At 49.8% G+C, this 121,896-nt stretch overlaps 1 protein-coding gene across 2 annotated transcripts; it reads right to left on the reverse strand.

The window, feature by feature from the left end:
• Nucleotides 1–45,864: 45,864 nt before the first annotated feature.
• On the reverse strand, nucleotides 45,865–120,323 carry DHX35 (DEAH-box helicase 35). 2 transcript variants are annotated; one of them, XR_011379898.1, is made up of 23 exons: nucleotides 120,171–120,323; nucleotides 112,865–112,998; nucleotides 108,955–109,047; nucleotides 102,180–102,257; nucleotides 97,262–97,366; nucleotides 94,993–95,054; nucleotides 93,756–93,825; nucleotides 89,864–89,923; nucleotides 84,380–84,492; nucleotides 83,498–83,594; nucleotides 82,500–82,658; nucleotides 78,200–78,410; nucleotides 73,881–74,005; nucleotides 68,923–68,977; nucleotides 66,036–66,131; nucleotides 64,835–64,929; nucleotides 63,072–63,149; nucleotides 61,544–61,673; nucleotides 59,789–59,870; nucleotides 56,341–56,412; nucleotides 55,273–55,394; nucleotides 54,372–54,483; nucleotides 45,865–47,043 (listed from the first exon to the last, which is right to left on the reverse strand). XR_011379898.1 is itself a non-coding variant. In XM_002710767.5 (22 exons), the coding sequence occupies exons 1-22, from the start codon at nucleotides 120,208–120,210 to the stop codon at nucleotides 46,999–47,001; spliced, it is 2,112 nt and encodes a 703-aa protein (XP_002710813.4). In that variant the 5' UTR covers nucleotides 120,211–120,323; the 3' UTR covers nucleotides 45,865–46,998. The 2 variants fall into 2 exon arrangements, 1 of the variants encoding a protein (XP_002710813.4); XM_002710767.5 differs by lacking the exon at nucleotides 55,273–55,394.
• Between the last annotated feature and the right edge of the window lie 1,573 nt (nucleotides 120,324–121,896).

Genomic DNA, 121,896 nt, shown 5'->3' on the forward strand with positions numbered 1-121,896 from the left:
GTGCTTGGAACCCTGCACCCACATGGGAGACCCAGAAGAAGCCCCTGACTCCTGGCTCTGGATCGGTGCAGCTCTGGCCATTGCAGCCATGTGGGGTTTCAGCCATTTGGGGAGTGAACCAACAGATGGAAGACCTCTTCTCTCTCTCTCTCTGCCTCTGCCTCTCTGTAACTCTGCCTTTCAAATAAATAAATCTTTTTTAAAAATGTTCTAAATCCCCCCACAAATTTCCTTGTTGCTTAAAGTAGTCAGAGTCCATTTTTCCCCTCTGAGGCTGAATGATAACTGAAACTTGCACGTTTCCTCCTTCCTTCAGACATCACCAACACAAGGCCACTGCAAAGAGTTTGATTAGAGGCCTGTGGGTAGGAGAACCACACCAGAACAAAGAGCAGCTCCCGAGAAAACGTCAGACCCCAAGGCAACTGAGACCATGCTGGCCGGTCCTTTGCTCTGTGCCTCCCTCCTCCACGGGCCACAGTTTGTTTTTTTTTTTTTTTTTTTTTTTTTTGACAGGCAGAGTGGACAGTGAGAGAGAGAGACAGAGAGAAAGGTCTTCCTTTGCCGTTGGTTCACCCTCCAATGGCCGCCGCGGCCGGCGCGCTGCGGCCGGCGCACCGTGCTGATCCGATGGCAGGAGCCAGGAGCCAGGTGCTTTTTCCTGGTCTCCCATGGGGTGCAGGGCCCAAGCACCTGGGCCATCCTCCACTGCACTCCCTGGCCACAGCAGAGGGCTGGCCTGGAAGAGGGGCAACCGGGACAGAATCCGGTGCCCCGACCGGGACTAGAACCCGGTGTGCCGGCGCCGCTAGGCGGAGGATTAGCCTAGTGAGCCGCGGCGCCGGCCCGGGCCACAGTTTTGTCACCAGGGGAAAGGCCGAGGTTCTCGTCTTCACGCAGGAAAGAATTCTGACGAGAGACAGAGAGCAGTGGAAACCAAAGCAGCAAGGTTTATCAGGGTAGGACATCCGTAAGCACGCATGGGCACCTCTCCAGACAGGACCTGGGCGAGAGCGCCCAGTTCACAGAGGCTGGGGTCTTAAGGGGAGGGGTCTTGCCTTCCGCCTTTTCTCTTCCTCCCTCCTCCTTCTCCTCCAGAACAAAGGACTTGTTGGGTGCAAATAAAGAAAAATTCCTTTCCAAGTTTTCCACTGAGGTTATCAGACAGGGGAAGCCTGGCTGGTGTCGGTCAAAGGGCTTCCCTCTAGGGTGCCCACCTTAGAGGAAGGATTGTCAGGCCAGGCAGAAGGGGTGGGACCGCCTGGAAGGAGATCAGGGTCTCGGCAGGACTTTGAAATGCAGGTGTTGAACTGCTGTAGATGTCAGCTTCCTTAGGCCCTTCTCACACACACAGGCTGATCTCTAACTTCCTGCCTGACAGTCTGAATCCCAATCTCTCCCCCTACCCCCTTCACTCATCTCTCTCTCCCCTCATGGGAGTTAAGTTATAACTCACGGGCCAATCTAGGACTTACCTAAGTTTCAAGCTTTTGTTCTCCCACTTTTCAAACGGAATTCTGTAGTGGCAAGGATAGAAGGTGTCCTTAAGTACTTAGAGGTAGGAGGTTAGAATACCTGGTTCTAAAACAAGCGAGAGCTCCCCAGTCTGCCTTACACGTGGCGGGGACGGCTTTCCCCGGCTTCGTGACGCCCGCCTGTCTTGAAAGGTTCTGTTGGAAGGCCGTCTGCTCTAAGGAACGGCTCTGTGCTGCTTTGCACAGGGTTAGCCATCACGTTGCTAAAATTGCTTATGTAAACAAGTCTCTGAAGGCAACGTTCTCAATGTGTTAAAGTTTACATGAGGATGTCTGGTCTGAAGTCAGTGAAGAGCTCACAGATGTGTCTCTCCCAGGAGCCCTGCTGCTCCTCCAAGAGGGAGGGCTCTTTGCTCTTGTGACAGCACTCGGCAGGGTAAGATGCTCCATGACCATTTGTTGAATGAATGAATGAGTGAATGAGTGCTGCAAAGTCAGCCCGGGGACGCAGGCGTCACAAAGCTCACTCCAATGCTGTCACGAGGTCAAGGTTTATAGGTCACAGCTACACCCCACTGGAGGAGCACCAAGGCCAGCAGCAGGGGTCACAGAGCAGGAAGCAAGCCCAGGACCAGCACAGTCCACGTCACCGAGGGCACCAGTGAAGGGTGCCCCCTCAAGCTGAGATGAGGCTCCAGAGAAGACGGGTACCTTGGACATCAAGAAGAGCCCACAGCTGCCCTGGGCACAGCCAGGAAGCATGAGCTCCATGCAGCATCCCCAGACCTGATGCACCAGCCCTCTCCTTTCCTTGCCACACTGGGAAAATGTCTGGCTGCCTTCAGCATGTCCAGGCTCACTCCACACCCCCCTCCCCCTCAGATCTCAGAAGAGACCAGGAAGAATTCACGAGATGCTGCTGTGAATAAAGGTCAATGTCCCCAGGATGACAGAATATTAAATCCACTGTGCGTGATGAAGAACACCTCTTCACTCGGCTCTGTCACTTCCAGCACCCTTTCATGTCATCCAGGTAGGCTCTCCGTCACAGAAAGGACTTGCAGGTGACACAGGGTGGAGATGGCGCACTTCCTCGTACATTATGGATGCTTTGTCAACCGCTTTCAGACCTGGTTGACTCATTCTGCTCCCTCCCTCTTCTTGGCTCTCTTTATTTCTGTAATCTGCTTTTCCCCCAGGCCATCTCTCATCCGCGCTTGTTGACATGGTCATAGGCTCTGTCGTTCTTCTCCCCAAAAAAAAAAAGTCTCCCAAATCAAGTCTCTACTCTTCTTCTAACTCCTTTCCTTTCAACAATTCCCCCAGAATGCGTATTTGCTTTGCCTGTGCCCCCGACACACCCAGGAATGCATCCCAGCCAACACCCTGATTTCAGACCTCTGGCTGCCTGAACTGAAAGTGTGAATTTCTGTTGTTTAAAGCCACCCCTCTGTGTGAATGTCATGGCGGCCTCAGGCATGCAATGCACAGGCACAGGTCTTAAGGAAGAGGTCTCTGAACGCCCTGAGTTCTGCACCTGTTACCCACTCAGAGCTGACTCCAAGTCAGACATCATCACTGCCGCCATTGCCGCCGCCGTCACCATCATCACCATCACCACTGTCATCGCCTTCGTCATCTTCACCATCACCTCTGTGTCTGTACCCACTGAAAATCTGTTCTAATTCATACATTCTGCTTGAGGCATTTGACATTTCTCTGCTGAATCCTTCACTAATTCCCCTTTGCTCTTCTCTACAATATGGAGGGCATTCTCATGTCTGTGTGTGTGTGTGTGTGTGTGTCTTGCTCACTCCTGTTTGGGTGGAGCCTAGTTAACTCTGAGGTCATATCCTTTCCCTGGGTTTTTCTATGAAAATATCCTTTCTTTTATCAAATGATGATAAGCAACGATGTTTTATTAATGTCCTCACTTGGAAAACTCTTGGCTTCCCTAAGCCAGTCTCCCATGGGTGCTCTGTTTCATTTCACTTGTCTACGGAAGGTAGAAGATCAGAAACCAAAGCTCTGGTGACCTCTGATGCCCCCATACCACAATATGCTGCATGCATGCCACTGCAGTGTGCAAGGGACGGGGGACCCCAGACGCAGAGCTGACTCCTGCTTGGGAGGCCCAGGGAAACTGAGCAACACTTGCATGTGAACTTGAAGCCCAACAAGAAGTGAGTCAGTGATGGAAGTGGCCCCGAACTGAAGCCTCCATGCAGTTGCTGGGCTCCAAGCAGCCCACAAGGAGCCTGAGCTGCCCAGAGACCCCAGGCACCCCAGCCTGCAGGTGCCCCCACTTCTCTGGGCCCTGATGGCTTCCACCCTTTCTCTCCTCTCCCAGCCTCCATGCCTCTCACACAGCCTGGGATGATTACAGCAGTCAGCCCCATGCTATGACTGAGAAGCTTAGCAAGCAGAATCCGTCCGCCTTCCCTGGATGAATGGGAGGATGCAGGATTCTGTGTCTCCTGCCAGAAATTCCGGCAAAAAGTGGATGGCCATTCCCATCCGCATCCCGGACCTGAAGTACTAAATGAATAAGTGCAGCACAGCTGCAGGGGTGGCCGGGGCGGGGGGGGGGGGGGTGTTAGAGACGGCACCTGCTTGGAGATGCGCAGGGAGAAGAAGTGACATTGGAAGCTGTCAGTGTGGGAAGGGAGCTCCGGGGAGGGCACAACACCCAAGCGATGGCCTGGAGGCACAAAGAAGCAAGGCAAGAGAAGCTGGAGGGACCCTGGTCCTTGTGCAGTCACCCCTAGTGGAGGGCTGGGTAATGAGGGACAAACCCTGTGAAATGGGAAGAGGTAAAAGAGCCCAAATGACTTGCCCAAGCTTGTATAGTCAGCAGGTGGCAGAGCCAGGATTTGAACCTGGCCCTTCTTAACCCCTAAGCCTCATACTGGTTAGTGACAGAGGTGGTCCCAGAACCCTGCCCCAGCACTGCAACCTGAGCTACCATGGGCTGAGCCCCAGGGGCATGCGGAAGCACAAGGCCTGTATTGGCGTCTGCTGAAATGGGGCTGCCTGACAATGAGGCCCGGAGCTCGGAGGTATCCAGTGACACTGCCAGGCCTGGGCCCGCAGGGGCTGGTGCTAGCATGTGCATGTGGTTCACGTGCTGGAAGCCTGGGCCCCAGTGTGGCCGTGCTGAGGGTGGAACCGAGTGGAAGGCGGCTGGGTTGTGGGTTAGCTCTGGTCTCACAGACTGGATTGGTTCCTGCAAGAGAGGGGTGCAACAAAGCAAGGCTTCCCTCCACGCCTGGGCCTGGTCTGGGCACAGTCATTTCCCTGTCTACCTCTCAACCGGGTAGGGATGCAGGTGCCATGCCCTTTGGACCCTCTAGCCACCAAAATCCTGAGCCAAATAAGCCTCTTGTGCATTGCTCAGCCTAGAGTATTTTACTAGAGCAACACAAACAGACCAACAGCGCCGGCTTCGCCCAGTCTGCTGCACGGGGCTCGCTCTCCAGGACCAGTCATCACAGTGTCCTCTTCGGGCGGAGAGCCGAGGAAGCCCTGGGGCACAACTGTGCCACCCTAGGGCCCAACCCCACCAACCTGCTCAGGGGCCACAGCTCCTCCCAGACTCCCGTGTGGCTCTGCTCGGTAAAGGGGGCCTGTGCCCTCCCCTAGAACACTCCTGATTCCCCCGCCCCGAGGCAACCTCCAGCTAAAGCAGCGCCCCACAGCCTGGCTCTGCAGAGCGATCCGGACCGTGGCTCCAAGCCCTACGAGCCGGGGTCTCCCCACGCTCGGGAGGGGATGATGAGCACGGAGGAGCCACACCAAAGACCACACCAAGCCACGAAACTTCTCGATTTGGGTGCCAATCGGGGGAGGGTCGGGAGGAGGAAGGGCCCTGCTGGCTTCCCGGGTTCTTAATTTGAGGCTCCAAAAGGCAGAAATAAGAACAACAATAAGCCTTCCCGCTGCCGCTGCAGCGTTTCCCGCCCGTTAAGGCGGCCGAGAAAGTGCTGACGGGGCCGGCTGACGAGCCGTGTGCATTGTAATTCACACCCTAACAGCATCTCCAGGGCTCATGGAGTTCTCATTGAAAAATTATGTGATGTCTTTTTGGAAACCCAATACTGAGTTATTGATATCGCGAAGGCAGCAGGCTCGCCACTGCCAGCTTATTAGCTTTATACTTTCTGAAGGACTTTTTTTTCCCCTCTAATTTTCAACTTGGTTTTCTCTTTTCAGTTTAAATTGGATCACTGTGCAGGAGTGAGTGTTTCTGGGAGTGTGTACCTGGGGGTGGGTGCCCATTGAAGTGTGTCAGGATGTGTCTTTCTGTGTGTGCTTGTGGGATTTTTTAATTTTCTGTGTATTTGAAAGTCAGGGAGACAGAGGGGGAGAGAGAGAGAGAAAAAATGGGTCCATCTGCCCGTTCCCCTAAATACCCCCAACAGCCAGCACTGGGCTGAAAGCAGGAGCTGGGAACTTCATCGAGGTCTCCCATGAGGGTGGCAGAGCCATCACCTGCTCGTGCTCCTCACAAGGTGGGCATTAGCAAGACGCCGGAGCCAGGAGCAGAGCCAGGACTGGACCCAGGCACTCTGCTATGGGACTCGGGCATCCCAAGCAGTGTCTTAGCCACTGAGTCACACACCAGCCCCGTGCGTTTGTGCTTTGCATTTGTGTTTGTGTCATCTGAGTGTGCAAGCATCTTGAATTGTGTGTGTGTGCTCTGCATACCTGTGGGTGTGTCCATGTACAAATGTGTGCATTGTGTGCCAACTTCCTGTCTGAGCAGCCACGTGTCTGTAGCTGCAGGTGTACGTCTAGATGTGTGGGTGTGGACGCAGGTGTGTGCATAGATCAATGTGGGGGGTTGTGGGTATGCGTGTCCGTGGGTACATCTTTATGTCTGAGTAGCACCAGGTATCGGTGTTCAAGTAGGAGCACATACAGTTGCGGGTGTATGTATAGGTATGTGACTCGGGATACATCTAGGTGTGCCTGTAGGTGTCCTTGTGGGTGTATACACATGTGGGTGTATGTGCCGGTGTATCTTTGTGTCTGAGTGGCCACGTGAACATGGTGTGTCTGAGTGTCTACCCACACGTCTACAGATCTCTGGTTGCATAGGCACACTCGTATGTGTAACATATGTCTCCGGGTCTGTATGTGGGTATCTAAGAGATGCACCCAAGTTCTAGACCCACAAGGCCTAGAGACCGGTGCTAGCTCTGCTCCTGCCAGCTGGGTGGCTTTGGGCAGCGTTTGTAACCTCTCTGGGACTCATGTCCTCGTCCAGCTGAGGCCAAGGGTCATCCCACTGAATAAAGTGGATGAGAGAATCCAGCAGGCTCACACGGGCCACACCCACAGCACGGAGCCCCATAAGTGCTAGTCCCCAGGGAACACACATCGGGGGGGGGGGGGGTGGTCCTGCAGCGAGAATGTCAGGGATGTGGCCCCACACTGAGCCGTGGAAACTTCCGTGGCCAGCCCTTACCTGCTTGAGCTCCAAAATGCTCCAAATGCGACTGCCCCCTCCCCCCATAGGCCTTTGCAAACACGATTCTGGGGACCTGATAGCCTCCATTCACCTTGAACTGCACTGCTGGTGACAGACGCGTGCCTGACCTGTGGCTGGACATGGAGGTGCACCCGGCTGCATGCAGCCAGCCTCCCAGGGGCTCAGGCCAAGAAGGGCCTGGTGAACAAGCGCCCAGGACCCCCAGAAGCAGCCCTCAAGTCCTATCACCAGCTGTCCAGCTAGACATGAAAATGGTTTCCATGGACACTCAGGGGGCCCAGGAAGATGCAGGGGGCTTACGTGTCCCCCAGAGTCCTCCCTGCCCCATGGAGGTGAGGGCCTCTCGTGCGGAAGGGCTGGCAGGCCCAGCTCTGGGACTCTGGTGAGAACATGTCTCTGCAGACAGATGCCCAAACTCTGCAGAGCAGAGGGGGCCGTCCTTCCCACATGAGCTGGACGGCCCATCTGGCGAGTGGGAGCTCACTCCAAATTAGACCCAGAAGGTGAGGAGGTGTGACCTCCAGCCACCTGCACCCCAAGGGCACTAGGTCTTCCAAGTCCAAGTGTACCTTGCCCTTGCTGAGTAGGCCACATTTCAGGTGCTCAACAGCCCCAGGTGGCTACCATATTGGACGGCACCGGGCAGGACTTGCAAAAACACAGAGGCCTGTTTGCCTGGTCCACCTGGCAACCCCAAAATGCCAAATCCCACTATCTGAAGGTGATAAAGGCACAGGGACAGACACCCAAAGGATGGAGCTGCCCTCCTGGGAAAGGAGGAAATTACTGTCCTTCCTGCCAAGGTTCCAGCAACAGAGCAAGGCCCAGGTTTAGAGCCCAGTGCTGGGGCCAGCAGGTAGGGTGGCAGAAGGTCAAGGGCTACCCAGAGCACGGTGGGTGACTGTGGCCAGACGCAGGTCTTCCCCAGACAGCGAGTGGGGACAGGGACAGGAGGAGAGAGCTGACTGACGGCCTGGACAGGACAGCAGCAAGGTTAAGTGCTTGAAATAACCGTCAGCGCAGATTGTGGGGCTGGAGAGGCCAGGATATGGCAAAGGGCCCCAAACCCAGCAAGTGTGGCCACCTCCTCCTGGACGACACCCTGCCCACACCCTTCAGAGACCTGGAGGGGCAACCTCAAGGCCTCTTTAACCCACTTTCTCCTTCCCATGCAACCGGGGTCTTAGCGTCAGGGCTTAGCAGGCTGGGCAGCGACACCCTCAAATATTCCAGAATCAACAACTGTTCTGTGCCATGGTAACACCGCACAAACACCATGTGGAGGGAGGGAAATGTCCTTTCTCTTAGATTCTTCCTGGTACCCCAAATGGGAACACAGAGAGAGAGACAGACAGACAGAGACAGAGAGAAAGGGAGAGACAGAGAGAATCAGAGAGACAGCAGTTTTCTCTTTTTGTCTTGCAGAGAAGAGAAAGGTCCCCAGCACCCATCCCCACCCTGTTCCATGGAAAAGGTGTTCCACGCAGTGCCCCAATAGGTCTCCATGACTGAGTTCAAATATGGTCTTTTTTTATTAGATGAATTGCATCATTAAATTACATTATAAAAGCTAAAAATGCACCATTAATTTTCAAAAACAATAGTAAATACATCTCGTTTCTAATACATGATTCTGCATTTAATTTCTGCCTGAGGCTTTGCCTTTTTTTTTTCCCCAGCCTCACTGTCTCCCCTTATGCAGACTATATAAATGGAGCTAAATTGCCAAAGAAATTTTTGCCAAATGTCCGTAATGTGAAAATAAATGAATTTCTAATTGGCTGTTGCAAAAAGAAAAATTACTTTTTGATCTCAGCTCAGCCAAGCAAAAATCTACCTAGCTGGAGTAATAAGATGCAGGCACATTGCAAGCAATAGGCAGAAGACAAAAGCCCCGGGAAAGCAACGCTCAGAATGAAATCTTCCCTCCCCTTCCTGCCTCCATGCTGTCCTCCAGAAAACTAACTCCAAACAAACCCAGGCCAGGGCCTTCCAGGACCCGGCCTGCGCAGTCCAGCCCTGTGCCTCCCTGGGGTCCCCGGGGCCCGGCAGGAGCAGAGCTCGGCAAACACGAGTTTAAGTCCAGTCTGTTCCTCCGTGGGCTCTGCAGCCCTGAGCTGGTGCCTCAGCCTCTCTTAACCTTAACCCCCTCCTTTATAGATTGGGAATCATGTCCACCTCTTGTAGGCTTGTTAGGAGGTGTTACGGGTTGAACTGTGTCCTCCCAAAAAATCCTACCTCGCTAGGATCTCAGAATCACCTGCCCGTTTCCTTCTTGGCTGTTTTTTGTTTTTGTTTTTTAAATCAAGCTCAGAGCCAGTGCAGTCCTGCAGAGGGGACCCAGCGTGGGACGGTCAGCAGGAGGAACTGGGAAGCACATTCAGCACAGATGAGACGGGATGAGGACCAGCACGGCCCGCGGCCCTCACCGATGCCCGGGGCAGCTGCAGCATGAGCTGAGCAAGCCCCAGGCCCCAGGACACCCAAGCTGGACCCAGGGCTTAGCCCCATGGGGGAGGGTCCCGCGGCCTTAGGGACCAGGTGTGGAGGACGGCGGGCAAGGCAGCCATCCACCAAAGCAGGTCTGAGGTCCAGCCCCTATCCGAGCCACCTGAGCCTCCCGGATCCCAGAGGGGCAGGGCCTTCGCTGCTGAAACAGTTTCTGCTGGTTTAGGGGCCCAGGAGTTAGAGATTAGAGTTAGGCTTAATTGGCTTAAAGAGAAGCTCTGGTGGGCTGCTTTTTTCATATCGAGTATCTGCAAGTTTCAGAACATTGCCGCCCTCTGCAGCCACAGCCCAGCTCCTCGGCTTCCCCTGCACTCACAGTCAGCTCTTGCCCTCCTACTTTGCACAGACTAGTCACTGCCTGGAATGTTGGCCTTCCTCCCTGGCACCACCTGAAGAACTCCTACTCACCCACAATGCCCCATCTCCTATGTCCTCTCTTCCACGAATGCTTTTGCAGCTGCCTCAGGCTGGGTCGGCCACTCTCCAGCCTTCCCAAGAAACTTCTAGAAATGAGACTGAACTCAGGGGACCCAGTTATGCTGCCTTTCCAGAAGGCTTCACGGGTCACTCCCACTTCCATTCCTTGCCCTTTCTCTACTGTTTCTTTGTGGACATAGGCATGACGTCCAGCTCATTCGCACGTTGAACAACAGAGAGGAAAACCAGGAAGGCTGGGTGGCGCGGCCATCTCCATTTCACAGAGCAGGAGCTGAGGCTGAGAGAGGGGTCCCGCGAGAGGCCGTGGTGAGCTGCCATCCGACCCGGGGCCCAGGCACTGCACTTCCGCTGCCTCCCAGCAAGCTGTAGCAATCTGATCTGCATTTGGAAAGATCACCCCACTGCCTGTTCCAGGAGCCCCCAGCCGCCCAGACCCTGCAGGTGGAGCATGGGAAGGGAAGAAGAGCTGGGGAACAAACAGGGCTCAACGGAAAAAGGAGAGCAGAGCAGGTCTCACTCCCAACCACCAGTCCAGCAACAAAGTCCCCTCCAAGGAGGCCTCCACTCTGGGGCCTGACTCAGAGCACAGAGCTCAGGGTGTGTCCCTTGGGAACAGAAGCTCAGTGGGGCAGCATTTGGCCCAGGGGTTGAGTAGCTGCTTGGGACATTGGCATCCTATATCAGAGCGCCTGGCGCTCCACTTCCCCTCCAGTGTCCTGCTGGTGCACACCCTGGGAGGCGGCAGACGATGCCTCAAGGACCTGGGTCCCTGCTATCCACACAGGAGACGCTCATGCTGCTGAACCCTAGCTGCGGCCAGCATTTGGGGACTGGATGGAAGATACCCTCCTCCCTCTCTCTCTCCCTCTCTCTCAAATAAAAATGAAAATTTTTTAATTAAAAATAAATAAAAGCAAGAACCCTAACCTACTACAAAACAAAACAAACAAAAAAAGGAACAGCTGAAGTCCTAGGGTAAGTTCTAGGAAGGGGTCTGAGCCTAGGCTGCAGGGACCTTGGCCTGCGGCACAGGGGCTGGGGAGGGGGACATGGTCACAGAGAGAAGGCAGGGGAGTGAGGGCTGGGGACAACATGGGCAGGGGTGCTTGGTGGTAGGGCATGGGGGGAGAGGAGTGCCCAGTGTATGACAGACCACTTTCCTGGGTGCCCACCTCTGGCCAGGACGGCCTGGACCCAGCCCTTCACCACCTGTGCCTGGAGAGCTGAGGAGGTCGAGGGCGGAGGGTTTACACACTGAGAGAAGCCTCCGGGAGCAGAGCAGAGCAGAGCAGAAGGCATGGCGGGGTGGGAGACAGCACGGGATGCTGGCTCTCCACACCAGTCCCTACGGCCTGCTCCTCGTAGCTTCTGTCACCTGTAAGCCATGCGTTCTGTCCCACCTGTCACTCCTGAGTTTCACAAGCATCCTACACGCCCCTTGTGCTTGTAACAAGCCCCCAACTGCTCAAGCTGGCCCAGGGGGGCTCCACTAGCTGCTGCACAGAGCTTCCGGGCAGACCCCAGACCCACCTGCCTCCCAGCCTCAAGCCCCTTTCCAAGACCTCGGGTCCTCAGTCCTGAACCAGGCCAGCCACTGACCAGAGGACCCTGGGATGACTCGGGAATTGTGAGTCATGGAGCCGGGCGATTTGAAAAAAAGCACCTCTCTTCTCTTTGGTGCGCATATTAATTACACTGAAACAGGTGCAAAGTCAACCTCGTTTATTATGATTTCTTTGAGCCCATAATGGCAGTTGCTACGAATAAATCCCGTTAACCCAGAGAAAGGATTTATGGACCCAAATTTACACCGGCCGTTTAATCATAGCACCTTTGCTGCAGACAGACTTTCTGGAGAACAATTTGCCCCGCGATTTGTCAGTGGGAAAATGGCCTCTATAAACGTTGGGAGGAAATAAATGCTAATCCAAAGCTCAGTCTTTCATTCCCCTAATTGCCCGGGGAATTTAAAGGAGACAAACTTATTTACTCACAGCAGGAAGTGAGCTGTAATAAACCATCACCATCCTGGGCGGAAATCCTGCCGGGGAGGGAGCCTGGGACTCAGGCAGCAGACGTGGGTGGGCGAGGCCTCGGACCGGGGCTCGGGACTCTGTGTTTTGAGGAGCAAGTTCCTTAGACCTAAGTTGATTCAAAGCAGGTGGGTGCCTGGGCCGACATTTCAGGCCCTCCTTCAACCCGTCCTGGGCCTTCAGGAAGGACTCTAGGGCAGGATGTGATCTTGGCCCCCAGGCTGTCCTCTGGGAGACGTGGAAGGAAATCTGGATGCCAGTGGGGAGAGCTGGCCGAGAGAGGCTGGCACAGTACAGTGCTGGGTTAAAAGCCAGCGGCCCTCGGGGGCCTAAGCTCCCACTCGCTCCCCAAGCATTAGGTGTGCCGGGACCTCAGCCTCACGTGCCAGGCAGCAAAGGTGACATCACCAGGTGCTCATGAGCAGGTGCTGTGGGGACGGAAGAGCTTGCTGGAGAGGATGGGGCTCACATCTCAACCTCATTCTTGCCGGGAGCCTCACTGGCCTGCTGTGGCCCTCCCCTATCTGCTATCTCCCTGGCTGGAGCTCAGAGGTCCTGTTTTTTTGTTGTTGTTTTTTTTTTTAAGATTTATTTATTTATTTGAAAGTCAGAGTTACACAGAGAGAGTAGAGGCAGAGAGAGAGAGAGAGGTCTTCCATCCACTGGTTCACTCCCCAATTGGCCACAATGGCTGGAGCTGCACCGATCTGAATCCAGGAGCCAGGAGCTTCTTCCGGGTCTCCCATGTGGGTGCAGGGGCCCAAGGACTTGGGCCATCTTCTGCTGATTTCCCAGGCCACAGCAGAGAGCTGGATCGGAAGTGGAGCAGCCAGGACTCTAACCGGCGCCCATATGGGATGCTGGCACCGCAGGTAGCGGCTTTACCCACTAAGCCACAGTGCCGGCCCCCAGAGGGCCTGTTCTAAAGTGAGAAAGGCTCTCTTTGTCCCCACGGCATCACAGCCAGAGCTTCCAAGAGGTCGCCTTTTATCACAGGCTATGGAATGCACGTTGTCAGAAGCAGCGCAGGGAGGGTCTACCAGGGTCCCACCTCCAGCCTCCAGCCTTCTTTCCCTACCTTCACCCACCCTCACTCCTCCCAAGCCTGATTCAGCCCCGTTATTGCAGATCCCCCTCAGGATGGCAAAGCGCGCCCAGGTCTGGGTTCAAGCACAGTCACTGAGCCACTGTGCGGCTGTGGAGCTCAATCAGCCTCTCCGTGCCTCCACTGCCTCCACTGCCTCCTCTGCAGAATGAGGATAATGACGTTGTCCAGGGCAGCTGCGCGGCTGCTGATGGTAAGGAGGGGACAGTGCCTCCTGTACCAATGAGTACCAATGAGAATGATCTTTGAGCTGCAGAGGGGAGAAGGGCCATTAGGGAGAGAGACTCGGTGGCCGGGAAGCAGGAAGGGCCAATGACAGCACATGGAAGAATCCCTCCAGGCCCAGAGAAGCACGCCGGGAGACGGAGGAGCTGTGGTCTCCACAGACAGTGGCCGGATGAGGGCGTCAGGCCTGAACCACACTCAGGAAAGGGTTATGGGGTGGTTTTTTCTTACCTTGAACTTGTGTGATGACACAGTGCACGTGCAAATACAGTCTCATATTTTTAAAATATGCTGAGATGTATAAAGTAAAAGAATAAAGCTTCCTCTTTTTGATTATTTATTTATTTATTTACTTTCACTTTATTGGAAAGACCGAGACAGGCAGAAGGAGACAGAGAGACTGAGAGAGATCGTGCATCCACTGACACCTGACCAACAGGAAGTGAGAGGGTGCCGAGCAGGTGTCGGGGAGGGTACAGCTGGCGCAAAGGCCCGGATGTCTCAGGAAGAACAAGCAAGGGAGCTGGCGAGGGTGGGGCGTGCAGGCCAGAGTCGCAGGAGGCGAGGTCAGAGAGGGAAAAGGGGAGGTGAAGAAGACCCCTGGGGACCTTACAGGGAAAGTGCGCAGGGCCTTGCCTTTGCCCTGAATGACGAGGGAGTGGTCTGATCCCCGTGTTTATGACACCACGCACCTCTGGATGGGCGACCCAGAACATCAGGACACCCCGCAGCCAGAGCTGGGGCGCTTGAGTTCAAGGTGCGTTAGAACTTCCTGCAGCCAGAGCCCCTCAGCACCACCTCCCCGGCCCCACTGGGTGCTGCTGTCTCCCCACCCGCGGCCACCGGCCCTTCTCCCCTGCCCTGGAGCACTCACTCCCCAAGACAGATGGCAGCCCCTTCCCGCCCATCCGTCACCACTCCCCAGCCCATCCATTAGCAGCCAGTCCCCGTCCTGCCCCAGCCCCACTGTCCTTGCTTGGGGACAGGGTCCATTGATCAGAGGCCCATCTGCCGCTTGTCACAGCCCTGCGGCCCTGACAGCAGGAGACAGAGCTGTAGTGGCCTGGCCAGGCGGGGGACCAAGGGAAAGAGGAACCCCCCAGCCCCTGCAGCTGGGAGCTCAGGCCAGAGCCCCACCTGGGACGAGAGGTGGGCTGTAAGGTCAAGGTGAGCCCCCCAGCTAGAACCAGAGCAAGGGGCAAAGTGACTGCCACAGGACAGGCCTGCCAAGGCTCCCGAGCCCCTCCACATCCGGGTCTGCACCAACCCAGGCCTGCAGGACTGGACAGGGCTCAGCCGAGACACTGAAGGCATCCCCGTAACGCATCTGGATCTGCCCCAGGCTTCTGACAGCCTCCGATCTCCAGTTCAGGCCCAAACTTGGCATGCATCCCCAGCCTCCCTCCTCCAGGTTTCTCATCTCCACTAGGAGCCCCTGACCCGGATAGGGCCCCTGCCCTCCCCTGCCCTAAGTCAGTCCACAGCCTCCTTCCCGGCTGGATGCCTGAGAAGATTGTGCAGGGACCACTCTCCCTCTGGCTTCCGGCTGGGTTTGGCCAGTGGGAGGCTCTGGGACTGGGGGTCTCATCCCTGGCTCTGCAGGTCCCATGAGTGACAGGAGAATCAGTGTCCCTCCTCCACCCAGGAGCCTTCCGCTATAGCTCCCCTCCTGGGGAGTGAACCAGCAGATGGAAAATCTCCCTCTCCGTCTCTCCCTCTGTCTCTGTTACTCTGCCTTCCAAATAAATAAATAAACAAATGAAACTTTAAAAAAGAAAATAGGGGCCAGTGTTGTGGGGTAACAAGTAAAGCTGCCACCTGCGACACCAGCATTCCATAGTGGTGCTGGATCATGCCCTGGCTGCTCCACTTCCAATCCAGCTCCCTGCTAATGCACCTGGGAAAGTAACAGAAGGTGGCCCAAGTGCTTGTGCCCCTGCACCCACATGGGAGACCCAGATGAAGCTCCTGGCTCCTGGCTTTGTCCTGGGCCAGCCCTGGCATTGCAGCCATCTGGGTAGTAAACCAGCTGATGAAAGCTCGCTCGCTCGCTCTCTCTCCCTCTGTCTCTCTTCCTCCCTCCCTCCCTCCCTCCTCTCTCTCTCTCTCTCTCTCTCTCTCTCTCTCTCTCTCTGTAGCCCTGATTTGCAAATAAAAAATAAATCATTAAAAATAAATAAGGGGCCAGCACCATGGCACAGTAGGTTAATCTTCCACCTGCTGCGCCAGCATCCCATATGGGCACCGGTTCTAATCCCAGCTGCCCCTCTTCCAGTCCAGCTCTCTATTATGGCCTGGGAAAGCAGTGGAAGATGGCCCAAGGCCTTGGGTCCCACGTGGGAGACCAGGAAGAAGCGCCTGGCTCCTGGCTTCGGATCGGCACAGCTCCGGCCGTTGCGGACATTTGGGGAGTGAACCAATGGAGGGAAGACCTCTCTCTCTGTCTCTCCCTCTCACTGTCTGTAACTCTACCTCTCAAATAAAATAAATAAAACCTTTTAAAAAAAAAAACAAGTAAAATAAAAATTACATTATTTCAAGTATTTCACTGTGCTGTTACTTTTCCTGCAGATCTGCGGGGGAGGAGCAGGAGGCTGTCCTCCCCCCAGCTCCGTGACTGTGACCTTGACCATGAGCTCACACCCCTGTTTCCCTCTCCCCTCCTCCTTGAGGCCGGCAGCAGCCCCACCTCTGCCCTTGCAGAAGAGCTCACCCCACTTTCAGTTCCTGCCGGGGCTCAAGCAAGCCCATGAAGGAACTTTCTTTGGCCATAAAACCACAATGTCCTTCCTGAAAAGAATCCTGATGAGCCACAGGTCTTCATTTTGTCACAGTCATGGCTAAAGCAAAGCGCCGTCCAGAGCACAGGGCTTCTCAGACTTGGCCAAGCTAATGTCCACTTAAAAACAAAAAACACTGATGCCCAGGCCACACCCCGGCCCCATGACATCAGATTTCTAGGTAGTATTTAAAGCTCCCAGGAAGTTCCAGCATGCTCCAAGACTGAGAACCTTGGTCAAGGCCTTGACCACGGTAAACACCACCCCTGAAGGCAGCCAACAGTACCAGTGTTAGGTAGGAAGTCAGAAATTGAGCCTATGTGCGTGTGAGAAAGGCCTGAAGCCCAGCACCGACTGCGGAAGCTCCAGAAGCCCAGCATCTTGCACTTCAAAGTCCTGCCCAGACCCCGATAACCTCCCAGGTGGTCCCAGCCCTTCTACCGGGTAACCTTCCAGGTGCAGCCCAGTATCTGCACTTCAAGGTCCCCCCCACCCTTCTACCTGGCCTGATAACCATCTTTCCTCTAAGGCTGGGCAACGCCTGCCAGGCTCCCCCTGTCTGGTAACTTCAGGGGGGAAAACTCAGAAAGAAATTTTTCATATTTACACCCAACAAGTCCTTTGTTCAGGAGGAGAAGGAGAGGGGGAGAGAAAAGGCAGGAAGGCAAGACCCATCCCCTTAAAAATCCCAGCCTAAACGTGCACTACGCACTCTCTCTCAGGTCCTGTCTGGAGAGGTGCCCATCGTTCTGACGGATGCCCTACCCTAATAAACCTTGCTATTCTGCTTTCCACTGCTCTCTGTCTCACGCCTGAATTCTTTCTTGCGCGAAGACAAGGACCCTTTGCTTCTCCAGTAACACCAGCATCACCTGAGAGCCAGCTAGAAATGCTGTCTCAGGCCATATCCCAGACCTCCTGCATTTGAGCCAGATCCCCCCTAACTTCCTGTGCACCTTGGGGTACAGAGAGCATCACTCTAGATGAAAAGAAGGAGCCCTTGCACACAACCTTCCCCAGCTCTACAAACCTCCTCCCCCAGGTTACCAGTCCCCACCCGATCCCCTCCCCCTGCGGAACTCCGGCCTGACCCTGTCCTGGGAGCAGTGCTGTTTGAGGGTGGCTGGCTCAGGGGCTGGGGGAGGGGAGGAGGGTGCTCTTCCTAAGCCACAGTGTCTGCCAGTGGTTCTATCCCATTCACTCATTCCCATCCAGTCTCTTCTACAGATCCACAGGAATGCTGCTAAAAGGTTGTGGGAAAGGAAGGAAAAGATAAGTTCATTTGGATGCAAACATTGTTTGAAATCCAAAAGGATTTTTCCATGACCTTTTTATTTACTTATTCGCAGACAGGGAAACAAACACAAAGAGAAAAATGTCCCATCTGCTGGTTCACTCCACAAATGCCCACAGCGGCTACGCCTGGGCCCAGAGCCCAGAACTCACTCCAGGTCTCTCACATAGGTTACTGGGACCCCATTTCCTGCTGCCCCAGGGTGTGCATTAGCAGGAAGCTCAGAGGGGAGCAGCGCTGAGACTCACTCCAGGCGCTCTAATGTGGGACGCAAGCATCTTTAACCAACATCTTCACTGCAGGCCAAATGCCCACCATCCATGAGCTTTAAGGCCCCTCATATGCATGCATTTCAAATGTTTTTTTACACCAAAATAAACTTACCTTTAAATTCCATTTTCCAGGAACTTTTGGAAGCCAGGGTTTCCGTGTTCCCAGGGTCTTGCACACAATGCACGGAGCACTCATTTCTGTCCTCATGGACTGTAGCTTCCGATGGACCAGACACAAGCGAGCAACCAACTCTTTTTTTTTTTTTTTAAGATTTATTTATTTATTTGAAAGGCGGAGTTACGAAGTTACAGAAAGGGAGAGGCAGAGAAGGCTTCTAACCTGGAGAGTTAGTCTGCAAAACTCCTGCAGGCTGCTGGGCTTAGAGGTAAGCAATGTCCCGGGGAGAAAGGCCAGCCCATGAAGCCAAGTACAGAGTGCCTGGGGAGCTGATGGCTGGGCCTGGGCGTCTCCCATGAGCCAGACACTGGGATTTGCACATTAATGAAAAGGCAAGCTGGGGTGGGGAGAGCTTATTAGGACTTGTTCAGGATTCCAAAGCATGTATGTTACATATTTTAAGCACACAGTTGGGTCACAGTGAAAAAGCTGACCTGGAGCCAGAGACAAGGGAGTAACTAAGCGGTGTGTGTCCGCTGACCTGGGGCAGAAATGCTGGCGAACTGCCTCCTCTGAGGGGTCTTTGAAGCCCTGTGCCCTTATCTCCCTATAGAACCTCTCTCTGCCTGGCCTCGGCACCTGAAAGCTGTGCGATGGGGCTGCAGGGCCCATGGATTTCCAGGAGAAAATCCCGGCGCACTCTCATTGGAGTCCGTGAGCATGGCGCCCCCTAGAGTGCAGACGGCGAGCTGCGGTTGAGTGACGCGGTGTGGTTGAATGGACATCAAAGGCCAGCAGGGAAGGCAGGTGGGGGTGCGGGGCACAGCCTAACGGCCTTTTTTTTTTTTTTTTACACTTGATTTCAGAATAGCTTTAAATTTACAAAACAAGAATTATGAGGTAGTAATGCAAAGAGTTTCCATATTATATACCCCTTGCCTCTGAAGTGCGTTGAGAGAGGGAGCAGAGAAGCCCATGTTTGACAGCCAAAGGAACAGTTTTGTTTTGAAGTTGAGAGTGGAGAAATTCTGAATGTCCTCAACAAATCAGGAAGCAGGAGAACACCGTCACGCCACTGGGACCTGAGCTGGTCTTTCTGATGTCTGGTGTATTAAGATTCTCCAGAGAAACAGACCAGCAGGAGAGCGAGAGAGCGAGCGAGAGAGAGAGAGAGAAGAGCCTGCTTTGAGTCCTGGCTTCTCCACTTGGGATCCAGCTTCCAGCTAATGTGCCCCTGGGAGGCAGCAGGTAATGGCTCAAGTATTTGGATCCCTGCTACCTACACAGGAGACCTGGATGGAATTCTGCGTCCCTGGCTTCAGCCTGGCCCAAGTCTCACTGTTGCAGTCATTGGAGGAGTGAAACAGATGGAAGATCCTTCTCTCTCAGCCCTCCCCCATCTTTCAAACAAAACATAAGTAAGTAGAAATCATAAAAGACAGAAAGAAATTTAACATACGGAGTTGGCTCACTCAGTTGTGGAGGCCGACAAGTCCCAGGATGTGTGCATTGGAGACCCAGGGAGAAGCCAAAGGCAGGAAACAAAACAAACCCTGCTGTCCCAGCATGAGGGCAGTCAGGTGGGGGGAGCTGCCCCTTCTCACAGGAGCCTCAGCCCTTTGCTCAATTCAGAGAGAAATTGGGTGAGACCCACCGAGAGGGAGGGCCACCTGCTTCACCCAGCCCTCCCATTCAATGTCAGCCTCCCTCCAAAACACCCATAGACACCCCGGAGTCATGCTGGCCATGTCCCGGGGGACACAGAATTACCCATCACGAGTATGGTTGGCAATGTGTTCCTATGCTTAGGAGATATTTCTATTTATTCCTTGATGAGCTGTAGGGTTTGTCTCATTGCCTATCCTATGAACTACTACTGGTTTTCATTATCAGTTTATGGACACTTGTGCTGTCACATATGTCAGGAAGGTTTTGTCCATTTGACTTTTGGTCTTAAGGTGGGGGCATGTCTTGAGACAAAGGTGTATAAATATTGGAGCCGAGCTATGTGGCCCTTTTACCTTGACAGCTCTAACCAAGGATACAGAGAAAACCCTCCTTGACCAGAGATCAAGTGCTTCTCTCTCTTTTTTTTTTTTTTTTTTTTTTTACAGCAGACAGGCAGTTAGACAGTGAGAGACAGAGACAGAGACAGAGAGAAAGGTCTTCCTTCCGTTGGTTCACCCCCCAAATGGCCGCTACGGCCAGCGCGCTGTACCGATCTGAAGCCAGGAGCCAGGTGCTTCTTCCTGGTCTCCCATGCGGGTGCAGGGCCCAAGCACTTGGGCCATCCTCCACTGCACTCCCTGGCCACAGCAGAGAGCTGGACTGGAAAAGGAGCAACCGGGACAGAATCCAGCGCCCCGACTGGGATTAGAACCGGGGTGCCGGCGCCACAGGCAAAGGATTAGCCTAGTAAGCCGTGGCGCTGGCCAAGTGCTTCTCTTTTTATACTTCCTTCCAGCCTTTTACTGTCTCTTTTAAAAAAAATTTATTTATTTACTTGAGAGGCAGTTACAGACAGAGGGAAAGACAGAGAGAGAGGTCTTCTGTCCACTAGTTCACTCCCCAAATGGCCACAATGGCCAGAGCTGAGATGATCTGAAGCCAAGAGCCAGGAGCTTCTTCCAGGTCTTGCACATGGGTGTAGGGGTCCAAGCACTTGGACCAACTTCTACTGCTTTCCCAGGCCATAGCAGAGAGCTGGATTGAAAGTCGAGCAGCCAGAACTAGAATATGGGATGCCAGCGCCATAAGCGATGCCCAACCTACTATGCCACAGCACCAGCCCCTTACTGGCTCATTTTTTACCTTTGACTGTTACACCCACTTGGTTTTGACGTTTCAACTCTAGATGAGATGAAGATCTAAGCTATCTTCCAAGTAACTAAATTTACAGTTAGCAATCACAAAGTAACTCTTTTTTTTTTTTTTTTTTTTGACAGGCAGAGTTAGCGACAGAAAGAGAGAGAGAGAGAGAGGGGGAGAGAGAGAGAGAGGTCTTCCTTCCATTGGTTCACCCCCCAAATGGCTGCTACAGCCTGCGCACTGCGCTGATCCAGAGCCAGGAGCCAGGTGCTTCTCCTGGTCTCCCATGCGGGTGCAGGGCCCAAGCACTTGGGCCATCCTCCACTGCCTTCGCAGGCCACAGCAGAGAGCTGGACTGGAAGAGGGGCAACCGGAACAGAATCTGGCGCCCCGACCGGTGTGTCGGCGCCACAGGCGGAGGATTAGCCTAGTGAGCTGTGGCGCCAGCCAATCCACTCCTCTTTTAAAAAAACATTTATTTATTTTCATTCTGTTTCAGAGAGAGACCTGCCATTTACTGGTTCACTGCCCAAATGTCCACAACAGCCAGGGCTGGGCCAGACCAAAGCCAGGAGCCAGGAACTCAATCTGGGTCTCCCATGTGGGTGGCAGTGACTCAACTCTCTGAGCCAACACCTGCTGCCTCCAAGGGTCTGCATCAGCAGGAAGCTGGATTCAGAAATGAGGCCGAGACTCAACCAGGCACCCAAATATGGGATGCGGGTGTGAAGCAGCACTGCGCCAAATGCCCATCCTGATCCCTCCCCTACTGATTTGTTTCCTTCATTTTCCAGGGTCTGAATTCTTACCAGAACTACCTATTTCATCCCATTGATTTGTCCATCTGCTCATATTCCGTAACATACCGGTTTTAGTATTGTATCTTCATCACGCCTTTTAATTGCTGAGAAGGCGAGCGTTCTTTCCCAATCAGAGTAGCTCTCTCCATGGAGCTGGGTTTGGTGTGTGGCTGGGGGGGGGGGGGGGGGGGGCTGACTTGGCTACAGGTGCACCTTAGCATCATCAGTTTTTCTTCCTTTTACATTTGTCATAGCAGCGCAGCGACTGACACTCCTCAGGGTTGTGTTCCGTGTAGGCCTCCCTGCGATGTCCAGCTCCCCCCAACAGGGCCCCTGAGTGGGGCGGCGTCCTCACAGCCAGCAGGTGCATGGGTCCCCAGCCGTGGCAGAGGACAAGATCGCCAGGACAGGGACAGACTGTGTGTTTTTCCCTCGGCTGCTTTAGTGTTGCCGCTAAATAAAAGTCCATTTTTACTCTTGGAGGAGCTGAGCAGGGAGATGCCTCACACCCCGGCTTTCACCCACCATGATCTATGTCCCTTTTACAAACTTATCTCTGGGTTTCTCCTCAGTTTATAAGCTAGGGGCCATCTTTCTTCCCTAACGCTCCTTCCTGCACAGTCTGGAGGAACCTTGAGACTTCCTGCCGATGATTTAAAGGGCTATAACACTCGCAGGCTAGATTTGTTTTAGTGTCCATAAAACTCAAAAATTTCATAAAACAATTGGTGAAAATAAAATTACCAAAAAATGATATAGTGCCAGCAGACTGTATAATAGTTACGGGAGAAATGGAGGCCATGATTCACGGGGGGATAAAAATGACAATGTATTTATTGCAGTGCACTGACAAGAAACTAATTTGTCCCTTTTACTTCTGAGACAGGGCAAGAATTCCGATTTTTCTCTTCTTGCTCTGACTCTGACAGTGGGGCAGAAGGTGACAGCAAACAGCTCTCAGCTCCAGGGGCTGTGTGAGTGTGTGTGTGTGCGCTAGCACCAAGAGTTTCAAGAAAAACAAAAGTACGCCTTGCCTCACCCTTGGACTGTATCACGTTGAGCCTTGGAAAAGTGTCCTTAATCTATAACACGCGGGTGTGTGCATGTGTGGGTAAGTGTGTGTGTGTGTGTGTATGTGTGTCCACAGGCTTGTATCTGGCTATTATCACAACTGAAGAAGATGGAAAAATGAGTATTGTTTTACCCAAGAGATATGGCTCTAAAGAAGAAAGGACACAGGACAGAATAAAAACAAAGCGAACAAGAGCAAACGTTCGGCCAAGCGCCAGTGATGGGATTCGGGTCTGGGGTCTCCTGGTGGTGGTGAGTGAGTGGGAGGTGGCTGAGAGGAAATTCAAAGGAACTTTCCAACACCCTGAGAATGCACTGGGCGCTGGCTGGAGTGTAGACAAGTGTATTGTCAAAGATTTGTAAACCTAGAGGGAGAATTCTATTTGATGTAAATTATACTTCAATAAATAAACAATACACTTCAGTAAATTCCTCAATAATGGTAAAGTATGCCTCCATGGATTGTATCCCTCATAAATTATATCCCAATATATACATCATGTAATAGTGTACCTTAGTAAATTTGTGTTTAATCCTTAGTCTGGAGGAAAGAGAAAGAAATAGCTTCTGGCCTAACAGATAATGGTCGGATATGGGATATGTACATTGAGAAGCCCAGAGGGAAATCCCAGAATGAATGAATGAATGAATGAGGGGTTGGCACTGTGGCGCAGTGGGTTGATCTTCTGCCTGCAGTGCCAGCATCGCATATGGACTCCAGTTCGAGTCCCGGCTGTTCCTCTTCCAATCCAGCTCTCTGCTGTGGCCTGGGAGGGCGGTAGAAGATGGCCCAAGTCCTTGTGCCCCTGCACCCACATGGGGGACCGGGAGAAAGCACCCGGCTCCTGGCTTCAGATTGGCACAGCTCTGGCTGTTGTGGCCATTGGGGAGTGAACCAACGGACGGAGAACTTTCTCTCTGTCTCTCCCTCTCACTGTCTGTGGCTCTACCTCTCAAATAAATAAATAAAAATCTTTTAAAAAAATGAATGAATGAGCCGGCGCCGTGGCTCAATAGGCTAATCCTCCACCTTGCGGCGCCGGCACACCGGGTTCTAGTCCCGGCTGGGGCGCCGGATTCTGTCCCGGTTGCCCCTCTTCCAGGCCAGCTCTCTGCTATGGCCAGGGAGTGCAGTGGAGGATGGCCCAGGTGCTTGGGCCCTGCACCCCATGGGAGACCAGGAAAAAGCACCTGGCTCCTGGCTCCTGCCAGGATCAGCGCGGTGCGCCGGCTGCAGCGGCGGCCATTGGAGGGTGAACCAGCGGCAAAAGGAAGACCTTTCTCTCTCTGTCTCTCTCTCTCACTGTCCACTCTGCCTGTAAAAAAAAAAAAAAAAAAAAAAAAAAAAAAAAAAAAAAAAAAAAAAAAAATGAATGAATGAATGGTCAACCTCAATTCTCCCCAAAGACAGAGCCCATTGCTCAGGATGAAGCAAGTCTCAGGGATCAGGAGGTCTTCTTATACCCACTTTACAGAAGAGGTGGTTGAGGCTGACTTGCCTTGCCTTGCACAACTCAGGCTCAGCTAATCACCCAAAAGCACCAGCCACTGAGGCTGGGGGATTCACCCAGAGATGGATCTGAGCTTTGGGGAGAACAGGCCTCAAGGGGTGGCAGTCACCTCCCAAGCTGTGCCCTGGAGGTCTGAAGAGACAGAGCCAGGGACCTGGAGACACAGGTGTGGGCAGGACTGTGTCCTGGAGGTAGTGTCAGTGGGAGGGTGCCATGTGGGGAAGGGGCAGTAGAGGCAGTGTCCCTGGAGCCTGTGACCAGATAACAGGCGAGGGAGGCCCCTGCCAGGGAGGGCAGCAGCTGGGGGAGGAGAAGGGGCCCTGCACTCTCCTCCCCGCTGCCCCCAGCCCTGAGGCAGCTCCTGTGGCCCATGCATGCTGGATGCAACAGCTCCAGGAGCCCAGGAGCCACGGCAGCCCTGGCAGTCAGCCTGCACCCTGGGGGAGGAGGGCTGGGGGCTGGGGCACTGCCCTGGTGGAGGGAGGAGGGAAATGGGCCTTTCCCGCGTGCCCCACTCTGCACCTAAGCCCTAGTGGACAACAGAGGCCGACGATATTGTGTGGTTGAATCAGTACAGACAGATGCCACCCGTACAGCTAGATCAGCGGCCTGAGCAGAGCAGATGGGTCCCCCGATGTGGGTGTGCCTCGTGCCGTCACGCAAAGGCCTGCGTGGAACATGAACGCTAGCTGTGCCCCGAGTGAATCTCTTCCCACCCGGCTGTCGCTGAACTGGGACGGCCGCCCTTCCCGGGGCTCCAGCCGCCCCGCACGCATGCTGGAACCACACCACAGGCTCACTGGTCTCTGGCCCACTCCCCACCACGCAGGGCCTGGGACTAAATGCGTGAGCAAGCTCCTGTGTGGAGAGCTCCCAGGCTCTGCTCCTCCGGACAGTCCAACTTCACAGCGCTCCTTCCTTGGTAGTCAGAAGAATGGAGCTTGCCGAGCCTCGGACAAAATTTTCCACCCCGAACTCCAAGGCAAGGCGTGAGGTTCCAATCTGAGGCTGGGGGAGTGAGGTTGTTCCCAGCGCTGGAAGACAAGGATGCCAGCCAGGAGGCAGGGACCAGGCGGGCCTCTGGTCCCTATCAGTGGGCATTGCCTGCCCAGCTCCTATCCTCTTGGCTCAGGTCCCAGCACCCCAATTTTGTCCTGAGCACCCTGCCTCCCTCACTCTCTAGCCATGTGGTTTGAGCTGGGCTGAGCCAGCCCTCCAGGTGGGCACCAGTACCTGCCCAGCCAGGCAACAATGCCCCATTCTGCAAGACCAGTGAGTCAGACCTGGACTTTTTTTTTTTTTAAGATTTTACTTATTTGAGAGTTAGAGTTACAGACAGTGAGAGGGAGAGACTGAGAGAAATGTCTTCCATCCATTCGAGACCTGGCTGCTCAACTTCCAATCCAGCTCTCTGCCATGGCCTGGGGAAGCAATAGAAGATGGCCCAAGTCCTTGGGCCCCTGCACCCGCATGGGAGACCCAGAAGAAGCTCCTGGTTCCTGGTTTTGGATTGGCTCAGCTCCAGCCGTTGTGGCCAACTGGGGAGTGAACCAGTGGAGGGAAGACTTCCCTCTCTCTCTCTTTCTCTGCCTCTCCTTCTCTCTCTGTGTAACTCTGACTTTCAAATAAATAAATAAATCTTAAAAAAAAAAAAAAAAAGAGGCACAGCCAGGACTAGAACCCGTGCCCATATGGGATACCAGCACCACAGGCAGAGGATTAACCTATTGCACCACAGCCCTGGCCCCAGTCCTGGACTTTTGCTGGAACTCTGCTAGAATTACAAAGTCTTCTTCCTTCTGGGGTCTTAGCCATCAAAGTGCAAGTCCAGGGCTGCAGCAGCTGCTCTGAGCAAGAATCAAACACTCAGACAGGAAAACAGAACTGAAAAATAAAGCAGAGGGGCTGGCTCTGTGGAGTAGCGGATGAGGCCGCCGCCTGCAGTGCCGGCATCCCATATGGGCGCCGGTTCTAGTCCCAGCTGCTCCACTTCTGATCTAGCTCTCTGTTATGGCCTGGGAAAGCAGAAGAAGATGGCCCAAGTCCTTGGGCTCCTGCACCAGCATGGGAGACCCAGAAGAAGAGACCTGGTTCCTGGCTTCAGATCAACACAGCTCCAGCCATTGCAGCCATCTGGGGAGTAAACCAGTGAATGGAAGACCTCTCTCTCTCTCTCTCTCTCTCTCTCTCTCTTTCTCTCTCTCTGCCTCTGCCTCTCTCTAACTCTTCATTTCAAATAAATAATTGGAAGGGAGGAAGGGAAGAAGAAAGGAAGGGAGGAAGGGAGGAAGGGAGGAAGGGAGGGAGGGAGGGGGGAAGGAAAGAAGGAAAGGAGACTCCTGATCCAGGAGATTGGATCCAGCTCTTCCTGACGGCAGACATAGCTCCAAATATCTCAATTCACAAGTCAATAACACTCTGACCAGTACAGGGTCCAGGGCTCAGAGAAGGAAGCCAGAAGCAGGGCTAAGCAAAGGGTGGGGGTGAGAGGTCAGTCCTGAGAGGTGTCCTTATGATAAAAGGAAGGGCTCAGGATGCCCAGCACCCAACTGCCTAGAGACAGACAGGTGGACAGGACGCTGGGGTACACCCCGTGCTCTCCCCACTGCGTCTCAGGACGCTGGGGTACACCCGGTGCTCCCCCCACCGCAGCCGCATCTCAGGACACTGGGGTACACCCCGTGCTCCTCCCAGCAGCCGCCTCTCTGTGGCTAGGTTTCCGCCTGCCCTTGTAGAAGTTCAGCTTGCAGGCATTATTAGTGCCCAACCCCAGACAGGGCACCAAAGCCACCGCATTCGCATCAATACACAAACGCCAGGGGCGTCTGTTGTCCCCGGTGAACTACGCAGGGAAGATGGCACGTGTCTTTCCCCCTGGTTCCCTTCCCTCTAATTCCTACCATACCCTCTCCACTCCAACCCCCGCGTGGAAGTCCTCCAAGCTCTGCCTGCTCAATTCCCTGAAGGCCTGTCCTCCCCACCCACCCACACTCCTCCCGCCCCGCCGCCTCCCCCAGCCCAGATGCCATCATCTCCCCCTTATCAAGAGCCCCATGCACAAACTCACTCAGGACCCCCCAGGACAAGGTCTCGGAGCCAGGACGCGAAGTCTGCCCAAGTCTGTCACTCATGTGCTTGGGGCAGGCCTCGCTCATGAGAATCTCTCGTGTGTTTGCAGCCCAGTTGGCTGGAAGATGGCCCAGGATAGCCTCAGCTGGGGCAAATAGGCTCTTTCCTGCGGTGGTCTTCACCCTCCAGTGGGCTAGAGCAGGCTCACCTGTGTGCAAGTGGGCAGCATCCTAAAAGAGCAAGGCTCAGGCTCAGAACCGGCTCATCACCTCTCCCGCCTCCCTACAGTTCACAGCCAGGTTCAAGTCCTGCCCAGTTCAAGGGAGTGGGGAAAACAGACTTCACCCACTGGAAAAAAAAAAAAAAAAAAAAAAAAAAAAAAAAAAAAAACAGCAAATTTGCATTCAAAGAGCATGGATTCTGGCAGGAGTGAAGGAAGGAGGACATTTTTGCAATCTCTCCCAGCTACTACACAATGCGTGGAATGCAAACCTCCTCTGATGGTGCCCGGGCTCCATGTCCCTAGTCACAGCAGCTCCCTGATTTTTGTAACAGTGTGCACCTGCAGCTCTGCTCAGACGTTGCCTACCCAGGCACACAGGCCTTTGCCCACTGTTTGAAAGCAGAATGCACTCCGTGTACACAGATGCATGAAGGCCCACATGTACACATGTATACACACATCCAGGTTGTCCTTGCTTTATCTACAACATGCACACCCATATGTCATCACCCAAGTGATACAAGCCCGCACACCTAGATTAGCTAGCTCAGTCCAAGGAAGGTACACACATCACACACACTCAGACACACAGAGATGCGTCAGGAGCCACGCGCAGTAGCCACGGGCACACCCACGGGGCCATGGCTCTGGCCACGTTCTCCGTGTGCTGTGCACTCAGCCCCACACCTCAAGTCCACAGGCACACACTTTCTGGATGAGCGTGTTCACACACAGACAGACCCACATGGGAACTGTTGAATTCGTCTCCGTTGGGCTGTTTTCTGCTTCCAGAAAGATAAATGCCTTCCTCTCAAAGATGAGCTGCCGACCCCACAAATCAGCACTCCTCGGCTCCCGCACCCTCCCCCCCCCCCAGCCCTCCCCTGTTACTCATCCAAAGGGGACATGCTAAGTGTAATAATAATTAGACAAGGACAAATCACTGGGCTGGCTTAGGGATGGTTCCACTCGATAAAGGGCTGTTTCCCTGGCAACCGGGGCAGGTGCTGGAGGCAGTGGTCCTGGGAGTCCCACAGTGGGTGGGCTTGGAGAACTGAAGCCCAGGGCTCAGCCCCTCCTCAGCTCTTTGTCCTGTCCTGCAGAAGTTTAAGGAACTCCAGATCCAGAGAACCAGGCAAGTCCAACTCTGCTTGGAGACACATGCATAATTTTTGCTTTAGAAACACAAATGTGGGGCTGGCGCTGTGGCATAGGGGTAAAGCTGTCCCCTGCTGTGCCGGCATCCCATATGGGTACCAGTTCTAGTCCTGGCTGCTCCACTTCTGATCCAGCTCCCTGCCAATCCGCCTGAGAAAGCAGCAGCAGATGGCCCAAGTACTTGTGCCCCTGCATCCATGTGGGAGACCCAGAAGAAGCTCCTGGCTCCTGGCTTCTGATCAGCACAGCTCCAGCCATCATGGCCATTTGAGAAGTGAAGCAACAGCTGGAAGGTCTCTCTCTCTCTCTCTCTCTAACTCTGCTTTTCAAATAAATCTTTTTTAAAAAGTAAGATATAAAAGAATACATATGCTATGATCCCTTTGATATAAAACTCAGAATGGAAAAAAAAAACCTATGCTGTTCAGAGATACATACTTTGGAGAGGAAAAATATAAAGAAAAGCAAGACTTCTGCAAAATCTCTGGCCACTACTCTGTATAAACGCCAAGGTCATGAAAAAGAAAAAGACTAAACAATGGTCCCAGACTATAGAAGAGGAAGGCTGATTCACGGGAGCCTGGGACAGAAAGGGGAACAGAAAAGGGAACCTGAAGCCCAGACCAGGTCTGCCGTCTGTGCATAGCAGGGCCAGTGTGAGTTGCTTGGTTTTGATCCATGTGCTAGGAAAGAAGACACTCCCACCAGGGAAGCTGGGCAGAGTGTAAGAGCACACAAGGAACGCAGGAGCTCCCTGTATCGTTTTTGCAACTCTTCTGTCGAAAGTTATTTCAAAATAAATCTTTTTCTCGAATTTGTATTTACTTACTTTAGAGGTATGCACACACACACATACAGAGGAGAGAGAGGGAACGCCCACCTGTTGACTCAGTTCCCGAGTACCCACAACAGCCAGGGCTGGGCCTGGCTGAAGCCTGCAGCTGGGAACTTAATCCAGGTCTCCCGTGCAGGTAGCAGGAACTCCGTTACCTGAGCCATCACCACTGTGCCCCAGGGTCTGCACTAGCAGGGAGCTGGGGTCTGGAGGCAGAGGCAGCCATCAGAGATGTCGGCGTCTCAGCCGACAACTCTGCCACCAGCCAAACGCCTGCCCCAAATGACTTTTTTGAAATCCAAGAGGTCTTCAAAAAGTTCATGGAAATTGCAAATCATGAAAACACTTTGCCCGAATTTCCATTTTTTTGCACCAGAATAAACTTACCTTTAAAAAAAAAGATTTTATTTATTTATTTGAGAGGTAGAGTTAGACAGAGAGAGAGTAAGAGAGAGAGGTCTTGTATCTGCTGGTTCACTCCCTAAACGGCTACAACAGCCAGAGCTGGGCCAAACCGAAGCTAGGAGCCAGGAGCTTCTTCCAAGTCTCCCACCATAGCAGGGAGCTGGATCAGAAGTGGAGCAGCTGGGACTCAAACCAGAGCCCATACAGGTTTACTTTAAACTGGACATTTATGTTTTATGCACTCTTCTTTATATGAGTTATTGCTCTCAGGGGTTTTTTTTAAAGATTTATTTATTTATTTATTTGAAAGGCGCAATGACAGAGACAGAGGGGGGGGGAGAGAGAGAGAGAGTGAGAGAGAGAGAGAGAGATTGACTGATTCCATCCGCCGGTTCACTCCCCAGATGGCTGCAAAGATCAGGGCTGAGCCAAGCCAGAACCAGGAGCAGGGAGCTAGAACTCCACCCGTCTCCCACGTGGGTGGCAAGGGCCAAGCACTCTGGCCCATCCTGCATTGCTTTCCCGGGTGCAATACCAGGGAGCTGGATCAGAAGCGGAGCAGCCAGGACTGCAGGCCCTTGCAGGCAATGGCTCCACCCGCTGCACCACAACACCTGCCCCTCCAAAACTTCGTTGTTCACTCCAAACGGAAACCATTAAGACTTCGCCCCCCAATCCCATCTCCCCTCACCCCTGATAAGCTCTATTTTCCACTCTGTCCCTGTGAATTGGCCCATTCTAGAGATTCCGCGCGAGTAGAACACAGAAGGGCAGATGCTGCAAGAGCCGGGTCGGATCTTCCACGCAGGCACCGGCCTAGCAGAGGGGCCGAGCAGAACAGATGAGAGAACACAGCGGGGCTTGGGGCTTTCAGGTCCACAGGAAAGACGCGAGGGGAGCTTGGTGAGTGAGCTTTCCTGGGGCAGGGGCATGGGAATCAAGGCCTTGAGCTGACAGAGGAGCAGAGGTAAGAAGCTGGAGGTCCCTGGGCCAAGCTCAGGTGCGCTGCCACCCTGCTGGGGGTTGGTGCTAACAAAGATTGCGCCCCAGCTGAAGGCAGGCTGCCCTGCACCCCTTTCCCGTCTGCAAGCCTCAGTCACACGAGCAGAGCTGGACATCGGTTTCACAGCTCAACGTAGCCCCCAGGGAAGCGCTGGACGTCCCTGTGTCTCTGAGAGGATGGGAAGAGTGAGCCAGGACGTGCCAGGATGGGGCTTCCACGCTGCCTGCTGCAGGGCCCAGGCGGAGCTCGGCACTGGTGCACAGGCACGATGGCCAACGCCATCCTGGGGGCGAGGGCCGCGGCCCAGCAAAGACACAGCCCCCTCCCCTGCACCCCAGGAGGAAGAAAGGGTCGTCGGGGAGGGCCTCAGGTGGTGCGCTTATCCTGAATTACCTACAGTTACTGTTTGCCTTCAAGGGAGAAGGGTATGTATGTGTACCGGGGGAGGAGAGAGAGGTGTTGAGACAGAAACCAAGTTCAATACAGAACAGCAGGGCTGGGGAGTAAAGCCACCATCTGCAATGCCAGCATCCCATGTGAGTGTCGGTTCAAGTCCTGGCTGCTCCACTTCCAATCCAGCTCCCTGCTAATGCACCTGGGAAAGCAGCAGAGGATTCCCAAGTGCCTGGGTCCCTGCCCCCCACAAGGGAGAGCTAGCCCAGCCCTGGCTGTTGCGGCCATTTGCCGAGTGAATGAGCAGATGGAAGATTTCTCTCTATGTATGTAACTGTCAAGAAAATAAAACCTTTTTTAGAAGTCACAGAGTAACAAAAACTTACACTTCTTGTCCACCTGAATTTTGAGAACTAAAAATCCAAAAAACAGCACACACATCTTATATCTTGTGTCATTTCCAAATTGCTGGCCATAAAGATGGAACTAATGTGTACAGCCCTAATCAACCCCCAAGTGTGCCACTTCCCCACACCCATGCCAAGATCCGTCACCCACCTGAAAGGCACACTTAAAAAAAAAAAAAAAACAAACCTCAGGTCGCTCCTTCCCACCTGAACAATCAGTTACAGCCACCACTGGGTGGCATGATGAATTCTGTCCACACCAGCTGTTGGCACAGAAATGGGAAGAGAATATCAACCTCGTTTTAATGAATCTGGTACAGCAAGTTCTTGGCTGGGACAATGCTGCGGCTCTTTGAGGGATGTTGCTCCCTCCGGGGGGTGTGATCGCCGAGTCCAGGGGCAATGTCCAAGCGGAGACGACTTCATCAGAGGAAAACAAGGAGCAGGTGCTGTGGGGTGGTCCTTACGACCCACTGAGGACGGAACCCCCAGGGCTGGGGCAGCCCAAGAGACACGCTGTCATCCTCCCCCATCATCTAGACACCAGCCTGGGGCCTGCCCCTCTCACCCCACCCTCCTGCACCCATACACAGACTCTCGGGGATAGAGAGGTCCCACAATGTCTTCCTGATCGACTCATGGTCGGCTGATAACATCCTTGAGCAACACAGCACACTGGAAAATCGGAGCTTCCCTCGCCACTGCAAGGCTGCCCGGGAGCTGCGCCCACTGCCCCACCTCCACCCCACTAGCATGGCAGGAGAGGACCGACCGTGCTGTGCACCCCCAGGCAGGGAGAGGAGCAACACTCCCCAAAGTGTGGCTTCTGCTGAATGGGCATCGCAGCCACACTGCTACAAGCTTGGAAGCTTGTGAGTTGGGCCGGCTGTGGGAGACAGGCAGTTGTGTCAGCAACAGGGTGCTCACCCCTCCCCAACGCAGTTCGCCCCACCCAGAACCCCCGACTGCAGGGTCCCCTTCTCCTAAGAGAGGCCTAAAGGGCTACCTGAAGGCCCACAGCCCTCGGAGGACACAGAGCAACCAGGAGTCCCTTCCATGTTATAGTTCCCTCTTCTCCAAAGGCAGGTGCATCCAGCCCCGTACTAGTCCCCCAGGGGCTCCTCAAACTTGACGCTTAAAGCAACAGGAATTTCTCCTACTCAATCCAAGAGAATGGGCTGAAATCAAAACCATTGGCAGGGCTGGGTCCTGCTGGAGAGTCATGGGAGAATCTGCCGGGCCTCTCTCTCTCTCTCTCGGAGCGTCCGCTGACCACCTCGGTCCTGGCCTCTGTGTGCTCACCTCTTCCCCAGGAAAATGCTTGCCATCAGTCCCCAGATGACCCTGGGGTGGCCTCAGCCTTGCCCACCTCTGAAGGCTCCTCTGCACAGTAAAGTCCCAGGCCCAGGTTCTCAGCACAGGCATCACTGGGGACACCACCGGACACCCCAGTAGACGCCCCTGCATCTCCACTCCACCTGCCGCATGGCTTCGGACAGCCTCGGTTCTTGGGTGGTTCCACAGAGGACGAGCGCATGACGCAGAGCCAACGCAGGGACGAGGCCTGGAGCCGACGTGTTGCCTCCTGCACACTCACGGCAGCGTGGCTGCGTCCCACGGCCAAGGGATGGGCTTGTGGCTTTCTCCTCCATGTGATCTTCCCAGGCTGACACTCACTCGTGACACTGGGCAGCCACTCAGCATGGGGCACCTGCATAGCTGTCCCCTCCCCTGCACCAGGACTAGCCAGTGCAGCAGAGCAGCCCTGCCCTCAGACAGCTTCTCATCCCACGGAGTTGTCTGAACAATCAAGCACCTTGATACATGCCGTGGGGGACAGGGACGACCCCACCCCACCCCGCACACAGCACCATTCTCCTGCCTGCTCCCCCAGCTCCAGGGCTCTGCCTGGGCCCAGGATGGGCTCCAATCACGCACCCACCCAAACCAGGTGATTAACCCCCTGCGCTCCAGTGACCTCATCCAAACTCAGAAAGGAAAGCAGTGCCTGCCTTTGCAGTGGGACGACAATGGGGGTGGGGGGAGAGCTCTTCGCACCATCTCTCGGCCACAAGAGTCCCACAGAACGTGGCTCTCGGTCTGACTGATGCTACTGTTTGATCCCCACGCATTCGGCTTGCCCAAGCCCACTCTGATTAACACTGCCCACCACACGGCAAGTCTCCGAAAGGGAGTCTGCTCTGCACTTGGACCCTTCAAAGGATGCCAAAGGACACCCAACTCCGCACCCAACACGTGGCTTCCAAACACCACACTTGCGCATGGCTGCCTCACCCACAGCTACCCCGGCACCTCTGTCCTGCTCTGCCCCAGCTCCCCGCTCTCAACTCCAAGCCAAAGCGCTATTTCTCCCAGGGCAGGGCAGCCCTTCCCCCACCCATCCCCCACCGCTTCCTGCATTCATTCTGTTGTACAGCTTAGCCTTCTAGCTTCTTCCACCCTCCAACGCCGTAATAATCAAGACCACCGTTACAAATGTAGAGGCAGTGGTGAGACAAGTGAAGGAATACACAGCAGGGCACCATGGGCCATTGGCAACACCAGAAGGAGCACTGGTTTGAGTCCCAGCTGCTCCACTTCTGAGCCAGCTCCCTGCTGGCGTGCCTGGGAAAGCAGCGGAAGATGGAGGGCCCCCCCCCACTCATGCGCAAAACCCAGATGGAGTTCCAGACTCATGGCTTCAGCCTGGCCCAGCCCTGGCTGCTGCATCCATCTGGGGAGTGAACCAGTGGACGGAAAATCTCTGTCTCTCTATCTTCCTCTCTCTCTCCCTGTCACTCTGCCTTTCAAATAAATTACTTAATTAAAAAATAAAATCCACAGCATGCATGCCCATCCCTCAAATCCAAATGCCCTGCTGTGGCGTATGTGCACATATACCCACACGCAAGGCATGAGAGTGCACATGTGTGTGTTGGCAGTGTGCCTGGGTGCCACCTGTAAATGCTTTGTGCTGGAGCATGTGTACATGTGTGTGACACCGTGCGTGCGTGCATTGTGCACGTGTGGCATGCGTAAATAGTGTGGACTACAGTGTGGCACACACATGCCATGTGAGCCCCAGGCCTGTGTCAAAGCAGAAGGCCCAGGCTCAACAGGGGCCGAGCCAGCGGCGCCCCCCACCCCACCCCCCAACTGCCTTGCCTCCCACTTGCTTCAAGAAACAAAGACAGTTTAGCAAGAAGTCCTCAGCTAAGCGGTTTTTTTAAGACCTTCAGCCAGCAGCCGCCGGGCTGAGCGGAACGTCTCACTTTATTAGTGAGTTTGGCCTTGGGTGTCTGGCTGTTTGATCAATCCTGCCAGGGGTCAGTGATATTTCCTCCCGGCCCTGCCTCTCGCAGCACCTGATGAACAGCACGCCCCTGGACCGCTGATCACCTATTGATTTTCCAGCTTGAGGCTGCATCCGCCGCCAGCTGCCATCTCCAGCCCTGTCACCAGGACCACTTGGTGACTAACTGATCGCCCAGGCCCCTCCCAGCCCCCGCCCCTCACTGCAGAACCCGCTCCCCCCACCTCCCCCTGGCCCTCCCTGCCTTTTCGCTTTGTCTGTGTCCAATCCCTGCCTTCCAGCTCAGGGCTGGGTGCTGGGGCCTTGGACACCGAAACCCAGCTCTTTTCTCCATGACGTCCCCTCCCCACTGGTCTAGCGTGACGCCCTGCTGCAGGACCTGGACGAGCCCCCTTGTCTCCTTGTGCCTCGGTTTCCTCGTCTGTCAAACTGGGCAACAGGGACACCTAGCTTCCAGGGCACTCTGGAAAGTCCAGACCATGTCCATGCTAATATTCAGATAAGACGGATGTGCCTCCCTCCCTCCCGATGGAGGGCTTTTTTAAACCCCCAGGGGCTACAAGACATGAGAGATCTCAAAACTTGAACGCAGGAGCAGATGGAGAAATCCAGCTGCCTTCCATGAGCCCAACACCACTTCCCTCTCCCAAAATCTGTACGTTGGAAAACAGTTATTTTTCATTTAAAAAGTTATGTGTGCTAGCACCAAGTGTGCTGATCATTATTATCTTAAATTAATTGTGAACATGCATTCAATCTCTCAGTCTTGACTCCATTGTCAACCTACATTACCAAGAGCCCTCTGAGAGCCTCGGTAATGTTCAGAGGGTGAAGGGTTCCTGGCACCAGAAACTGGGGTGCAGGATGCTCGCGCACTGCTCAGTAAATTATTACCACTGGGAGCACTTGTCGTTGGACATTACAGGCTGAGCTGGGGACCTGGCGGGGCGGGGGTGCAGGAGCAGGTTTGGGAAGGATTTCTCTGATTAGGGGCCTGGTACAAAGGTGGGGCTCCCTCTGCTGGCTCCTGGGCCAGCCCCTGCCTGCTCCGGGCAGCCTTTCCCTCCGGACTCTTGCTGCCAGCTTGCGGCGTTTGGCATCACCATCGGGGGGAAGAAGCACACCTGCTGATGCCTGTGTGCCCACAGCTGGGCACCAGGAGGCGGCAACACGGGCAGGGAGGAGGCTGGCGGAGGGGGTGCTCCCTGCTCCGTGCTCCCGTGAGGCAGGCACTGTGCCAGGCACTTTAGAAGAGCCCGGTCCTCTGACCCCTGGAACAATCTGACGTGGTGACTCTGGAATGTCCCCAGGGTGAATCTGGGGGACTCGGGACGCTGAGAAGTCTGCCTGGAAGGGACAGACCACCGCAGGCAGGGCCAAGCAGGGAAGCTCCAGGGTGGGGCTGGAGGCAGAAGGAGCCAGGGGAAAGCGAACGGCTTCGTGGTGGTTTGGAAAGCGGGGCAGGGAACGGGTATGGCGAGGTGAACAGCTCAGGGCCGCTTGTTCTCATAATCCCAGCAGGCTCCCGGCTGCACCAGGTGTCCCGGGTCGCCGGGTACATGGCCCTGGCATGATTGAGGGCAGGGAAAGTACGGGTTTAATGCCAGGATTTTATAAAGGGGGGGGGGGGGGGGGGCATGGACTTTGGCTTATTTGCATATGAAAGGTATGCCCCTGGGTAAGCCTCTAGGAATTGGCTAGCCCTGGGGGGCCCAGTCCTGCCCTGAGTCTGCAGGCTATCTTCAGTTACAGATGAGGAAGGGGAGCTGGGGGCTCAGTCCGCAGGTGCGGGTAGCAGGAGTCTCTGTCTCTCCCAGCCAAGCCCTTAACCACCAGGCCATCCTGCCTCCTGCCGGCAGTGCTTCCAGGGTGAGGATGGCTCCCGGGCTGGTTTCCAATGCCCCAGAGCCTGGGATGCGATGGGGCCAGGACTGGAAAGTTTCGGCAGTGGCCGAGGCCCCTCGTGGCCATGGCTGTAGCCCAGAGCCACACGCCCTTGGGCAGTGCCCCTGGGTGGGTGCTGTAGGGTAGTCCCTTCCCCAGGTCAGAGGCAGAACCCCAGAAAGGCTTGCTGGTGCTAGTTTGTTACTGTCGCTGATGATCCTCGTGAGCTGGCCCTGTCAAATCGCGATGTCCATGCGTTCCTCCGGATGCTGGGTGAAGCTCAGCTTTGGACAAGCGGGGACAGAGAAGCCTCAGTCACAGCCCCGGGGGTGGGAGTGGGGAGTGGGGGAGGGCTCTTCGGCTCCGAGGCGCGCGGGCTGGGGCCTGGGAGCGCAGGACCGGGAGAGGCACGGGTGTGTCTCAGCCTCGTAAACGCGCGGCGCCAGCGCCCCCTGCAGGCCACCTCCTGAGTCTCCAGTCCCGAGCGTCCACCGATCCCGACCAGGAGCAGAGCCGAGTGGGGCGGGCAGGAGAGTGCAGGCAAGCCCCGCGTTGTGGATCCAGCGCCGGTGGGCATCCTGCTTGAGTTCCCCCTTACGATGAAAAACAGGGGTGGGGACTCGCTTCGGCAGCCCGCAGGGTCTGGTTGCGTGCCGCCCCTGCAAGCCCCCCCACTGCACTGCACGGCGCCCTCTGCGGTTCTAACCCCGTTAAGGGCCTTCGGAGGTCACCGAGGCCGCACAAGACGTTGCTTTCTAATAAACACGAATGTGGTACGGCGGGACCCAAACTCCCGGAGCCGACCGCTGTCTCCACGCGGGTTCTGCTCCCACACCAGGCCAGAGAGGCCCCTGCGGCCTCCCACGCCCGAGCCCGCGCCTCTGCCCCCGAACCCGCTGCCGCTCAGCTCTCGGACCCGGCACAGTGCGGACCCCTCCCTCTGTTCCCGGAGCCCTGGCCAGGATCAGGGCGGCTCAGAGACGGGCCTGGGCACAGGCATTGCGGCGCACGGCTCAGTCGCTGCCTGGGCTGCCTGGGCTGCCCGCACTCCGTCCACGAGTCCCCCCTCCTCCACTCCCAGTTCCTCTAATGCTCACCTGGGAGGCAGCAGGTGATGGTTTAACAGCTTGGGTCCCTGCCACCCAAGTGGGAGGCCTGGGTGAAGCTCCAGGCTCCCGGCTTTGGCCTGGCCCAGCCCCCATCCCAGGCTGTTGCAAGCATTGGATTGCATTTGCTGGCCAGGTCGCAGCCGGGCAGAAGCAGCGAGACTTTTGGGAAGCCACACGCTTCACTCTGTTGCTTGCAGCAGCCAGGCCTTGCCGCCCGCCGAGATTCAAGAGAAGTGCAGACCTTGCATCCACATGAGAAAGGTGACAGAGATTCCGCAGCTGTGTCTCAAAGAGCAGAGCACCAGGTACCAGCCCCGTGTCAGTCCTGGCTTGTGGCCTGGGCCAGCGCCACCTGGGTAAGATGCTGCCCGTGCAGCACCTCCAGACCACGGCTCCTGCAGCCCTGCCAGATCACAGAGGGATCCCCCGCACCAGCTGCAACAGCAGGGTGTCCCGAGGGTGCTGCTGGCAAACGGGGTGCCACAGTTCTACAAAAGTCACGTGATTTAACTCAAACCCCCCGACCCCCCCACTTAAATCCAAGCGTTTATGGGGCAGGGAGGGAGGTTAGAGGCAAGCAGGGGATGAGGAGGGCATCGGGGCACCGGGGCACCGGGGGAGAGTTCGCAGTGCCTTTGCCCCTCTGTATCTGCCCTTCCCTGCCGGACACCAAAGCCACAGGTCCCCAGCACGGGCAGGGGGCGTCTGGCAGGTACTTCCTCTGTTGGCCAGAAGAGGGCAGCACCGTGCCGCTCTGCAACTCAGATGCGAGGCAGATTGGCGGATCAACTCACCGGGATGGAACTCAGACGCCCGCTGAGGACGGGCTGCGGCCGGAGTGTGGGGTCGCCTTCCGGCAGGTGAGCTCCACAGGAGCAGGAGCTTTGGTGTGCTGGCTGCTGGACCCCCCAGACCTGGCTTGCAGATGACAAAGCACAGGTTTAAAGGCTGGGGTGCTTGTGCTGCGTGTGCATTTGAAGGTAGGGGTGCGTGTGCTACGTGTGCATTTGAAGGTAGGGGTGAGTGTGCTGTGTGTGCATGTGAAGGTAGGGGTGAGTGTGCTGCGTGTGCATGTGAAGGTAGGGGTGAGTGTGCTGTGTGTGCATTTGAAGGTAGGGGTGCATGTGCTGCAGGTGCATTTGAAGGTAGGGGTGAGTGTGCTGTGTGTGCATGTGAAGGTAGGGGTGAGTGTGCTGCGTGTGCATGTGAAGGTAGGGGTGAGTGTGCTGTGTGTGCATTTGAAGGTAGGGGTGCATGTGCTGCAGGTGCATTTGAAGGTAGGGGTGAGTGTGCTGCGTATTTGAAGGTAGGGGTGAGTGTGCTATGTGTGCATTTGAAGGTAGGGGTGAGTGTGCTGCGTATTTGAAGGTAGGGGTGAGTGTGCTATGTGTGCATTTGAAGGTAGGGGTGCGTGTGCTGCATGTGCATTTGAAGTTAGGGGTGCATGTGCTACGTGTGCATTTGAAGGTAGGGGTGAGTGTGCTATGTGTGCATTTGAAGGTAGGGGTGCGTGTGCTGCGTGTGCATGTGAAGGTAGGGGTGCGTGTGCTGCGTGTGCATTTGAAGGTAGGGGTGGGTGTGTGCTACGTGTGTACCTTGATGTGCTGGGTGTGTCGGGTGTGAGTGTGTGTCTGATGTATAGGTTTGTTCCTGGGAAGTTTTGAGCAATGTGTGTCTGTGCCAAGGTCTGGCCTGATGCCATCACTGGCTTGGCACACATGGCAGCCCCACCCAGTTCCCACTGGCACATGCTCACCCTGAAAACTCAACTGTCTTGAGCCCCAGGGCCAGGGAGGCCCCTCCCCCACACTCTGCCCCTCTCTGCTCAGGCCCTGGCCACCTGTGGCCTCTGCCCACCCGGGAGGCCCCTGGTCATGGCACAGGGCTCTTTCCCACAGTGTCCTCCTATCTGCATTGCCGACATGAAAGACGCCCGCCTTGAGAAGCTGCAGGTCAGAGGACTGGGGAGCAGGCGGGTGTGGAGGGCGAGGTCATGGGGGACGGTGGTGACAAACGCTGACAGCCCCGTCACGGCACGCCTCTCCTCAGCTCCTTGTCATTTAACCCATATTTATGACACAGATCCCGCGGTGGAGGCACGACCCTGTGGCTGGCCAGAGTCGGCCTCTGACACACAGGCCGCCAGGATTCCACCTGGCCACACAGCGGGCGGGAAGGCAGGGCCCTTCCAGCCTAACTCTGGCCGGACTAACGGACTCATCGATGGGGAAGTATCAAATGTAAACATTTCGTGCCATCTGGGCCCCCTCAGAACTGGGCCACGGTTCGGGAGTGCTGGCCTGGGTTTATGAATCTGGGAACGGGCAATCAGTCCTGCTTCCTGTGAGCCCGCTCCTCACTGGGGCAGGTTTTGGAAGCGTCCCAGAGTCTGCAGCAGAGCCAGCACCAGCAGCGGGGTTGAGGACACCCTGCTCCACGCGGTGACCAGCTGAGGACGTACACGGAGGAGGCTCCTTCCTGGCCTCTTCCGACCTGCACGCCGCCCTGCCCCGGAAAGCAGACCCAGTGCTCAAGCTGGTTCTCACCGCGCAGCAAGCCCACGAGGACAAAACCACTCAAGTTGACACGCCCCCGGATAGGAAAGTTACTCAGAGTCTTGGCAGGCCCGGTTCTCTTTAGCTTCACGACCCTGACCGGCTCTCAGAGCGAAAGGCTCCAGCAGCACAGTGCCAAGAGCAGAGACCCGTGTGATGGAGCACAGGGATCCCGTCTCTGCAGGCTGATCTGCAGGCAGGTCCCCCGAAGACGGCATCTGAGCCCACGGTTCCCGTCTTGGAAATGTGGAGGCGCTATGCCCAGGCAAATCCCCCGAGCCGCCACACGCCCCAGCAGTCCACGCATCCGCACACGGGGAGACGGCTGTTGCACGGGGTCCATTCTCTGTGCTCACTGCTCGGCCACCACACAGCCCTGCTGCTGCTCCTGGCTTCTGGTGGCCAGTGAAAAACGGACTCCACTGTGGGGGGTGCAGAAGTCAGAGGAGATCACAGGCCTGAGAAAACGCGTGCTGTGACCCGGAGTGTCAACGCCGACATCTTGTGCTGCTGGCCGGGCCATTCCAGCCAGAGCAGACGCCGTTCCCAGCAGGACACAGGGCTGCTGAGGCCAACCCCACAACCTCTGTCTGCCCGGGGCCACCACCTTATCTAAACCTTGCACAAGGAGTAATCGTCCTCAGAGCCAGGCCTCTCCAGGATGAACACCTGGGGCTTCTTCACCTCGGCTTAATTTCATTTTAATGTTTTCGCCATTCCTTGCATCCTACTCCCACCCCCACAAGCAACACCTTCTCATCTGTCTCATTGGCCCATGTCTGCAGTGGCTGCGTTGTTTCTTATAGTTCTACTTTCTTTTTTATTTTTTTTTAAAGATTTATTTATTTATTTGAAAGTCAGAGTTACACAGAGAGAGGAAAGGCGCAGAGAGAGAGAGGAAAAGAGAGGTCTTCCATCAGCTGGTTTACTCCCCAATTGGCCACAACGGCCGGAGCTGCGCCAATCCGAAGCCAGGAACCAGGAGCTTCCTCCGGTCTCCCATGTGGGTGCAGGGGCCCAAGGACATGGGCCATCTTCTGTTGCTTTCCCAGGCCATAGCAGAGAGCTGGATCGGAAGTCGAGCAGCTGGGTCTCAAACCGGCACCCATATGGGATGCTGGAGCTTCAGGTCAGGGTGTTAACCCGCTGCGCCACAGCACCAGCCCCAGTTCTACTTTTTACTTTTTTTTTTTTTTTTTTTTTTTTTGACAGGCAGAGTGGACAGTGAGAGAGAGAGAGAAAGGTCTTCCTTTTTCCGTTGGTTCACCCCCCAGTGGCCACTGCGGCCGGCGTGCTGTGGCCGGTGCAGCGTGCAGATCCAAAGCCAGGAGCCAGGTGCTGCCTCCTGGTCTCCCATGCGGATGCAGGGCCCAAGGACCTGGGCCATCCTCCACTGCCTTCCCGGGCCACAGCAGAGAGCTGGACTGGAAGAGGAGTAACAGGGACAGAATCCGGTGCCCCGACTGGGACTAGAACCCGGTGGGGCCGGCGCTGCAGGCGGAGGATTAGCCTTTTGAGCCGTGGCGCCAGCCCCCAGTTCTACTTTCAAGACACAATGCTGGCCGGCACCGCGGCTCACTAGGCTAATCCTTCACCTGCGGTGCTGGCACAGCGGGTTCTAGTCCCGGTCGAGGCGCCGGATTCTCTAGTCCTGGTTACTCCTCTTCCAGTCCAGCTCTCTGCTGTGGCCTGGGAGTGAGTGCAGAGGAGGATGGCCCAGGTCCTTGGGCCCTGCACCCACATGGGAGACCAGGAGGAAGCACCTGGCTTCTGGCTTCTGGCTTCAGATCAGCGCGGTGTGCCGGCCACAGCGGCCACTGGGGGGGTGAACCAACGGAAAAAGGAAGACCTTTCTCTCTATCTCTCTCTCTCACTAACTTTGTCAAAAAATAAATAAATAAATATCTTTTAAAATAACTACTAGACTAAAATGGAAAATGAGTATTATAAAACATTTACAGAACCAGAATGACAATAAAAGACTATTTTGCACCTTAATATAGAAAATAAAAGTTGGAAACAAATAAGCTGAGAGTAATAAAGACCACGGAGTTAAAATACATGGTAAGGAAAAAATACTTTCAAAACAAGCAGAAAAACAGAGAACCTGTATTTTTCTTGAAGCTTCACGGTAAACAGAGAAATGAGGCAGAGGTCAGAGAGGCAGCGATTTAAGGACAAAGCAGACCCGGAAGTAAAAACAAAATGCAAACCAAGGACAGCTAAGAGAACCCAGAGCACAGCCACCCCGCGAGCCCGACTACTCAGGGCGGAATAAACCTAGAACAGAAAAGAGTAATCAAGAAGGAAAGGCTGAAGTCAGCCGACAGAGGGCGCAGTCCTTGCCGCACCTCCTGCTCCTGGGTCCCCACCTGGGAGTGGGCTGCAGGCAGGAAGCAGCCTGGCTACCTGTGGGTCATGTCTGGGTTCACCGTCAGACTGAGGCCAGCAAAGAGCCTGGCCAGGGCCTTTGTCTTCAGAGCCACTGACAGGGCCACAGTCAAGGGACAAGGGCTCAGCAGCCTTGGCCTGGCCAGTGCTGGCCTTCACCTGGCTATGTAGATTAATCACCGGCCCCCCCAGCCAACTCCCTTGTGAACTTCCCATCTCTCGGCCTCCCTGGCTGACTCAGAACATCCCTGCCTTCAGCAGAACCCACAAGTGGGAGAGGAGGCTGCGCGTGCCAGGGAGCTGGGGGCAAGGACGCCGTGGGACTCTGGCCCCACTGAGGCCTGTTGCAACTCGCCCAGTACCACCTGCACATCCACAAACTAACAGCCCGTGATGCACCTCCTCCTCACGCACTGGAGGGAGCAATGATTGAGGCCCCAGGGACCAGCCCTTCCCAGACCAGCTGCCAGGAAATCCCAGCCAGCCACCAGAGGAGCCCACCGTAGTCAGAGCATGTGACTGACTGGTTCCAGCTCCCATGACACAGAAAACAGATTCAACCACATGAAATGCAGTTACCCCCTATGCCGTTTCACCATGCACTGGCAGGCTAAGGAAAATCCCAGGAGTCACGGGGTTGGAAAACACCTGATGTTGTGGTGAAGTGTGGAAGAATGCGGGGCTGAGGCGCCAACTCGGACCCTCCCAGGAGAGAGACGGGCAGCCCCGCGCTTCACGAGCCCGCTGGGGACCCACAGCTTGGCATTCGCACCCATTTTCCCAGAGTGCTAGTGCCAGATGCTGCTGCCACCAGCTGCCCACGCAGCCTGCCCACAGCCCAGCGGCTCCACGACTCTCTCAACTACTTTTTCTCATTGTGAATTGGTTTTTCAATTGGGTGACTGATGCAGGATTGTTAGTTTTCCAAGGAAAATATTAAAAAAATAAAACTGACCACTGAGGATCACCATCATTCCCTACAATATTTTAGCACCAAGACAAGATTAAAGGACAGGGGCCCCTGCTGTGGCGTAGTGGCTGAAGCTGCTGCCTGCAGTGCTGGCATCCCATATGGACGCCAGTTCAAGTCCCAGCAGCTCCACTTCTGACCCAGCTCTCTGCTGTGGCCTGGCATGGGAGACCCAGAAGCAGCTCCTGGCTCCTGGCTTCAGATCAGTAAAGCTCCAGCCATCAACACCATCTGGGGAGTGAACCAGCAGATGGAAGACCTCTCTGTCTCTCTCTCTGCCTCTCTCTAACTCTGCCTTTCAAATAAATAAATCTTAAAAAAAAAAAAAAAAAAAAAAAAAAAACTAAAGAACCGTCTTTCACACACACACACTTCAGTCTGTTTCACAAAATGCTCATCAAGCTGCGTTCCTGGTTCCTGCAGCACCGTGGGCCGACTCTGGGGTCTGCTGCCACACCTGCCTGGAGCCGGACTCCGCCCTCCCACACCCACCACAGTGCTGTGGGGAAACCACGAAGGCTGGGAGTGATCCAAGCCCACGAGAGGGGACAGCTAACAGACAACTCTCACTCAAATGGGACATTGCTGAACTCCCAGTCGGGGCCCACCTTCCTCCCCTGGGCTGCAGGTGCTCTGTCACTGGATCTGTTCCCCGGGGACTCCCAAGCCCACCACATCCTCAGAACCATCCGAGGAGCTTCTAAAACTACAGGCTCCCAGGTCTCACCTCCAGCACCGGGTCTGGGGGTCATGTGGACAAGAACCTCAGCCTTGTGCCCACCCCCACCCCCCACCCCCAGTCTGATCAGCAGCAAGTGTCCTTGCTCAGGCTGCAAATGAGTCGCAGCAGTCAGCATCGTGTCCTGGAACACCGAGCGGAACAGAGGTACAAGGCAAGGGAGCGACCCAAACCCGATCAGCAGAGCCTCATTCACGAAGAGGAAGCAGCATGGTGGCAGGTGGTGGTGCCCCAAGGACCCAGCAGTTCATACGGAGCCAGGGGCTCTTCAGGCCTCCCAGGTCACAGCCAAAGTGAAAAGCTTAGCAGGGGGCCAGACAGGGCAGCAGACAGTGAGACCAGCGTGCACTCACGAGGAAACATCCAGTCATGGAACCGCCTTTTCTGGACGCTGCCCTGGCCCCTGGCCCTGCCCCTGCAATTCTTTGCCATTCCGTCGTTCTCCCTGGCCCGTCTCCTTCCTGGGTCATGCATCCTGCAGCTCCGCCCCAGCCCTGCGCCATGCACACCGCCCAAGGGCTCAACCTGCACTAGCTGACTGGACAGAGCAACCCACAGGATGGCCCCCGGGCTCTGGGGATAGCAACGTTCAACCCCCACAAAGGAGCTGCAGAGGGGCAGAGGAGGCAGCAGGGCCTGTGTGAGCCATAAACACAGGAGGTGCCCACCGAGGCCCCCGGGCAGCGCTGCTGCTGCCTTTCCAGGCCCACCTCCCCCCACACCCTCTCCTCCTGCGTCAGAGAAGCTACAGTAGAGCTGAGGGACTCGCTGAGCGATCCTGGGAAACCCTCGGGAAGCCGGAGGGGACTCAGTCCCTAGAACCACATGGGACAAAGCCTTGTGAGCTGCCAGGCAACTGGGCCCTGCTGTCACCCGGGCCCTGCTGTCGTGTGTGGGGGTGGCTGCGGGGCCCTCGGGAGACAGAGCCAAACGCTCTCACCTCTCAGGTCCAGGCAGAGCCACCAGCCCCTGCCAAGGATTTGTGGTTCTTCGGGGAGAAACAGGGCCCTCTGTCGTGGAATTTTGTGGCTGTGGCCCTGATGAGGACCCACGTCCACACACGACGGGCTGTAACGTGACGCCAAGACACAACCAGTGAGGCCTGCCCTGGGAGAGGTGGGGCGCAGACGGCACGCCCACGCTCGGGCCCCGCAAACGCGGAGGAGCAGGGGAAGGCAGCAGCTCCCGTCTGCTCCCCGGCACGTGGTTTGCCCCAGGGTTTTCAGTCTCTGCTCTCACAGTCAGGTGTGGATCCTGCCACCTTCCCCGTCATGCTTCCACAGCACCGTGGCCTTGCAAACTGCTCCTGGGTGCTTTACACGAGATCCCAACGGGGCTGCCAACGTCCAGCATCCCCTTGAGTCGTCCCCTAAACGACGCGCCCTGGGGGGGCTAGAATAAGGTCTCGTAGGAATTCAGTTCCGCAGCCTCAGCCTCGGAGCAGGCCCTCAGTCAGGACAGCACAGACCACGCACGCCTCGGACGGCAGGGGTACGTTTACTTCAGGTATAAAGGTTTACTCTTGTTAACAAGTCACCGCTACTATTTACATGTTTATAAAATGAAATAAAAATGACATACATGTTTGGTGCCAAAGTGGCACATCAAACTAACACCAGTACAAAAATAAATTTTCAAGCTACATGTTTTTTAAATAAATGGCACTGAAACACAAAGGGGATTGCATGGGTCACATGGCAAAACGCAGCCATCCTCACAGCCAAGCAGCCCTGAGGACAGGCAGAGCAGCGCCCGCTGAAGGCCATGCCCGTGTGTTCTCGCTGAACCCAGGCGCATAAACAAAAGACAAGTAGACAATAGGTGTGTTCCTGAGCTACAGAAGTTTAGAGCATCTAAACTCTAGTGGTTCCCTGCCGTGAGGCCGGAGCTGAGGACTGTCCCGGTGCCCAGCGAGCGGCCCAGGACGCGGGACCATACTCCCGGAGAGCTGAGCCCACGTGTGAAGCTGACACATCCCTGCTATCAAAGACACGCACAGGAGTCCTCTGTCCATAACCAGTCCCCTGCAAGTCCCCGCGGCAGAGACACAGGGACGCGGACAGAGAACACAGGGGCTGCCGGTCTGGGGGACGCCGTGCTCACCAGACACACCCCTTGGTGATTCTGCCGGAAATCCCCAGCAGGCCATGGTCCTAACCTTTCCCAAACACATCCGGTGAACACCTGGCAACGGCCCCATTCGTCAACAAAGCCGTGGCGCCAGCAGGCCAAACAGAGCCAGTCCAGCAAGCCCTGTCCACCCCACAGCGCCTCGGCCTTCAGAGCCTAACTTTCCTCTTGTTCCCCACGGAGCTGGGCTTGCACTGGGGCTGCCGAGGTGCCACGCGGAGTGTGTGAGCAGGCTGCAGGAGCTGGGCGCGGCACAGCCCACTCCCGCTCTTCCTGGGTGTGGTGCCAAGGGATGCCTCCCCATGAAGGAACTCCTCCGGACCCCAGCAAGGAATGCAAACGCTGAGGGGAGCAGGAAGGAAGGGCTCGTGAGCCAGCTGCAGGTTCCACACGAGCCAGTGCCAGCTCTCCACGCGGAACCAGGGGCAGCAGCCTGGGGGACAGCACACCAAGCAATGCCTGAGGCTGCCGCTGCGCCCAGTTCACTGGTCCTGGACCTTGGCCCTCTTGGCTTTCAGGGACAGGTGCTGCAAGAGAAGAGACAGCATCAGAGTGGGGTTGGTTAAACAAAGAAGCCAGACTCCTGCATGAATAACCAAACGCAACCTTCATCCAGTCCACATGTTCTCACTCAGCGCTGTATGTACTCCCCAGGAAAAAGTCGGGAGGGGGTAAGTCCACAGGAGCCCCGGGCCTCCCACAGGCCCCCAGCAGCCCAAGGCCCAGCCCCTCTGATGGAACCAGTTACACAAGCTGCAGCAGAGACTCTCCCCTGCCCAGCCCACAGGACAGCGTGGCAGCCCAACGCCTGTGCTCAGGGGACCGCGCCTGAGCTGCAGACCACCTCAGACTTGCTGCAGCCCTGCAACAGTCAAGGAAAAGCAGCCCCTCCTTGGTGACAGGAGACTCTGCCCCCGACTGGGCATCTCGGGGACCAGCCACGGACAGGAACAGGACAGCTCTGAATGATGCCTTTTCATTTTTCCCAGAAACATCACTCTCTACCATAGCAGATGTCACTTAACATTAATGCCACAGGAATCAGGTAACTGGAAAAAGGGATAAAAATAGACCTTACACTCTAAAGCAAAGCCAAAAGTGCGAGAAATTCTAAAATATACATTTGAGGCAGCCAATGCAAACACTGGCTTTTGATTCTTTGTTTTTGTATTTTTTTTTTTTTTTAGTTTTCTGATTTCCTCCTCTTCTTTTTGGTTTGACTGTATAATTTCCTATGCTTTGTCTTTATTTATTTATTTTTATTTATTTGACAGAGTTAGACAGTGAGAGAGAGACAGAGAGAAAGGTCTTCCTTCCGTTGGTTCATTCCCCAAATGATTGCTATGGCCGGCGCTGCGCCGATCCAAAGCCAGGAGCCAGGTGCTTGTTCCTGGTCTTCCATGCGGGTGCAGGGGCCCAATCACTTGGGCCATCCTCCACTGTCCTCCCGGGCCACAGCAGAGAGCTGGACTGGAAGAGGAGCAACCGGGACTAGAATCCGGCGCCCATATGGGATGCCGGCACCGCAGGCGGAGGATTAACCAAGTGAGCCACAGCGCTGGCCCTGGCTATCTATTTGAAGGGCCGGCACTGTGGCACAGCAGATAAAGCCTCTGCCTGCAATGCTGACATCCCATATGGGTGCTGATTCCTGTCCTAGCTGCTCCATTTCTGGTCCAGCTCCGTGCTAATGTGCCTAGAAAAAGTAGCAGAAGATGACCCAAGTGGTTGGGCCCCTGCCACCGACATGGGAGACCAGGAAGAAGCTCCTGGCTCCTGGCTTCAGCCTGCCCTAGCCCCAGCTGTCGTGCCCATCTGGGGAGTGAACCAGCAGTTGGAAGATCTCTCTCTCTCTGTAACTCTTTCAAAAGAAATAAATCTTGAAAAAAAAAAAAAAAAAAGGCAGAGTGACAAGGAGAAGGGGAGAGACAGAGAAAGCTTCCATCAGCTGGTTCACTCCTCAGACTCCAGCAACAGCTTGGACTCGGCCAGGCTGGGGGTCAGGAACTTCACCGTGGTCTCCAACCTGGGTCGCAGAGGGACCCAACCACTGCCTTGCTAAGTGCATTCCAGGAAGCTGGAATGGAAACAAACGGTGGTCCGGACTCCAACCTGGAACTCTGATATGAGGTGCAGGTGTCCCAAGCTGTGGCCAACCCCACTGTACACAATGCCTGTTCCTGAACATGCATTTGTTATCAAGGACCTCTGCTCGCCAGCTGAGGGATCCCGATGCCCATCCACAACGCAAGCAACGGAGACACCACAGGCACACGCCCTCTCGCAGCAGGACCTTATATGAGGATAGCCACCTCCCACCCCACCCCCAACTACTCAATGCCCAAATCCTGTTTCTTGGCACTCCGCCCCCCCACAGCCCAGGACAGTGAGCCCCAAAGCCTGGAGAGCCACAAGCCCCGAGAGAACACGGAACGTGAGAGACAGCACCACCAGCACAGCGTGGAAGACGTCCAGGTGGACAGGACCCAAGTCCAAGAAAGCTGCGACGATTCCAATTTGCTACCCAGGGCTGCCTGAGGAAGGACCAGCACAGGTTCTTGCAAGCCAGGTAAGAGGGTTTTCCCAAGAAAACAAAGACACCTCAGCGAATCAGGCACACAGATCTCCGAACGGGCCGCCTGCCCACCCCGTCCACCTGTGGGTCTTGCTGAATGTCGCTGCTTTCTCTCCTCCCTGCACTGCACCTGACATGACCCCTGTGGCCCATGTCACCATCTACGGTCTTAACTTGGGAATGGGAGCTGACACCACTGTGCCTCTGAGACCATTTTTGGTGCCTGTCTCCAGGAAGAATGTGGAATATAAACACGGCTGACTCTGACCATCTCAGGCCCCCTTATGGGCCTGAGAGAGCAACACTGTGCAGAAGAGCGGTAATGGAAAAGTCACCTCCAGTGCCAGGAACGGAGCAGGGACATCTGTGGGCTGCAAACGGCTGTGAGCCACTGCTCTGTGCTCAACTAAGCAGCCTCTGCCATACATGGGCAGCCAGCAGTGCTCGGGAGAGCGGCCGAGGGATCAGCCTGCAGGCGGGAGCTGACAGCAGCAGTGCCTCTGGACACTTCAGTTAAGCAGGGCTAAGTTTCTGAGGGCCTTTGGGACCCCAGCTGCTCAATGAGATCACTGCACAAGGTCATGTCCAGAGGTCTTGGCCTCCCTACAAAGTCTCCACTCACAGCGGAGGCAATGGGCTGAAAAACAGGCGTCTGAAGAGGGAAAAAAAAAATGCAGAAATGTGGGCTTGTCACTCTGTCTCTCCCTCTGTAACTCTGCCTTTCAAATAAATAAATCTTTTAAAAAAAGAAAAGGGGAGGCAGCATTGTGGTGCAGTGGGTTAAGTTGCTGTCCGCATGCTGACATCCCATGTGAGTGCCGGCTGAGTCCTGGCTGCTCCATTTCTGATCCAACTCCCTGCCAATGTGTTTGGGAAAGCAGCAGCAAATGCCCAAACACTTAGATCCCTGCAAGCCACGTGACAGTCCAAGATGGAGTCCAGGCTCCCAGCTTCGGCCTGGTCCAGCCTCACCCATTAAGGCCATCTGAGGAGTAAACTCAGCAGATGATCTCTCTCTCTAACTCTGCCTTTCAAATACATTAATTAAAAGAAAAAAAAAAGAAATGTGGGTTTATCATTCTCCTCCAACTTCAGAAGCTATCTGTTCTTCAACTTTGTGGGCTTGGCCTAAAGCAACTGCCTCAGCTTCCTGGCTACTTCTATTCCCCCAAAGCCCCCAGGAAGCCAGCCTTCTCCAGCCAAGCCTTCTCTGCCTGCCTCTCGTTACTTTAGCGAGCACCTCTCCCACTGCGCCTCTCTCTCAGCCTCCTGTCTGCACGTGCCTGCAGCTTTCCACGGACAAGATCTCCTTTCTCCCTAGTCCATTCTTACCAACCCAATGCAGCAGGGACAATACACTCTGCCTTCTCACCATCTGGGCATCTCATTTCCTGCTGAAAAAAATCTGTGTCTGTATCATAAAGGTTTGAACTGCTTTTGATTTGATCGAATAAGGATTCAATATCGTAAGAAAATGTTAAAAGGGCAATTGTCTTTGATATTGCTGGAGGCGGGAGAGGTAAGACAACCACTCCACGCACAGGGTCTCAAATTCAGAAGTCTCCACGGGTGCAGCGAGCAGGCTGGGGCTCCGGAGCGTCACCAGTAGCAGGCAGCCCTGCCTACGCCACGGCTGACGGCCCCCACAGGTTACCAGACTCCACATTGCTTTCAAGAGAAACCGGAGATCCACATGCAACGCTCCCAATTTTTAAATGTGGCAATCGATTCAGACTTTGTTTTCAAACCCCGTGCAGTCCAGATCTAGACCCAAAGGAGTAACCAGTTTCAAGACTTTCCTGTCTGCTATAAACAAGGATGAAACCTGGACAACAAAGCCGGAGCAACTTCTTCCAAGCAGAAGGCTAGATCCTTGAATTAGGGAAGCAGGTGAGGGGAGCTCCACATTCGTCCCAGCTCTCCACCTGGTCTCCACACCTTGGCAAATCCTGAACAGAGAACAGCGATGTGGCTAGACCGAGGACTCAGAGAATGAGAGCTAAGGGCCGCGGAGACAGCAGGAATCAGCAGGGCAGGGCGTCAAAGAGAGAAGCTGCCACAATCTACCCGGCCTGCCCTTCTGTCTCTGGCTGAGTAACGAGCTGCACTGACTCGGCCCCGACTTGGTAAGGCCAGCAGGGAAGTGTTACGGGGAGTCATTAGTGGAAAAGAAGAGTCTGGAGTTTGCGCAGAGCTAGAGGCGCCAGAGATCTAACTTGTCAGGGAGGAGAGACCTCACTGAGTGTTCTAGGTATTTGGCTGGACATCAAAAAGTCCACAGCCTAGCACGTGGCCACTCTAGACCTGCCCTATTAAAGGTCAAAATCAAGACTCAAGCAGGCGCATACTGAGGTTCCAGTAGATAACCATCAGAAAAAAGCCGAACATTCTGTAAGAAAACACGACCCAGATTCTCCACACTGTAGCTCATAGCATCTATAATATCCACACAGCCAAAAAATCACTGGCCAAGAGAAGTAAACATGTATGACCCATAATGAGGAAGAGAAACAGCTGAGATAAAACAGGCCCAAATGACAGAGCTGCTGAATCAGTAGAGAAGCCTTTTAAAATAGCTGCCATAGATTGGAAGAAAAATGCATGCAATAAGTGAGCACACAGAATCTAAACAGAGGAAAAGAAAAACCATCAAATGCATACGCTAGAATGGAAAAATCTCTGCAATCAAATGCTCTGCACAGACAACAGCTCAGATGCTGCGGCAGAACTGGCCACTGAGCTTGGAGACACGTCAGGAGAAACTGCACACGGAAGCGCAGACATGTGGGACAAGTGCTCTGACACGTGTGTATCTGGGCTTCCAGGAGAGCAAAGCGATACGGCAGCAGAACAGATTTAACAATAAGTGGTCCTAAATTTCCCAAATACAATTTTTGTTTTGAAAGTTTTATTTATTTGAAAGGCAGAGTGTGCATGGGTGGGTTTGGGGTGGTGAAGGGGAGAGAGAGAGAAAGAAAGAGATGAGAATCTTCAATCTGCTGGTTCACTCCCCGGATGGCCCTAACAGCCAGGGCTGGGCCAGGCCAAAACTAGGAGCCAGGAACGCCATCCTGGTCTCCCACATGAGTGGTAGAGGCCCAATATTTAGGCCATCATCCGCTGCCTTCCCTGGTGCATCAGCAGGGTACCCAGGAATTGAGTCAGCACTCTGGTATGCACTGTAAGTGGTAGTTTGAGCCTCTGTGCTACAATGCCATACCCCTCCCCCAAATACAGTTTTTTAAAAACTCAGGCCAAAAATCCAATATGCTCCATGAGCTCCAATGGGCTAAACACACCAAGAAAAGCACATCAGGGTCAAAATGATGAAAACCAAAAATAAAAAAATTATAAAAGTAACCAGAGGAAAAAAGACTTGGCACTACTGAGAACAACCACAAAAACAGCAGCTGGTATCCCCAGAAACAACTAAGCCCGACAGCCACGGAGGACGCTCTTCAAAGCACTAAACCGAAAAACACACACTCTCAGTCCATTACTGTAGGCAGTAAAAGCATCTTTCAGAAATGAAGCTGAGATACAGATACTTCCAAATAAATGAACGCTCAGAGCCTTGTACTGAAAAAGGCATCAAAGGAGGTTCTTTGGGCAAAGGGGAAAGACATCAGAGAGAAACCTGGATCCACTCAAAGGATGAAGAATGACAGAAATGATAGCTATGTTTTTTTCTCTGTGTCTTAATCTCTTTAAAAGACAACTGCTTAAAATAAAAATGGTAACAACGTATTTAGGGCTCAAGCATGTGCAGAAATAAAACCTACGACACAAAGAATAGCACAAAGACTGAGAAGGGAGACATTAACTACACTACTGCAGGTCACTAACACCATTATATACCAAGCAGCGTAACACTGAGGGCCAATCGCAGTGAATTAAAGACGCATTAACCTCTGGAGCAACCACAAAAAAAAAAATTAGAGGTATAAAAAGCCATCAGAAAAAAAGAGAATATTTAAAGAGATTTGATAGTTGAGTTTTTAAAAAAGGGAAGAAAAAGATAAAGACTAAAGTGGATAAGAGAACAAGGTGGAAGACTTAAACCTACTCTTATAATTACCTGAAATACCTGGACTGAACGCTCTGTGGGCTTTAGTTAGCCGGCAAGTTTATGAACTCCCCTGCCAGCTTCCAAACACAAGCCTCCTTTAGGAATGTGCAGCCCGTGGGCCACAAAAGGCCCCTGAATCACCTGGTGTGGCCCTGCCAAGGCGACTGCAGGCAGGACTTGAGATTCAGTACGTCTAGTGGCAGGCTAATTTTTAAGTCGATAATTTTGAATGGCTTATGAATAATGTTAATAAATATTCATATAGCCCTTGGCAAAAAGAAAATGTTCTCCACCTCTGCTTTAGTTAAAAATCTTGTTAAAAGTATATGGCCCATGGCGCTGTGGCACAGGTTAATGCCCTGGCCTGAAGCGCTGGCATCCCATATGGGCGCCGGTTCTAGTCCTGGCTGCTCCTCTTCAGATCCAGCTCTCTGCTATGGCCTGGGAAAGCAGTAGAAGATGGCCCAAAGTCCTTGGGCTCCTGCACCATGTGGGAGACCCAGAAGAAGTTCTTGGCTCCTGGCTTCGGATTGGCGCAGCTCCAGCCGTTGTGGCCAATTGGGGAGTGAACCATCGGATGGAAGACCTCTCTCTCTCTCTGCCTCTCCTCTCTCTGTTAACTCTGAGTTTCAAATAATAAATAAATCTTTAAAAAAAAAAAAAGTATATGTCCCTTTCTTTTTTGGGCAATAAGTTGACCATTTTTGGTACAAATGAAGAAAACAAACTTATGAATCTGCTCTATAATCTCTGCCCCACTCACCCTCACGCGGGCCAGCTGTGGGAGAAGTGTGCATGGAACACTGGTGTTCAGCCGCCCCCACCAGTGGGTTTAGCTTGCACACCTGTGCAGTCTCTCTGAGGCAAACATCAGAGCATCTGTGCCATTTCTTGTGCACGTGCGTCTAAAACGTGGTACATTTTCTTCAGAAATTATGTAGAAGAGCAAAGAGAGACAGCAAGAGCTAGAGATGAAGTTTCTTTTTCTTTTTTTTCTTACGGAGTTGAAGCGCTGTATTTTTAATTGGACTTCGCTATGAAGCAAATGATAGTGTGCTTTCACCCACAATGTTTTGGCGTATAGTAATGGCTTTTCTACTCCGTTAGCTCATGGGTGCAGTGGGAGACTGCAGGAAAATTTAGGGCACTGAATTGGAAAATAAATGTATATTTAAAGAAGAGTTTGGGAGACAGGCTATGTTCATTCCTACCGTTCCTTGTTGATAAAAGTGTGGAGCCAGCTCCAACAGCCATGCAGATTCAATTGCAGTCACATCTCTCATATAATACTTGGAGGTTTGTATAACTTCATTGTAGAGAACCCTGAAACAAAACGAAACACGAGCTAATTTCCAATCATTTCCAATGACAGTCAAGGAATAATAATTAGAGATAGTTTGGTTTTTTAATTTTTTTTTTTTTGGAAAGCCAGGAACTTCATCCTGATCTCCCACGTGGGTGGCAGGGATCCAAGCACTCAGGCTGTCATCTACTGCCTTCCCAGGTGCGCAAGCAGGAAGCTGGATCAGCAGAGGAGTAGTCACAAATCAGACACAAATCAGCACTCTGATAAGGGATGCCGGCACCCCAGGTGCTGGTTTAACACACTGTGCCACAGCTGCCCGCCTGGATGAGATGATGAGTTATTCCCATAACCTTTAGGAGGTATCTAGGCTGTGTACCAGGCAGTATATACTACATACACCATCTATGTATTCATTTAAGCCTCATGCCCTGGGTGGTGACTAACAGTGTGTCCATTTACAGATAAAACTCTAAGTTATACACGACTTCTAGCATATGTCAGCCATCAGCAAAGGATCGTTCTCAATTCTTAAACTGCATTTACAGATCTCTGAATGCAACCAATGACTTTATCAGGAAATGAAGAAACAGAAGCAAAGGCTTGTCTGATTCTGAACATGCTGGGAACTGTGAAGAGACATAAAGGAGGGGCTCGTGCTGTGGTGCAGCAGGTAAAACCACCAGGGCCATGTCAGCATCCCACACCAGAGTGCCGGTTCCAGTCCTGGCTACTCCGCTTCCACGCCAGCTCCCTGCTACTGTGTCTGGGAAAGCAGCAGATGATGGCTCAAGTTCTTGGGCCCTTACCATTCATGTGAGAGACCTGCATGGAGTTCCTGCTCCTGGCTTCAGCCTGGTCCAGCCTTGGCCATTGCAGCCATTTCGGGAGTGAACCGGTGGATGAAGATCTCACTTTCGGTCACTCCTGCCTTTCAAATAAATAAATAAATCTGTTTTTAAAAGAGAGACACAAAGAACATTCTACAGTGATAAAAATATATCTTACATGGCATGTGGGTTACATGGGTGTACACATTTGTCAAAACTCACCCATCACTGTGTATGAATTACACCTTTATTTAAGGAGAAAAATGGACTTCCCTGAGGCTGAGGTAATAGACAACCAAAGAGCCAAAAGTATAATTTCAAATCCTTAGGTTTTAGTAGACAGAAGTTTCTGAGATATCTTAGGTGTCGATTCAGGACAAATCACAACCATGAATGAATCTACCACACCACAGCTGTCCACCTCCTGAAAAACCCAGTGGAAGCAGAGGGCCAAGGCCCTTCTTCACCACCTGAACGGTCTGGATCCACTACAGGCACGCCCCCTTTCTGCAGTCCTTCCTTTAGAGCACCTTGCAAATGGAATAGGAGATGTAAGATACAGCTGAGGGGCCAGTGCTGCAGCACAGTAGGCTAAGCCTCCTCTTGCAGCACCGGCATCCCATATGGGTGCCGGTTTGTATCCCGGGTACCCCTCTTCCCATCAAGCTCTCTGCTTGTGGCCTGGGAAGGCAGTGGAAGACGGCCCAAGTCTTTGGGTCCCTGCACCTGCGTGGGAGACCCAGAAGAATCTCCTGGCTCATGGCTTCAGACTGGCTTACCTCCAGCCATTGCGGCCATTTGGGGAATAAACCACTGGATGAAAGACCTTTCTCTCTGTCTTTCCCTCCCTCTGTCTGTAACTTTACCTCTCAAATATATAAATAGATCTTAAAAAAAAAATAGAGCAGAAACGCTACAAACAATTCAGTATGACAAAGTGAACAAACGTGAACCCAGAGGCTGAATTCCAGGTCTGTGCCAGGCCTGGGTGACCCAGAGGTAAGGAAGAGGCCTTGTCACCAGGCTCAAGGGCAGGAGGGGCCTTACCATCGAGGCGGCTTCTCTGCATAGAGGACCGACGCAGGGTGGATGTGCAGCTCATGGCCATCACGGATAGTCCTGGAAAACAGGAGACCTCCCTCAGAGAACCATCCTACACACTTATGGCAGACAGTCCCACTGCCAAAAATGCATGCTGCTTAAACTTCACACGAACAAAACAATTCTCTCCATTCTCTCTTGTGAACTTTCTCGGCTCTCCCCAGCTACCACTCCAGAAGTCAGAAATAAAGCTAAAAAAAAAAAAAAAAAAGAAAGAAAAGAAAAGCCTCATGTGGGCACTCAGAAACAACATTTAGAAACACAGGGCTCAGCCAGGGTTCATCGTTATCTTCTGCGTGCTCCCTTTCCAAACAATGTCCTCCAGGACAGACTTGGCACACATGACTCCTCTACATGCTGTTCTACTAAGGATAAAAAACACAGGGAGCGGGGGCAACAGTGGGAAAGAAGAAAGGCGCTCAACCTTGGACTACTAATTTCTCTCAAAGAGTATTTCCAATTTACCGAGCACACAGCCATCAGTGAGGTCAGGTCACAAGGGAGCCCCAGACCAGGAGGCTGCTGCTCACCAGAGGTACACAGTGCGCCTGTGTGTGCCAGGGAGCTGTCTGCTGAGCAAGTGCTTCCGGCAACATGCCTGGTCCCGGCTGCCCCGCTAGCTGGTAGTGAGCTGATCCACGTCGAATGCTGTCTCATCTTTTTGAGGACACTTAGCAAAGGATGTTTTAAACTTCAGAGAAGTTCCTCATTTACACTCTCAGGAAAGTGGGAGCAATCACAATGGCATAGCAGCAGGACTCACCAGGGAAGATCTTAGGTCTCCCCTCCACATTGAAGAGCCACCTCAACATGGACAACAGAGCAGGCAGGGGCGACAAAATGAAGACACTGACAGCGACAACACTGCCTGGACTAACAACAGAACACACCAGGGACACACACAGAGGCCATGCTATCAAGCAGTCAGCCACAGGACACTACACGGAGCAGATCGCTGCCTAAGTTAGAAAATGCTCACTGCAACTCTGAATTTGGTAACAGAAGCCCAGAGTCCAGGGCAGTACCCTGGCTAATCTCAAGGTAACAGGACTCTGAGGGGGAAAAGCCAACGGCAAAATAATATATGGAAGAAATCCAAACCAGGGCTGGGGAGAGGGCCCTTCGATAGTTCTTTAAAAGAACAGGAAATACTAATAGCTGCACTTTAAACAGGCTACAGTGAGGTTAGGAGACTAAAACAAGTCTGGGGACAGAAGAGACCAGAAGTCACAATTCAAAGATGCAGAATGATTGGTGCTAAGTAATGCTTTCATTTCTACTGGACTTGAATACGCTAAAAGCTATTAGGCAGACTTCAACAATCAGTGACTTTCTGTGCTTAGCTGACAGAACAGGCAGTAATGGGCTGTAGACTAGAGCAGGCGCCACACCTAGCACATGAAGAAACACTTGCCAACCTCCAAAGACACCAAATTTGACCACAACATCCTGGCGTAGGTGCTGACAACAGCCCTGTATCTCTCTGAAGACATAGTGAACCACCTATAGTAAAAGTAACTTCTCTGGGAAACATCATCCTTAACGCTTTCTTCCAATCTTATTATTCTGTTAGAATGGAAACATTACCAGTCTCTGGTCGGTAATTCTCATCTTTCTGAAACATGCACCACAACACATGGATGGGCTGAATATTTTGGGGACCATTTCTGGAGTTAAGATAATGTGCATACTCTGGCCTCAGAATCAGCCCTAAAGGCACTCGGATCTGGCTGAAAAGCCCATGAGAGTATTTCAGGCATGGAAAGCCAAGACACTCTGGCAAAAAGATCTCTGTGAGTGAGATCCCAGTGGAAAGAACAGGTCTTCAAAGAGGGAGGTGCCTTTCTCTGAAGGGAGGAGAGAACCTCCACTTTGACTATGACCTTGTCTAAACAAGATAAGAGTCGGAGAACTCAAGGGGCTTCCATAGCCTTGGAAACTCATAACTGGTGCATAGGGAGATTACTGATGCCATAAACAGGAGTGTCAATTTGTAAAGTCAACAACAGGAGTCACTGTGCACTTACTCCTCATGTAGGATCTCTGTCCTTAATGTGCTGTACACTGAGGCTTAATGCTATAACGAGTACTCAAACAGTATATTTCACTTTGTGTTTCTATGGGGGTGCAAACGATTGAAATCTTTACTTAATGTACACTAAACTGATCTTCTGTAAAAAAAAAAAAAAAAAAAAAAGAAATTATCAATTCCCAACTTGACTCTCACTGGGATTAAACATGACAATAGGTCTGATCTGATTTCATCATCATTTAAAAAAAATCATCTATTATATCACTTTATGTTTCTGTGTGGGAACAAACTGTTGAAATCCTTACTTAAGGTATACTAAGCTGATCTTCTGTATATTAAGATAATCGAAAATGAATCTTGATGTGAATGGAAGGGGAGAGGGAGTGGGAAAGGGGAGAGTTGTGGGTGGGAGGGACGGTATGGGGGGGGAAGCCATTGTAACCCATGAGTCGTACTTTGGAAATTTATATTCATTAAATAAAAGATAAAAAAAAAAAAAGATAATGTGCATAAAACTACATAGCGGCCAGCACCATGGCTCACTAGGCTAATCCTCTACCTTGCAGCGCCAGCACACCGGGTTCTAGTCCCGGTTGGGGCACCAGATTCTGTCCCGGTTACCCCTCTTCCAGGCCAGCTCTCTGCTGTGGCCAGGGAGTGCAGTGGAGGATGGCCCAAGTCCTTGGGCCCTGCACCCCATGGGAGACCAGAAGAAGCACCTGGCTCCTGGCTTCGCATCAGCACAGTGCACCAGCTGCAGTGCGCCGGCCGCGGCGGCCATTGGAGGGTGAACCAACGACAAAGGAAGACCTTTCTCTCTGTCTCTCTCTCATTGTCCACTCTGCCTGTCAAAACAAAAACAAAAACAAAAAAAAAACAAAAAACAAAACAAAACAAAAAAAAAACTACATAGCTAACCTCAACTCCATTCTGGAAGGAGCATGAAATAAACTTAAAATATTTAATCAATGTCTCTTCTATTCCTGCATCAGCTTTAGGCAAGGTTTGAGTCATTTTAAGATTTCACTTTTAGGGACCAGCATTGTGGCACAGCAGGTTAGGCTTCCGCCTGTGATGCTGGCATCCTACATGGGCACTGATTGGTTCGGGTCCCAGATGTACCACATCCGACCCAGCTCCTTACTAATGCACCTGGGAAAGCAGCAGAAGATGACCCCAAGTGCTTAGGCCCCTGCACTGACACGGGAAGCTCTGGGCTCCTGGCTTTGGCCTGGCCCAGCCCTGGCTGTTGCAACCATTTGGGGAGTGAACCAGCAGATGGAAGATCTCTGCCATAAAAAAGATGTCTGCCGTAAAAAAGATTTCACCTTCAACAAATGACTCCACAAAGCACGGTGTTACCTGTAAGCTCCAGTAGAATGGAACCTGGCTGCATTTGCAAAGAATCCCGAGACAATGCACCTCAGCACTGGATCAGGGTCACCTACATGGGCAGCAAACAGAGTGATGCATGAGACCCGTGCCTGCCCAACGCTCTGTGTGCTCCGCCTGTGCTGTGCTGTGCTGTGTAGGACCCAGTGCCAGCTCTACCCCAGACCACTCCAAGCCACCCGCTGACAGGGCCCCAGCTTGATGCTTCCCAGTGCTGAAGGTCACGTAAGGAGGTCCCACCTCCCACAGTTGCTGCTGAGGAAAACAGTGCTGGACTGCTCCTTTAACCCGGGGTTCTCTGATGCCACTGGGCCACAGATGACCAGACCAAGGCTGGGCGCCAGAACCTAAGAGAGCTACGCAACAGACTGCCTGTGGCCTCCAGAACTTATTATTTAGGGGAGCATCTTATAGGAGGAGTAAGACACAAGCTAGAATCTTGATCAATTTTTCTCCAGTTAGCTTCCTCTTTCTAAGTCTGAAACATGGCACAATCACCCAGGTTTCAATTCCTGGTGGGTTTACTCATTCATCAAATATTCACTGAACATCTAACATGCTACTGGCTCCAAGCACTGGTCTCTGTGGGTTCTCCTCGCCTGGCACACTCCTTCCCACTGCTTTCTAATTTAACCAGTCCCTTGACGCTGCACTGGACTTCCACCACCCCCAAGGCCTGCTGCAAGATCCCCAGGCCAGATCCACTGCATCCCTTCTCCCCTGTATTCCTGCTACATTTGCCCAGTCTTCTGACTTCTCAAGTGTCCACTAGTTTAACTTCTAGGAGAACTTAGGGTACTGTTCCCTGAGAGCAAAAATCATGCCTTTGTAATTTTGAAATCCCTGCTCTTACTATAAAGACAAAATAAGGCTGTGAAAGAAAACTGCCTGGGTTCAAGTTCTGACTCTACCACACACTTGCTGACCCTTAGCCTCACTTTGCTCTTCTAAAAATGAAGAACAAGAACAAACAGCAAATATTTTACAAGGTTACTATGAGCATTAAACGAATTAATTAATAAAGCACTCAGAACACAGCCTGGCCTCAAGAATGTCAAAACGTCCTACAGGAGCTGAGAAAATGGCTGAGCCATTGAAGCCGGCTGCTAAATGAACAAGCAGACGTGGTACTTCCAAGGGTGGGCTTCTGAGCCACACAGACCTGGGCCCTGTTGACTAACAGCTGTGCTATCCTGAACTTGGGAACGGCAGGTTTGTAAATCAACCATAAAATCATCTGCACCACCAAGTGGAAGATCAGACCAAAGGGTATTTGCAGAACCCCTGCCACAGTGTAACCTCCTGAGCCCTGGATCAATGGCAGCCACCGTCTCTGTGGGAGGCAGTGACTGACCTCAGAGGCTGCTCCGGCCCTTGTTTTATTAATACCCACCTTTGGAAACCAAACATGAGTCCTACAGAGTAAGCCGCAAATACCACCCACTTAAAAGTGATGTTTCTGGCAAAGGCTACAAGAGAAAATGAACTACAATGTGCAATGACACAATTGTTTACGATTCTTCAGTGTTGTCATGAACTATGAGATCCTGAGGTAAACCAGAACGTACAACTTCACATGCAGCTTTTCACTGATGCTAGCAACTCACTATGAAGGCCGTGCAGGCGCAGAGCCTGCTGTGCCCCAGCCGAGCCCCGCAGGGAGCTTTAAGGAAGGAACCGAGCGGGGGGAGAAGGGGAGTCACCAGCTGGGGAGTTTCTCCTCACCCTCGCTAGACGTCTTGGGCACCTGAAACTTGACCAGAAGCTTTTTCAACTGTTCTCTCACAGTCGCAGCTCGGACGAGACCCTTGTAATTCAGGAAGTGTTCCTGGCACCACTGGGAGTTCTTGTTGTGCTACAGGACAATCCAGACAGGGGAGTCAGAGAAATCCAGAAATGTTCTAGGCAACAGTGCGGACGTAATCATCTACTCTTCCCTGTTTTCTTGTTCAATGGGACAAGATCTTCAGATCCTAACTGGCTCTCCTCTGCTGCAACTTTTGAAATAGCGTCAACAGCCAGGCTCACTTGCCTGTGACCTCACCCTCTGCACTGAAGGGCACAGGAACTTCCTGACAAGTCATTTTCCATCTTAAACACCTGCAGGAGCTGTAAATGAGCAGAAGGAACCACTTCCCCGCATTCTGTGTAAAGTAGCTCTTGCTCATTGGTGGGCCTCAGTTTATCACTTTATTACACTCCAGGATACGTTCACCAATGCAGAAATAATTTGCAATTTACTATTATTTGTCTCCAAAGTATAATTTTTTTCATCAATAGTGCTTAAATTTTTCCTGCATTCTTAAATATAATCTTTATATCCTGTATTCAATTATTGCTATGGGAATGCATCTCTGAAACTACATTCTAATTTCCCATGAGGGAAAGTGTTTTAAATAAGAAAATACAATGCAGAGAGGGTTTTCCAAGAAGGCAATGTGGAATAATGCAATGGAGCTCCACATCCAGATGCATTCTACTGGCAGACAAAGCTCCAGACTAAAGAAGATGAACTGTGCTTGGGCAAATGACTTCTAACCGATTTCATCTAGAAACCTCAATAAGACAGAAATTTTTTTCTGAAAACTGTTCATTCATTAACTAAACAATATTCCCCAAATCTCTGGCAAAATAAAACTTTAGTATTTTCTCTTTTTCTAAGAAATGAGTACTGAACAACTGAAATATAATACCTTTTCCTTTTTATGAGGTTTACTTTTCCATCATGCTCCTAAGCTTTAGCTCTCTCTTTTTAACAACTGTTAGCAAGAACTTTAAGCTGTATTTCTGCTCTTATTTTTACAGGATACTAAGAGCAATCAATAGAAGTTAGGATTGCCTACGACTAAACACGGCACATGAATACGTGAATACACAGATCCGGCCTGGCTGTCTCCCCACGGCATCTGGGGCAGCTCACAACTTCCATCCCAAGAATACAAGCTGCCCCTGCCCAAGGAGGCAGCAGAGATGCAACAGGACTTCCCCTGTCGGTGCTGCCTTCCTGGCTAATGCACGGGGCTTCTGAGACCCTGAGGGGCCTGTTGTCAGGCACCGCGTCTCCAGGCAAGAAGCAGCAACAAAAGGCTCCCCAGAAACAGGACTCACTGATGGACCATGCTGGCAAGAAATCTAACAGGAAAAGACAGGGCTTTGGCCAGTCATTCGTCAAGGGAACTTCTGGGGTCCTTGCTCCCGGAGCATCGGAAGCGGGCAGGTGCGCAGAGGTTCCTGGGGAGCGCGCTGTGCTTACTTTGATAAATGCTTCATACACGTTGAGCATGGTGAGGTGGTCGCCCTCCTCCACAGCAAATTTTCGATGCATTCGAATCTAAAAAGAATAAGGTAATAGAAAGAAGCTGACTCCCGTGGGAGGCAACACTGCAGGGCAGAGCGCGCGTGGCTGCAGATTCAGAATGACCTGGCTCGCTCCTTCCAGCTCCGCCACATCCTGAAAGACCTCACGCTGATCACCTCACTTCATGGCCTCAGCATAAGTCAGGAAACAAACCCGTCTATCACGGATGCTGTGGATCAGGGTACTTACCTGGCCAGAGAATTTGGTAAATGTTAGTGTTCTCGTCTCCCTCCTTCTCAATCTATGTGGCACCATCTCTTTCAGAAGAACCCCTCCTGGTCCCCAGCAGAACAGAGACTCCGGGAGGGCAGGGCAGAGGGCTGACTGTCTGGCACAGGGGAGACTGAGTTCTCCTAAGCTACTACTGGCTGCATAGTCCATTCAGACCCCATCCTTGAACTTTTCTTTCTGTAAGCCCCTGGCAACGCTTCAGCACCCCCAGGCTGAAGCAGCAGCATATACCATATATATGCAAGTATGCAAACATCCTTGTTGCCTTCAGAATTTCACCTTTGAGCCAAACACCACCTAAGCAGTTAATCGACCTTCCTTCCATCTCTTCATTCACTCGTCCATTCAGAGGCACCCACTGAACACCAGGCAGTGTTCTAAGCATTTGAGATAGAACAGCGAATAAAACTGGTGGGAAAAAGACAATGAAATAAATAAATGAGTAAAACAAGCAGTGTGTCAGACGGTAAGAAGGACTAGAGGAGAAAGAGAAAGCAGGGAGTGGAGATGGGAGGAGGAATTTGCTGCCATTTCAGACAGAGGGGCCAGAAGTTCGCTTTTCTAATCTTTTCAAGTGAAAAAGTGTGTTTGCTCTGAGGGGGGATTATTTAAAAATGCCACTTTAAAAAAAAATAGGAAACCAGACATCAGTCATGGAAGCAGGAAAACTAACCTGCAGCTCCACAACTGTCATAGATCACAGCAACCCACACAAAAGGCTCTCTGCCCACCGCACAGCCAGCTTCGCCCCTGTGCCCGTGACTGCTGCTTCTCGGGCTCTTCAAACAGGAGCTGCCCCGGAACTCGCCTCCGACCTCCCCCGGCAGCACCCTCACGTCCCTGGCGCTCTCCGTATCGATATTTTCCCTGCACAGTCTCTCTGGTGTTCACGCCCCTTCTCAGCACTGACGCCCATGCTCTCGGCAGGGCCTGGGCATCTCTTCAGCTCAACACCATCCTGACACGGCGTGGTACCCAGAATTGGCCTGCTGTGGTCAGGCACCTGACTCCCTTACGTCTCCAATGTGCCTACCAGGGTGTCTCCCAGAGCAGCCTGAATGACAATTTTCCTGATGGGAACCAAGAAGTCAGTAGTGCAGAGGTTAAGGTCTGGGGCTAAGAAGACTCTGAAAGCCAACTCCTCCCATTCTGGCTGTGCAACCAAGAATGAAGTTACCTAACCTTTCTGTGCCTCCACCTTTAAACTATAGTGACAGGATCTACACCTCCCTGGTTTCTGATGAAGAGAAAATGAAATGATGCATGTAAAATGCTTGGCACAACCTCAGGCACACAGTAAACACGGACGGTGTGAGCTGCTACTGTCTGCAGGGCTCTGTCTTCAACAGTTTCTGGGTAGCTTTAACACGTAAAGCCCAAAGCAAATGACACTGGAATGATTGGCTTGGGGAGAGAGCTGGACTTACTGCGTGAGACTTCTGGTTTGAGGGGACCACAAATACATTCTGGATCTGCATCATGGCCGCAATACTTAGAATTTCCTGAGAACAGCCAAAATTTCCTGTAAAACAAAAACCATGCTTGACGGAAAACAGACACAAAGGAGTGATGCTATCTTCTTTGTACTATACTGTCAACCAAGAACATTTTTATATAGCTTAATTTTTTAAATTTGTAGTTTTGAGTACAAAAATATTTCACCTGGCCAAATGGGATGTCCTGTGTGGGGCGCAATGAACAAAGTCTGAGAAAGGAGCTGCTATTCCACCTGCCATTGCGACACCACAGGGCTCTCACTGCAGGCCAAGGTAGGGGCTGGACTGGCCCTGTCACCAGACAGCTCAGCTCCACATCTGCTCTCTTAGGCGAACATTCCAGATACTCGGCTTCAGATATGACACTGAAATCTATGCGTATGAAGGGTCTTCAAAACATTCATGAAAAATTACTTGTGGTTTTCAAAAATTCTTTGCACCAAAATAATCTTATCCTTTAATTTCATTTTTATTACATTCTTCTTTATTTATTTTTTAAGTTTTTATCTATTTATTTGAGAGTTAAGGGCAGTGAAAGGGAGAGACAGAGAGAAAGGTCTTCCATCCCCTGGTTCACTCCCCAAATGGCTGCAACGGCTGAAGCTGCACCAATCCGAAGCCAGCAGCCAAGGAGCTTCTTCCAGTTCTCCCACACGGGTGCAGGGGCCCAAGCACTTAGACCATTTCCCACCACTTTCCCAGGCCATAGGAGAGAGCTGGATTGGAAGAAGAGCAGCTGGGACTAGAACCGGCATCCATATGGGCTGCGGGCACTGCAGGCAGAGGAATAACTTAGTATGCCACAGCACTGGCCCCAGTTAATTACATCTTTAAGGTAGTCAAATTCAGAGACTAGATGTGGGATGGTGGCTATTGGGGGCAGGGGAGGAAAGACAGAGTCAGTGCTAAATGGGCTGAGTGCCAGTGGGCAACTCAACAAAAAAGTTCCAGAGACGGATGGTGCTGGTGGCTGCACAACAGTGCAAATGGACTTAGTATCACAGAGCTATACCGGAAAAGAAGTGAAAATGGTGAATTTTATGTTTTCTATTTTTGTACCACAGTATGCCCTCTTGCCCACCTCCTCTAACAACCAAAACACAATCAGTGCGAGCTGTCAGGCTCCACCCACCTGACTCCAGCAGCATTTTAGCAAACATGGGATTCAAAGGAAACTCAGCTATCCTCAGGCCTAGCGGTTCAGTGAGGTGACAGTCTTTGTCCAGACCTGCCGTAAAAGCAAAAGAAAACAGAAGCATGTACCATTGTGTAGGAGGACGTACAGCTGCTCAGAGTACAAGATGATGCATGCTAAAAAGAGAACCCCAAAGATGACTTGTACACTATCAAACTCAGTGACACCAGAGTGCCATCACATTCAAAGAACTATCTGCTGAGCTCTAGGAAACCCAGTCTAACAGCTTCTATTCTAAGGAAATGCCCTGCAATCTGCTCAATTCCCCAGCCTCACTCTGCTGTTACCACTCCCCAGCCCTGCTCTTCCCAAGGCCCAACAACTACAGAGCCCCAGATACAAAAGCTGTCTTCCTTCCAGCCTACATCTGCCCTGAACTCCAGGACGCCCACCTGAGACCCCACCACTGCCCCTGCTGCTCCCCGTTCTGGTTCTTCCCCCATGCCCAGGACCCAACACACCAGAAACATCAGGATGGCACCCTGTGCTTTCTGCTCTCCTCAAACTTCGTGAGCAATGCCCAGGCCAGCAGCTCTGAACCTAACCCTAGTCCAGAACACCAGACGCCGTGTTCTGCTGCCGTCTGAGCACTTTCCTGAGCTGAGCAGCCTCCTTCCGTGTGCTGCCTTCCCTCCTTACCTCTCGACCACTTGGGTTCCCAAGACTCCTAAGATGTAAACTGCGGTCAGACTGATGAAAACAAGTGTCGAGGAACTCAGGGGAGGATGGAAAAACTCACTTCTCCTCTGCTCCAATACAATCACCTCTTTAAAGGTGGTAATGCACTTTGAAATGAAGTTAAATTGGAGATTTAGAAGAATAGGAAATACCTTAAATTTTATTCTGTTTGGAGGAAAATTAGTTCAAATGAAAAACTCCAATACAGACAATGTTCTCTCGCCCTCATTACAGATTATCCCAGGAAAACTTGCATCCAAATGCCTACTGTGTGCTTGAGAACAGGGGAGACACCTGTGTCAGCACAGTCCGGGCAGATCTCCTGCAGGCCCAGCTAAGGCCGTTCCATCACTGGACATCTCTGCAATCAGTGACTGGCTATTGCTTCACGGAGAGGACTCCCACCTCACCCACACGTAGGGAACTAACTCACAGTGGTGCGTGTGCCCACACACAGAGTAATTCCACATGGGACACAGACCCTGAATATAAGAGCCAAAGCTATAAAATTCTTAAGAAAATCTAAAAGTAAATGTTAATGACCACTGGTTAAGCAATAGTTTCTCAGACACAATACCAAAAGCACAAGTCTCACACTCACACATACATGCACATGTGCACACACAAACTAAACTATACAAAAACTTAAAAACTTTTGTGCTAGAAACATCAAGGAAGTGACAAGCCAGCCTACAGAAAGGGGAGGAATACTTACAAGTCCCATATGTGATAAGAAATTTGGACACAGAATAAAGAACTCCTCCAACTCCATACAAAAGGATAATATCCCAAATAAAAATGGGCAAAGAGTTTAAATGGACATTTCTCCAAAGAAGATATACACACAGCCAACAGACATGAGAAGGTGCTCAGCATCCGAGTCACCCGAGAAATGTAAACCAAAGCCAGGAGATACCACTTCCCCGCTACCAGGATGGCTTTTACACAAGAGACAGACAACAGCAGGTGCAGTGACAATGCGGAGAACTGGGACTCACACACTGCTGAGAGGAACATCCACCAAAAGCTTACATGCTTAATACCGCTCACAGCAACATTATTTACATTAACCAAAGAGTGGGGACAACCCAAATGCCCATCAACTAATGAATGGATAAAAATGTGTGACAGATCCCTCCAAGGGAGTATTATTCAGCAACAAAAGAAATGAAGCAGCACACAGGCTACACAATGGACAAACCTTGGAACACATCAAACCAAAGTGGTGTGTCATACTATGCGATTTAAGTGACATGTCCAGATTGGGAAAATCAGCACAGACAGAAGCAGAGGAACGGCTGCCTGGGGCAAGGGGATGCACGGGGGAATGGCAGCAAGTGCTAAGGGTCCGAGGTTTCTTTTTCTGGGGATAAAGGTGTTCTCTGAGGCTGTGGTTGTGACTACACCAAAAGCCACTAAGTTGTACACTGTAAATGAGTAAATTGTATGGTATGTGAATTATACTTTATTTAATAAAGTTTTTAAAGGGGGGAATCAAATCTTACAGAACAAAACTTCTACTGAAACTTATCAATGATGTGGACATTAAATTCACTTATATGCATTATATTCACCATTCACAAAGCGACAGCGCTTCCTGAGGGGATAAACGCAGGATATGATTTTCTCTACCTGAGGGTAAACACTGTTATTTTCAAACAACAAGTGAGCAGAGGTTCCTCCCTAAGATGTTGTCCTTGCCCAAACAATGCTGCAAATTGGTGGCCTACCCATTCCCCATAGGGAACCTCAGGACTGAAATGAAGGGGACCTGGAGAGAGAAACACTGGGTCCCAGATTTCAGGACGTGGTGGGAGACAAGAAAACAGGTCTGAGGAGGTGGTATCTGATATACTGGGAGGGAATCGTTGGTCTCTGGATGCTGGATGTCTCTTAGGAGTATGGCCTGGGGACAGTCATTAATAGCTACTGATGAACTGCTACACTTTATAGTCATTGTCATAACTGGTCTTCATGTACTGTTAGTCTAATTATGGTTCCAACTTCTTATTTCAATGAAGAGTGTCATTAAGAGGATAATATGTATTGACAGAACCAATGCCCCTTCTGTAGATTACTAAGAGCCTCAGAGTGATGGCAATTCACTACTGTCATACAGAATGGAGTAGGAGAGAAACAGGCGTACCTCCCAGAGCATAGAGTAACTCCAAAGCTTGCACCATCGACTGTGCTGGCGGGGGCTGTAAGAAACATAAAAATCCTCCTCAGGCAAGGGACATAGACATGTGAGCACTTCCCGCTCAAACCCCTCTCCCTCGAGCGGGCCCATCCCTCCAGGCTCCGTGCTTCTGCTGGTGCCCGCAGCACCTGTGACATGTCCTTCCCGGCCTTCTCCCAGCTCTAGTACAGCTTCGCCTTTCGAGCTCAGCTGATCAACTATGTCCCCCTGAAGCCCACCCTGTCGTCCTCTCCATCAGAGGTGATGGGTCCCCATCTTAAACTGCCTCCCCATTTCCCCCGAGCCTTCCTGGAACAGTTTTAATGTTTACTTCCCACTCTCAGCCCCCAGCACACTGGGAGCTCCTGGAGACTGCGGCACTTGTGGACCATTTACCTTTGCATCACCCGGAACCCCACTCCAAACCTCGCCTGTGGTGGGTTAGTAACATGGGTTGAGTTTGAATTTCTGAAAATAATGGATAACGCTAAACCATCTGAAGTTAGTCAGAGCTGGCATTGTGACCTCTGAGCTGATTCCCTGCATCCTTAGCCCCTTCTTGCCTTCCACAAATCTTCCTGAGGGCCTGCTAAGTACCAGGCAGCCATCATTATTTTCCTCTCTCTAAATTGTTTGGTTTCTGATAAGCCAAGTAATAAAATCATAGGACTTTTCAAATTCTGTAGCTTTTTTCCTAAATGCATTCACATAACAAACGTACTTCAAGCATCATGCTGTTTTAGCTCAATTTTTAGATGACAGAATTGAGTAGCAGGAAGTGAAAGACACTTGAACAAGCTGGTGGCAAAGCCAAAGGCTGAAGTCAGGCCTCATTTTTTCCACTCTACCTCACCCACTTTGCTTGCCAAGGAACAAAGTCAAACTTTTGCCTCCCACATCTTTCTCTGCAAAGAGGCAAAACACAATGGCTAAAAAGAGCTTAAACCTTCGGGGGATCTTTTATACTGAGATCATATGAGATTACAGGAATAGCAAAGTTCTGAATTGTTTTAAACAATCTCAGAACACAACTAGCAAGTGTAAAAGTATTTTTTGAGATACTGATCTATCATTTCTGACATCTGTTTTATCTCAAATGTGAGGCTTTCACATTTGTGGATCTAAGTACTACTCATCTGCTCTTTACAGTATCTCCCACAATGCTGTACATCAACAGTCAGAGGATGCACTTCCTCTATGCTTGTGTTAAGCACGCAATTGTTTTCTGGGGGAGGTGGATATTTGTTTATGCCTTCAATTCACCTCATTTACCATCACAAACGACATTAGGGACTTTACTGACTGAGAATCCAGGCTTGTCACAACATACCTATACAGATGGGCTTAAAATAAAGAGCTAAAATTTAAGTGTTCAAATCATTAAAAATTCTAGAAAGAAATTTCAGTGAATATGCCTGACTGACCCAGCTATGAGAAGAGCCTCATTCATACCAGAATAACTGCAGAGGGGTAGGCATTTTGTGCAGCGGTAAAGATGCTGCGTGCGATGCCCGCACACCATATCAGAGGGCCTGGGTTCAAGGTTCCCCTTCTACTTCCAGCTTCCTGCTAACGCACCTGGGCGGCAGCGTATGATAGCTCAGTAGTTAGGTCCCTGCCACCCACTTGAGACCCAGCTCCTGGTTTCAGCCTGGCCCAGCCCCAGCTGTCTGTGGGCATCTGGGGAGTGAATCAGCAGACAGAAGATCTCTCTCTGTGTCTGAACTGTCACTGCCCTTTTCAAATGAAATGAAAATAATTTTTTTAAATGAGTTAAAGTCATAAAGGCAAGGACAGATTTTACTGTGGATATGTTGGATATGTTTAGGATGCCTGCACATTTAAAATAACAAAAGAAAAACCAAGCAAAATGCAAACAACAGAAAAATGTTTCCAAGACAAAAATTAGTATCTTGGCCAGTGCCGTGGCTCACTAGGCTAATCCTCCGCCTTGCGGCGCCTGCACACCGGGTTCTAGTCCCAGTCAGGGCGCTGGATTCTGTCCAGGTTGCCCCTCTTCCAGGCCAGCTCTCTGCTGTGACCAGGGAGTGCAGTGGAGGATGGCCCAAGTACTTGGGCCCTGCACCCCATGGGAGACCAGGAAAGGCACCTGGCTCCTGCCTTCGGATCAGCGCGGTGCACCAGCCGCAGCGCGCCGGCTGCGGCAGCCATTGGAGGGTGAACCAACGGCAAAGGAAGACCTTTCTCTCTGTCTCTCTCTCTCTCACTGTCCACTCTGCCTGTCAAAAAATTTAAAAAAAAAATTAAAAAAAATTTAGTATCTTTGAAAGACTTTTTTTTTTACAAGATTTTCTCCTAAACCAACTTTTTTTTCCTAGGACTTTTATTTATTTGTTTTTTTAAAGATTTCTTTATTTCTTTTCAAAGAGTTAGAGAGAGAGACAGACAGAGAGACAGAGACAGAGAGAGAGATCTGCCAGGCCAAAGCCAGGAGCCAGGAGCTTCATCCTCCGACGTGGGTGGCAGGGGCCTAAACACTTGGGTCATCTTCTGCTGTTTTATCCAGGCCATTTTACAGAGAGCTGGATCAAAAGTGGAGCAGCCAAGACATGAACAGGCACTCAAATGGAATGCCAGCATCACGGGCAGTGGTTTTACTTGCTATGCTACAATGCCAGCCCCTTTTTAAAAACTCTTGAAAAGCATTAATTCTAATGGGCAAATGACTTAACAATTTAGAATACAAAGTGACCCAAAAATTTTTTTTAAAAATCTTGTATGAGATTGGTTGGCTTAACACAGAAATATTCATATGTGTTTAAATCCAATTGAAAAGTGATCCCTGTAAAAAATAAGAGTGGGACTAAGAGATGGAGATGTACAATTCGGCACACGCTCTCACGGACTTACACCTAAGGGTAAAGCTAAAAATTTGCCATGGGACTCCAAATTCCATTAAGTCAGCAGTTACTAATGCCATCTTACATGTTAAAGTGATCATATTAAGTGTGTAACTGATCATATAGATAGGAATAAATGTCAAAGAAATCACATATATAAGACCAAGTGTCTGCTAACAATAATTGATAGAATTACAAAGGAGAGCTGGCACGGCAGCTCACTAGCCTAATCCTCCACCTGCGGCGTTGGCACCCCGGTTCTAGTTCTGGCTGGGGCACCGGATTCTGTCCCAGTTGCTCCTCTTCCAGTCCAGCTCTCTGCTGTGGCCTGGGAGTGCAGTGGAGGATGGCCCAGGTGCTTGGGCCCTGCACCCGCATGGGAGACCAGGAGAAACACCTGGCTCCTGGCTTCAGATGGGTGCAGCTGCGCCAGCTGCAGCATGCCGGCCGTAGCGGCCACTTGTGGGGGGGGGGGGGGGTGAACCAATGGAAAAAAAAAAGGAAGACCTTTCTCTCTTTCTCTCTCTCTCACTGTCTAACTTTACCTGTGAGAGGGGAGTAACTACCTGTGAGAGGGGAGGGGAGAGGAGGGGAGGGGAGGAGAGAATGATCCAACATGGGAAGCAGGCCACACAGCAGACTCACAGTATGACAAGTGCCCTAAATAACACTGACCTCAGAATCAGCCCTTACGGCATTTGGATCTGGCTGAAAAGCCCATGAGAGCATCTCAGGCATGGAAAGCCAAGACACTGTGGCAAAAAAAAATTATCTACACGAAGGATCTCTGTGAGATCCCAGTGGAAAGAAGGGGCCATCAAAGAAGGAGGTACCTTTCTCTGAAGGGAGGAGAGAACTTCCACTTTGCTTATGACCCTGTCAAAATACTGAGGAGTCTGTGGACTCAAAAGGCTTCCATAGCCTTGGCAGCTCAGGACAAGAGTCTCAAGTGATCACTGACAGTATACATAAGAGTGTCAATTGTTAAATCAACAACAGGAGTCACTGTGCACTTGCTCCCCATATAGGACCTCTGTCCTTAATAAGCTGTACTATGAGAATTAACAGTAAAACTAGTCTTCAAATAGTACTTTATACTTTGTGTGTCTGTGTGGGTGCAAACTGTTTAAATCTTTACTTAGTATAGAGTTAATCTTCTGTATATAAAGACAATTAAAAATGAATCTTAATGAAGAATGCGATGGGAGAAGGAGTAGAAGGTGCGACAGTTTGGGGGTCAAGGGCTAGTATTGGGGGAAGAACCACTATATTCCATGTATCTATGAAATTTATATTTATTAAATAAAAGTTTTCTAAAATTAAAAAAAAAAAAAAGAGAACACTTAGGTTCACACCCAAACCTAAAAAAAAAGATAGTAGCCTTCCTCCTCCCATCTGCTCCCTCCCTCCTCCTCCTCTTCTTGTGGATAATCAAATTAGCAAAACTCTAAAAGGAAGTAACACGGCATGCGTGACAGGAGTACCCTGAGTTGGGCACTTCCACACTGTGACGTCCGCAAAGCAGTCTGGCCATGTATCGAGAACCTGCAAGAGAACTACGTCCTTCAGCCCAACAACTGCATCCCAGAAAGCTGCCTCTGGAAATAATCAGAAACAAATCAGATGCCAGGGTCTTCCCTGCAGCTCCAACTAAGCCCTCTGGCTCCCCAGCAGGTGGGACTCCTGCATCCAGGCCCATACACCTGTAACTCTCCAGCCCTCCTAACCTGGTGAAATCTTCCGTGGTTTCAAGTTTCACCTTAGCCAGGACTAAACTGGCTGGGGGCCCCTCCTTTGTCTCCCAGAGCACTGGCACACTGCTCTGTCATCACCACTAAGCAGTTTCCATCCCCCAGCAGTCAAGAGCAGGAATTATGTAAGAACAGGAATTGTGGCTGCCTTGTCTGGTCATTTTCCCCCATCCTGTGCACAGGGAAGAAAAGAATGACTGCACGCCCTGCCACTCTGTCCCACTTGGCCCCGGTGCACCCACTACCCCCCCCCCACACACACACACACATACACATACCCCCAGCTCTGGACAGCACATAAGGCAGGACTTACCGACATGAAGTGGAACCTGAGGACGTTGTCAATCCCCAGTGCCTTCAGCTGCAGGATGACGGGTGCCAAATTGCTCCGCTGCATCTCAGGAACAGTGGATTGAGGCAACTTGTCAAAGGCTTCCTCTGAGGAGGGGAAATCAGAACTGTTTGGGATCAGATGTGACAACCACTATGCCAAAGAGACAATTCCTTCTCTACTTTGAACAAGAGGCCTTAGGGTTCTGAGACCCAGTACACAGGATAGGATAAAAAGCTGTTTCTACAGTTAGGAAAGACCACTGCATCTATAAATACTCTCAACAAACATATTTGAACAAGATATCTTTACAAAGGTTTGTTCTTTTACTTTTCGATGTTGTTTTTTAAGTGCTTGTTGTCAGCAAGCACTGAAAACATTAAACCAAAGTAACAAGTATTTACGGAGTCACTAGTGATGCCCACTTACCATGATCTCTGATTGGGCCACAATAAGTTAAGGAGGCAACCGCTCATGTAAGCTGAGAAGTCTCAAAATAAACCCCCAAAATGGCAACGAGAACACAACAAATGACCAAATCAGATAAAGAGCAGGAGTTGTCCAAGCCTAACTTTTAAAATCAGTGAACCAAGCACACTGTGTCACACCCAGAATCGAGCACTGACCCAAACAGATTAATGAGTGCTTGTGTGGCCCATCCGGAACAGAGGTGACCTCAAACAGGAAAAAGCACAAGACACAGAGATCCTGAGAAGGGAGGAGCGGTAAAGAGGGGAATTCAGGAGGCCTTTTCAGGAAAGCTAGAAGAGGGCTGGGAAAAAAAGAGGGAGGAAGAGATGAAATCGCTTTTGTTGTATTCAGAAAGTGGGGATTACACAGAGAATGACCTCGCCAAATCCTCCCACATCAGTCAGCGTCTGAACTGATGCACACCCTCCATAAACAACACAAGGGTGCCCAACTTCCGTGTAGATCATCAAGCTTCAGGTGATGAAAGAAAAAAACAAACCCAAACAAAAGGTGTCAGGAAGAAAGAGCACTACCACTGAACTTCAGAAAGGCTTTTTTTGAGAAAAATGACAACCAACATTGTGTGGACTGACTGGCATAAATTGCCAAATGCACAGATCTCATGGAAGGTTCTAGATGAAAGGTGACAGCAGTGGTGCCAAACAGGGTTCTTGCTTTAGTCTGAAGAGCATCTGGGGCAGGATAACCACATTCTCCCAGGACACTACCACCCAGGGGAGAGGTCAAGCTATCAGCTGAGCACACTGCCCTGCGAAGAAGGTGCTTCCAAGACATCAGCTGAACTCCCCAGGGACTCAGAAGCTGCAGGAGCCGCAGGCAATCCCCTCGAGAGCTTCAGTGACCTCAAGGGACCAAGGAACAAGACCAGAAACAGTGGCCCGGTGGAGGAACGGCCTAGGTTTCTGTGAGTGAGGCCTGGGAAAGGAGTAAAACCCAGCTGCACAACGAGGGTACCTGGGGCAGCTCTGTGAGGCAGCAGCCACTTGAGGGGAGGTGAAGGACAAGAAGGATCCACAGACCAGAGAGAAAACAGCCCCAGGAAAGGTATCAAAGGTAGGTGTGGTGCAGGTGGGAAAGCAGGGGCCACGTCCAAGAAGAGCACAGTTCAGCGGGGATGCAGTGCAAGGTTGGTGTGGGCTATTTGCCAGAGCAGATGAGCAGAGGAAAAGTCCTGGAGGGTTCTGGGAAAATGTAGGCTCTAAGCAGGGTGTTGCACCTCCAGAAAGCTCAGCTGGAAGCCTACGGGCTGGGCACTACTGTACTCCAGCCCCAATGCCACCAGAATGACCTGTGCTAAGGGAGTCAGTGGCCTTTCACCCAAATCCACCTGCCTGTCTATAGCCCACATTCTATGAACTGATGTATTTGGTACATGAGATGATGCTGGCCATTTCCTCTTTAAAAGGAACTTGAGCTCCTTAAAAAGTTAAAATACAGAATTACACACACGATCCCAAAATACCCACAATAAATAAAAACAGACACTCAAGGACATACACACACACATTTTCACGGCAGCAACACTGACAACAGTCCAAAGGTGGAAACAGCCAAATGTCTCTCAACTGATGAATGAATAAACAAACGGTGGTTTATCTACAAAATGGAATATTACTCAACCACAAAAAAGAATACAGAACATGCTACAATAAAGCCTTGACAATACTATGCTAAGTAAAAGAATCCAGAAACAAAGGACCTGTATCGTAGGATTCCATTTCTTTGAACATCCCAGAGAGAGCCCCCTAGAGACAGAACACAGACTGGTGGTTTCCAGGCTGGGGGCTGGGAGAATGGGAAGTAACTGCTTAATGAATAAGGGGTTTGCTTTGGAATGACAGAAATGTTTTAAAAGTAGATAGAGGTGGTGGTACAGAGTTCTGTGAATATAATAAACGCCACTGATTCGTTCACCTTCAACTAGTTAATTTTATGTTATGTGAATTCACTTCAGTAAGTTATTTTCAAAAAGAAAAATATTTTGAAACTGCCCCTCCTCTGCATTTCAAGGCACTTTTTAATCCTGGTTCTCCTTTTCCACTCCAATCACTTCCCCCCAGCATCTGCAGGGGTTGCTCTTTCTTCTGTGGCTGGCTTCTGCCTATTCCCTCCTCTACATGAATGTTCCACACCCCCAAGCTCGCCTCCAAGCAGTTGCCCCTCAGTGTCTGCAGGGGATTAGCTTCAGGACCTCCCCGCTGCCAGGACACCACAACCTGCAGATGCTCAAGTGTCATATTTACACACCACCTACACCCATCCCATTTACTTGTCATCTCTAGGTGAGTTACAATACCTAATACAACGTAAGTACCATGTAAACACCTGCTATTCTGCATCGTTTAGGGAATAATGACAAGAAAAAAGTCTGCATACATCTTCGTTCAAGTATTTTCAACCCAAGCTGAGTTGATTGCATGAATGTGGAGCCCACAAACATGGACAGTGAACTGAACTTGTGAATTCCATCCCCTTGGCCTGGTTTGCTAAAATCTAATTTCCATCACCACCCTTCCCCTGGACAGCTACCAAGAGATTAGTATACCAGCCCCCCAGCAGATAAACGGGCCTGCTCTCTGCCGCCCAGGCTCCCTATTCTCTGTGGCAACCATACCGTACTGTAACACCCTGGTCTACCTCCACACCAGACTGTCAGACCATGAATTACCTATCCCTGACGCCCCAAGTCTTGGAACCACGGCTGGCATACAGAAGGTGCTCTGTAGCACTTGCTTAAAGAAAGTCAAATATTGAACAAGGACAACAATAACCAGAAAGCAAAGAGGTCAACAACAGAGCTAAAACCTCCAGACCGGTGGCTGCAGATAGATACTGGACAGAGGAGAAGAATTAACCACATCTCGGAAATAAATGTGGACAACTGGGGAAAATCTTGGTATCACTCTTCACAAAAGAAAAATGCAGAATAAGAAAGAGCAGCTCTGGGTACACCATTATCTACAGGTAAAGCCATATTTAAGCTAGGAGCTTAACACAGTGCAGGAGTTTACCAACTATCTGTTTTCTGTGAGTGAGTCTCAGCTCAGCAAAGATGTTCTGAACCAGACCTAAGAGTGGAATCCAGTCTGAGGGCCCACAGGATTCAGCAACCTCAGAATAAGGGAACAGAACACTGAGCTAAGGGAAAGGTAAGAAAAACAGGAGTGGGGACTCTGAGCCCACGCTACAGGGTCACTCGGCTACTGGCAGGCCTAGGCCCAGACATCAGGTTAGAATACAGATGCAGGCCGGCGCTGTGGCTCACTTGGCTAATCCTCTGCCTGAGGCGCTGGAATCCCATATGGGCGCCAGGTTCTAGTCCCGGTTGCTCCTCTTCCAGTCCAGCTCTCTGCTGGAGCCCGAAAAGGCAGTGGAGGATGGCCCAAGTGCTTGGGCGCCTGCAACCGCGTGGGAGACTAGGAGGAAGTACCTGGCTCCTGGCTTCGGATCGGTGTAGCTCCGGCCATAGCAGCCATTTGGAGGGTGAACCAACAGAAGGAAGACCTTTCTCTCTGTCTCTCCCTCTCACTCTACCTCTCAAATAAATAAATTAAAAATTAAAAAAAAAAAAAAGAATACAGATGCAACAGGTGGTAACTCAAGGGCTGGTTTCGACCAACAGGGAGTAGCAGCAAAGGAATGCTGTGTTTAGAGTAAGGAAGGCAGTGGGTAGACTGCATGGGGTCCTGGGTGGGAGGGAGGGCTGGATTTTATGCTAAGTTCTGCCATTAGGGGAAGTATCTGCTATGTTCTCCACCCAGCTGACCATGAGAAGAAGGTCAGAAACCCTTCAGGAAAGCCATACCAACCTGTATAAAGGCGGTAACACTTTCCCGAGCGGTTGCGCCCACCACGTCCTGCTCGCTGGTTGGCTGACGCCTGGGACACAGGCACCACCACTAAGCACTCAATTGCTGTCCTGGGATTGTAGGCCCGGAGCTTCACGAAGCCACAGTCGATCACATACACGATGCCACTGATGGTAATGGAGGTCTCTGCCACGTTCGTGGCCACGATCACCTAAGTTCCCCACAGAAAGAAGAAAACAAGAGAAGTCTTACTCTTTCCACTTTGAATAAACTGTTAACAATCCTCAAAGACTGAATGGTGCTTCCAGTGTTGAGAATCTGTCAGCAACAGTTTGGGACACATGAGAACACAAGCTTCAGGGCCAGGGTATTGTGGGTTTGGATTCTCCCTAACCCTATGGACAAGTTACTTAACCTCCTGAGCCCCCAGGGCTGCTGACGGGATTAAATAAGATGTATACATAAGGGGTGAGCATTGTGGCACAGCAGGTTAACACCCTGGCCTGAAGCGCCGGCATTCCATATGGGCGCAGGTTCAAGACCTGGCTGCTCCACTTCCTATCCAGCTTTCTGCTATGGCCTTGGAAAGCAGTAGAAGATGGCCCAACTCCTTGGGCCCCTGCACCCGCGTGGGAGACCCGGAAGAACCTCCTGGCTCCTGGCTTCGGATCAGCGCAGCTCTGGCCTTTGCGGCCAATTGGAGAGTGAACCATTGGATGGTAGACCTCTCTCTCTGCCTCTGCCTCTCCTCTCTCTGTGTAACTCTGACTTTCAAATAAATAAATAAATAAAGCTTTTTAAAAAAATGTATATATAAGGCAATTAGAGCTCAGAAATTGGGACATGGTAAATATTCACACAATCCAGGTAAATCAGCAACCTGTACAGGTACACTCACTTATCTGTTCACATTACAGCTACATCATTTCTCAGTTCTCTCTCTCAAGGAAGTGGTCTCAAGACACCCTCAGGCACCAAAATCCACAGATGCCCAAGTTTCTCATGTAAAAAGCTACAGTATTTCCATATGGCCTATGCACAGGCTCCCGTAAGCTCTAAATCATCCCTTGATTTCCTACAATATAAATGCTATGTAAATGTGTTATATTATCTAGGAAATGCTAACAAGGGGGGAAGCCTTGTTCAGTTGGGACGCATCTTCAGTCCTAATTGTTGAATCTGTGGATGTGGAAGCTGTGGATACAAAGGGCCAGCTCTGCTTTCTGAGGGGCTGCACTTGGCCAGGTGCTGCTCTAGCTCCTGGGGATATATGAGGAACACAGACAGGGCCCTCCTCTCCCAATTTACAGCATGAGCGTCTGGGGTGGAGATGTGGTAAAAAGAAACAAGTAGAAAATTTCAGAGGGACAAAATACAACCACGTAATACTGGTATGCAATGATACAGCAGAGACATGTACATTATATGCTCTAAGAGGACGATAATGGGGCATGCTGCTTTCAACCACATGGCCAGGGAAAGGCTCTCTGGAAGACGATTACGAGCGGAGGCCTGAGCAACAAGCAGCAGCCAATTCCACTCAGACACAAACAGGAGCACAGCTCAAAGGTAGGAGTACAGAGCACAGATTAAGTACATGAGGTTGCAGGGAGAGGCCAAGGCCCCTCTAAATCATCCCTTGATGAGACGTGTGCTCTCTGAAACTCCTGGGATAGTTGGCTTGTATTCCAAGTACACCAGGGGCTGCTGCTGTGGTTTCTCAGCATCAGGAAACAAGTATATACACTGAGAACTCTTCACAGGTACTCTACGTCTTACTGATCATTTGATCAAACTCATTTTGTAGAGGTCGGCCCTGCGGTGCAGCGGATTAAGCAGCTGCTTGGGACTCCAGCATCCCATACCAGAGCACTGGTTTGAGTCTGCTCCCCTGCTTCTGATCAAGCTTTCTGCTAATGCACCCTGCAACCCGCATGGGAGACCCAGAGGCAGTGCAGGGCTCCTCACTTTGGCCTGGGCCAGCTGTCACAGGCATTTGGGGAGTGAACCAGCACACTGAAACACACTTTCAGGACTAACACTGTGGCACAGTGGGTAGAGATGCCACCTGCAATGCCAGCATCTCATAGGCACCAGTTCATTTCTCAGCTGCTGTACTTCCAATCCAGCTCCCTGTTAATGGCCTGAGAAAAGCAGCAGAAGATGGCCCAAGTACTTGGGCCCCTGACACCCACATAGGAGACCCCTATGAAATTCCCAACTCCTGGTTTCAGCCTGGCCCAGCCAGGGCCGCTGCAGCCATCTAGAGAGAGAATCAGTGGATGGAGATCTCTCTCTGTAACTCTGCCTGATAAATACATAAATAAATCCTTCAAAAAATGTGCTTTCTCTCTCTCCCTGCCTGTTATCAAGATGAAAACAAACACTGTTTAAAAATCATTTTATAGGCCGGCGCCGCGGCTCAATAGGCTAATCCTCCGCCTAGCAGTGCCGGCACACAGGGTTCTAGTCCCGGTCGGGGTGCCGGATTCTGTCCCGGTTGCCCCTCTTCCAGGCCAGCTCTCTGCTGTGTCCCGGGAGTGCAGTGGAAGATAGCCCAGGTCCTTGGGCCCTACACCCGCACAGGAGACCAGGAGAAGCACCTGGCTCCTGGCTTCGGATAAGCGCGATACGCCGGCCGTGGCGGCCATTGGAGGGTGAACCAATGGCCAAAGGAAGACCTTTCTCTCTGTCTCTCTCTCTCACTGTCCACTCTGCTTGTCAAAAAAAAATCATTTTATAAAATGATCATTTTAATAAAATATTCCTACCATTTTTATGTATTTGAAAGTTAAGAGTTTATATCATAAAACCACCTATCTAAAAGTTGCTATTACTTATGTTTTACAACTTCAAAAACTGAGACTTGAGGTTAAGTAACTCATCCCAGAGAACACAGTAACTCAGTGATGGAAGCCAGGCCTGCTTGGTTGACTTGAGTTGCCCTGTCCCTCTGGTCCAGACTCTGGGCCCTCTTCCAAGTGGTCTGAAGTTGGGAGTGGATTCTCAGACTCCCTCGTCTACTTCATTTTCTGCCACCTGTTGATAAGTAGCAACTACAAGCTGACTTTGAGCATTTCTCATCTAATGGCAGAGAAAAGCGTATTAAGGCACACAAGGGTGGGGAACAGGAGACCAAGGAACAACAGGTAGACTGGCTGCCTGCTGGCTCCCTCTAACCATTCTTCCCACCACACCCTACCTCACCCCAATTTCAAGGCTAAATATTTGAAAGCCACACCTCAAATTAATTGATTTAAACTTGGCTCTATAGGCAAACTGATACTTAAAGCAAATGGTTTAGCAATCACGGATAGTGACTTATCTATTGTTCCCAACTGACCACAATCCACCAAAACAGTCCCATATGCCAAGGTAGTATTGCATCATGGGAAATATTGGGCAGGGAGAAGAGAAACAAAGAGAAGACACAGGCTCTGATAACTACTGTCAGAGGGACCCTTCTGTGGGGCAGGCTTAAGTATGTTCACAATATTTATTTATTGTGTGCTCTTAGATTTACTATACAGAGGCATGAATCTAACATTCTCAAAAGAAACCTTCCCGTTTACTAAGTTTTACTTCAAAAAAAAAAAAAGAGCCGGCGCCGTGGCACACTTGGCTAATCCTCTGCCTGTGGCACCAGCATCCCATATGGGCACCGGGTTCTTCTAGTCCCAGTTGCTCCTCTTCTAGTCCAGCTCTCTGCTGTGGCCCAGGAGGGCAGTAGAGGATGGCCCAAGTTTTTGGGCCTGGGCACCCACATGGGAGACCAGGAAGAGGCACCTGGCTCCTGGCTTTGGATGGGTGCAGCGCCGGCCGTGGCGGCCATTTGGGGAGTGAGCCAACGGAGGGAAGACCTTTCTCTCTGTCTCTCTCTGTCTATAATTCTACCTGTCAAATAAAAAAAAATAAAATTCCAAACTCAATCTGAACACAGAATAGTGATTACCAGAGGCTGGTAGAGGCAGGAGGGGATAGGAATTTAGATGACAGGCAGCAAAGTAGTCAAACAGAAGGAGCAAGTTCCTAGTGTCACACAGTATAGAGGGGTGACCACAGCTCACCACAACCCAGTATATATTGCACGAGCCAGTAGAAGGAGCTCCAGACTCCAAACACAAAGTAACATCAAAAGAGATTTGATCAGGACACACTGTATACATGTCATAAAGTATTACATTGTATCCCATATTACATATAATTACATATTAGTAAAAACTTCTTAATCCTTCTAGTACATAACAAAGGGGCACTAACAGACGGTTGCGAACACTCGGGGTCATCAGAACAGCCTCACCTTTCGGACGCTGCGTGACACCCTCTCAAACACTTTCATCTGCTCAAACGAAGGCAGCCCTGCATACATGGGGAGGATCCGGAGGTGTTTCTTCATGCCTGTGCGTGCAAGCGCCCGAGCCTGCTCCATCAGCATAGACACAACGGTTTCGACCTCTTCCTAAAGAGCATTGACCCGGGAACCAAAGAAACAGACCACTTTTGAGCATGTCATTTTATTCTACTGAAAGAAAAGGCAAGTTAAGCTCAGGAGTTTAATTTTGGAAAGACTGGTAAATGTCAGAGCTGTCACGTTCCTCTCTGGGACGATACATAATAACTGCTACTGAACGATGTTCCAGTGGAGTGAAAATCTGCAACTGCGATATCAACTCCTAAACTATCTGCAGAGAAGAGTTCCCAATAAATAACAACAAACACTATCTGACTCAGCTCTTATGTACCGGGGCAAACCAGGCATCTCATGCACACAGACAAGTTGTGGCATATAACATTATTATAAGCTCTCCCCAGCAGAGATTGCCGGACTGTGGAAAATGTTTGCAGTGGAAAAGATGATAGCTGGAGGGTAGTTCTGAACGTGCTACAACCCTGAGTGAGTACTTGGGATTGTCCCATCATTTTTCTAGTCACGTGGCCACTGACCACCCCCAGGATGAGCTAGAAGTGCTGACTGGGAAAAGGTACATGGCGGCAACACACATGCAGCACAGTGCCCCAAATACAACATCCACTGCCTCAACTACCCACTTTACTTAGGAACTGGGTAACAAATTTTAAATCCATTTAACCCTCCAGAGAGCAGGGGCAGGTGCTAAACACTTCCAGATGAGCAAGTCAGATAAATGACATCGACCCAAACAAGTTTTCGTTCAATAAAGTAACCCCAAAATATAACACAAAGTGAAATAAGTGGCTGAGCAGAGTAACAGGGCTCTGTATCAGTCCTGGTGCTGCCTTAACAAGTCTGTTCACCACTGAGAGGTCCCCGGGCATTACCTGGCCAGTGAGAAATGCTAATATGTCTCCATCTGCCTCTGTCTGATGAATTTTCACCACAGTTTCCACAGTTGATTTGATATAATCTGGAACAGGACTGAAAAGACGTATGGGATAAATTCATCACCAGAATATGCTTGTTAATCATAGATCATTTACCCTCATGATCCAGCAACAAAGCCTCACAAAAGTTGGCTTGGGCCTGCCCAGCAGGTAATTAATATAGAGATACATTTTTTTTAATTCTCTTTTACAATGCAGCATTCAAAAATATCCAATAATTATATCTTAACTACTATTATTTAGCTTTATATGCAAAGAAACATAAGTAATACACACATGTAAACAGATGTGTTACTTTTAACATGCAAAGATGCTAGGCCAGTGAAAATCAGGAGTTGTGCTGCCAGGACTGAATCCCACTCTCCTAGATAATTTTTTTCCAGCCAGAACAACTCAGAAGCCAAGTTCACAACTCTCTGGATTGTCTGCCACTGGACCAGGCTTCCAATCTTTGTTTGCCCAGTGATTAAATACAGGAACAAGGATGGCCTCTTTCTTGTCCCAGGGCACTCCCCCCAAAAATGCCAAACAGGGCTTCTTGCTAAGGATCCAGAGAGCTGAGACCCAGATGATGGAAACCAACAATACCGCCCCCAATGATAGGTGGCTTTGTAAACCTCAGGTCTGAAACTATCAAGTCCCCTTCCTACTCTGCTCTCATGGACATTTGCACATCAGAACATTCAATCGGTGACAGGAGACACAAACACGCTCCTCCCCTTCACCTCTGAGGCTGTAAGCAGACGCAGCTCCCTGTCATTCTGCACATCAGGCCTATTCCACTAATCACTCCCAGCAAGAATTCAAGCATTATCAAACCTTTGAAGGTAAAAGATATCCACTGGGAATGTTCGCCCTTCCACTGTCAGGATCACACACGTATCCCGGGCTGGGTCACTGGTTTCATTCTGATTAAAGAAATCTCGAAATTTCTATAAAAAAAAAATCAATTCTTTATTTCTCTAAAAAATGTTCATAGTCATTCATAAAAAAATACTAAAATAAAACTGGTGAGAAGAGAGGGTGACAAGGATTACATATGTGTAATACAAATCAGTGGATGCAAAACAATTTTTAAAATTCACATATTTCTTCTTGAAATTATGGGAAACCACATTCCAATGACTCTTTATTGAACCTTTGATAAAATTACAAAGGTTAGATTTTAAAGTGTGTTTAGTAATACACCTGAGTTAACATGTAGTTATGGTATTATTTATTTTATTACTATCCCCTGTATTTTACAGAACCAAAGGCCGGGTCAAAAGCTGTAATTCAAGTTTAACACAATTAAGGCAGGCTGGTGTGTAGCTCTAACCCAAGAGCACAGACAGATCTGGTGACACATGGTTATAATTCATAAAGGAAACTTCCCTTCTGTGAACAGCAGGTATTTCCTGGCACTGCAGTTACTGATACATACAAGTAACCACTGTGACTTTCCAACAGATTTTAGGACGCCCGAAGGCAGGGTCAGTAGCTTCTCCAGCCTTGTATGTCACACAGGTGCCACACAACGCTCAGAATGGGGCAGGTCTGCTGCAGGGTCAGACCCTGCTCTGACACTCCCACAGTTCCCGATAGGAGAAGCCGCTCTTGGAAGTTTCCCCCAAAGAGCTGGCTACATCGCACTCAATGGCACTTAATCACCTGATCTGCAGCCCAGAGAGAGGCAGGGACTGTGAGTTCTGGCCAACGAGGAGGGAAGGAGACACCACTAAAGACCCCATCTTGGAAGATATGATCACCAGCTACCCAGAGAAGCCAAGACTGAGAAAAGTGCTCAGTGACAACACTGGCAGGTGAGTGAGCAGGAGACAGGGGACAGAGACCCTGTGTGTGTGTGTGTGTGTGTGTGTGTGTGTGTGTGTATGGTGGTAGGGAGGTGCCCAGTATCTGATTTTGAATGACCTTCCAACTATATTCCAGTCTCCCTGAAGCTTGGCTCTGCAATTGTCTGCTCTGCTTCCCTATTTGGTGTCTTTACAAAACAAGCCCATCCCTGCTGCTGAAAACCCAGGAGTCTAGGAGCCACATTAATGAACTGCACCAAACCCAGAGTGAATGGGTTCGAGGGGTACTTGAGTAGATTGGTTTTAACAACAGAACACTAGGATGCTCCACACCAACCTCAAAGTTGCATCTGGAAGGAGTAAGCATGGACAAAAGTGCCTCACACCACAAGAGTCCCCTGTGCTGTGCCCAGCTGCACACAGCGGCCCTCTTCATGGTCCTCTAGGGGAAATTTCCTTCAAGTCACTTCTGCTGCCTTCCTGCATGCTTATGAAATGCACAGCACAGGGGCAGAAGTGAGGAGCCAACAAGGGAGAACAGAGCCCCCCACATACCCACAAAGAGAAAACAGCCCTGAGCAGACAAATGCAACGAGAGCCCTACACGAAACAAACCAGAGGCAGATGACCAGAAAAGACCTGCAAGCTACAATCTGGGAGAATGACAGGGCAGTAACCACCGGCTCTCCGGGAAGCATTCATGGAGGCAGCAGATCCCTTGACTGAGCATTAGGAACAAGGGGGACCATCGCTGGCTGGGAACAGGAAGTTTCCCTCAGGATGACAGCAGAGCTGGATGAGGATGTAGAAGGTGTTCCTAAGAGAAGAGACAGCCCATGGCCACACCATTCTCTACCCTGCGAGGTAGAGCAAGGGAGGACAAGCAACCAGCAAAGGAGTGCAAGCAGAAGCCACCAAGGAAGACGAAGAGAGGGGAGAGGGCAGGACTCCAGCAGCTGCATGAGAAGGAGGATGACTTCCAGAGCATTTAAGATTTTAAAGCCATGCAGACAGGGAAGAGGAGAACGCCCTGATAAGTCTGTGTGAGTGGATAGCTAACCTGAGCCGCTAAGGAGTAGGTGCTGCCAGATGTCAAGGACAGGGTTAACTGTGAACCTACGCTTCCTCTTTATTTGGAAATATCAAATACACATAAAAGCAAATAAATATGAGCATCAACAGTGCAGGAAGCTTGAGGCAGAATCAAGAAACTGGGAGAGTGGGGCCGGCACCGTGACATAGCAGGAAAAGCCGCTGCCTGCAGTGCCAGCATCCCATATGGGCTGTTCCATTTCCAATACAGCTCTCTGCTACGGCCTGGGAAAGCAGCAGCAGATGACCTGAGTCCTTGGGTCCCTGCACCCACATGGGAAGCCCTGGAGGAAGTTCCTGGCTCCTGGCTTTGGATCAGCACAGCTCCGGCCACTGTGGCCAACTGGGGAGTGAACCAGCGGATGGAAGACTTCTCTCTCTCTCTCTCTCTCTCTCTCTGAGAGAGTGAGATGAGTTCAACACACATAGAAAAGCAGAGTCTGAGTTGGCTGAAGGATGTGGCGCCACCCAGATGTAGACTTACAGCGAGACCTCACATCACAGAGGAAGGGCCCTGTCTGTGAAAGGAACTTCAAGTGGTGTGGACATTTGCAACAGCTTCTTCCCCGGAAGATGCTCTGACCTAACACCAGGAGCAGGCTGCCGCAGCCATATCTAACCAACACACCCACCCCGGGGCCAGCCTCCCCTAGCCCAGCAGATCAGCCCAGAGTGGGACTTGACCCCAGCTGACCCCAAGTTCCTTCTCCAGGAATCTGGTAAGAGAAAGCAATCTAAGTAATGGATTTGAGACAAAAAAAAAAACAGTGGATGCCCCAGTAATCGTATTTTCTGCTACGTGAATGAAGTGCACGAGCAAAACAGTATCCTGTGACACAATGGTCTGTCCGTACTTGGTAATTATACCCAGCCATGTTATATAATTGCTTACTTAATTGTGCTCATATAAACAAAACAGCTAAGCTGCTCAAGGTGACGACCCAATCAGCCCTCATCAAACTGCTTAGCTTCCTTCCCGCCCCAGGGGATGGAAACCACAGCAGGTGCAATCCCACCCCTCTGGGCAGCATGGAATTCTTCAAAGACCCAGCACCTGCTGAGGGTGAATGCTCAGTCCCCTCAGCCTCTAGATCATAAGCAACCTGAGCCACCCCCTGTCCCATGCCCACACAGTCTTCTTGACTCATGCCCTCCTCAGTCCACTCAAACCCTTCCTCCCTACCCCCTCACTCGCATGAGAACATGCAAACCACACCTGACACAGGCCTCATCCATCCACCCTGCCCCTCACACAGGACCAAGTCACACACAAGTACCTGCCTGCTCCCTCACAGGGGATGTTCAGGAGGGGTGGGGATGGAGGAAGGAACTGCTATAGCCTCCCAAGGGCCCAGAGGAGAGCTGCCCAAGTGCCAGCAGCCCCACCTCCCAGCACACAAGTACGACAAAGGCCTGCAGCTGTCTTTCTCTTAAAAAAATAAAACTTACTTCCAGAAAGTCAGTTCCAACAACTACTACAGGCAGAACTAATTTGTTAAATCTCTGCGCCACACCAAAAGACAATGAAGGGCACTTGTGAGCAATTAGTAAGTATTAATTTACAAGAAATCTAAGAAAAGAATTGGCTATTACAGTTTTCAACACAATAAGACCTGTTTGGAATCACTTTGAAATGTGATCAATAATTTTTAAAAGAGAGAGAGGCAAGTGAGGAAGATAAAAGCGATGCTTGGTGCATCTCTGGTCACAAAGGAGCTAACTGGAGGTGGGGTCACCCGGAGTCCTCAACAGAGCATTCCAGTAGATATCAAGTGTGAAGGAGATGAGAATTAGTCAAAGGAGGAACACAAATGTCACCATGGGCAGACGAACACAACAATACCCTACAGCCAGTGAACAGGTGAGGCGCACATGTAGGATCTCTCTCAGCCAAAGTGTTTTTTCTAAGCTGTTCTGCTTCCCTAAAGCCACAAGGAGGCCAGGAGCCAGGCCCTCTTGACATCACCTGCTTTACAGAACTGGTCTTCTGAGCAGCATGTTCACATCTACCCTCTTCCACACAGCACCAAGAATGATCTTCCTAGAACCCAAAAATCATCAAGTCACTGCCCTGCCCATACCCTCCTATGGTTCCCAACCAGGTGCACAACGGAGTTCATCTATCTTTCCTTAGCTGTAAGGCCTTCCAACATACAACTCCTGTCAATCTCTCCACTTCAATTTCCCATTGTTTCTCGTTCAATCAAAATTCATCCCACCCAAGCACCTACGCTGTGCCAGACACTGTTTTAGGTGGAGAATACAGGATAATAAACTTCGTGGAGTTTACCACTTAGTGATGAGAGACACACAACAAACACTTGGGCATGCAAACCAAGTGAGGCAGCGGTGAGTGCTGGGCACATAGAGCAGCAGAGGCGCTGTTTTAGGTAAGATGGTCAGGAAAGGTCTCTCAAAAGCAGGTAAAAGCTGATCAAGACGAGTGAAATGAGGGAAGTCATGAGGATGTCTGGGGTGGGATGGTCCCCCAGAGCAGAGCATATCTGAGCAGCTACAGTGTAGGCAGCACTGGACAGGGTGAAGGGGAAGAAGTCAGAGTGGTGTTTCGGGGATGGATCACCCACACAGGGCCAGGCAGGCAAGATGACACTCATGGCTCCTTGAACACACGGCTTCACATCCCTATCATTCTTACATGGTGTCCTGCCCCACCTCTGCCCATCCAGCAAATTTCTGTGACTCTTTCAAGTCCAGCTGGGGATGTCAACTCCTCTGAAAGTTTCTGGACACCTCCCAGCCAGCTGGAAGTGAGTGCTCCTCTTTGGCTGCCGCAGCACCTTGAACACACTGCTCTACAAGCAGCTGTTAATGTGTCTGCATCCCCCAGGAGGCAGAGTGTATGATCACTGTCAGCTAGCACCATGCTTAGTGTGTGTGTATGCAGAGCCAAGTGGCCAGAAGTCACTGTAGAGATGAACGGCTGTTAGAGCTAAAATATCAGTCATTGAGGAATAAAAATAATGTATACTTGGCCAGAAAATAATTTTAACATGGAAATTATACATACAGGGAACTCTTCAATTGCATAAAAAAAATCTAAATATGTGCTATCGTCATAAATAAATTCAAGAACTAAAGCCTCATACTGAAAAGAGCAGTAAAAAGAAGCTGCTTGTGTGAAAAGAAAGACAGCATGTAGAGAAACAAAACAAGCAGGCAGTTATGAACTTACTTAATTACAGGCTAATTTCCACCCACAGCTGAAAAGGAGGCTGCTATGATGATATGGAATCTAGGACATGAGATGGCTACAAGAGGAAGGCAGGCCACTCTGTCAAAGATAAGCTCTCGCTAGATGTAACTTTCCAGGCACGTGTCCAATGATTCCAGTGTGTATACGTGTGTGTGTGCATGGGACAGTGGGGGAGGGGGTTCCATGGGGAAGGACTGCTCTTACTTCTGCATCCAGGGTGGCTGAAGCCACAATCAGTCGGAGATCCCCTCGCTTTTTCTGAATCTGAAAAAGAACATACCAGGAACCAATGGTAACAATGCAATGCTTATGACCTCAAAACAATCCTGCGTGTGTATTTTAGGGGGACAAGGAGCTGATAAATGAAGTAAGAATGACCACCAATTAATAACTGTTAATATCATAAATAAAAGTGGGCTAATACATTATTGCTTCTCATTTTGCAAATTAGCAGGATTCTCCTAAAGAAGAAACAAAGAAAAATTCCAGAAAGTATAAAGGGGTCTTAGGACCTGAATTTGAATTTACTAAGAATAAAACCATCATTTCCTTACACCTGGGTCTTGGAATATTGCCTAAGTATACAAAGTTAAAAACATGAAAAAGTATATTAAAAGCAAAGGAAAACATGGACATTAACAGTTATCCCAAGAAACGGGTATTCAACAGGCATAAAAGAAATAATCAAATAAACTATAGCAAAAATATACACCAAAACAACAGGAGCTAAGATTTTCTTTTTTGATCTATCACACCCCAAGGATTTATTTTTTAGGCTAATATTCAGTATTGGCAAAGGTTCAATGAAACAGGCCTTCTTACTCTACTGTTCCCAGTGATAACTCCTCTCAAGGATAATAATGTCCAATCTTTGGTCAAGGAAGAAGATAAAGAAAATAGCAGCTGGGGCCAACGCTGTGGCATAGCAGGTTAATCTGGAGCCTGCACTGCCAGTATCCTGTATGGGCGCCGGTTTAAGACCCGGCTGCTCCAATTCTGATCCAGCTCTCTGCTATGGCCTGGGAAAGCAGTAGAAGATGGCCTAAGTCCCTTGGGCCCCTGCACCCACGTGGGAGACCCAGAAGAAGCTCCTGGCTCCTGGCTTCAGATTGGCACAGCTCCGACCATTTTGGCCAACTGGGGAGTCAATCAGTAGATGGAAAACCTCTCTCTCTTTCTGCCTCTCCTTTTCTCTCTGACTTACAAATAAATAAATAAATCTTTTAAAGAAAATAGCAGCTAATATATTCTATGTCAGGTGCTATTCCAGAGTCCCTGCATACATGCGTGTCAAGTACACACTGCACAAAAATGCCTGGCTAAGGGGGCTACAAACACCTGAAATGCAGCCCTCTCCCCTCATGAATCTATGGACATGCTCCCACAGCGGCGGCATCTTCTCTTACCTGCAAAGGTACCTGAGTCTAGCACCCTCAGTTTTACATTACCTTAGGCAAGCCTCACACCAAATTATGATGTAGGAGCTACAGCCCATAGAACTCTCTTCAATGAATTCCCTTATCTATACAGGCCAGGGCAGTAGTCACTAGCTATATGCAGCCATAAAGCCCCTGAAATACAGAAACTAGACTTTTAAAAATCACAGATGGCTAGCGGTCACCATATAAGAAAGTAGACATACAGCATAATAAAGAGACCACTATTATCCTCATTTTAGAAACAAGTCACTCCGCAGAGAATTTGAGCCCAGGCAGTCTGACCCAGAGCCCATGTTCTTTTCTTTTTTTTTTTTTTTTTTTTTTTTGAGAGGCAGAGTTAGACAGTGAGAGAGAAAGACAGAGAAAGAGTTATAGACAGTGAGAGAGACAGAGAGAAAGGTCTTCCTTCCTTTGGTTCACTCCCCAAATGGCCGCCACGGCCAGCGCACTGCACCGATCTGAGACCAGGAGCCAGGTGCTTCCTCCTGGTCTCCCACGCAGGTGCAGGACCCAAGCACTTAGGCCATCCTCCACTGCCTTCCAGGGCCACAGCAGAGAGCTGGCCTGGAAGAGCAGCAACCGGGACTAGGACCCAGCACCCCAACCAGGACTAGAACCTGGTTGCCAGTGCCGCAGGCAGAGGATTAGCCAAGTGAGCCATGGCATCGGCCCCAGAGCCCATGTTCTTAATCACCCTGTTTTGCCACTTCTTTCTAGATTCCTATGACCAGAAATTTGTACAAAGAAAACAAACATAAAATAAGGGAAGGGAAGAGAAAATGAAGATCAGGTCAAAACAATGCTAGCCATGAGGGACAGATTGTGGTACAATGTGTTAAGTTGCTGCTTGGGACCCTTATAGGTAATATCACAGGGCCTGGTTCAAGTCCCATCTACTTTGCTTCCAATCCAGCTTCCCGCCAGCATACACCCAGGAGGCAGTAGGTAATGGCTCAAGTATGTGGGCCCCTGCCACCCATTTCTTAGCTCCTGGCTTTGGCTTGGCTGTTGTGGCCATTTGTGGAATATACCACTGAAGGAAGATCTCAAGTCTATCACTCTGCCTTTAATCAAGACAGACAGACAGACAGGAAGGAAGGAAGGAAAGAAGGAATCTTTTAAAAAATCGGTCTTGAGGCTAGCATTTCAGCACAGTGGGTTACAGTCATCCCATATGAGCACTGATTTATTCTTTTTTTTTTTTTATTTGACAGGTAGAGTTATAGACAGTGAGAGAGAGAGACAGAGAGAAAGGTCTTCCTTCCGTTGGTTCACCCCCCCAAATGGCTGCTACGGCCGGCGCTGCACCAATCCGAAGCCAGGAGCCAGGAGGTTCTTCCTGGTCTCCCACAAGGGTGCAGGGACCCAAGCACTTGGACCATCCTCCAGTGCCCTCCCTGGCCACAGCAGAGAACTGGACTGGAAGAGGAGCAACCGGGACTAGAACCTGGCACCCATATGGGATGCCAGCACCGTAAGGCGGAGGATTAACCAAGTAAGCCACTGGTTTAAGTCCCACTACCAATCCAGCTCCCTGCTAATGTGCCTGGGAAAGCAGAGAAAGATGACCTAAGTACTGGGCCCCAGCCAGCCATGTGGAAGACCTGGATGGAGTTCCAGGCTCCTGGTTTTGGCCTGGCCCAGTCCTAGCCATAGCAACCATTTGGCAAGTAAACCAATGGATGGAAGATCTCTCTCTCTCTCTCTCTCTCTCTCTCTCTCCAATTCTGCCTTCCTTATAAATAAATAAAATCATTTTTAAAATTGGCCATGAATTGTATTATCGAAGCCAATTTAGACACATGGGGTCTTTATACCCTTTTCCCTACTCTAGGTATATTTGAAACTTTCATAATGAAAAGTTAAAAAGGAGAGAAGGGGGCAGCGCTGTGGCATAGTAGGTTAAGCCTCCGCCTGTGGAGCTGGCATTCCATATAGGCACTAGTTCGAGTCCCAGCTGTTCCACTTCTAATCTTGCTATCTGTTTATGGCCAGGGAAAGTAGTAGAAGATGGCTCAAGTGCTTGGACCCCTGCACCCACATGGGAGACCTGGAAGAAGCTCCTGGCTCCTGCCTTCGGATTGGTACAGCTCTGGCTGTTGCAGCCATTTGGGGAGTGAACCAGCAGATGGAAGACCTCTCTGTCTCTCCCTTTCTCTCTGTAATTATGCCTCTCAAGTAAATAAATAAATCTTAAAAAAAAAAAAAAAGAGAGAGAGAGAGAAAATAAACAGAAATACAACACATTTAATTACAAGGATAGTTACTACAACAGTATTTAAAAAGTATGTAACATCTGAAAGCCATATATAGGCCTAAGAGTAAGAGAAGAGTTAAATACTTTAGGGTAGAGACATATTATTAAATAGTCATTAAAAATAATGTGTTCAAAGGATATTTAATGACAGAGAGAAATGATCTTGATGAAATGTTATGGGAAACATGCAAGACACAAATTAGCACATACAATCCAGCCCCCAGTAAGCCCAAACAGATACAAGTAGCAAACATCCCACCAACAATTTTCTCTGAATGGGTAGGATTATGAACTTTAAAAAATTATTTTTTAAATTTTGCTGGATTTCCCAAATTGCTACAGTTACTTTCCTACTCAGGCAACTAAACAAAAACACAGAACTCCGGCAATGAAGTCATACCTTTTTTAGCAAACCGATGGCAATGTCAGTGTATAAGGTCCTCTCGTGGGCTTCATCCAGCATGATGGCACTAAGGATCAGAGGGGAAGCTCTCAGTGGGCATCTGACCAACCATCCCACATCATCCCATTTGGACCTCCACATGGACTTCTGGGTCTTTAGCCCTCATGCAATCACCTTGTATCAACAGTAAACCCAACTGGGGCTGGCACCATGGCTCACTTGGTTAATCCTCCGCCTGCGGCGCCGGCATCCCATATGGGCACCGGGTTCTAGTCCCGGTTGCTCCTCTTCCAGTCCAGCTCTCTGCTGTGGCCCGGGAGGGCAATGGAGGATGACCCAAGTGCTTGGGTCCCTGCACCCGCATGGGAGACCAGAAGAAGCACCTGGCTCTTGGCTTTGGGATCGGTGTAGCTCCAGCCGTGGTGGCCATTTGGGGGGTGAACCAATGGAAGGAAGACCTTTCTATCTCTCTCTCACTGTCTAACTCTGTCAAATAAATAAATAAATCTTAAAAAAAAAAAAAAAAACAGTAAACCCAAGTCACTCTTCTTTGACAGTGAGGGAATTCTTAAGCTAACAAAAATGGTGACATCAACATATCTTAGTGAAGTACAGGATGTGGTTACTGCTATCAGCAAAGAGCTTTACACCACCCCCATTGAACTCCAATAGGATTTAACAAGTGATTTTAGTGACATCATAACCAATAATCCCACAGAGCACATAAAAACTGGAACAAGGCCCTCAGCTGTATAAACAGCCAACAGGGCAGACGACCACAGCCGTGACACTCCAGACCAAGGAGTCTAATGGGTCAACCTCTCCCACAGAGCCTGAGTGGAACAACTTCACTGCTACACTGATGGACAAAGATACACAAGGATGAGACAAAGGGATAAGTAACCCGTGACTCTGTGTATTATATTCAAACACACACTGCCTAAGTGAGTTTGCTGTGCTGGGTCGCCACAATCTCTACCACTCCTGGGGTATAACAGAGGCAAGACGTACAGGTCACATCATCAGGCTGTTTAAATAATGAGAGCTTTAAATTTGCCCATTTGGGGCTGTCTACAAAGAACTGTACTACCCAAATTCTGAAGAAAAAAATCAAAGATCACAATAGCAAAGGTTAAGAGAAAAGCTTTGAGGTAGCTATTACCACAACTGCTTCTCAATCTATTTGTGGACTTGGGAAACTTCAGGAAAGTTATGACAGAAAAAACTCATTTACCTATATTTTGTTAACAGTGGGTCAACCATCATCTCTCTGACCAGCATTCCGTCGGTGAGAAACTAAAACATAAAAACAAGTTTTAGACATAATTCATTTATATAAGCCATTAATGATTTTTTTAAAGTTCAAATGCAACTCTGCAAAGTTCAAGTACAACCTCTTCACCAGCATGTGATTAGATCAAGTCCCACAAAGGACTGGGAGGAATGCCCCATTTTCCTAAAACTTTAAATATGGGATTCTCACTGTGTCTATAAATCTTTCCACAGAATCTCATCAGCCTTCATTACATGACTGTCAGCAAAGTCCCATTTCCCCAGGGCCTGCACCACTGGCACTGCTAACGAGTGGCCAATGAGGATAAAACTGTGTCTGACCAGGGAAACACTGTGGGCCTCAGGTAACTGTTCTTGAAATGTCCCAAGGCCTGCAGACTGCCTCTCTGGAGGTTAATGACCTCAGCTTCATTGATACTATTTGAAGAAGTTAGACTGGGGTCACAGTTAAGAACAGGAGCTACCGTGTCAAACTTGCTGGTGTTCAGATCCTCGCTTTGTCCCTTACTAGCTGGGTGAACCTTGGGTAAGTTACTTACCTTCTCTGAGCCTCCCTCCTCTTTCATAAAATGTGGTAATAAAAATAACCATCTCACAGAGTTCTTGTGAGAACTAAATAAAATAGTACATGTAAAACATTTAACACAGGACCTAGCACACAGAAACTGTTCAAGGAATTATTATTTGGGATTAATGAGTGTTTATAAAATGCTTCAGAAATACGCAGCAACAACTGGATGCTGTTACTCTCACTCAAAAATAAACTCAGTATGTTAACAAGGCTAAACAGTCTTCCTTGAGGGCTGTATACTGGTGTTTTTATTGTTTTCAGGAAATGCACTTGTCATGTTTCTTGGAGTGGCACTAGATGTCACATGCATGAAAAGAAGTGAGAACTTCTGGGGCTGGCGCTGTGGCACAGTGAGTTAATGCCCTGGCCTGAAGCGCCAGCATCCCATATGGGCGCCGGTTCGAGACCCGGCTGCTCCACTTCTCATCCAGCTCTCTGCTATGGCCTGGGAAAGCAGTAGAAGACGGCCCAAGTCCTTGGGCCCCTGCACCCGCGTAGGAGACCCGGAGGAAGCTCCTGGCTCCTTGGCTTCGGATCAGTGCAGCTCCGGCCATTGCAGAAAACTGGGGAATGAGCCATCGGATGGAAGACCTCTCTCTCTCTCTCTCTCTCTCTCTCTCTCTCTCTCTCTCTCTGCCTCTCCTCTCTCTGTGTAACTCTGACTTTCAAATAAATAAATAAAATATTAAAAAAAAAAAAATGAGAACTTCTCACCAATGACAAGTCACCAGTTAAGAACTGAGTGTCTTCAAATTAGGACAAAACAGAACACAAAAGCTTTTCATCAAAGACTCAGAAAGAATCATTTGGTTATATAATCCACAGAAAATTAGCTAGCTTAAATATTCCTTTTACCTAGCAAAATGAATGGCAAAGGTAACAATACAGGATATTGGAAAACAAGGTCCATATTTGACAAATCACTGCAATGCTCTTTCAGCTCCTCTGATTATTTTAAATTATTTAAAATTCCTCTACTGCAAACTAAGAAGTAAGAGGGATTCTAATAACCAGCTTTCATTTCATCAGGGCATTTCATTCATTGTTTTATTGCACTATCTGATTAGACGTTGATTCCAGGACAGCAGTACACAGCAGATACCCTGCAGAGCTGATTACACACTGATTACTGTTGATACTAATTATCTTAATATTAGCAACTAGGTCAAAGAACACACTGATAAAATCCATTATCATATAAAAATGAGAACATTTCATCTAGTGAAACCATCATTTATGAATTCTATGCTTTATTTACTTAAACTATCTGTCCCTCTTTTAAAGTCTTTTATAAGCCTCGTTTCTATATTGAGATAGCTATATGAGGTAGTGGGAAAAAATTAAAACATATACAAGAAAAGACAACTTTCAGTCCTGGTTCTTCCATCAGTGGGCATCAGGTGGATCACTCAATCCCAACCCCTTAGCTCTCCACCTGTAGAATCAAGGCTATACCTGACTGCCAAGTACCTTTCAGAGTAAAGAAAGAACTCTGTCCCTTCCAGCAGACTAGAATCCCTGAGGCCAGGCTGTCTGACACTTTCTACCTCGTCCTCAGTGTATTGCACAGCAGCAGTGGTGCATGTTTTTAAACCCCTCTCCTCTTATTTGTACCAGGAAAGCAGCCTGAACACTTCACCTTGATTCTTGTAGCCAGCGGGTGCGTGCAGTCATCAAAGCGGATGCAATAGCCCACTTCATGGCCCAACACCGCACCCCTTTCCTCAGCCACTCTGCCTGCAACCTTTGGGAAGAAAGAGCATGCTGAAAATAGAGACATAGAAATTACTGCACAGAGCACATACTATGGAAAACCTAAGGTCATTTATTTTTTAAATAGTATGTGAACACAGTGGAAAATGAGAAGAAATAGTGCAAGTTATTAGAGAACAAACATGGTAATTTTTGCAATTTATTAATTTGTATACTTAGGTATCTCATTTTATTCTATCATGGTCTTGGGGCAACTTATAAGAACATATACAAGGGGCCAGCGCTGTGGCGCAATGGGTTAATGCCCTGGCCTGAAGTCCGGCATCCCATATGGGTGCAGGTTCAAGACCTGGTTGCTCCACTTCCAATCCAGTTCTCTGTTATGGCCTAGGAAAGCAGTAGAAGATGGCCCAAGTCCTTGGGCCCCTGCACCCACATGGGAGACCCGGAAGAAGCTCCTGGCTCCTGGCTTCGGATCGGCACAGCTCTGGCCCTGGTGAGTGAACCAGTGGCTGGAGGACCGCTCTCTCTCTCTCTCTCTTCTCTCTACGTGTAACTCTTTCAATTAAATAAATAAATCTTTAAAAAAAAAAAAAAAAAAAAAAGAACATATACAATAAAAATGAAATCACATAAAGATGTTATAGACCAAGACCAAGACCACAGAAATCACAGATAAATTCAAAAGACCAAAGCCAATGAGGAATTTCAAAAACCACAGATATGCCAGAAGTTATTTAAGGTTAGCCACAAATTCAGCTCTAAATTTGGTGCAAAAGATTTATCCTGTTCCTGAAGAAAGAGCAATCAACCAGGGACAGCTTTTCCTGTCTCCATGCCTTAAAATCAAGCACTGTCCACTGGACCATGCAGGCAGAAGACGAATCATCAAATTCTATACTAGGCCAAATTCATTTTCTTGTTGGAGGCAAAAAAAAAAAAAAATATTTTCAAGAGCCAGGTGCCTAAAGCAATCTGTAACGGTGTCCAGTTACCACAGACAGTAAAATGGAAAAGAAGACAGAAACACGGGTTAAAAAAATTTTAAAAAGGCAGATGGGTGAATGAGAAGATTAATAAAAAGATCCAAGTGAATACAGTAGAAGCAGAAAACAAAATAACATATATGATAAAGTCCACAACTATAGGAAAAATTTCATCCCCCTCTACACGGCATGTATAGAACGTGAGTGAAGAAAAGAAAACAAGACTCCAATTACAAGATCCTGGAGGTCCCCAGGGAGGCTACTCAAAGGTCATTAATTTTTAATGAAAAATATCTGAAATAATGAATACACCTAAAAGTAGAAGAGCAGTAATGTTTACCATTCAGTTTAATTTAAAATAAAATAAATACAGAGTTTAACAGTCACTATATAATTACCTAACTGAAAAGAACCAAACGGAAGCCATCTGAAAAGAGGTTTCCCAGGGACTATGCACGCCAGCCCCATGTACGACAGGGGTTTAGTCTCCCTCTTCCACAGGCGCAGCAACCTCTTCCACCCATGCCCAGGCTGTGGTTCCCGAGTCTGGAATGTGCCTGGCACAGGAAGCATCCTGAGGCTGGGCCCCTGCTGCAGCCCCAGGCTTCCCTGCTCTCTCAGCTACACCCAAGCAGGTGTTATCTGCCCATCATTGCTGAAGAAACTTTAGAGTGGAGGAGGATCAGAAGTGGCTCTGCCAAGTGACTTGAAATTAGATCTGAGAGGCCAAAGCAGAATCAATCATGGAGCAACTGGTCTGTATCACACAGTCTTTCGAAACAGCTCATGAAACCAGAAATCCATCCTACCTGCTCTACCTCTGGACGTTCTATCTCCGCATAACCAGCATCTCACCAGGACGGTTTCGTGATTCTTTCAATTTAACCCTACAAGTGGTTGTATTACAAATCTCAGGAGATGGTACAGAGAATGTGTGCACAGAGACACTGGCAGCTAATGGGAGACAGAGGCTCGCACAAATGATTGAATAAATGAACCAATTCTGCCCATTAAAAATATAATCATTTTATGGGTCTATAAAGAAAAAGCCAAACTTATTTATTTTTGCCATCTTACTATTTGTATACATTTGCAATCAAAAGAATGTATTTTATTTCAAATTTTTTTATTTTGTCATTTATGAACAAAGTCACATTCTATTTGCTTTTTTTTCTTTGAAGTTTTAAAAAAAATTTTTTTTTTTGACAGGCAGAGTGGACAGTGAGAGAGAGAGACAGAGAGAAAGGTCTTCCTTTGCCATTGGTTCACCCTCCACTGGCCGCCGCGGCCGGCGCACCACGCTGATCCGATGGCAGGAGCCAGGAGCCAGGTGCTTTTCCTGGTCTCCCATGGGGTGCAGGGCCCAAGCACCTGGGCCATCCTCCACTGCACTCCCTGGCCATAGCAGAGAGCTGGCCTGGAAGAGGGGCAACCGGGACAGAATCCGGCGCCCCGACCGGGACTAGAACCCGGTGTGCCGGCGCCACAAGGTGGAGGATTAGCCTATTGAGCCACGGCGCCGGCTAAGTTTTAAAAATTTATTTATTGGAGAAGCAGAGACAGACAGACAGGGATGGAGACAGACAGACAGAGATGGAGATGAGAAGGAAGGGCTTCCATCTGTTGGCTCACCCTCTAAATGCCCACGAAGGCCGGGACTGGGAGCAGGGAACTCAATCCAGGTCTCCCTGGACCCATCTCCTTAGGCCATCAGCCACTGCCTCCTAATGTCTGCATCAGCAGGAAGCTGATGTCAGGAGTTAGGGCCAGGTATTGAATCCAGGCACTCTGATAGGAGAGGTGGACATCTAAACCATGTCTTAACTGCTAGGCCAAACAATGACCCCATCTATTGGTTTCGCAATAGATTTTTGCCTCTGTTGTTTAAATTCTGCTCCCCAAAAACTCATCAATTAGACTGAACAAACATCTTTTTGACAGAACAAATATATACAAAAAGGGAAAGAGAGGTTTAAAAAAAAAAATAGAAAGAAAGAAAGAAAAAGGAAAATCAATCCCAGGGCACTTACTACATAGCTAGCATTGTACTCTATCTAAACTTTCACAAATCCCATCTTGTTAATAGGATGCACACAGCTCATCAGGTAGGGAAAGAGAACCTCACATTTACAAATGAGGAAACCAAAATAAGGCAGGCAACTGAGCTCATTCTGCTCCATAGGACAAGGCAGGCCTAGTCTGGAAGCCAAGTGCAGCCCATCTGAGTCCAAGGAGAGTCACTGCCCACTGCTCCTCCAGGAGCCCAACCCAAGTAAGGCCTATGCGACTGTTCTCGGGCACTGGGGCTGTTGGAAGGTTTTAGTCTGCACTCAAAGTTCCTCCAGTCATGCAGCTTTTCAAACCTGATGACTCTATTAACAAGACCTGGTTAATTTATACAATCTTTGTTCTTTAGAGAGAAAGCTTGTGATTTTATGGAGGTTATCCATGGCTACAAATTTGGAGCTGAAATGCAAGCTGATTATGCACTGGGATTCCAAACCACAAACAGGAAAGTGTTCTAAGTTTTAAGCAACTCAGTCATCTTTCAGTGACATAAAAGATGAATCGTAACTCTGCAGTATAGTTTCCAAACTTTCGTACCCAATTTTACACACACAACTTGTAAAAATGTTTACCAATAATTTTTAACTTGAAAACTATTATAACATGGACTTTGTTAACAAAGTTTACACAACTAATTAAAACTCTGTTCAGAGCTAAAATAATATGCAGAAGCAGAACTAGTTTCTTGGGGGGCAGCACTGTGGTGCAGCAAGTTAAGCCAGAGCGTGCATGACCAGCATCTCATATCAGACTGCCAGTTCCAGTCCCAGCTGCTCTGCTTCCAATCCAGCTCTCTGCCAAAGCACCAGGGAAAGCAGAGGAAGAAGGCCCAAGTAACTTGGGACCCTGCACAGATGTGGGAACCCCAAGGAAGCTCCTGGCTCCTGGCTTCAGCCTGGCCCAGCCACGGCTGTTACAGCCATTTGGGGAGTAAATCAGTGGATACAAGATCAACTTCTTTCTCTCTCTCTATCTTTACCTTACAAATAAATAAATAAATCTTTTTTAAAAAAAGGTAAGTTTATTTTGGTGTAAAAATATTTTTAAACCCATGCAAGTTTACATAATATGTATTTTCCATGAATTTTTTTGAAAAACCTGCCCATAACTGAAAATAAGTGAAATCTTGGAGTTTTTCATAATCTTTTTTCTTAAGCTTCAATAAATTTTCTGTAGTGAACAAACACTTATTCAAAGTTCAGGAACTACTCCTTTTTCATTTTAGTTTCCTCTTTTGTTAAATTCAACACAAGCAAATATGTGGTTAGGATTCCCTGTTTATAACATTATTTCTCTCCAACCAGCTACCCACTCATCTTTATCTTCAAAAGGAGCTTGGAGTGACATTCACAGAAGTTCACAATGATTCTCCTGGGTGATGAGCAATGGTGTTTTTTATCTAATTATTTGTTTTTACTTCCTGAGTATTTTATTACATAAAATGCTCATAATGTATAGACAGAAATTTTACAAAAATACTCAAATCATGGTTGTTGCTTTTTTTACTTTTTTTATTTTTTATTTTTTATGTGACCAAGTAACAAAACTGGTCACCCAAAATCAGTTTTAAGGAACCCAAAATTCTGGGAGCCATAGGTTTAGATTTCTCATTTTGAAAAGATGATAGAAATCTAATTCTGTTTGCAGAAACAATCTTGGTGTTCTAAAGCATAGTTCTTATAACTGAAGAACTAAAATGTTAAGGAACAACTTCTATTCACTTGAAGCTTTTAAGCAATAAGAAAAAAAAAAAAAAGTCCTAGAAATAGAAGACACAGAAAATAAACTCACAGTAACAGCAGCCACTCTTCGAGGCTGGGTCACTCCCACCACTCTCCCCTCCGCCGTCCAGCCAGCTTCTGCAAGGTACTGCAAACAGAAGCACATCTCAGCACACATCTGACATCACTTCTCCACAACCTCCCCCAAGGATAACCCTGCAGTGTTAAAAATCACTGCGAGGACCAGCATTGTGGCACAGCAGGTGGGACCTCCGCCTGCAGCACCGGCATCCCATACAGGCACTGGTTAGGGTCCTGGCGGCTCCATTTCCAATCCTGCTCCCTGCTAATGGCCTGAGGAAGCAGCAGAGGATTGCCCAAATCCTTAGGCTCCTGCACCAACATAGGAGACCCAGAAGAAGCTCCTGGCTTCTGGCTTTGGCCTGGCCTACCCCTGGTTGTTGTGACCACTTGGGGAGGAAACCAGCAGAAAGAAAAATTTCTCTCTCTGTCTTTCCCTCTCTCTGTAACTCTGCCTTTCAAATAAATAAAAATAAAAATAAATCACTGAGAAAAAAAAACAAGTTCTTTTTTCTTTTTTGGAAGGCAGAGAGTTAGGGAGTAAGGCAAAGAGAGAGACAGAGTGGCAGAAAAAGATCTTCCTTCAGATGGTTCACTCCCCCAAACAACCACAATGGCCAGGGCTGGACGAGGTGGAAGCTAGGAGTCTGGAACTCAACCTGGGTTTCCCCCAGGGATGGCAGGGATCTAGGCACTTGAGTCACCATCTGCTGCCTTTCCAGGAACAGCAGGAGTATGGGTTAGCAATTCTGAATCTATTTTATGTGTATAGAATTTAATGAAAAATACAGTTAGTGAGGACCGAGTTTCTCATTGCTGGAGAAAAGTTACAAATAAAGAAAGGCTAAAACCAGCCTTGTGGAGCTGGATTGAATCAGGTACATCAGCATAAACTCTGTGTGTAATGTGTTATTGCCTAAGCCTGCCCACTCAGACTTTAACAATGACACCTCCATAGCCATGAGCACCCTAACAGCCTGACCTTGATTTCTAAATACTTCTCTCCCATTAAGGGAGCAGGGGCATGTGCAAGGGAAACAGAAGATGAGCCTAAAAGTCTGTGATACAGAAAGTTAGGACACGGTCTAAAACAGATGGAGGCTTTTAGAAAGAAAACAGGAGGCAAACTGAAGGAGCTCCTCGTGATCAACAATTGCACAATCTGAGCAAATAAACCATGAAAGTAGTAGGTGTGGACCCACAGAAACATGCAAGTACCCTTGAATCCATATCCATAGTCAGAGATGAGCTAAGAAGCAAACAAATGCGGGGAAAGGACAGCTCCTCCTTGCAGAAGACTCCACTCAACAAGGCAATGAGGGGAAAGGGAACTCCTCAGTGCTGCAGACAAGCCCCACTGAGCGACGCTGAAATCAGTACATGAACATGTGAGAGGAGCATATTTGCACTGAAAACATCGCCCCCAAGATATCTACCAACTGCAAAGGGAGGGGCAGCAGCTTTAGAGTCCAAACCTCACACCTCAACCAAGTGATCAAAGTTAACGTCACCAGCACCAACACATGTCAACATCACAGAACCCTTTACACCCTGCACCAAGGACACTGTATCATTTGTTTCTCGCCACAAATGCAAAAATTCTCTTCAAATCACAAAAAAATAAAAAGACATAATACAACCTGAGGGACATGGTCCAAAAAAAATGCCCAATATTCTGTCAAAGTACTAAGATCATAAAAGACGGGGAGTTGACTGGGAGGCCTAGGAACCTTCACAGATTACAGGAAACCAGGGAGAAATGACAAATGCAGTGTAGGATCTTGGGTCTGAAAAAGAATACAAATGGGAAAACTGATGGGATTTAAGTAAGACCTGAAGTCCAGTATCACTGTCCTACATTTGATAATTATATTAGAAGTCACATGCATGGGATAGGAGAATTCTTGTATTATTTCTTACAACCTTCCTATCAGTCTAAACTTAAACATGAAGTTTAAAAACTGACTGTAGAGGGGGCCAGTGCTGTGACACAGGAGGTTAAGCCTGTGGTGCTGGCATCCCATGTAGGTGCTAGATCGAGACCCGGCTGTTCCACTTCTGAGCCAGATCCCTGCTGATGGCCTGGGAAAGCAACAGAAGGTGGTCCAAGTGCTTGGGCTCCTGCACCCATGTGGGAGACCCAGAAGGAGCTCCTGGCTCCTGGCTTTAGATCGGCTCGGCTCAGGGCATATTAGACACTTGGGGAATGAACCAGCAGATGCAAAGACCTCTCTCTTGGTCCCTCCCTCTCTCTGTCTATAACTATGCCTCTCAAACAAATAAATAAATCTTAAAAAAAAAAAAATGACTGTAGGGGGGCAGGTGTTTGGCACAGCATCTCCTACTGGAGCACCTGGGTGCAAGTCCTGGCTCCACTCCCGATTCCAGCTTCCTGCTGATGTGCACCCTGGAGGCAGCAGGTGATAGCTCAAGTAACTGGCCCTTGCCACACACACAGGAGGCCTGGACTGAGTACTTGGCTCCTGGCTTTGGCCTGGCCTTGCCCCAACTATGGCAGGCATTTGGGGAATGAACCAGTGGGAAATATCTCTCACACTTGCTTTCTCTTTCTGCCTTTCAAATAATTTTTTTTTTAATTTTTACAAGCAAAATGAGGCTATGAAGTTAACAGGAAAAAAGCCAAAATATTTTTGTAATGATTTATTTATTTATTTGAAAGCTGGAGTTACACAGAGAGAAGGAGAGGCAGAGAGAGAGAGAGAGGGAGAGGGAGGGAGGAGGGGGAGAAGAGAGAGAGAGAGGTCTTCTATCCACTTGTTCACTCCCCAACTGGTCGCAACAGCTGGAGTTGCGCCAATCTGAAGCCAGGAGCCAGGAGCTTCTTCCAGGTCTCCCACACGAGCGCAAGGACCCAAGGTCTTGGGCCATCCTCTACTGCTCTCCCAGGCTACAGCAGAAAGCTGGATTGGAAGTGGAGCAGCCAGGACACGAACCGGCACCCATATGGGATGCCAGAACTGCAGGCAGCGGCTTTACCCCCTATGCCACAGGTCTGGCCCCAAAATATTTTTTTTAAAATGACTGTAAAGAGCAAAAGGTCAAAGATGTAATGTAGGTTTTTGCTATGACAACTACAGTTTCTTTCACCTGTATTACCAACATGCACACAATACTACCAATCACCCTAATCAACACAGATATACAATAGAACTACAAGGATAGTAGCCAAGATTCACTGAGTACCTTACTAAGCACCAGGAACTGTATGAGTACCTTATACACATTACCTCATTTAGTCCTCAAAAGAAATCCTGTAAGGAAGGCAAGATCATCATCAATACATAGACAAGGGGGGCGGCGCTGTGGTGACTAAGGCCACAGCCTGCAGTGCTGGCATCCCACATGGGCACCGGTTCAAGTTCCAGCTGCTCCACTTCTGATCCAGCTCTCTGCTATGGCCTGGGAAAGCAGGGGAAGATGGCCCAAATCCTTGGACCCTTGCACCCAAATGGGAGACCCAGAAGAAGCTCCTGGCTTCTGGCTTTGGATCGGTGTAGCTCCAGCTGTTGTGACCATCTGGAGAGTGAACCAGCGGATGGAAGACCTCTCTCTCTCTCTCTCTCTGCCTCTGCCTCTCTGTAACTCTGCCTTTCAAATAAAGAAATAAATCTTTAACAAAATACATAGACAAGGAAGCAAAGAGGCCACGTAACTTGTCCAAGGAAATAGATGAAATTCTGAGAGCTGGGGCTCAGGCTCATGAAACCAAAGCCCTGACACATAACCAAGACACAATTCTATCACCCAAATTCAAACTCACACACAGCCAATCTCAGCAGTACAAAAGAGCATTATACCATGTTTTTTAAAAAAGGGCACAATGAAACATGTACAGACTACCATTCACGATTTAGGAGAGGCATACATTTATGAATATATACACATATTCATTTCTCTGTAAATGTATACAAAATCTCTGCCCAAGAAACTGGTAATATTGGTTGCATCTGCACAAAGCAAATGGGAGTAAGACAGAAGGGAAAAATATTTCTTTTTACGGTCTTTAATATCGCTTGGATTTTAAACCATGTAAGTCCATTAAATATTCAAAATATTACAAACGCTAAAATGAATTTTAAAACAAACAAAAACACCCTACTTTCATTCATATTACCAAGCCTGGATACTCAGCCCCTACTCCTGTCTGGCGATTCTTTCTTTGGACTTAACCCTTATCAGGCCTCCTCTGTTCTCAGGCAGCTAAGCTTTTGCTGTGGGAAATGACCAGATGATGCTGTTTCAAATATCTGCTACCCACCTCCATCCCTGTGGGAGAATTATATACACTCCTACCCGTGACTATCAGGCCTCGCCATGTACCTTGCTTCAGCCAATGAAATCCAAGTAAAGGGCCACTTGTAGTCACAGCGGTAAGAGTCATCTCACCTGACCTCTGTCAAAAGATCAGCAAGTCCCACAAGTTTGCCATCAGCGAGGTCTCAGTGATGTAACAGCACGGCCTCATGAAGAGACCACGTAGTAGGAGCAAATAGTAAGCCTAAGCGCTTTAAACCACCAAGATTTTCAAGTTCTTTGTTAACAGAACACAGTTTATCCTAAGCCAACAAAATATCCATACAGACTGACTCTAAAACACACTAAAACTGCTGGCTGTCATGTGGCCTTTTACCTCCATCCTGTATTCCCCAACCCCATGACTCTAGTGTCCTCATCTATACAAAGATCAGCAATATGAGTAGTTCCGACTTCTTAGGGTCACTGAGGATTAACAGATTACTAGGTATCAAGTGCTCCTTTATACAGTACTTATTATTATTATTATTGTAATTACCTATTATTACTACTAGTACTCTATAACCAATAACATCTCAGTAATTAACCTGGCCCTTCTCTTGTGTTGCTCTGTAAAAAATAAGTAATTTGCTGGGCTCTTGATACCATCTGCATGCATTCTGCCTCCAGGTCACCAAACCCTCTGCTGTCTGCAACTCATGTTGTCCTTTTTCTACTAGGTTATTCTCTCTAGCTGCACATGAGATCACCTGGGGAACTTTTTAGAAATATCTATGTCTTGGTACCACACTAAACTCATTATTCAGAATGAAGTAGGAGGGCAGACAAAGGGACTGAGAACCATACATATCTGCGGGCACCCCTACAAGTCTGGACCAGGCAGTCAAGAATACATCATCAAGTTCAAAAACACAGAGGGATTTTCATCCCCTTCCCCTGAGAATCTCTTAACCATAAAAGCCAACCAGAGAGCTGCTATTTGTGCTCACCACCTCTGGCGCTGCTCTACTGACTGAACAACCAAGAACTCAATCAGGTCTCCTACTCCCTGGCCACTCTCCTGGCTCAAACTGTCACCCATTCACCTCCTGAGACTCACTTCTTGTCTGTGTCTGCTTTCTCTGACCCTGGACAATCTCCCACCCCCAGTCTCTCTGCCATCTCCCTGGCTGCCATTCTGTCTCGCTCCTGCTAATTCCTAAGTGCTGATGCTCTCAGGGCTTTGTCCTTGGTTCCCAGATCCTTCTGTTCCCTCCCACTCCTGCAGTCCTGCACATCAGGATGTCCTATTATCAACAACTGTGGTCATCAGCCAAGTTTTTCTGTAAAGGGCCAGTAATAAAATTTCTAGGCTGTGAAGTCCTTAGAGTTTCTGTAGCAACTGCTCAACTCTGTGTCACAGCATGAAAGAAGCCATGGGCAATATGTTGGCAATTCAGTGTGGTTGCGTGTCGATAAAATTTTATTTACAAAAACAGGCAGTGGGTTGGATTTGGTCCATGGCTGTGGTTTGCTGGCTATGCAGAGCAACAAGAATGAATAAACTACAAGCACTCTCAACAACAGGAAAGAATCTCGTACATATAACATTGGACAAAAGAAGATATATTACTCCTTCATAAAGTCCAAAATTAGGCACAACTAATCTATAGTGTTGGAAGCCAGAGCAAGCATTACCCTTGTATGTTTGTGGGAATAGGAGAGAGGGCATTCAGAGACTGGAAGGAGACACAGGTGGTTTCTGGGGCTCTTGAGCTTGGCGCTGGTGACACAGGTATATTCCCTGGTCCTAACATGGCAAGACGCACAATTATGATGCAGGCACTATCCTAATTTACACTAAGAAAAGAAAAGAAAAACCTGAGGAATTGTCAACCTCAGCACTTAATTATCATTCTTCACCTGTCAAGTCAAGGCTTTGACGGTACACTGACCTCACCCTACTTCTCCACCCCAGGATGGCTGACCACAAGATCCCCTGGATTGGAACCAGTCATTCAAGGTCCATTTCAAACACTGTTTCCTTTACAGGGCCTTTTATGAGCCTTCTCTCCAAGCACGTCCACACACATACGGTTTTTCCTAACTTGAGAAGTTTCTCACAGCACTGCACAACTCTATAATGGCCAGGTTTTACTTACAACCCCAGCAGTAGCCATTTGACTCCTCACCCCTGGCAATTATCCGAGGACAAAAGCCAGCTACTGCACATCTTTTAATGAATCCCCACGGTTTCTTTCAGAGGATGGCCATTCAGTTATTATTCTGGATTCAGAATAAGTCAAAGTATCAGAGGTGAGTAACTCCTAACTGAAGAGGGACCTTCAGAGGAGATGAAGTGACTATTTCCTAGTGGGGGTGAATGTCAGGGATGAAAGTTTCCTGAAAGGAGACCTGAAAAACGCAAAGCACAGTAAAGAGACCTTTCAAATCACAACAGCCTTGCACCTCAACCTACATGTAAACACCCACATTCAACAGGCACTCACCTGTGGAATCTGTGTGCTCTTCCCACAGCCGGTTTCTCCAACAATCACCACAGTCTGATAGTTTTCTATCAAGTACAAAATGTGGTTCCTAAGCTGGAAAAGAACAGCCGTACATTGTAAATCACTGTATGTTGGCTCAGAAGACCTAGACAAAGATATTTAGACATTGTGAAACCAGCTGTTTCCAAAGGAAAGTCAATTTTATTTATTTTTTTAAAAGATTTATTTATTTATTTGAAAGGCAGAGTTACACAGAGAGAGGAGAGGCAGAGAGAGAGAGAGAGAGAGAGGTCTTCCATCCACTGGTTCACTTCCCAACTGGCCGCAATGGCCAGACCTTTGCTGATCCAAAGCCAGGAGCCAGGAGCTTCTTCCGGGTCTCCCATGTGGGTGCAGGGACCCAAGTGTGGGGAGCAATCCGGACTGGACTGAGTTACTGGAATTAAGACTTATTCTATGCATCTGCTCTCCCACAATATGGCGCTGGGAGAGAAGTAAACAGCTTCCGCACAGCTGCCTCCAGTTCAACTAATAAACTGTAGGACTTGCTCCTGATTGGAGAGCAGCGTACTTGGCGTGTGGGCAGCCGAGTTAGGATTGGCGGAGGAGGACTATAAAGGAGGAGAGAGACGGCATGCACCAGGAACATCTATGGGGAACATCTAAGGGAACCCGTGCAGCCCCCGAGAGAACCGGCCGGCGGTGTGCCGCTCCCCTGCGGAAGTGGGGAATGCGGCCAGGGGGAACTGCCCTTCCACGGAGGTGGAAGGGATAGTAGCCAACCCGGGAAGAACCAGCAGCAAACCCGGGGAGGGCTGAGCAGACGAAAAGAACAGCGCAGGGTCCTGTGTCGTTCCTCCACGAAGAGGGGGAGCGACACCCAAGGACTTGGGCCATCTTCCACTGCTTTTCCAGGCTATAGCAGAGAGCTGGATCAGAAGTGGAGCAGCCGGGACTCGAACTGGCACCCATATGGGATGCCAGCACCACAGGTGGCGGCTTTATCCGCTATGCTACAGCGCCAGCCCCAGAAAAGTCAATTTTAAAAGATGAAATTGTATCTTCAACTCTCAGGAGCGTGTCAGAACTGATACAACTGCAATCTAACACTTAGCAAAATAGCTAAAGGATATGTCCCAAGTCAACATTTTCACTTAAAAGTGTTTTTCACATTTCACATACATACAAAGATGTATTTATAAGCACATACTTTACAGAACTGGTTATGAGAGGCAAATGTCTAAATAGCCCAAATATTCACCAAGAGGAGTTGGACTGAATCATTAGAAACACTTTAATAGTGGACTAACTTCCAGCTGTTAAAAAGAACAACTATCTATTTGTAGTAATATGGGATGATCTATAAGATATATTAAGGGAAGAAAACAAGGCATAGAACAGTGAGAAAAATACACTAATGTGTGTATTTTTAAAGAAAGATAAGTTCATATATATTATTTTATGTGTAGACTATTTTTGGAAAAATAAAAGCAAACAAGAAACTGGCCAGGACTAGTGCTGTGGCATATTATGTGGTGCCGGCATCCCATATGAACACTGGGTCAAGTCCCAAGCTGCTCCTCTTCTGACCCAGCTCCCTGCTGTGGCCTGGGAAAGCAGTAGTAAATGGCCCAAGTGCTTGGGCTCCTGCACCACATGGAGACCCGGAAGAAGCTCCTGGCTCCTGTCTTCAGATAGGCTCAGCTTCGGCTGTTGTGGCTAATTGGGGAGTGAACCAGCAGATGGAAGACCTTTCTCTCCGTATCTCTCTCTGTGTCTGTAACTGTACCTCTCAAATAAATACATGAAATCTTTAAAAAAAAAAAAAAAGTAAAATCAAACAAAACAAAACAAACTGGTAGCGGTGTTGCTTCCAGGGAGGGTAGCAAGTGGGGAAACCTGATACTTGTATAACAAACCCATTTTATCTAATTAAAATGTTTTCATTCATTAACTTGTAAAAGCCCTCGGGAAAAACAGACTATGCTTGCACCTCTAGCTCTAACTCCAATTTCACAGTAAAGTGCCCACATGTATACTCCAATGCAGATAAAGCACCCTCTGTACCTATTTCAATTGAGCCTCCTTTACTCATTCAGTGTAAGCAAAAACACTGGTCTGCCCACTTAAAAAGTCAAAGGTAACTCCACCACCTTATCTCCTGAGCTTCAGAATGTACTATTGTCCGTACATTTGATTAGACACACCTGATGATCTATAAAGTAATGAATGCATTCCATAAATACCTGGTTTGGAATGAAGGACAAAAACTGCCCAAGGCTCTCACTCTGATCACTGCTCCGCTCACCTGATGCCACACCAATGCACTGTCTGCGGAGGGGTTAGAAGAACTGGAATGCTGCCAGTTTCTACCTAACAAATAAGGCACTGCTAATTTTGGGTTTTTGAATTTGGCAGTATTTGGAATCTAGATACATAGCTTTTAAACCTTAGTAGAGAAAACCTTGCTGGCCGGCACCACAGCTCACTAGGCTAATCCTCCGCCTGCAGCACCGGCACCCCAGGTTCTAGTCCCGGTTGGGGCGTCAGTTCTGTCCCGGTTGCTCCTCTTCCAGTCCAGCTCTCTGCTGTGGCCTGGGAGTGCAGTGGAGGATGGCCCAAGTGCTTGGGCCCTGCACCCCATGGGAGACCAGGAGGAAGCACCTGGCTCCTGGCTTCGCATCGGCGTAACTTCGGCCGTAGCAGCCATTTGGGTGGTGAACCAACGGAAGGAAGACCTTTCTCTCTGTCTCTCTCTCTCTCTCTCTCGCTGTCCAAAAAAAGAAAGAAAACCTTGCAGGATATTTATTGAAAATGAAGATTCCTGGAGCCAGCATAACAGGTAAAGCTGCCACCTATGATGCTGGCATTCAATATGGGCACTGGTTCATGTCCTGGCTGCTGTTATTTCCAATCCAGCTCCCTGCTAATAACCTTGGAAAAGCAGCAGATGACCCAAGTATTTGGGCCTGAGCCACCCATGAGGGAGACCCGGATGAAGTTCCTGGCCCTGACTTCAACTTGGCCCAGTCTTGGCTGTTGCGGCTCTCTGAAGTGTGAGCCAGCGAATGGAAGATCTGTCTCTCCCTCTCTCTCTCTCTCTGTAACTTTCAAATAAATAAATAAATCTTTAAAAAAAAGAAAAGAAAGAAAGAAAGAGAGAAAGAAAATAAATTCCTATCCCTACTCACAGAATTCTAATAGGGCTGGGGTGGGGCCCAGGAATCTATACTTTTACAAGCACCCAAAGGAGATTCTGCTGCAGGTGGCCTACTGGCTGTTGTCTTGGTGGTTTCTTCTTGTTGGTTTGGACTTTGTGCTTTGGTTTGTTTTGATTGGGAGAAAGAAACATCTGGGTTCTTTAAAATTATTTTATAAACAGCAGATCCACTAGATGAATACATGGATAGATGGACTGATGAACAGACGGACAGATGGATGGAAGGATGTCAAGGAATATGTGAAAACCCTCTTCAATTGAAATATTCTCAATTAATCTTTAAAGAAATACATCTTTTAGAAGATAGCAAAAATTGGTCATATATTAGTAATTTGTTGAAAGTAGGTACATAAAGTTCTCTATGGTGTTTTCTCTACTTTTGTGTATGTTTGAAGCTGTCCATAACTGAAAGTAATAGAGGGGAAAAAGAATATCATTCTAATTCTTCCAGCTTGCAATGAGTCTTAAGACATAACTGAAAAAAATCTAGACTGTCAAGATTTACGAACGTTAACAAACACACAGATACTTTGAAAAGTAATCCCTTAGGATAACAGTTTCTCTGAAAAATCTATTCTAAGTAAATCCATACGAGTTTGTTTGAAAAACCCATTGTAAGTAAGAGGACATTATTCCCTTCAGAGCCAAGCCTAAAGCCAGCACAGACACAGAACATGCTCAGGGACGTACCTTGAACACTGGCAGCTTCTGCCTCTGCTGTTCTATCGAGAGGGCGGCATAGGGGTTGTAAACAACGGTTGTCCCAGAGTTTTCAGCAAGACTTTGCCTCTCTTCAGAGATGCTGACCCCCGGCCCCTCTGTACCTGCAACAGAAATGTTTTTTCAGTTTCTCTGATGTAAAAAACAGAAAAAATGTATAACGGTTACAAGCTTTTAAAGATACACAACAGAAGCAATGCAGTTTATGTAACTATTAAATGATGTTAAACTCTAGCTTTAGGAAGACATCCAGAGAATACAAGCCTTAAGAGCAAAGGAGATGGCAGCCCCTCTTGGCTCCAAACTGGCAGCCCAGAGCTGAGCACTACAGGGCACTTGCTTCTGGTTTGGCCCTCTGTGTCCATATTGTAAGCAAACTCTTAGCAGAAGTGAAAGAAACTCAGTGGAAATTAGCTCAAGCTCAAGCTCACCATTCCTCCATCACTCAGGCAATCACCAGGTGGGGACAGATGGAGGCTCGACTCTGTGCCAGGCATGGAGTAAAGGACTTAAAGATACAACAGAGATGCACACCCTATTCTTAGGGAGAGGTCTTGCTTCTCTTGTTCTTCCTCCCAGGAGAACATAACTTAGTGCATGAAGAAATAAAGAGGGGGACTGGAATCTCAGATGTGTATTATACACATGGGTAAAGGGGGAAAGGGTACTCTTTATGCTGGTCACGGTCCAGTGCCCACCCTCACCCCATGGCTGGTAGAGGGGGACACAGAGAGTGGTAGTAGCATCCATTTAAATCACAGAGTTAGAGTGGTTTGATGGGAAAGGCTGTTCCCAGAAATCACTGTGCAGAGCAGATTAAACAGCAGCTATCCACAGCTTCTTGCTAAGAGCAACGACAAACTGGTATTCAGGAAGGGAAAGAAGAGGCAAGCCATATCTGAGAATGAAAATTTGCTGACAGTGTCAGACAGCCTTTCAGTCTGAAAGGGAAAAAAACCTCAGAAAGAACACCGGCTCAACTTTCCCAACCAGCTCTGTAGCTCTTCCTGCTGATCTGTATGTGTCACCAAGAATAGAACTAGGAACTTATATAAATGACACAAGACTCAGAATTCAACTCAACATAAGGAAGGTTATTTCTAAGCACACCTGTTCAGCACTGGCGTATGCTGCCCTGGGAATCAGTAAGTTCAAGCACAAGCTATACATGGATAATCATCAAAAACTATCATCTGGGGGCTGGCATGGTGGCCTAGCAGGTAAAGCCATGGCCTGCAAAGCCGGCATCCCATACAGATGCTGATCCGTGTCCCAGCTGCTCCACTTCCAATCCAGCTCCCTGACAATGGCCTGGAAAAGCAAAGGAAAATGGCCCAAGTACTTGGGCCCCTGCCACCCACATGGGATGAAGCTCCTGACTCCCGGCTCATTCTGACCCGGCCCTGGCCATTGTGGCCACTTGGAGTGTGAACCAGCAGATGGATGGTTAACTCTTCCAAAAAAAAAAAAAAAAAAAAAACAACTACCAATTCCCAGGTCTTCTGAACTCAAAATCTGTGATCCTATGTGGGGCACGTGAGGACTTTGTGACAAGAATATTTAGCCCAGTTCCTTATTTCTACAAGACTCAAATCTCTTCAAGAAATCTGATAAAGGTTATGAACATCCTGTCCTGAAAAATACACCAGGATATAACTGACCCAAGCTCCAACCTTTTTCTAGGTACTTCCAGGAACACAGCTGTGTTTCCAAGGTCCAAGTCTGCCAACAATCAGGTAAGCGGGCCGCTGCCATGTTGCTGTTGCCAAAATACTGACCTTCCTTTCAACAAGACAGACAGAACAGGACCTGGAACAAAGCCTGTGCTCCAATAAACGGGTTTCCTTTCCTTTCTCCCCTGAGCTCCCTACATCTTAACTCCTTGTAATTTCAATTGGAGAAAATGACAGCAAATAATACTTTCTGCTCTTCTGCAGCGTTACTGCCCTGAATTCTCTCCTGTCAAAACATTTTTACATCTTCACATCATGCCTGGACTATTTTAACCTTGCTCCTTCAAGGTCGCCTACTTCCTGCCACTTCAGGGTTTAGCCCACCCAGGGGACTTCCCTACCCCACTCCTCCCTGGTCTCTAAGCTGCAGCCCAATCCGTCCCATACGTTCTGCTACAAGCTCTTCAACAATAGCTGCTCTCTATCCATGAAGGGCACATCTTCTTACAAAAGACTACATTCAGCCAAACCAGAACCCAAGGCTGCTCTCCCCTGTAAACAGTCCCACCGATAATGGATGTTTTTGTTCTTGTGAGTATGCTCTATGGCAGGAGTGGGGAGCCTTTCCTTTGCCAAGGGCATTTGGAGATTTATAACATCATCTGAAGCCAAACAAAATTATCAACTTAAACATTAGCCTTCTACAAACTTACTGAATTTCAATTCCAGCCTGTGGCTGCCTTGGCAGGGCCAGACCAAATGATTTCGTGGACTTCATACGGCCTGTAAATAGGACGTTCCCCACCCCTGCTCTATGGCTTAAGGGAGCTGGTAATTCATTTTTGCAAACTATAAACACCTTCATTTCTCCATTTGTAAACAAAGTTGAGGGACCAGCATTGTGGTGCAGCAGGTTAAGCCACTGCCTGCGATGCCAGCATCCCATTTAAGCACTGGTTCAAGTCTCTGCAGCTCCACTTCTAACCCAGCTCCCTGCTAATGCACCTGGGAAGGCAGTAGAAGATGGCCCAACCTCCAATATAGGATGCTAGTGTCACAAGCAGCAGCTTAACTGGTGCACCCTATAGAAAGCTCTTAAGTCGTGCTCCCTAAGGTAGAGATCATAAACTAGCAGCGGGGCAGGCGCTGTAGCGCAGCAGGTTAATGCCCTGACCTGAAGCGCCAGCATCCCTTATGAGTGCTGGTTCAAGACCTGGCTACTCCACTTCTGATGCAGCTCTCTGCTATGGCCTGAAGAGCAGGAGGAGGCCCAAGCCCTTGGGCCCCTGCAACCACATAGGAGATGCGGAAGAGGCTCCTGACTTTGGATCGGCCCAGCTCCAGCCATTGCAGCCATTTGGGGAGTGAACCAAAGCAGTGGATGAAAGACCTCTCTCTCCTCTCCTTATCTCTCTGTGTAACTCTGACTTTAAAATATATATATATGTGTGTGTGTGTGTGTGTGTGTGTTCATGATTCCAATTATTTCCAGACTTATGTAAAGCTTCAATCACCTCCCTGAGTTGCATTTCCCACAACCTGTTTTATATACTGAATATGAGTTTGTTCACCTATAAGAGAGTTATTGGGGTTGACACTGTGGCACAGCGGGTTAAGCCACTGCCTACAACACTAGCATTCCATACGGGTGCTGGTTCAATTCATGGCTACTCGATTTCTAATCCAACTCCTTGCTAATGTGTCTGAGAAAGTAGTGCAAGTAGATTCAAGTACTTGGGCCCCCCGCACCTATGTGGGAGGCACAGATGAAGCACCTGGCTTCAGCCTGGCCCAGCCCGGGTCATTGCAGCCATTTGGTGAGTGGGAGTGAACCAACATATGGAAGACCACTCTTGTGTGCTCTCTCTAGCTTTCGCTCTCACTCTGCCTCTCTCTTTCTTTCTGTAACTCTGCCTTTCAAATAAATAAATAAATCTTTTAAAAAAACATTCCAATAAACATGACTTTTTTTTTTTTTGACAGGCAGAGTGGACAGTGAGAGAGAGAGAGAGACAGAGAGAAAGGTCTTCCTTTTGCCGTTGGTTCACCTTCCAATGGCCGCCGCAGCTGGCGCGCTAGGGCCGGCGCATCTCGCTGATCCGAAGCCAGGAGCCAGGTGCTTCTCCTGGTCTCCCATGCGGGTGCAGGGCCCAAGCACCTGGGCCATCCTCCACTGCACTCCAGGGCCACAGCAGAGAGCTGGCCTGGAAGAGGGGCAACCGGGACAGAATCCGGCGCCCCGACTGGGACTAGAACCCGGTGTGCCAGCTCCGCAAGGCGGAGGATTAGCCTATTGAGCCACATGACTTTTAAAAAAAATTATTTGAAAAGAAGAGTTAGAGAGAGAGAGAGAGAGAGAGAGACAGAGAGACAGAGACCAATCTTCCATCTGCTGTTTCACTCCCCAGATGGCCACAACAGCCAGGACTGGGCTGGGCCAAAGCTAGGAACCATGAGCTTCTTCTAAGTCTCCCATGTGGGTGCAGGGAGCACTTGGCCATCTCTCTGCTGCTTTCTCAGGTGTATTAGCAGACAGGTGGATAAGAAGAGGAACAGCTGGGACTCAAACCCTTGCCCATATGGGATGCCAGTGCTGCAAACCACAGCTTTAACCTGCTGAGCCACAGCACCAGCCCCAAGATAAGATTTTTTAAAATAATAATAAAATGTAGATGCACAATGATTTCTGTGTCATGAAACCAACATCATCAAAAAAAAAAAAAAAAAAAGGAAATTTTTTTTGACAGAATAGACAGTAAGAGAGACAGAGAGAAAGGTCTTCCTTTTCCGTTGGTTCCCCCAGCCAGTGGCCACTACAGCTGGTGCGCTGCAGCCAGCAGCCGGTGCACCATGCTGATCCGAAGCCAGGAGCCAGGTGCTTGTCTTGGTCTCCCATTCGGGTGCAGGGCCCAAGCACTTGGGCCATCCTCCACTGCCTTCCCGGGCCACGGCAGAGAGCTGGACTGGAAGCGGGGCAACCGAGACAGAATCTGGTGCCCTGACAGGGATTAGAACCAGTTATCTTCATCATAGAGAGATCATGATGACTTTAGTAAGTTGCTATAAATGACAGTGACTAGCACAAAGCAAGAGCCCTATAAACGTCTACTAAAGTTTTCCTATCTCAGCTAACGATAACACAGTTTACATAAACCAGTGGTTCCCACGCTTTGATGTTATGCTGGAATTCCCTAGACACTCTCAAAAAATAGTGAAGCTTGGTGCAGGCACTGTGGCACAAGCATGCGGCACAGTGAGCTAAGCCACCATCTGCAATCTGGAATCCCAAACAGAAGCCTCCATTCAAGTTCTGGTTACTCTGCTCCTGATCCAGCTCCCTACAAACGCTCAAGCAGCAGCAGACGGCCCGAGTACTTGAGCCCTTGTATGCACATGAAACCCAAACAGAGCTCTGGGCAGGCTCCTGGCTTCAGCCTGAACCAGTCCCAGTGTTGTGGGCATTTGGGGAGTGAACCAATGGATGGAAGACCTCACTCTCTCTCCCTCTATCATTCTGCCTTGCAAATAAGTAAATAAATAAACCTTTTAAAAATACAAATACAAAATATTGATGCTGGCTCATAGTCCTCCAGACACTGACAAGGGATGCACCCAGATATCAGGTTTTAAAGCTTATCAAGTGATTCAATTACACTGCAAAATTTGAGAGCCATTTACTTGGACAGTCATCTAACACGAATTGAGTCATTACTGACTTCACTTTCTCCCACATCTGCATCCAGAATGTCTCTCCAAAACAGTTAAGATCCCCATGTCCCACGTCAGAACACCTGGTTTAATGCCCACCTCCAGTTCCTGATTCCAGCTTCCTGCCAATGTGGGCTCTGGGAGGCAACAGGTGATGGCTCAAGTGGTTGGATCCCTGCCACCATTTGGGAGACCTGGATCGATTCCCAGCTCCCAACTCTGACCAAGCCCAGACCTCACCAGTGTGGACTTTTGAGGACTGAACTGGTAGATGAGAGCTTGCACTTGCTCTTTCTTTTTCAAATAAAAAAGACATCTTAGAATAATTTCAGGTTCTTTAACCAAAACATGAAAAATGAAATTAAAGGAAAACTTATTTTGGCACCGAGAATTTTAAAATCTAAGCAGTTTTTTCATAATACACATTTCCCATAAACTTTCTGAAGACCTTAGTACTCTGGCCTGATTTTTAATAATTCATTCAGGCCTTTATTAGGCCTAACTCTGACCTATTACTAAAGGCTTGAATAAATAAAACAGATGGTCACTCATGACTTAATGGGATCTTGGTTTTGGCTGCAAACTCAGGACAGGCGCCAGCACTGTGGCACAGGTTAAGCTGCAGCTTGCCATGCTGGCATCCCATGCCAGGATGCCAGCGTACTTGTTCAAGTCCCAGCTTCTCCACTTCTAATCCAGCTTTCTGCTAACACATATGGGAAGGCAGCAGACGGTAGCTCAAGTAAACATAAACCTTGGATGATTTCCTGGCTCCCAGCTTCAGCATGACCCAGGCCTAGCCACTGCAGCCATTTAGGGAGTGAACCAGTGGATGGAAGACCTCTATCTCTCTGTCTTCCAAATCAATCAATATTTAAAGAAAAAAGAAAATTTAAGGGAAGTGGCGGGGGGGGCAGTTCTGGATGGATAATCCATGATGCTTTGAAACACTGAATCATAAAATCACCATTAACTGCAAAAAAGAAAAGCTGCAAACTTTGAAAAGGTATCAGCACATCTTTTGATTGGGTTTACCGCCTACATCATTCACATGCGTGGTCAGAATGCCAGGAAACCACTGTAAAACACTCTTTAAAGTCTTTTCTTATATTGCCTCATTTCATCTTTGCTGCAAAGCCTACAGGGATGCAAGTGGTTAAAAAAAAAAAAAAAAAAAAGCTTGTAACTTAAGAAACTCCTGGTTTTTAACAATAAAAACCAGAAAGTAAATGCCAAAACAAGAACAAGCAAAGCATTTTGTGGCTGTGATCCCTTTCAGTCTGTGAGAGAGGGCTGGGGTAGCAGCCGATACGAAGGAGGGTGTCCACTTTCTGGTAGACATTTGGGCGAACAAGAGTCATCCTACAAGAAAATAAGACATTTTCCTTTTTTGGGAAAAGAGACTTTAAGTCAGAGTGCGGTGCTTGTTACTAACGCCCACTGACACACGTCATTATTCTGCCATTTCACAGGTGACCAGGTCAGGCGGGACCAAAATCTGAGCCCGGGCAGTCACGACTCCACGGACTAAGCTGCAGTACCGGGCAGCACCTCCGTCGGGACCCAACGTAGCCCCAGGGCTACACCACGGCACGCGTGGGCGCCTTAGGATTGCCAGTCTCGAGGAGCGAACAGTGACGAGAAAAACCAAGCCTGAGGCGGCTGAGACGCCAAGGTCACACAGCGAGCTTCTGCTCCAGTGGTGGGCTGACCGCCGAGTCCCTCGGAACTGCAGTGGGCGCCGCAGCCGCACAGTCCCCTCGCACAGAGACAGAGGCACCCAGCCCGCCGAGGTCAGGCCAGTAAGCACGTCCGTTGGTCCCAGGGCGCCGGCTGCAGCGCCAAGACCTAAGACAGGCCACTGCTTCTGCCCAGCGTACCACCAAGAACCTTACCCGGTCTCCAGAACTTCACCGGTACCACGGGCGCAGCCATGCTGGGGTGAAAGGTCACGAGAAAGGCTCCACCCCGCCGTCGCGCGCGAGCCCCGGAAGACCCGAGGGGCGTGGCCCGCGCGGAGACTCTGGCCGACTGATCTGATAGCCTGACGAACACGCCCATGGACACGCCTCTGTAGACCACGTGACTCGCAGCTCGTCTCCGGCGAACACTCGGGCCCCGCCCGCGGGAATGCTCGCCCACGTGACCACCCTCCGCCATTTTGGAGGCCAGGGGGAGCCTGTTCTCGCGGCTCCGGCGTAGGAGAGTGGTGGGTCTGTCCCACCTCTTGGAACTTGGTGTAAATTGAACGGCGCCCACATGCATGGACGGGCTTTGGGCGAGGGCAGCTTTCTTTAGGGTATTGCTTGCGGTGGCCGCCGTGCAGTGCTTCCCGGATACACTTCCAAACACTGATGTTTTAGATACCCCAACTTCGCTGCTTCTCTCTTGGTCTCCTGCTTATTCTGAAATTGCAGGATAATTGTAGTAACGACCTCGTGAGCTTGGTGACTCAGTACACACCGGGCGCCTGCGTGCGGTTTCAGCACCTCCATGGCGTTCGTGTCCAAGGTGTGTGTGTGTGTGTGTGGAGGCGGGGTGCGTGTAGAAATGCATAAATGCTCGGGAAACTGTTTATTATCAGCAGGTGGGGTGGAAACAGTCAATGAACGCTGGAACGCAGGGGAGGGGTCTGGGGACCACAGCGGTTAGGAGAGGAGACCAGAATAGGTCCCTAGGGCCAGGGCACTAACCCAGTGTCTCCTGCAGCCCGACTGAGTCCAGTGTATGTGATAAATGTAGACCCTCGGCCCCGAGCCGACTGCGAGTCAGTCTCCAGGGGCATCGCCTGCGAAAGTGCAATTTAAGAAACTCGCGGATTCTTAGGATTCACAGGTTTAGCAGAGATTGTGCTAATGAGCTCAAGTGGGGAAAATACCTCCCGGCCAGGGAGAGGCTTTAGAACCGGGGCACTGTTAGTGCTGCGAGAATTCTGCATCCTTTCGGGGGCATGGCCCAGTTAAGACAAGAGCCGGAGCTTTGGAGAGAGGAAGACTGACTTGGAATCCTAACTGCCACTTCCTGGCTCCTGGCACACACCCGACGTTGGCCGTAAAATGAGGTTTAAGAGATATTAAATAACACGTAGAGTACTTCGCACTGCAAGACACAGACCCTCAATCAGTGTTAGCAAAGAAAGAATGCATTTACCTGCATGCGTTAATTTTCCAATTACTCCTTTGGTTTATTTCCATAACTATGAAAGTGGGGTTCAGTACTTGCTAATCCCTCTGCCTAGAATTCTCTATCCAGCCTTCAAAATATCCTCACCCTTCAATGGCCGGCGCTACACTGCGCTACCCAAGCATTCCCCCTGTGGACGCAGAATCTGTATACTGACAAAAGGGAGAATGCTTCCTTGGTTGAACTACGGTTATTCTGCCTCCATTACTAGGCTGGGAGCTTGCTGAGGACAAGAACCCTGTCACATTTATATTCATAGCTCAGTGATAAAATGTGCTTGGGTAACGCAAATGTAAACACCATGCTCTGGACTAAGTTCTTCATGACTCTGATCCTAACTTTATTTTTGTCTTATTTTCACTATCGGCCCAAAATACAAAACAAGGTTTATACGCGTGTACAAAGGAAAATGAAATAAATGTCACTTTTAAATTGTTT

Source organism: Oryctolagus cuniculus, chromosome 11 (assembly GCF_964237555.1).
Source record: "Oryctolagus cuniculus chromosome 11, mOryCun1.1, whole genome shotgun sequence".
Classification (NCBI taxonomy): domain Eukaryota; kingdom Metazoa; phylum Chordata; class Mammalia; order Lagomorpha; family Leporidae; genus Oryctolagus; species Oryctolagus cuniculus.

Bases quoted from the DNA above. Each gene is read 5' to 3' on its own strand.
- DHX35 (XM_002710767.5), bottom strand. From the start codon at position 120,210: ATGGCTGCGCCCGTGGTACCGGTGAAGTTCTGGAGACCGG. The intron at 78,411-82,499 runs GTGAGGCTGTTC...TGGGGAACTTAG, and splicing joins TGTCACGCAGCGTCCGAAAG to GTGATCGTGGCCACGAACGT. The intron at 74,006-78,199 runs GTTGGTATGGCT...TCCCCTCCTCAG, and splicing joins GTGTTACCGCCTTTATACAG to AGGAAGCCTTTGACAAGTTG.